Source organism: Lytechinus variegatus, chromosome 18, assembly GCF_018143015.1.
Source record: "Lytechinus variegatus isolate NC3 chromosome 18, Lvar_3.0, whole genome shotgun sequence".
NCBI lineage: Eukaryota > Metazoa > Echinodermata > Echinoidea > Temnopleuroida > Toxopneustidae > Lytechinus > Lytechinus variegatus.
In genome coordinates, this window is record NC_054757.1 from 17,556,574 (window position 1) to 17,700,752 (window position 144,179).

The 144,179-nt window shown below is 36.2% G+C and overlaps 8 protein-coding genes across 14 annotated transcripts in view; 4 read left to right on the forward strand and 4 right to left on the reverse strand.

Moving 5' to 3' along the window:
• Positions 1-6,259: 6,259 nt before the first annotated feature.
• LOC121431681 (TNFAIP3-interacting protein 1-like) lies at positions 6,260-38,322 on the forward strand. Of its 2 annotated transcripts, XM_041629332.1 has the most exons (16): positions 6,260-6,378; positions 10,199-10,305; positions 11,500-11,775; positions 12,506-12,765; positions 13,819-13,986; positions 14,565-14,647; positions 19,363-19,489; positions 20,871-20,993; positions 23,809-23,985; positions 24,818-24,946; positions 31,844-32,032; positions 32,542-32,667; positions 33,081-33,191; positions 33,829-33,909; positions 34,885-34,997; positions 37,475-38,322. In XM_041629332.1, exons 2-16 carry the CDS (start codon positions 10,257-10,259, stop codon positions 37,509-37,511), a joined length of 2,049 nt encoding a protein of 682 aa, XP_041485266.1. In that variant the 5' UTR covers positions 6,260-6,378; positions 10,199-10,256; the 3' UTR covers positions 37,512-38,322. The 2 variants fall into 2 exon arrangements, with proteins under 2 accessions (XP_041485266.1, XP_041485267.1); XM_041629333.1 differs by lacking the exon at positions 33,829-33,909.
• A 15,840-nt stretch (positions 38,323-54,162) lies between these two features.
• LOC121432077 (heterogeneous nuclear ribonucleoprotein D-like) lies at positions 54,163-75,526 on the forward strand. Of its 4 annotated transcripts, XM_041629922.1 has the most exons (10): positions 54,163-54,403; positions 61,221-61,261; positions 61,892-62,019; positions 65,226-65,387; positions 66,306-66,431; positions 67,073-67,169; positions 68,014-68,070; positions 70,030-70,302; positions 74,793-74,906; positions 75,482-75,526. In XM_041629922.1, the coding sequence occupies exons 1-9, from the start codon at positions 54,255-54,257 to the stop codon at positions 74,861-74,863; spliced, it is 1,104 nt and encodes a 367-aa protein (XP_041485856.1). In that variant the 5' UTR covers positions 54,163-54,254; the 3' UTR covers positions 74,864-74,906; positions 75,482-75,526. The 4 variants fall into 4 exon arrangements, with proteins under 4 accessions (XP_041485856.1, XP_041485858.1, XP_041485859.1 ...); XM_041629924.1 differs by lacking the exon at positions 74,793-74,906 and having other exon boundaries at positions 70,030-70,314; XM_041629925.1 differs by lacking the exon at positions 74,793-74,906.
• Positions 75,527-85,154: 9,628 nt separating this feature from the next.
• Positions 85,155-95,063, reverse strand: LOC121431941 (H/ACA ribonucleoprotein complex subunit 1-like). The gene is made up of 7 exons (XM_041629721.1): positions 94,887-95,063; positions 90,815-90,980; positions 89,845-89,993; positions 89,399-89,458; positions 88,348-88,486; positions 86,748-86,873; positions 85,155-85,729 (listed from the first exon to the last, which is right to left on the reverse strand). Exons 2-7 carry the CDS (start codon positions 90,978-90,980, stop codon positions 85,710-85,712), a joined length of 660 nt encoding a protein of 219 aa, XP_041485655.1. The 5' UTR covers positions 94,887-95,063; the 3' UTR covers positions 85,155-85,709.
• Positions 95,064-98,943: 3,880 nt separating this feature from the next.
• LOC121431858 lies at positions 98,944-112,351 on the reverse strand. Of its 2 annotated transcripts, none has more exons than XM_041629626.1 (13): positions 112,218-112,351; positions 110,467-110,694; positions 108,625-109,170; positions 107,551-108,184; positions 106,993-107,124; positions 105,600-105,750; positions 104,891-105,103; positions 103,985-104,333; positions 102,869-103,077; positions 102,007-102,138; positions 101,243-101,413; positions 99,896-100,021; positions 98,944-99,376 (listed from the first exon to the last, which is right to left on the reverse strand). In XM_041629626.1, the coding sequence occupies exons 2-13, from the start codon at positions 110,669-110,671 to the stop codon at positions 99,185-99,187; spliced, it is 3,060 nt and encodes a 1,019-aa protein (XP_041485560.1). In that variant the 5' UTR covers positions 110,672-110,694; positions 112,218-112,351; the 3' UTR covers positions 98,944-99,184. The 2 variants fall into 2 exon arrangements, with proteins under 2 accessions (XP_041485560.1, XP_041485561.1); XM_041629627.1 differs by having other exon boundaries at positions 105,600-105,747; positions 112,218-112,350.
• A 4,211-nt stretch (positions 112,352-116,562) lies between these two features.
• LOC121431839 (glutathione S-transferase 1-like) lies at positions 116,563-120,863 on the forward strand. Its single transcript, XM_041629598.1, has 5 exons — positions 116,563-116,901; positions 117,806-117,898; positions 118,237-118,352; positions 119,128-119,232; positions 119,938-120,863. The coding sequence occupies exons 1-5, from the start codon at positions 116,760-116,762 to the stop codon at positions 120,106-120,108; spliced, it is 627 nt and encodes a 208-aa protein (XP_041485532.1). The 5' UTR covers positions 116,563-116,759; the 3' UTR covers positions 120,109-120,863.
• A 4,015-nt stretch (positions 120,864-124,878) lies between these two features.
• LOC121432002 (S-crystallin SL11-like) lies at positions 124,879-130,673 on the reverse strand. Its single transcript, XM_041629813.1, has 5 exons — positions 130,324-130,673; positions 128,280-128,372; positions 126,465-126,580; positions 125,756-125,860; positions 124,879-125,281 (listed from the first exon to the last, which is right to left on the reverse strand). Exons 1-5 carry the CDS (start codon positions 130,472-130,474, stop codon positions 125,117-125,119), a joined length of 630 nt encoding a protein of 209 aa, XP_041485747.1. The 5' UTR covers positions 130,475-130,673; the 3' UTR covers positions 124,879-125,116.
• A 3,373-nt stretch (positions 130,674-134,046) lies between these two features.
• On the forward strand, positions 134,047-138,230 carry LOC121431892 (lengsin-like). Of its 2 annotated transcripts, none has more exons than XM_041629673.1 (2): positions 134,047-134,324; positions 136,287-138,230. In XM_041629673.1, exon 2 carries the CDS (start codon positions 136,314-136,316, stop codon positions 137,658-137,660), a length of 1,347 nt encoding a protein of 448 aa, XP_041485607.1. In that variant the 5' UTR covers positions 134,047-134,324; positions 136,287-136,313; the 3' UTR covers positions 137,661-138,230. The 2 variants fall into 2 exon arrangements, with proteins under 2 accessions (XP_041485607.1, XP_041485608.1); XM_041629674.1 differs by lacking the exon at positions 134,047-134,324 and adding an exon at positions 134,341-134,556.
• Positions 138,231-141,753: 3,523 nt separating this feature from the next.
• Positions 141,754-144,179, reverse strand: part of LOC121431932 (S-crystallin SL11-like) — a 4,394-nt gene continuing 1,968 nt past the window's right edge. The window contains exons 3-5 of the mRNA XM_041629709.1: positions 143,999-144,114; positions 142,963-143,067; positions 141,754-142,044 (exon numbers count right to left, since the gene is read on the reverse strand). Coding sequence (XP_041485643.1) covers positions 141,877-142,044; positions 142,963-143,067; positions 143,999-144,114 — 389 coding nt within the window. The 3' untranslated portion in view covers positions 141,754-141,876. The remainder of the gene's footprint in view (positions 142,045-142,962; positions 143,068-143,998; positions 144,115-144,179) is intronic.

Genomic DNA, 144,179 nt, shown 5'->3' on the forward strand with positions numbered 1-144,179 from the left:
GCACCTGATACTAAGAACAGAAGGAGGAAGAGAGAGAAAGACAGACAGACAGACGAGATATACACGAGAGAGGGACAAGTAGAACAGACATGACATAACATGAAGACAAAAACACAACAATGCAATTACATATGATCACATATAGGGCTAGTAAGATAACACAAGAAATAAGAGGTCAGCTTACAGATTATCTATTGACAGTAGCAACAGCATTTGAGATGACAGTGTTGTCATGTAAGCTTGCGCATTTGTGAGTAGTTTAATATCTTTGAAGTAAGAACTTTTTCAATTTACATTTAAATGAGAGAACACTAAGGGATTTTTTAATTTCGTTCGGTAGCGAGTTCCACAGTTTGGGTCCTGTATAAACAAATGTCTTTTGAGCAAAAAGAGTACGCTTTAATGGCAAGTGAATGCAGCTAGCCTGTCGGGTAGGATATGAATGGATCGAGTTATTCGAAACAAACATAGGATAAAATATGGACGGAAGGTTTTTTGTATGTAAATTATACATGAAGAGGCCTAGTTGTAACTGATATAACTCATATATCTTTAAGAGTTTGTTTCCTCGAAATAAGTCACTTGTATGAGATCGGGGTTCAGCATTAAATATTATTCTAAGTATCTTTTTTTGAAGTAAATATAATCTATTAAGTAACGAAGAGCAGGCATTGCCCCAAGCAAGTATCCCGTAGTTGATGTAAGGTGAAATTAGTGTGAAATAGAGCATTAGTAAATTGGTTTGTGGAAGGACATGTTTAAGTTTCATAATAACACCTATGTTACGGGCAGTTGTTTTACATACATTATCAATGTGTATATTCCAGGAAAGTTTGTTATCTATTGTGACTCCAAGAAATTTGGTCGATGTAACCTCTTCAATAACAATACCATCAAATATAACAGGTTTGGGAAAATTATTCAGGGTATTACTAAAGAGCATACTTTTTGTCTTTTGCAGATTTAAGGATAGCTTATTGGCTTTTATCCACTCTGAAACATGAGAAAGTTCTTCATTTACTTTGTTGATCAATTCAGTTGGATCAGGATGGGAATAAAAAATATTAGAGTCGTCGGCGAAGAGGATGAATTCCAAGAAATTAGAAGAGTTTCGAATGTCATTGATATATATGAGGAAAAGAAGTGGACCTAATAAGCTCCCTTGCGGAACACCACAAGATACAACTTTACTACAAGAAGATACACCATTGACAAAAACAAATTGTTGACGATTAGTTAAATAACTACTAAGCCACTCTAAAGGTCTTCCTCGAATTCCATAGTGTGACAATTTACGTAATAATATATTATGGTTTATAGTATCGAAGGCCTTGGACAGATCTAAAAAAATGCCTACAGTATGGTGAGAAGCGTCAATTGCCCTTGCAATTTTATCAGTAAATGCTAAGAGAGCATGAGATGTGCTATGTTTCTCACGGAACCCAAATTGTTCTTTATTCAGAATGTTATGTTTATTTAAAAAAGTAGTTATACGAGTATATACGATTTTTTCAAGGATCTTTGATAGTGAAGTTAATAATGAAATTGGCCTATAATTAGTTACTAAGTCATTGTCACCTTTTTTGAAGACTGGTATGACTTTAGCAACTTTCATGTCTTTGGGTACTTGACCATTAGAAAGGGACAAATTGAAAATATAAACTAAGGGGTCAACGATTTGGTGTATGACATTTTTCAAAAGGTAATTATTTATCCCATCACACCCGGGACTTTTATGGGAATTCAGTTTACTTACTATAGTGATAATTTCATGAGCACTAGTAGGCTTGAAAAAAAAGCAGTTGGGGTTAGGATTTGTTAGGAAATCATGAAACTGTTTAGATGAGTTAGGAATCGTTCGGGCAAGATTTTCACCAATACAAGAAAAATAAGAATTGAAAGATTCCGCCATAGCGTGGGGATCGTCAATAGTTTTACCATCAATATTTAATTGAGATATTTGAGTGGTCTTTTTAAATCTATTAAGTGCTTTATTTATTACTTTCCAGGTATTTTTCATATCGTTTTTATATAAAGCTAACTGATGTGCGTAGAACTGCTTCTTCGCCACACGTAATAAAGTTGTTAAAGTATTCTTATATTTGACATATTTCTGCTTTAGGTCAGGTTTAGAATCAGATTGATCGCATATATATCTGTAGTATAAATTATTTTTCCTGTTAATCGATCGCAATAAAGATTTATTAATCCACGGAGATATCGGAGTTTTTTTACGATTAAATTTCTTTGGTTTGACCCGAGGGATGGTATTATCGACACAGGAGGTAAAAGTGGTCATGAAAGAACCATAAGAGGCGTTCGTATCTTCACTAGAGTATATGGTGGACCAATCAGTATGAGTTAAATTATTTTGTAGGGTGATGATGTTTTCGTCGGTGAATTTATACTTGTTAGGTTGATTAGAGCATTTTTGAGAAATTGGTTCAAATGGTAAATTAACAAAGATTGGATAATGATCAGAAATATCAGTAACTATAAGTCCAGTTCGAAGCAAGGGATGGAAATTCATAAAAATATTGTCAATAAGGGTTGCAGAAGTATCCGCTATTCTAGTGGGTTTGGTTATAACAGGAAGAAGCGATGAAGACAAGAATACATCTAAGAAGTCTTGAGTTGCCCTTTCCTGGGTACATGTAAGAAGGTTAATATTAAAGTCTCCCATAATTAGACAATCTTTATTAGTTATAGAAGGTTTTGACAAAATATTTTGAATTTGTGAATTGAAATTATTACAATTGGATTGAGGGGGTCTATATATAACACCAACTATCATGTTCTTACGTCTGGGGATGTGAACTTCAACAAACAGAGTTTCGATTGTGTTATCGATATAAGATATGTCTTCTAAAATGGAGAAATGAAAGCAGTTTGGTATTAAAAGCGCAACACCGCCACCCCTTTTCAATAATCTATTTTTTGTGACAATATTATAATCGGGGAGTGAGTATAAGTAATTAGGTGTTTCACTAAACCAGGTTTCGCTCAAACCAATAATAGAGGTCTTAGGGAGATTTACGTTTTCAAGGAAGGAACGAAACTTGTCAAAATTGCTGTGGGCACTTCTAATATTTAAGTGGAGAAAAAACATGTCATTTTTCCTCTGTGAGTCTATGTAATTTTTGAAATGATTTTCTGTTAAATAAGAAGACGAAGGGATTTGGGTGGCAGAGTCATTAATATCATAGATGTGATTGACTTCTTGCACATAATTGCCAATTTCTCTAATGATATGGTCTTCAAAAAGAGCATTATTCCTATCAGAGGGGGGATGGGTACTTAGCAAGCTTTCTGAGAAACTGTCATCATCTACTGTCATGAAAGGGAAGCTATAAGAGTCGTTCATTTAAAGAAGGGGGGAAATACCGTCATAGTTATAGAGGAAAAAATGAAAAATACAAACGTTATTGCTGAGTGCTGACATCCCATAATTGCCTTGATGTAATAACAATTGCCCAGTAATGACACATAACATAACGACATACACGTAGGTAAGAAATGGAAGATAAAGATGTAAAAAAGACAACATGCAAAGATACAGAATACGCTTAGAACAGGTGCAAAAAATGAGTGTACTAAAAAAAAAAAAAAGTTGATCCATAGCGAACGTTAACAACATACGTTAATGCCAGAGCTTCAACTATGCGAGGGAAGAATGAATACCATCGACAACTGTTAGGGAGAAATGCGTGAAGGAAACGGTGACCGGGGAACCTATAGGAGCCTAAGGTAAAGTGGCATGCAATCAGGTGGGTGTTTGCGAGGGGTGAGGGAAAGGAGAGGATGGAGGGGAAGGAAGGAAGGGGGAAAGGGGGAAGGTGTAGAAAGGGTCAGCTTGAAAAAGACCTGAAAGGTTATAAGACAAGAAACCCTTTCAACAGCCATCCTATTTATATAAAAACATTAAATTAGAAGAACACGGAATGCATCGTACCCAATTTGCACGAATGCATTTCCCCATAATTATATATGAAGACATGCAATTTTAAGTCCTGTGCCAGCCCTAGTAACATGAGACAATAGATTCCCGTTTGGGCAAGTTTGCAAGGCATTAAAATAGTGTGAAAAGCAAAATAGAGAGTATCAACAGCTAGTGGTGACATTGTTATGTAAATAGTAGCCTACATGTATATTGGAATAGTAAATTAACATGAATAAGTTTAAGACTGCCACAGGTGAAGCATGATTATAAATTGTAGAGAACAAATACAATAGTATTATAAGACGCATTTGGTAAACAAGAATGTAGCGTTGTAGAGACGAAAAAAGGGGGTTATAGAATAGAATAATGCATGTACTCAAGTTCGTGAACCTTTGAAAGAAAAATGAAACCCTTGAAACAAGATACACTGTGCGAAAACAGAAATCTAAGAAAGAGATCACGAAAGCCTGAGAAAAAAACGAACAAACAATAAGAGAGCTACGAGCACCCGAAATCTAGATCACTACCGTAATGCAGATCCCCAAGTTGGCAATGCGACAAAAGTGCATGATGCCACATGCAAACAGCTTTCCCATTACTTTTCTACATGTTTCACTTAAAATAGCTCTTTCATCACATAAGATCATGAATTCCCTCCACAGGAGAGCATGTAACAAACATTTTTGAAGAATTTAGTATGGATAAAGAGTCTGTATCACCATAAGAAAGAGTGAAAAAGGCAATTGGGGGGTATTTTATACTCCATCACAGGGAAAGCCGCTCACATGCGACACCACACACCCGTGTCGCACCGCCAACCAGAGGACCACCATAGCATCAGTGACCGCAATATTCAAACGCTCACAACCCTCTCACTACACGTCCGATCCCCCAAACCTCCTCTGATCCTAATCATCCACCCCCCCCCCCCCACAAGCCCTCCCATTCCAAATATTAGACATGTTAGCGCGATCGAAGCTCCAGCTCAATGTTTAAGAGATATGTTATATATCTAGAATTGAATATAGGGTAAGTTTGTATTCAGGGGCGTCGATCCATTTTTCAGATTGGGGGCAAAATCATGAATCAATTTTCAAAGGCGCTCGATCACACAAAACAAACAAACTCACACACACACACATATGCCTATATATGTGTACATATATATATATATATATATATATATATATATATATATATATGACACACACACACACATATATAAATATATATATATATATCGCGCTGAAAATTTTGATATTAATTTCGATCTGAAAAAAAATTTGAGTTTAATGGACGTTTTTAATAAAGAACAAGATATATATATCCAACAAAAGATTATTGCAAATCGAAGTGGGAGTTCTTTTGAGGTTTAGCACTGAAAACGGGACCATATTTACCTAAGTATGTGTTTTTGTTACAGAAATTGTGCGAGCGCAAAGCTGAAATTTTTTGATATTCCAATCTGAAAAGTGGACATTTTGAGCACGATTTTAGACGAAGAACGAGTTGTGTAGTCAATCTCGCTTGCTGATTTCTGTGTAACATTACAATCTTACTTTATTTTTAGCACATGCGGAATTATTGGGGGGGGGGGGCAAAACGATATGTTTGCCCCCCAATATTTTCGTTAGTGGGGCGATCGCCCCCCTGCCCCCCCCCCACAATCGACGCCTCTCTTTGTATTGCGCACATTTCCACATTGTTAGGTGCTCAAGGCGCTCCTATATTACCCGGCTAAGCTATGTTCATAGCGCACACAGCTTCTTAAGGAATTACTTCCTACCGGTACCCATTTACCTCACCTGGGTTGAGTGCTGCACATTGTGGATCAGTTTCTTGCTGAACTTAGGAAATTACGCCATATGGCTGGGATTCGACTAACCCACGACCCTCTGTTTCAAAGTCCGGAGACTAATCCGCTCACGGGGGCCACAATGCTCCACAATTGAAGGTTGAGAGCAAATTCTGAGCAATTTTTGTAATCATGTACAAGATGAGACCCTAGAAAAAAATAACAATGCGAGAGTGCGAGCTTAATCTATTATCTGACCTGAAAAATAAGGCCCAGCTAGGGACCTGTTAACTAGGAATGTTTGCAGTGAACGAATAATAGCTATCTATTGGCTTTAAAGTGGGTACCCAGTTTATTGGTATGCTTTACCATGACAGATACTTAAATGATTTTTGGAATATGAATAGGCTATTAATTAACTTTATAGGGATTGGCGTATATACTTACCAGTACTCTGCCCAGGTAATCGGGTCTGTTTTCTGCAGACTATCATGGGTTAAAAATGGGGATTCCCCGATCGACTACGTCAACATCCGTCATTTTAACTGAACGAAAAGTACAGACACGAAAGACATAATATTACAAAAATATTTGAATTTATCGACTTGTCGGTTGGATGTGCTAAATTTCCAGTATGTCGAAGGTATGATATTTTTTTGGTGTCGTTTTCTTCTTAACAGTCAATTAGTTGCTATTTTTATTAGACTTTTGTGAGTGATATATTTTCAGTTTAGTTTATCCTGTGACTGAAAATGGCGTCTCCACGACAATGATCATGGTACGTTGGCAATAATTCGGATCGCGATGGCAATTACATGTCTCTGAATGCGACGTACGTGTTACTACTTGTTCATGAAAATTCTTCTCGTACTGACTAACTGCTTGACAGAGAGTCCAAAGTTCAATAGTTTTTTTGTGTTGTGCACGCATCCAAATCACACTTGCTGATCATGACTTTTTGTCTAATTTTGAGTGCACAAATCATGCAAATATTAAGAGCAGTGGAAGATTAACTTCAAGTTCAACTAAAAGTTGGTCCATTTTAATTTTTATTTATTTAGGTTGAGTCAACTTGAATGTAGACCCCTGCCTTCGTAAACTTTATAAATTGAATGTTTGATGTTCAGTAGTCATGGTAGTTAACATATTTTCCTTTAGTTACCCTAACTTTTTTAATAGTAATACCATTTCACTCTTTTATGAGGCCAAGCCAGAGCCTCAGACAGAGGGTTTAGAATAATTCACCACAACCCACGACCATGTCCCACTTTCACAAAAGATGACTAACTCAGGTGTTGGTAATTACTCAGCAATATTACACAACATGGAATGAGTAACCTATTACTCTTTGACCCTTTAATTTGCTGAGATACATGTAGATGTGCCATTGTCAATAATTTGGAAGGTATTTTTCCACTTTTTGTTCATTTTGATGCATAACATTTAGTAGAGTGGTATTGGTAAATTTAGATCAGTTAGTTAAAGTACAACTTTCTTTGGCCCTACCATACCAACAGTGGATTTTCAAACAACAGTTGAAAGTTAGGCAGAGCTACAAAAGTAAGTTCCTAATTATTGATACATATATTTAGGCCTCAGTCATTAGAGATGTCTGCATGTTTATTAATCTTGCTTCATGTAGGCCTAGAAAATTGGATAAACTTTTTTTTTTGGGGGGGGGGCTTCTATTAATATTATCCTCTAAAATATAAGTCATGTGAAACTTTTAGTGTAATCAAAGTTTGGATTATTTTTTTAATTTGGTGATTTTGTTTTTTGACTGGATTTTTGCTCTGACAGTCAATATAAAACCTTGGGCCCGTTGCATAAAACTTTTTACCTGAGAAAACTCGGGTTGTTTTTACCGGAGTGTTTTCCCTGTGTTAAAGTCAATGGCAGAAATCAGACTAACCTGAGTTTTCAATTTTTACCAGAGTTTTCTCAGGTAAAAAGTTTTATGCAACATGTCAAAGGTTTTAACTCACTGTGTGACATTAAAGTCAATAGTTCTTGTCTTATTTATATCCATATGTGTTACTTGAAAGTGGGTAAATCTTGTCTTGTATCATTTTGTTATTTGCCTAGCTTAAATCACAATGGTATGTTTTACATCAATTTTGAAGTGGAAAAGGAAGGAGTTGCTAAAACCAGGGTGCTACATAACTTTTTAGAAACACTTGCCCAGTTGGGCAAGTAAATTTTTAAATAGTTGGAATATACTTGCCCAATAATCTATTTCACTTGCCCCAAAAAATCCTTGAAAAAAAAGTTTTCATCTTCAAGAGAAAGTTTTGCGGTTTTATAAACCATTGACCTTTTTCTCTCTTTTGACATGAACCGATCTATCTTGTTATTGCATTTCTTTTTTCAAAGTGATTTTATCTTGCCTGCCATGACCAAAATTAGGGTCAGTATATCATATCGAACCTAATTTTGGTCATTCTACTGTGTGAATTTTGCTTGCCCAATTCAGGCAAGTAGTTTTGGACTTTACTTCAAAACACTTGCCCGACTCTAACTTTTCCTTGCCCCGGGCAATCAAGCAAGTGCTTATAAAAATGTAGCATCCTGCTAAAACCTATAAAAGATATTGTGAAAATTTGTAGTAAAAAGTATAAATGGGGGAAATGCTCAGCAGTCTCTTGTTGTCTAAGGCAATGTGATAATTGCCATTAAATGAAATCAAGGGCCTAGACCCAGTTTTATGAATGAATGTAAATTTTTAGTCATTATTCAGTAATAGAGCATTAAATACAACAGCAGAACAACAGGTACTTTCATGGACCATTTTGTCAGTACGCAGGTGTTGGCATATTGTAGGGCTTTTTAGCTCTTGACCCTGCCAAATTTCAACTACAAGATGTTTGTGAGACAGCGGTACTAACGTAAGAACATCAGAAGTAAAACAACGCAAGATTTTTTTTAGGCCGTGAGACAATTAGAAGCCTTAACTTTTCATGATGATCGTAAGAATGCCGTATGCTGTTCATAGAGGACTCTTACAACGTTTGTAAGAATGCCTTACAAATGGAAATTCGTAAGGCAGCTGTACGCATGACGCAAAACCATGGTTTCTGTCTGTCTCCATATCTCCATTTACAAATGTACATTTCTGTGTTTCCTCTTACTTTTCCTTCTTTACGTTTATTGTTGTTTCTTTAAATGTTATTCTTTCTTCTTTCCTTCTCGGCTCCTTTCTTTCTTCCCTACTTCCTTCAGCTACTATCTTTCTTTAATTCTTTATTGCATATGCAGCCTGATGATTAAATCAACTCTGCGGCCCACCAGCGCATGCAATCATTTTTATTCTCTTTAACAGTTTCCTTTTGGGGGGCCGATTTTCTTGGTTCAAAATTGAATACAAATTAACATTGAATTTCAAAATACAGTATGCTTTTTAAAACTTGATTATACATTAATTGAATTCCTAAACGCCTACTACAGTCAAAGCTGCTCTTACATAATATCACAGCTGTTGTTTATGACCTAACCCTCGGGCTTGCGCCTGTGGGCGATTCAGGGTTGATAGCGCTTGGGAATTAAATATCTTGGTTCCTCCAACAAGGATTTTGTTATCAGTGTATATGACAGCAGCAAAGCAATCAGCTGGTGCGGTTGCCTCCATCTGCAACGAGGGTTTGATGTAATACGAACATTGTAAGAACCACACAAGATATTGTAGGGTTGAGAGAGAATACTAGAAGCCTTGACTTTTTATGATGATGGTAAGAACACTTTAAACAGTTCATAGAGAGCTCTTATGATGTAAGGATGCCTTATGAATGTAAAATCGTACAGCACCCTTATGAACGGCTCTTGGCATTAATTTGTAAGGCGTTCTTAAAGGACTTGTAGTCTCCTCGGCACTTCTGCCATCTTGAAAGTGTCAAGATATCAATAGTTAAAAGGATTTTTTTATAGAACTTTTTACAACCCTACAAAATATATAAAAATTTGTAAAAATCATATTACGAATGATGATAGTGCCATGAATTACACGTAAAACCATCTTGCAACAACAGATGTTATAAGATGGCCGTAAGTCTGACGAAAGAATAACTCTAGGCATTCTTAACTTAAGAAAACAAGAACCCTAGGGCCCCTGTATACCAGAAAATCTTCTCAAGGTCTGAAGTTGTTCTTGTGAATTAAACAGCATTCATTATATAAATCTCTATGAACTCCAGAATTCGTACAAACGTCAGATTGGTATGAACGTATCGTTCATATGAACCTTTGTGACCATAGCTTTAAGTCTACCGACTTATTTGTCATAAATTTGGGATAAAAGAAATTCAGTACCAATTTGTTAAAACTCCAGGAAAATTTGATGTAATATTGCTGAGCAGAAGAAGTCATGCATACACTGTAACTTATGAACAGCTTCATGAAAGAGGCCCCTGGATCACAAACAAACACAAGAAAATTCAATCATTCGTCCATATTTCTTCTCATTTTAACAGTTGAGTAAAAAGTTGTAAGAGGATATAAAGAGATCTAACGAACAGGACTGTTTTGACAATGGCTACAACAACTAATACATCTGAGATGGAGACTGATGAAATAGAAGGTAAAGAAGTTGCTTTGATCATTTTTTTTTAGAAACTGATTATTACATAATTATCATCATAGATCTTTATCATTTTTATTAATCAGGCCTTAGATTTTGATTATGTTATGACTACTTTTCTGTAGGAACAGTATGGGCAAATTAAAAATGGCACAGAAGATAATCTCTGAGGCCTGAAGGCCAGTTAACAGAGCATCCACAGCAATGTCCCTGGATTACCTTGGGTTTAGTTTAAGCCCTTTGTTATTGTATTATCATCATCATCATCATCACTATCATCATCAGCAGCAGCAGCAGCATCATCAAAAGCATCATCATCATCATGTTGTCATATGATTATGATGATCAACATTATCACTGTTATGTTGTCATCATCACCATCATGAACTTCATCACTATTATCACTTATCATCATCATCATCAACATCCTCCCCTCCTCCTCATCATTATCACTTAACATTGTCATCATCAACAGTAACACCATCTTAAATATGGACTCTGTCATCATCACTCTCATCATCATCATCATCATCACCACCACCATCATCATCAATATCGTCATCATCATCATTATCATCATCTTTATCATTATCATCATAATTACCATCACCTTCATAATCACCATCATCGTCGTCATTTTTATAACAATCATCATCATCATCATTGTCATCATCTTTACCATCACCATTGCCATCAACACTGTAATCATCATCAATAAAGTTGGTTAATAATATAAAGACAGAAAAGGAAAAGAAATACATTTTTGAAAATCCGTTATTGAATAGCAGTGTGATGGATTACAGTTTTGATCTTGTGACATCACATGCAAGCAGCTACCTCATATGTCATGTGATACAAATTAAATAAGATTAAAAGATTGTTTTGCTCATTCTTTATATCATCAGATACGTCAATTCATATCTGGAACTATGAGAACAGTATCAAAATATCCCATGAAAAAGTGAAAAAAATTCCACTTTTCATATTACTTTGCCACATTATCCTGCAGCAAAATGAAGTGATGATTGGTACACAATTATACATTGAGCGTACACTTAATTACACCATAATGTGCGTTGCAATGATAGAACTGAAAATGGTAGTATAGGTAAAGCATTTCTACTTCATGTGCACTGCAGTAATATTTGCAGAATGGCTTATTTGACATGTTTTTTTTTTCTGTGTTAACTGCAGAAGAGAAAACCAACTCATCCCAGGCTTGTCTTATGCTCGAGATTGCCACCCTTCTCTCCACGGCGAGCATAGACCCCACCCAACTTGGCCATTTCGTCGGTTTGGCCGAGAGCAAGGTTGCTGAAATTGATGACCTCCTGGAAGACCCTAAAAGCAAAATCATCCATATCTTGGAGAGGTTCCGCGATTGTCATGGCGATGCTTGGGTAACAAATCTGAAGGAAATTGTCAAGGAAAAGTTTGAGCGTCCAAGCTTGACTGAAACACTAGAAAAAGGTTTGTAGAAGAAAAGTGTAACTCTTGGGGGGGGGGTTGGAAGAAGGGCATAACAGCCCCCTTGCTATTTTTCACAATAAATCTGTCAGTCACTTTGATGATTGAGCTGCATCATGTCATGACTACTGTATTTTCTTTCAACTCTTGTGCAACCGTTGAGAGTAAACTTGTAATGGCTGGGTACGTGGTTATGATATTTATTATGGAATAGTAAGTAATTGCATGTCAGTCACATAATTGCTTAAGAACCCGATTTCGTGTAAAAAAAGTCAATACAAAATGTGTTTTCAGCTAAGATTCATAAATGAGTGATTTTTTTTCTATATTGATTGGAGTCATTTAATTTAGTGCAATTTATGACTGATATACAATTTTTTATTGACAAATTTTATGAAAAGAACAAAAAATACTAAAAATTAGAAGGCAAAAAACCCCAAAGAAATATTTCAGAAATTTTTATAAATAAAGATAAAATGATTTGGTCCCAGAATTTTTTCAAGTAAAATTGTTTGGAATGCCATAAAGAATATTTGCATAAAAAATAGTATTCTAGGAGCTGTATTTAGTAAAATAGAGCAAAAAGGTTTCATGAATAAATTAGCATAATTCGTATGGAATAAAGTGCGTATAGATTTAGTGAAATTTCATTGTTTAGTTCTTGTAATTTACAGCAGCTCATAAACATTTAATCATAGACACAGCTCAATCATATACACCTCTTCTCCTGCAGTGACCAGCTCACATAGCATGAAAACCAGCGGATACCCTACTCTAAGTAAGGAGAGTCTTGCAGAAGAAAATTGTACCAAACTTGGATCGGACCATGGCCGCGAGGGCAGCAGTCGCAATAGCTCCGCCTCTGGATGGGACATGGGGTCTGGAAGTAGGCAGAGTCATGGTAACGGGGACACGTCGTCGGAAAGCTTCGAGCGATTGTCAGAAGAGAACGTGTTTCAGTCAAGAGAAGGCGACCACCCCGCTAGTGAGGAGGTAAGAAATAATTTTTTTGGTCCAATTCAAAGGCCTGTAATTGTCACAAGTAAACTGTCACCGTTTCGTCCTAGATCTAGGTCTGGTTCATTTGAATAAACCTAAAAAATCATGAAATCTGAGCTGAAAATTGTTTAATTGAAGATCACCAATGCAACTAAGTACATGTTGGACAGTGTATTTTTATTGTTTGGAGAAAGACTCCTGGCAAGAATGCCATGCTTATCTTAACCATTCCTCAGACAATTGAGCATTTTCTGTCAGAATTTTTTATATATATATATATGTATTCGTAAATACACACACTTTGGTGGTCATTTTATTGGATTTCTGGTTGAACTCATTCTTATATCATTACCACCACTGGGCCCCATAAGCGGAAGCAGGGGGGGGGTCCTGTACCCGCCCCCCCCTAAAAGTTTGGTTGATAACCTTTTCTTTTCTTTTTTTTTGCTTGTCCAATTTTTTTTAACTTTGTCCAACCCAAAATTTCAGATGGACCCCCTAAATTTTTTTGCTTCCGCAGCCAATTCTGGGCCCCATTTCATAAAAATTTGATTTGATGGCAAGTCTTGCTGGAATGACAACTACCATGACAACAGTAAAAATCCTGCTTTTTTATTGGCTCCTCTAATGATAGGTGCTTCTCCAGCTAGAGTTGCTATCATAGCAACTTTTCTGAAATTGGTGCCTGATGCTCTATCCGAACTTTTCGCATTTACAACAGAGACACTCTTAACATCGCACCTTTGAAAATGCAAGTCAAATGACAATAGAGAGCTGAGAGTCTCTTGTCTAAAGTTGGTTGACCGGGACAGCATCGGAATCTCTTGACTCTGGACAACAACATATTTGCAATTGTTTGTCCGGTGCAAATCTTTGAATGATCTGCTGTCCCAGTCTAACTTTTGACAAAAGCCTCTCGGCTCTCCATCGTGATTTTAATTACATTTTCAAAGGAATCGATGCATTGTGGAGAGTGTCTCCATAGTAAATGCGAAACACTCGAGTATTACTTTGTGAGTAACACTTCTGTTTTTAATTTCTTTATAGATTCCTCACCAATCGCTTGATCACCCGGAGATGTCTCTGCAAATTACCAAGGTTGGTGAAGCGCTTCAGGTTGTGTCCGAGCTCCTTGGAAATGTTGAAGGGATCAGTCAGCTGTCTCAGGTCATTCCGCAGATCCTTCGTCTTGTGCGACAGATGAAGTCACAAAAGGTCAGATCAGGTTCCACAATTTACTGCTTTGCAGAATTATCTTATCATTGATTGATTCATATATTGTTTGATTGATTGATTTATTGAATGATTTGTCCATTCATTCATTCATTGATCAATTCACCCATTATTCATCAACCATCCACTCATTCATTTATTCATATATTGATTGATTGATCCATTCATTCATTTATTTATTTATTGATTCATTCATTTATTCATATATTCATTCTTTAATTCATTCATATTCTGATCCATTCATGCATTGATCAATACACTTATCCATCCGTCCGTCCGTCCATTCATCCATCCATTGTTTTTAATTAATTAATTCATGCATAGAGGTGTCGTGGTGTAGCGGTTCTGACTCTGGCCTTTCATTCAGAGGGCCATGTGTTCGAATGTAACTCATATTACCCCTGTTAATCAACCCTTCAATTACTCGCCTTTATGGTAACTCATTACTTCTGACATTTCCATAGACTTGGTAGAGGAGCCATCGGGTCCCGATAGTAGGTGAATGTGATCATTTAATTCCTTGATATTCACCGATTGTATATTTTTTTCTTCCTTATTAGATGCTAAGACATGTTTTTGAAGAAGAGAATTCCAATCTGAAACAAGATTTGCAGGGAGCAAATGAAATCATCAGGGAACTCAGGTATGTGTGTTAAATCAGATAGATCACTCTGTGCCACATCTTCCAGCGGGAATCCATGTACAGTTGAGACCAAAAGCTTACATACACCCATGGAATTCAGTGAAGTTTGTTCGCTTGCCAAACATCGTAAAATTTACTGTAATCTTTAGAAATATGAATGCTACCATGACAAATTTGGTATCCAATGCAAGAGTGTATTTAGCTCTTTCACATGATTGCGATGCAGTTGGAATTTAAGTATATTTCAGGTGGAATTTTCTTGGAAAAAAGTATTATTCATGCCAAATGTATTCCGTTGTTATGATTTCAAACATCGTTTCATAAAAATGTCAAATCTATGATTTATATTACATTTTCTATCATGATATGTCATCACTTAACAAAAAAGTGTAATCTGAAATGTTTGTGTTGAGAAGTAACTATCACAAATATGAAATGTTTTTGTCAAGTTTTTATTTTTAATTTATCTAAAATATGAAGATTTTTTAAAATATATTTCTCAGCTCCTGATGACAAAGTAATGTGATGCAGGGGCATGACATACCCATTTGTTTGATATAAAATTCATCATGATAGCACAAATATTTTATAAGATACAGTAAATTTTATGATGTTTGGCAAACTTCTAGCCTCAACTGAATAAAAGTGCTGTGCATCTTTTCATTGCAGTATTTGCCATTGTTTTGTCTGCGGTGAAATATTTGAGGAGTGGTAATGAAGTTCAAGTTTGTCTTTATAATAATAATGGTCTTTATTGATACTCAAAAAACATTCATTGCAGCCAAAGGCTGAATTACAAATGCTAGTACAAGGTAAAAGATATAACATATAAATTGACAAAAACGCAAATATACAAACAAGTTATATATCATATATAGGTGAAAAGGTAAAAATAAATAAGTAAATAAATACATAAATAAAAACAGCCAGTCAATACAGAATGCATAGTGACCTCCATTCGACCTTGCAAAAGTAGCAGGAAACATAAATGAGTGGCGGTATGGAATTAAGTTGGTAAAAAAATCAATAAGTATTTAATACGTGTGAAACGGAAACGGTAAGAATAACAGGGAAAAGAAATGCGTAACAATTGGCAAAATCCTTGGATAGCATTGTGTGTTATTGGATTATAAAGAGAACGATAAATCGGTGTAATTGAACAAAAAGGCGTTTAACAAGGTCGAATGGAGCACTGAAACATATAACAGGTTGTTGGACATGCATCAAAGTTTTAACAAAAGAACAAGTCCGCCCCAGCAAAAAGTCGACCCGAACGAATAGATAACTGAGATATAATAGGCATAGTGCTCAGCATTTCACATTCTAGCCGATCCAGCTCTATTCATTCGAATCAACCTACAGTCGGGGCAGACTTGGCTTAAAAGAAAGGGATAGGGAGAATGGAGAAACAGAAAAAATGGAGTAAATAAGAAAAAGGATATTGGAGAGAGAAAGAGAAAGCAAAGATGCAATGCCAACAATATCAAATATTACATATTACAAGTACAACATGCTATCAAAAAAGAAAAACGTTAAAAATGTAAGAGACAAATTTAGAACTCTTCTATCGTGTCTATCCTGTTATACTTCACTGTAATTGCACTTCATGATTGCACTACAAAATTGCACTTAATACTGGATGTGTATGCATATAAATCATTCAAATATCAATTATACATGTACATGCAATACTCGACTTCATAATGAAATTACTCAAGTGATTTGTGTACTGCAAGGTAGAAAAGGAAGGAAAGAAGAAAAATGAATGAGAGAAAGGAAGAAAAGAAAAGAGATGGAGGAATATAGTATCAAGATAATGGAGGTGGACATGATAAGGGGATGACAGAGAGAAGATGAGGAAAATGAAGATGAGAGAAAGAGAGAGGGGAGAGAGTATAAGAGGAAAGATAGGGAAGGAGACATAGTAAGGAATGAAGGAGAGGAAGAGTAAAACTTACAGACACTATACATGTACATATCTCACACATTTCAATTAAGTAGCGACAGCTTCTCATAACAATAACATGGGAATCCCAGCAAAGAGGAAAAACTAGTGGAAGATAAAAAGAGAGAAGAAACAGGAAAGGAGAGGGGTGACAGAGGAAAATAGGATAGTAAGAGAGAAGAAAGACAGAGGAAAATAGGATAGTAAGAGGAGAGAAGAAAGAATATTTATTTGTTCATATTGGAAATTTATTTTGTTCACAACTTCAAGTCAATAGTCAATAAACATTAAAATACCATATTAAACATATAAAGCCATTATTACATTTGTAAGAATTATATACAGTGAAATGAATACCCAAAGGCTAAAAACAAATAATGTACATAAAGCCTCCATTCCCTCTGGCCTCTATTTGTAGTATTAATTCCAGACCATTACTGTATTGCCTCCAAAGAGATTTAAAATACATTTGTGTAATTAAATATTTCATTACAAACAATTGAATATTTCATTCCAATTATAAGTGCATGTAGTATTAATATATCAGATCAAGTAACTGTATAGAAATAATTAGTAATCAATATTTCGGTAAAAAAAGTCATTCCAGTGATAAGTGCATGAAGTATTAAAACATTAATTCCTAAAAGCTACTGTTTGCCTTCAAAAAGATTAAAATTAGATGTGTGTAATCAATATTTCATCACAAACAATTCAAAATTTCAATGAACTCTCTGCTTCTCAGTTTTAAGTAACTATTTAATTCTATTGGCTTCTCGTGCTGGGCCTCAGGGAGTTTCATAGACAAAAAATAATTATAAAATTGCTTTTACGGTTGATTAAAACGCACAAGGAGGAATCTGCCATTTTGAAAATTAATTTAGAGAGGAAAAAAAAGAAATATGAATATGGGCATTGCAAATTATGCTAGAGGGTGGTTCCTTACAAATTAAGGTCAATTTCAAAGTATAGTGTATCAAGTTAATTCAACACTAAGGTTTAATCATTTGCTTACTTATAAGTAAGTATAAATGCTTTATTGATGAGGAAAGTAGGAAACGTTGGCCTTTGTATTGCTCCTGTCCCAGGCCTCGTGAGACCAACATCAGTGTTTGATCACAGGGCTACTTTTGTGATTGATTTTCATTGATCATTAGTTGCAATCAATCATACAAATAAATGTTATGATCATTCTGTAGACCTTGTGCTACAAGCCCCGGTTGAAAATTAAAAAAATAAATAAGTTGACATAAATTGTACATAATTAGAGGTCTTACCAAGACTGGAATTGAGGATTGATGACAAATGACAACTCTTTCAATCTGTTGCATAAAAAAATTGCATGTCTGCATAATTGGGCTGAATCCAATAAAATGCAATTAAATCCTAAAAAGTGTATCAAAATGGACATCTGTTTCTCTAGAGATCCAGTTAACCACTATCCCCTTACCCTTGATAATTGTGTACTTGCTAGTGTGACCCAAGTGAAATTACTTGGCGTTACAATACAGAACGATTTAAAGTGGGAAGCACATATTTCTGACATTGAAAAGAGAGCAAATGCAAAACTATATATGCTCCGCACTTTAGCAAAATACGGTCTTTCTCACTAGGATTTAGTTGCAATTTTTCATTGGCTATATTCGACCAATACTGGAATATGCTGCTCCAGTTTGGAGCGGAGGTCTCACAATTGCCCAAAGACAACGCTTAGAAAGAATTCAAAACGCGCATTAAGAATTATTTTTAGAAATAATTATGATTGTTACACTACTGCTCTTACTCTGTCAAAATTACAATTATTAGAAAAGCGTCAAAATGATCTGAGTGTCGCCTTCTTCAAAAAGACTATTATTTACAGTTCAGTTTGAACAGTTCATTCCCCAACGATTTCAAACAAAAAATCTACGTAAAACAAGAAAGATATACGAACCCAGATGTAAAACTAAGCGTATGTGGAACAGCCCAATCCCTGATCTGATCCGTTTGTACAACAAAAACCCTTGAATGATTATGCTTTTGGTATTGTATATTACTGTTAGGATTATTTGTCATATTCATTGCCGTAACTTGCCCTTTCTTTATTATGTATTTGTTACGTGTTCTTGTCAGGGTCAATTTTACCCTCCCTGATGGTTTTTCTTCTTCTTTTCCTACCTTAATTCTCTAACCCTGTACTCTTTCCTTGCCTTCTTCTTTCCAGAAATCTTTCTTGATCCTGACAACACACAGTTATGCATGAATGTAATTTTAATAGTTTTAATTGTATCATAAGATCAATGGTATACAGTATACTGTATTTTATCTACTTACACACTTGAACATTGTATTGTAAAATGTATTCAACGAAATGTATACTTGTATTTTTAGCTTTGTAATTCACATGCAATTCAGTTTGTTAACTGCAATATGTGGAGAATTTTAATAAATACCATTTATCTATCTATCTACCTATCTATCTATCTATCAAAGGAACTCTAAAAACCCAAAGGAAAATATTTTTCACTCGATTAGAGCCTGCATTTGTGACTTGTGCCTGTTTAATGATAATGGTACCCAGTTCTTTATGTCCATATCCGTTTCTAAAGGACGTGGATATTACCCCGGTATTTGAAAGCAATCTTTCCGCAAAATGGGTCAGAGATCGGATACAATGTAGGTCATATGTAAATTGAAATTAATAAATTCAACTGATTTTTTTGCATACAAAGTTTGAATCAATAGACTGAGTGATGTATAAATGTTGAATGTTTTCTTTGTATTTTTATTTTAGGGAGATAATTGAGAAGCTTGAAATGGAAATACTGGATCTCAAGAAAGCCTCAGAAGATAAATCGCTCAAGGACTTTGACGTTGTTACAAGGAGAGAGGCGGCAGATATAAAAGAGGAAGAAAAAAAGGTAAGAGAAAATATTTTGTTGGGTTTCAGAGAGCATGCCCCCAAGTTGAACACTTATTTTGAATTCATGCCTTTGTGTGACTCCCAGACCTTTTTTTATTAAAAAAAGTTATCCCTTTATTTGTTCAAACCAAGAAGGAACAATGTGATACCTCCTTGTTCAGACAAAGTCTGATTTTTGATGACTTGTTTGGCATAATGCTGCTATTATTTTTAAGCACTAGGAGACTTCTATTAAGTGAAAAGCACTATGTACACTATATATACACTATATATCCACTATATATCAAGTAACACCGCATACATTCGTAATTCCGAAGCTTCGTTATTCCGAAGGTTCGGATATTCCGAAGGTTCGTTATTCCGAAGGTTCGGATATTCCGAAGGTTCGTAATTCCAAAGGTTCGTTAATCTGAAAAAGAAATGTGGTTCGTAATTCCAAAGGTTTGTTAGTCTGAAAACTAAATGATTAACTAACGTTATTTCATTTTCGAATTAACGAACCTTCTGAACAACTTTATTTCATTTTCGGATTAACAAACCTTCGGAACAATGATCCTTATTTCGTTTTTGGATTAACGAACCTTTGGAACATCGAACTTTATTTCGTTTTCGGATTATCAAAACTTCGGAATATCGAACCTTCGGAATAAAGAACCTTCGGAATTACGAAGTGTAACCAAGTAACACTACAGTTGGCCCAAAATGACATCAATCCATGAGATTTTGCCACTCTCTTAATACCTGTACCCTATTGCACACAATCAACATCAAGTTGCATTAGATGTTTATTAAACTATAATAGATACAATGCACAATAATTGAGCTCATGATATTCAATTCAAGAGATGTCCCTACTAGTTCAGGTACTCTGTGGCACACAAATAGGACTTAAAGTGTAAGTTGCAAGGGTAGTTGTCATTGGCATGTCAAATCTTCACAATCATTGACCATTTAATAAGTTATTAGCACTGGCAGTCTATATTACCTTACCTTACCATCACTAGTGGCATACATATGGAGAGGAGGGGGGGGGGGAGAGAATAGGAAAGAAAAGGAAAGAGAGGAGGGTGGAATATGGTATTATTTTCTGAATATCTTGTCAAAATCTATCACATAAATGGATCTTTGTAACAAAAATGTCTAATTTTTTGCTTGTTGCCTTAGGAATTGTGCTTTTCAGCTAGTCATTATCAAAGGAAAGCTCTCGGATCTAACAACTTGTAACATTAAACATTAAAATGTTTTCCTGGAGTGTGCTTCTCTACAAGGAAAGTTTTCAGATCTGACAATGTGTTAAATGACATTTGTTAATAAAATGCCTCTTAAAACTTTTCTATATTTTTTTTACCATTTGTATATATATATTTTTTTATTTACAGCATGAACAGAATACTACATCGGCTCAGACACCTTCCCCGGCACCATCAAGCGAGGGCGTATCTGTGGATGCATATGAAACTCTCCAGAAGAAGATAATAACACTCAAGCAGAAGTTGGCTCAGGTATGTATGATAATTGTCTTTAGCAGGATTTCAATTTTGGTGCTGATGTTGATAGCAAAATTTATTTTTCTTTCTTTTTCTTTCTTTCTCAGTTTAATTTTAGCCTACAAAAATGGTCTAAAACTCATTAGTGACAGCTCAATACCAAATGAGACTTATCCCATGACCAGTCTTTATTTTTCTTTTGGTGCTGTACAGATGTAAAATTTGTTCCAAAACCAAAACAAATGGACAACACCGAACATGAAATCAGCCACTCTCGTTGGTTCATGATATATAACAATGTGGCTCCTTTCCCAGTCATAGTTACTGTCGTCTCACAACTCTTGGCTGGTCTACTTAGGCTACTATGAGTCTTTTCTGATTCAGCCATTGCAATAAGCCTCAAGTTTTATGAAAAAAATTCCTTTGAAATCACTGTTAGTGGTAGGGGAATTAGGGGGCATCAAGGCAGTTGAGGTTGGCACCATAGGAAATCGCCTTCATTGCCTTGTGTTAAAGCTAGACATGGGTTGATTAATTTTGAATAGAATTTTAAAAGAATAAAATACTTGAATAAGTAATTATGTAGAGGTGTTACGGCTCAGTCTCCGGACTTTGAGACACAAGGTCTGGGGTTCAGGCGTTTAACTTCACTTGCCACTCTCCTCCCAGGGTCCTGTCTCATGAAGCTGTTTGTATAAAGTTAAGAGCGACTCTAAGAACGACTGGTGAAATTTTCTTATTCGCTAAATAATCACCAATGGGCATTTGATGGTGAATATCATTTACCATGAGAAAGGATCACCAGTCGTTCTTAAAGTCACTCTTAACTTTATGCGAACAGGTGGGTGTTTCATAAAGCTGTTCGTAAGTTAAGAGCGACTTTAAGAATGACTGGTGATCCTTTTTTATAGTAAATGGTATATTCAATGGCGATGGTTTGGCACGTAAGTAAGGATCACCAGTCGTTCTTAAAGTCGCTCTTAACTTACTAACAGCTTTATGAAATGGCCCCCTGGTGTAATAAATGGGTCCTTGGTAGAAACTCCTTGAATCTTGAGCATCAGGGGCCCGTTTCACAAAGAGTTACAACTGTTGTAACTTTGCCATTATGGCAACTACCATGGTAACAGGGCTCAGCAGCCAATCACAATCAAGGTTACCATGGTGGTTGCCATAATGGCAAAGTTATAACAGTTGTGAAACAGGCCCCTGATCAGAGTAATTTATTTATTTATTAAAACATCTTTCAACAGGATAAAACATTAATCAGCTCGCAGGCTGTTTCACATAATGGTCCTGCATAAAGAAAATATACACATATTAAAAGGAAAGATTACAAATAATTAGGAATACATGTAAATATATTATCAAAATTAAAAAACAAATAATGCTAAAATTGAAACATCAGAAAAAAAGAACTTAGCAAGATTTATCTCATAGTAAGATAAAGAAGTGAAGGAAAAGGAACGAGGTTTTATACATCGATATCAAGACAGGAATGGGTCTCAATTTAAAGAGTCTTAACAATATTAATACTCATAGGAAATCGAGACACATTGATGATTAGTAGATGTGTCTTACTTGGCAATCATGCTAATAGTATCAATACTACAGATATATATATGGATCAAAGTAGAACAGTAGAACAAATTTCTTGTAATGATGTTTGAAACTTTCAACAGAAATGGCATTCTGGATGTCTTCCGGGAGTTTGTTCCAAGTTACTGCTCCGGCATATCTAAAGGATTGTTTAAATAGGGATATATTAGGTTTGGGTAATACTACATTTAGTGAATTTGCATTCCCAGGGTTTAATGCCATGGCGATCGAAGTACATTTCAATTTTCATTTGTTAAGCGGGGAGGGGCAACGCCCCTTATACACTTGTACATGAGAATTGCCAGAAAATAATCTCGACGTTGGTCAATAGTTTGCCAGGAGAGTTGATTTATCAATGCATTCCCGCTCGCAATTTGATAGTCAGAAATTCCAGATACATATCTGGCAGCTCTTTTTTGCAATCTGTTTAGGGGCAATTTGTAGGCTGCTGGACAGTTGCCCCAAACAGAGATTGCATAGTCTATACAGGGCTGAATTATGCATTTATACAGGATATTTAGTACATGTGAACTCAGGAATTTACTCAATTTGCCTAAAGAGTAGATCTTATAGGCAATCGATTTACATAATTCTCTTAAATATACATTCCACTTCAGGTTTTCATCTATCACTATGCCTAAATACCTTATAGACTACCTGTTCAATCAGATCATTATTATTATTTGTTTGGCGTCACCTGTGCCTGGGAGGCGAAAAGCGAACTGAATCACTGTGACCCGCAGGTCTCTCCTCCTGATATAACTGATTGGGGGGAATGCAGGTGGACCACTACAATTAATGAATATATTCAATGTATTCAATGTATCAATGTATCAGATGATCTTAATTTAATTAGTATTGTTTTGGTTTTGCTTGTATTAATGCGTAATCGGTTTCGGTTGTACCAGTCATTTTAGGCGTCTACATCTTTCTGTAATTTCTTTGTTACATCTTCCAACTTACTGTCAGAGGCAAATATTACTACATCATCAGCAAATATGCTGCAAGTACCTTCAGTAATACATTCAGATATATCATTAATAAAAATTAAGAACAGGATGGGGGCCAGAACACTGCCCTGCGGTACTCCAATTTAAAGCTTTTTTTTTTAGTAATGCTGGGTTATAGTGCGCAATTCTTAGAAACGTATTGATATCTTGCAACATAAATTATATAAATGTTGCATATTATTAGTATTATTATTTTTCTTGTTTTTATATTTCGTCTGCAGGTTGTGAAACTGAACCACTCGTGGGATGAGCAGTATCATCGCATGGAGGCAGCTCTCAAGCAAGAACTGGAGAAGACCAAACTGATGATTCAAGAAATAAACCAAGATGCGGAGAGAAAAGAGAAAGAACGGGATGAGATTTTGGTCGTAGCTAAGCGTAGGATCGAAGAACTGGAGGTAGGTTCCTAAAGATAAGGCCATTGGTAAGATTGTATTTATGGGGTTGTCTGGGTAGTCTTGGTAATGATGTTTTCATGAAAGGATACTTCATGGAAGCACTTTTTACATTGTGATGATGCTGGTGACGATGATGATAGTCGTAATTATGATAATGATGATGATATTGAGGACACTAGTGATGGTGATTTTGGCTATGATTTTGATGGTGGCAATGATGATAGTGATGGTGATGATGGTGGTGGTGGTGGTGAAAGTGATGGTTATGGGGATGATGGTGATGATGGTGATCATGATGATGGTGATGATGGTGATGATAGTGATGATGGTGATGATGAGTATGATGGTGATGATGGTGATGATGAGTATGATGGTGATGTTGATGATGATGGTGATGTTGATGATGATGATGATGACGATATTGATGATGATGATGATGATGACGATGATTATGATTATGATGATGAGGAGGATGATGATGAGTATGCTGTTGATGGTGATGATGATGATGATGATGATGAAAGGTTTACAATTCAATTATGCATAACAGTATCATGATAATGCACAAAAATTGAGTACGTATTCTGCAATATTAGTGTCATGCAGCATTTTATCCATATTTCTCTCTCCAGAAAAGCTGCAAAATGAATATAAAAAATACTATAAATTCATTGTATGCTGTTCAAAAGCAACGTAGCTGTGAAATAACCCAACAGTAGTTTTTTTTCCAAGAGCCTGATGCATATGGAAGGGATATCAGACAACTGATAAAAAGAAGAAAAAAACTACTTTTGCTCAATTTATGAGTTCATTTTCATCCTATTCTTTGAAGGCTTCAAAAGCTGATCTTCAGAAGAATTACGACCAAACCAAACAACAGCTTGGGAAGGTAAACCGTTATGCCGTCTCCCTGCAGGGTCACAAACAGGAACTGGAAACAGAGGTCAAGAGATTGAATGAGGTAAAGTCAATCATTACTTTGTCTATGAAATGCCTGATAATCCCACCCACATGGTGTATTTCTATGCTTTACACAACCTGTTTGTCTAAAAACTATTTTTTCATATTGCCAGTTAGCCTACATTAACTAGTAGACATAAGTTAGTCAATGTTCTGTCGGTGGACAAGGGGCATCACTGACTAAATTTCATGGCCCTGAATTCATAGGCAGTACCCCCTGTTGGTCAGGTTGGTCTTCTAAAATGTAGAGATTCAACCCAAAGCTCCTTTATTTGAGAGCAAAAGCCTTTTTTGTCTCACCTGCATAGCAGAGTGAGACTATAGGTGTCCCTTTTCCGGCAGCGGCGGCATCATCAACATTATCTTAATCTTAAGCAAGGTTAAGTTTTTGAAATGTCATCAAAAGCTAGCTCATAAAACTTGGGCATAAGGCTATTAATAAGTATTACTGAATATCCTGCCTGAGTTTCAGGTCACATGACCAAGGTCAAATTTCATGTAGGGTCAATGAACTTAGACCATGTTAGGGGAATCACTTTCAAAATCTTATCCAAGGTTAAGTTTTTGAAATGTCGTCATAACTTAAAAAGTATATGGACCTTGTTCATGAAACTTAGACATAAGGTTAATAGTGTATTACTAAAAATCTTGATCAAGTTTCAGGTCACATGACGAAGGTCAAAGGCCATTTAGGGTCAATGAACTTTGGCTATGTTGGGGGTATTTGTGGAATCATCATCATAATTTTGAAATGTTATGGATTAAGTTCATGAAACTTGGACAGAAGAGCAATCAAGTATCCCTAAACATCCTGTGTGAGTTTTAGGTCACATGACCAATGTCAAAAGTCATTTAGGGTCAACAAACTTTGGTAATGGGGTATTTTTGGAATTGTCATCATAACTTAAAAAGTTTATTGATCTAGTTCATGAGACTTGGATATAGGAGCAACCATGTATCCCTGAATATCCTGTGTGCATTTTAGGACAAATCACTAAGATCAAAGGTCATTTAAGGTCAATAAACTTTTGCCATGTTGTGGGAATTTGTTGAATTAGCATCATAACTTAGAAAGTTTATGGATCTAGTTCATGAAGCATCTATAGACATAAGGGTAATCAATTATGAATGATTGTTTTTCACATGTCTGAGGTCACATGATAATGGTCAAAGGTCATGTTTGGTCAGTGGACATAGTATTTATTATCGTGTAAATCAGTGCTTCTCAACCTTTTTTTACTAGAGGTCCACTTTGACTCTCAGGATATGACTACTTGTCTTGACTCAAAGACTGTCTCGACAATTATAAAGAGCATATTAGTGCGTAACTTTATGATCTTGTGCTGCAGTAGCATAATGAGCCAAAAAATTGAGGTGGCTTTATATGGCATATTGCGTACAATTAATAAAATATTGTGGGCGAGCAAGCAAAAAATTGACATTTATATTACAAAAATCCAAGTTTGTGATAGATTTTGACATAATATTCCAAAAATAATATCACATTTCACCCTTATTCCTTTTTTTTCTTTTCTTTCCTTTTCTCTTTTTTTTCTTGCTCATGAAATATCTGGGGCCAAGAGCCCCCCCCCCCTCTGTATGCAAGTGTCCTACAGTGAATAAATCCTTTTTCCTCTCAAAACACTCTTGGCTTTCCTGCACTCTCTAGATGTTTTATCTCTGAAGCTCGGACGATTTAAGCACCTTATTTGACAATAACGTCAGCACATTCAACAAATATTGCTTTTGGTTTTGCACCACTGCGCAGTTATGATCAATCCAAATTTAATGTATTTAGGGTCATATTTTTTACAGTTACCTTCTGAGACTTTTCAACAGTAGATTTTATTCCTCCCTCACCCTTTCGCTTTAAACCACAGTCCATTTTGATGAAAGTACATGATAAAGCTCTTAAGCACATTCGAAGCAATCAGTTTGAGAAATAAATGCATTTGCAAAGGTCCGGTGTATGGGCGATAATCAACTCTACACAACATGCATGCACATGAGGCCTGAGGTTCACATCAAAGTTAGATCGAAACCATCATACAATGTGTATGTATATCACAACATGCTACCAATAGGCGTGCCCTTAGCTTTGTTTGACCCACGGAGACCAATCAAACATACCATTTTAGGACATTAAATAGAACATGTTAAATATACTATAATTTTTCCCCTATTTTTTTCTGCTTCTCTGGAGCTTCTCGCGGCCCACCTGAAAGAGCTTCACGGCCCACTGCTTTAGAAGCGCTGGTATGAATGTTTCTTTTGTGAATAATTATTTAATAGCTGTTTTCAAAGTCAGCACTGCTGTTATATCAAATCAAGTAATGCGGGCGAGACTGCCAGAGGCGCTCTACTTGTTTTAACAAGAAAATCATACATTTCTCTGGATTTTGAATAGGATTTTAAGCACACTTATAAAAACACAAGGAATAATATCAACTTAATTTTTTGTGGAATGAAGATAAAATCTTTAGGTGCACATACATGGCCCCCTTCTTATGATTGTTTATGTGTTTTGCTATAAATACAACAGAAAATTTGATATGTACTGATAAATCACTCTAAAAGCAAATTTTATATTTTAATTTGGGGGACTATGACTTTATTACTGCTTTATATACATTAAAGGATAGGATGTGCCTAAATACAAGTAATCTTTCAGGGTGATTTGATCACCCCTTTCACAAATTCTGGTATTCAATTGGGTTCTAATCTTCGTTTCGTCACCTTTGAACAATAAAGGGAGATTTGTGGCACCCTATTTAGTTTGTCCATTTGTGGTGTGATATAGAAAGGTACCCTATAACAGTGTGTCCTAGCCTTCTTAGAAGTGAGGAAGATTAACATTCTTCTTTTTGTAAGGTTGGTTAAGCACCATGAAGGGGTAACTCATTTCAAGGTTTATGCTATACATGCTGCTGCTAAAAAGCTGAAATGTCTGCATTTACAATGGTACATGTATGCATGTAGAAATAAAGAAAATTCACAATTCTTGTATCATAATTGTACGTTATTAAGATAAACTTGAGGCACATTTTAAATAAATAGATGAGTTAGAAATACATCAGTTTAAAGATGGGAAGTCTTCTATTTCAGAATTCAGTTCTTGTAATACCCCTTTCATAAACCCATCCTCCAATTATCCGCCTAAGAGTAATGCAGATAATTCAATAAAAATTGCATCTACAAACTCTGAAAATAATCTGCACTATTTTTTTTACGAGCGCCCGACCTGAAAAAGGCGGATAATTGTCATGGCAACTGCACACGCCCCCTCCAATGGGGTTGCGTTGGAAAAGGGTGACCTTGTGACCGCACCATGGCAATTATCCACATTACTTTGGAAATGCGTTCATTAAGTAAAAATCTGGTCCCGATGCTGCTATTATGTGGATAATTGCAGCATCAAAATAATGCGGATAACTCTGGTCCTGCTCCGATTTTATGGCCAAATTATGCGGATAATATCCGCATAATTTGGTTTATGAAAGGGGTATAAGTTTCCGGTGGTTTGAGGATACTTTTAAACATTTCATGATTATGCACTAAAAAGCCTTTATTATTCGATAGTTACCATTGGTCTGACATTTGTGCTCCTCAGCAAATTAAAACTTGTCCAATCTGAAAATTTTATTGTCAGACGATATAAATGGTGATGAAATTGGTCACTGTTCACACTTTGTGTACTTTCCCGTAAGATGCCAATTTCATCTTAAAGTGTTGGTGAACGAAGCAGCAAGCAAGAGGCCACCAGGCCTCATCTGGCACAGTTGAGAAAACCAATAGTTGATGCAATTTGATGTATGCATTTCTATACTTTTTTTGTTACTTAAGATTTATATTTATATTTTATTTCTGACAATTGTAAGCGCTATGATACTTTTTGTGTATAGCGCATATAAATAACCGTTATTATTATTATATAATACCTAGATGTACTTACTGTGCAATTGTTCCAACATTTACTATGTCTCATTTAGGAATTAGATATTGGAAAAATAGTATTGATTTATAAAGCAGCCCCAACCCCCCCCCCCCCCAAAAAAAAAAAAACAACACACAATACCATGAACACTTGTGCCTCTCAGTCAATTAAAATCAAGGAAATATATCAAAGGACCTGGCCACGGAGGATTATCTATTGTTACTGGGGTGCTGTGACAATGCTCAGCACCCCCAGTAACAATAGAATAATCCTCCATGGCCAGGTCTATGAATATATCACACACTTACTCTTTGTCAAATATTTATCTGATTACAGCAACTATTACAAGACCAAGTAGATATTACCCAAGTAATCAACAGTATTACGTACATGTACATTTAGTTTCTTGCTGCTCAAATCAAACAATATGATTCTATAATGTACATGAAAACATTCAAGTCCCAGTTGAAAACTTATTTAATCTCCCATTAACAGTTTAATATTGTGTGTATTCAGTAGAATTCATATTCTATTCTTGTTTGTTTTCTATTGCTGTTGTGTTTTGTGTTTATTTTCCTTGAAGCGCCATGAGCACCGAAGGGTGGACCTGTGCGCTATATAAGTAGCCACCATCATTATTATTATTTAAAACTGAATTTCTTTGTTTGTTATGCCTATGATATGTTTGCTTGTGAGTGGATTGAAATCCAAACCTAAACTGGTAATATAAAAGTTGCTTAAGTATATTCAAATATATGATCACAGTAATTTGATCTGATAATTCATGTCCCATAGCTGGTTAATAATTACCTTTAAGACCAGGAGTATGATTGAGATTTAATAAGCACATATGTCCTGATTGTTTCATTTTCATAAATCAGCCTTCACAGTACTTCCGGGTGATGCAAAACTAACCTTAAGTTCAGTCCTTATTCTTCTTTTTTAAATTCATGTCAATAATAGATATTCTGAGGGTAAGCTTGGCTGTGGTTATCTCTCTAAAATTCTCTCTCTCTTTGAGGTCTTGTCAAATGATCAAACTGGGCATGCCATTAACAGTGGTTTGTGTCCTTAAATACAATTAAAAAAAAAACTTAAAGATATTAATTTTCTGTCAGATAATTATTTTATTCAAATATTATGATCACTTTGAGAGTAGAGTTACTCTTTGTTATTTACATTTCGTAAATTACTTTGGACATTTTACTATGGAAATGTGCTACAGTATATAAGGGCCAAAATGTATTTAATGAATGAAATCATTTGACAGGCTGCAAAAAAGTTGCTAAAAGAAGCCGTTACGAAGACTAGCAACCTTTCTGTTCTGAAAACCCCCCTGTGCCTTTCCTGTAGCGTTTGATTTAAAACTGAAAATGATACCATAACGCAGGATATAGGAAGGAAGTGCAGGAAGTCAGACACACAGGGTTATTAATTCATATAACAACAGGCGCCCTGATACATTGCGAAAGAAAGATACATATATTTGGTTAGGCAATGCATATATTGATTGATTAGTACTAGTACTGGTAGCAGCAATGAGTAGTTTCATGAGAAAGTCTTTAAAATCAAGGTCAATTTTCAGAAAATCATTGCACATGTAGATCTAGATCTACTACGTTTATTAGTTCACAGGCCTAATTCATTCCCCAATAGACTCGTGTGTTAAAGTGGCACTTAAAAAGAATTCATAAAAAATAAGAAGGAAATTCGAGGGTTGAATGTTTACTACCAGTTGATAGGATAAATGTCTGTCATTCCATATCTGACCAGAAAAGGGTACCTCGACCGGCTCATTTTAAAAATAAATCAGCATTTACGAAGACTACACCTGACGGGACCAAATTCATCACTTGAGAGAGTAAAATGACCCTAATTCTTCCACCAGTAAAAATATAGTTCCGTAGTGGTGAAATATCTTTCCAATTGGATTGTCAGTCATATTCATACATTTTTGTCAATCAGCAATATCAAATTTAAAAATTCAGCAATGGGTTGGCTCGAATGAATATCTTTGGCCTGCCAGTTGTGATTAGGCCCATGCAGCCTGTAATAAATCATGAAATCTATGGTGAAAAGGAAGCATACTGAAGTTCACCAAAAATGTAAGCATGTATATTGATGTACGCTTCGATTCTTCCAGGAAGAAATATAAATTACGAAGAGAAGATAAATCTGTTCATTTGGAATTGCTGTTATTGAAACCGAGAACAGTTTCACGTCCGATCCGGGACGCTTCTTCAGCTCGTCCTGTATTGCTTTGGAAAAGAAATGTCACCCGGCAGAAATACTATGCTTATTTCCTTTTTTATCACCAATTACACATTCTCAGACTAATACATGTACAAATTCCAATATGGATTACGTTTTAACTCATTCAGTTTGTTCCTTACCACTACTGACAAACTGTCAGCCATAACTTAGGTCAGTGAAGTACACTTCAGTGCTTATCAAAATCCCCAAAGAATGAAAATTTATTACAAATAGTATACCGGTACTCACAACCACTTTTTTTTTGATACACCTGATTAAAAAAAAACTTGTACTAATCTGCTTCTCAGATTTGTTAACATTCTTCAAGATACTTTAATATAGTGGACAAGGGATTCCCTTTAAACAATAAACCTCCCAATTCATCATATGGTCTCGACTCAAACTTTTGACAGATGAGAACTCCTATGGTTTTATTCTACTGTATTGACTCAACCAACACTATGGAATATAATATGTTACACTGAAACATATATGTACGTGCACCATTGATCTCTTATTTGTTCATCAGAAACTTCACAGTTGCAAGAAGAAAAAACCTGTAGTTTTCTCTGAATTATACTATGAACAGTTTTTGCAATTGGTCTCCAAGGCTCTTGAGCAGAAATTTCAGGTTTCAGAGAAGAACTGAAGTTTTCTCTGAATTATGGCATGAAACACTTAAACCTAATTGATAAACCATTGGTCTTTTAGGCTCTTGAGCAGAAACTCCATGTTTCCGAGAAAGGGAAACCGGTTGCCGCAATTGCTTCTCCATCTCGTAACGACAAGAGCAAACCCAAGAAAGATGAGTGCGTCCTTCACAGCCACGAAGAGAGATCCATCCTTGCCAGCATGACACCAGATGAACTGATTGAAGAACTTGGTCTGCTCAAACAACAGGTAAAAATGGGCGTGTTTGTAACAGAATATCTTGAATTAGCCACCACGAGCATGAATTTTCTTTTTATTCCTCGTTACTTGTTTGAGAGTGATGTGTGGTGTGAAGAGGCAGATGTTGCGTTGGGAAGAGAAGGTGGATCAGAAGACAGATGCAAGTACATTGGTATGGGCATGTGTTGAGGAGAAATATTGATCATGTTATGAGGAGGGTGCTTGAGTTTTTATGGAAATAGTAGAAAGGGTACCGTTCGAGATATGGTTTGTTGCAAAACTTGTGCTTTAAGAAGTTGAGAATTTGAGCTCCCAGTCATGCCTGTGCAAGAATCTGTTGAGTAAATGCTTATCACGAAAAGTAATTTCCTATCAGTTGGTTTAATTTTGCATAATTTTTCATTTTGATTTGCTCAAACTACAATGTACGTGTTTTTAAACTGTGTTATTTCTATCAGGGATATTTCCGAAAGTTATGTGTTTTTTCATTCTCTTACTGGGATTATTCTTCAACTCAGGTTGACGTGTACAAAAGCGATTTCTACAAGGAGCAGCGTGACCGCCAGCGTGTCAACGGTGAAATGGAGGAGGTCAAGACGGAACTTCACAGGGCAAAGAAGAAGATGGAAAAACAGAAACATGAAGTAAATAAAAAAAATTAAAAAAAAACTTATTCAGGATATTTCTTTTTTAAAGCCTTTATTTGATCATATTTTTCATCAAAATGGCAAAAGTAGTGATTTTTTTTCATCAACACGTTCATTCGTTTTCAGATTATGTTCCAAATCTGATTGTTGACAATTTGTTTATCTCAACCTCTGCTTATGACCCATATTTCTATGATCATATTATTTTTGTGTAAATAAAGGGCAGTCATTTGCAAGATTTGTGTATATGACGATTTTGTGGAACTTATGGGCAATAATTCTAATTCAAATCAAGAATAACGATAATAAGATTCTGAAAGCAGTAAAAACTGCTATGTATATGTAGATCCTTACTTAGAGTTTTGCATTTTTGGGCAACCATTTTTCACTTATTATTTTTCACAAACAAGCTTCAGATATTGAAGGACCAGGCTTTGGCTTTCCAGTTCCATGCTGACGAGCGCAAGCAACGACCCGCTGCTCCTGCTGCAGCTCCTCGTCGAGAAAGGCCACGGTCGTCGGTAAGATATTTTCCCTCCTGAGCATGTTGACTAGTCGTCTGCTATGTAGCTGGTGAAGTTCACCCTGACAATAAGACGGTTTAAAAGAAAACACTTTAATTTAGGACATATTAAATAGCATGGGGCATGAGTAAAAACTGACAAATTAAAGAAGTATTACAGTGAACAATTTTCTAAAATACAACTACTATTTTAGCAAATCAGTTAAGTAGATGTCCAATGCAAATGATTTTTGTGCTCAGCCCTCTTAAACGAGATCACTGATTCATCATTTCTGTTGACTGTCAAAATAACTACACAATTATGCTCAATCTAAGCATAATGTTTTGTTCTCTTACCTCAAGTGTAATTTTTTTTTTTGCATAAAGAAACTTTTCATGATTGTTGTAATTATTCAAATAGTATATCAGTGAAAATTTGACAATATGATAATTTTTTTTTTTTTGGGGGGGGGTATGCATGTATTATTGATTTTTGTTATTTTGTTTGCCCTTACATAATTCTTTTTTGTCACAGGTTATTGTGTGCAAATTTACTTTTTTATATGAATTTTATTTGGTTTGCTTTAATGGTTTCAGTTATCATTTCTTTTGACATGAACTATGATTAACTTTTATTATTTTTTTTCTCCATGGAGCCCCAGGATAGAGTATTTGAACTCTTAGAGAATCCCCGATCCCCAACCTACCATCGACAGGCCTATCAGAGGAAAGGGAAAGTGAGGATGAAATATTTTATTATTCTTATCAAATGTGCTGGTCTTACAAATTATTCTACTTGAATTGCGCCTATATTCTCTGTTGAATGAGAGCGCTTTACAAACCCTCAACAGAGCTGCCAAGTAGTACTGATTTTCCGTATTTAGCACTGAAAATAGAGAAGAATACTGATGGTTTCATGCAAAATACTGATTTCTTAAGTTTCAGTTTAATGTGTTGTCCTATGGTATTCCTGTCAAAATACTTATTTCCTCACCAAAATACTGATTTTCAGCCTTGAAAATACTGAAATGTTCTTGTTCAGGTTGACAGCTCTGCCTTAAACCCAAACAACAACAAATATCTTTTAGAATAGTGACCAGTTAAAAAAAAATCCTTTTTTTTTAAATCAACTTGTTGTCTTGTGTCTTGCTGCCTGGGAATATTGGGCTAGTGTTCAATCTCAAATGCTGAAGATAGCATGAGTATCAATTTTTTTTCACTTAACACAATTTGAATGCTCAATTTTGAATCATACACATAAAACCGACCTGACCATTCAATTATTCCACAAATGATATTAGTATACCATTATTGCTTGTCTAATTGGCATTTGAACATTTTAATGTATTTTCTTAACTTGCCCCCCCCCCCTCTTCTTTCCTTAAAAAACTGCATATGGCCATGGACATAACAGATATATCTTGTATTTTCCACATAATAGGTTAATTTAACCAAATATATCATCAATTTTCTGCATGCATGTTGTCACATCCCTAAAGTCTTCTTATTTTGCTGCATGAACAATTTACTTTGTATATGTATTACAATTATTTTTTAAACACATGATGTGTATTTACTTGATCAAGGCATGCAGTTTGTGAATGAAATAATAATAATAGTCAGCAATTGATATAGCATCATCTTTTTGAGATACTGTTTCTCAAAATACACTAGTAATGTTTTTTCTATTCTTTATTTCTATTCTTTTAAAGGAGCTGGTCCCTCACGGTGTCAACTATGCTTTGAATGACGAGTATTGTGATGCTCAGGAAGAGTTCCAGATCTGCTATCCTCCAGAACTCTCTGACGATCATAGCTCTCATGGGTAGGTCCCATCCATATATCGCTAAATCTTCAACTTGGGCCCGTCTTACACAGAGTCACGATTGATCCAATCAATCTCAACTCTATGGAAATCCTTCCATACCATTATTTTCTCTACAGGAAAATTGCATAATCTCCTTAGTAAACAAAGAGAATCACACTGAATCTTCAAGAGAATGAAGAATGTACATCATCATATCAGAAAATATTGTGAACAAATTTGTAATTTAGATGTTAACATTGCTGGCCATCCATAGATGTCATTGATCAGGTCAATCGTATTCCTTTATAAGATGGGCCCCTGGTCTACGCCCAGTTAGTCTTCTCTGTTTGGTCTCATCCAGGGGAAAAAATGCATGGCAGCCTGGGTCAATTTTTTCCTCATCATGCTCAAAAGGAGCCCTTGGAAAATTCTCATTCACTGCTGTGTTAAAGCTTATCCAATGATGGAGATTCATGCAGCATGTTGTGAAAATAGTCCCTGAAAATGATATCAAAAGTTATTTTCTGCCTGGTCTCATCTCAGATGGTCTAATCCTTGTTCATCATGTAACCATTTGGACTAATTGATCCTTATCCCATTAACATTTGGTCTAATTTCCAGTTAGGCCACACGCATTTTGCATGATATAATAATAATAATATAGGGTATTTATATTGCGCACATATCCACCTTGTTAGGTGCTCAAGGCGCTCCTATATTACCCGGCTAAGCTAGACGTTCATAGCGCACACAGCTTTTTGAGGAATTACTTCCTACCGGTACCCATTTACCTCACCTGGGTTGAGTGCAGCACACTGTGGATCAGTTTCTTGCTGAAGGAAATTACGCCATGGCTGGGATTCGAACCCACGACCCTCTGTTTCAAAGTCCGAAGACTAATCCACTGGGCCACAACGCTCCACATATCCCCTTGTTATAATACCGTGTTAGTTTATATGTCTTGATGAACTGTTTATGAGCCAAATTTCTGTTTGAAAAAGTGCAAAAGGGCAAATTAGACGAACTGGGCATTAGACTAAATGTCATTTAGACTTACTGGCCCGTATTCTGATGTCAGGTTTAACTTAGACCATGGTCTAACTCTGTGCTAAAATTATGGGAAGCCAGAAGTGTCAAAATTTGTATTAAGTTGTATGTTTCTTATATTGGCTGTGCTCTTTTCTGATTCATCTATTTATACTTCCTAGACAATTATGAATGATTTGAGAGCCAAATGAGCTGAAATATGATAGCTCTACTGTTAGTGATTTATGTAACAATTGGCCAGCTATACTTAACCACAACTTTAAACCTGAGTTTAAGTTGAACCCTACTTCAGAATACGGGCCACTGGGTTTGAGAGCAAGTACATTTTAGACCAAATTGAAAGTAGACCATTTGTTCATAGACCAGTGCTTGCCACACAGAAACGTTGTTAGCCTAACAGAGTGCTTACAGCAAGCCCAGTCACATCTTTTGGAATTGTGAAGTAAAAACATTTATTTCCATGTTAAGAATGCATTGTTTTAATAAGGCATCGCTGCGGCATTAAGGCCACCGCACACCTTACGACAGCTTGCAATCCGATTTTGGAACAAATCGCATTTTGCTCATTTTCTGAAAATGTGAATGGAACATATCATTTTATTTGAGGTTAGAATTAATTGAAAGAATAGTGATATAACTATTTTGAAAGATTGCAAGCCCTTATTTTGGAGTAAAGGCCAAATTAGTTTCAAATCGTTGCCAATCAGATGACTGCTATGACGTCATTACGACTAAATATCAAATTTGCTTTTATTCTGAGAAGGATGATAGCATAGTCACAGATTCGAACATAGGTATTCGTACGATGATTTCGAACATTACACTAAGATATTTCCAAGTCTCAATATTAGCATCAAATTGTACAAATTCTAAGTTTTATTCCAAAATTGAGTCACAGACCAATTATAAGGTGTGCGGTTGCCTTTACCTGTTGTAACAAGGCCTCTATTTATAGCGCTAACTACGTTACTGTGCAGTCAGTACAGGTGAACATGAACTGTGTGTTTTACACTAGTGACCTTAGTTCAGGGCACAACATTAGCAGTGGCCTGGGGCAACCAAAAATGAGAGTCTGGCTATATTCTGCAAAAGCCCACACTTGGTGGTCCGGTCAGGCTTCCAAAGTTTTGATAAATTGTAATGTTTTCTATTGTTTTGGGAACACCAAATTTGCTTGGCAGGCCACCAAGGGTGTGAAATTAATGATTTTGGTGGACTGATTGGGCCACTAATAGTTGAGATCCTTTCACCCAGTAATGTATTGAGTTAATATACTTTACTCATAAAATTATCTGAATAGTTAATTGTGTACCCTCTCCAAAGAAAATTAGATTAAAGGTAATTTAAAAAGAAACTGTGTATGCCTATTTTAATTCTTTCTTATTGCTGTACATTTCTTCTATTTCATCTATTTCCCCTTGTCTTTTCAATTTTCTCAAATATTCCAGGAGTGACCACGACCCATTCTTCTTCACCCAGAAGTAGTCCTGAGAGCAACTCTGCCGAATCTGAAAATTGTTTGTAATTTTGTACATTGAAGTTGATGGAGTGCAGCAGCGTTGGAGAACAATCATTTTTAATCAATAGGTAATCCGTGGCAGAAAACTTTAAATTAATCGGCTTTCATCCTTGAATTTCACAATGAAAACACTCTATACTTCACTGACACATGGTGAAGAAATAAGAATTGATGTTTGAAAAAACATCCTATATGCATGTACATAGCAGTCCATTTTAAATCAATCAGCTTTTTCTCAGATAGCACTTTTTGCAAACAGTTTATGATAAAAGCTTTGCACTCAATCAACTTCATTGTATAAAGCTAATTTGAAAAAGTGAAGAAAAAAAAGAAAAAAAAATGTATTGAGATAATTTCATTTTATATAATAAAACGTTCTTGATAATGTAAATGAAAGATTAGATGAAAATAAGAATGAGAAATAGAGCAAAGTGATTTAAACATTAAGTAAAATACCTTAAATGAAGAAAGTCAATTTATGTGCACTTGTGCATTTGTAGTATTAGTATCAAACATATCAAGATGAAATATATAACACTGGCTTAAAATAAGCTGAACATGTACACTTATTTAGAAAAAGAATGAAATAATTGAAAAGCATTCAGATAAATTTTACTGTTGTTTGAATCAAGTATAGTAGCATTAGCATTAAAATGCTGTTCTGTTGTGTCAGCAGTATAAAAAAGGATTAAGTAATGCTTTTTGCATTGATACAACCAAACTTAAGTACCTGTTTTGAATCAGATAACCAGGAAAATTAATAGTGCTTTTACTTTTTCTTTTCGATTAACTCATATAGAAATGATCTTAGCAGCAATTTTACAATGGCTGTATTACGGCACTAATCAAATTTTAAAGAAAAAAAATAATCTGCAAATATGGATTATTACTCATATCAGACATCTGTGCTGGTAATTTACAAACCGATTTCATGAATATTGTGAAGGGATATGTATATTATTTGTATTTTACTCGGCCTCTACGTGCGTACTAACTTTGCATGAAGGGAGAAAATGCAAAATATACCTTTATATCTTCCCTGGGACCCGTTTCATAAAGAGTTACCATGGTAACCTTGATTTTTAATGACTGCTGAGCCCTGTTGCCATGGTAGTTACCATAATGACAAAGTTATAACAGTTGTAACTCTTTATGAAACGGGCCCCTGGTCTCGCATCGGAGTATCTGGGGATGCGTAGAAAGAGATAAGCATCATATTATTCCGTGCAGCGAAAATGCACGTCATAATGATAATCTAGATGAGACGGTTCTGGATACTGCGTCATCGGGCCTGGGACGCAACTTTTCAATTACATCGCAATGGTCAAATTGGTAAAGCCCAGAGGCCCTGGCTCAACATGACAACATACTAGTATCTAAATTTTCATATTTTTGCTCTTGATCACTCATTTGGATTATGGTAAAAATTTTAACTGAATCTTGTTTTGGGGAGCATCAAAGATATTTACCTTAGAAGAACGATATTAGGTGGTTTCAAACCGCCTCGATCACAAGAATCCCCGTTAAATTACGAGAACTTTTTTAGGCTGAAAAATACCCATTAATTATTCCTGCATTCACACCGCCCTGAAACATACCCCTTCGGGATAAGTTCCTGAAGTTACGAGCATGCGCAGTGTGGTCTGATAAGCAGGCAAGGCGCGAGATTCAAAATCACTAGCCCAGCAGCCACCCACGGCGCCGCACCCAACGACACGCTGGGCTAAAAGATCCCGTAATTTGCTTTCACATTGCCAAAATACCTGCGACCTTGGAAAAATCTCGTAAAGTTCTCGTAATTTCGCCAAGTACCTACTATAGCGGGTATTTTCTTTCGGGGATATTACACGTAGTTTGCTTTCACATTACCAAAATACCTGGTATTTTCTGATTGGGGTAAATTTCCCGATCAGAGAATACCTGGAACTGACGAACTTCGAGGCGGTCTGAAACCACCTATTGTCCCCGTATAAAGACTCTTGTTGGTATGATTCTGTTTCATCAATATATATATGATGTTCCCCTCAAGTCCAGTCAATATTATGCAATGATTTCATGCAACTATATCTTTGTAATGTATGTATTCACATATACTTTATTATATCATTTTGTTTTTATTATATTTGAGATTATTAACTCCCACTATGAATATTTAACAAGATATATATATTTTTATATTGCAGATAATGATTATCACCCTTTCGAAAATACGAATGGATTATTTAATTCTTTGGTGTATGTTAATAATATTAAGTAGCTCACTTTGAAACATATATATCATTTACGTCATTGTGGTCGGTTTAGCATGTGTGCACCTAACAGGCTGCGGATAATAATAATTGTGAAGTGCTTTGAACAGTTGTAGATTGATATCGGCTGTATAAAAGCCAATTATTATTATTTACTTCCATTTCATAAATGTAAAATAAAGGGGTTTTTTTGCTTTTAAATTTCTATGAAATTTTTGAGATCGTGAAAATTTCTAATTGAATTTGATGCTACCTGCTACGTTTGTAAACTTTGTGCCAGAAAATGCAGATTGGGAGATGTATAAGTTGTAGATTTATATAAAAAGCAATGATGGATTTGTTTAAATGTTGCCTGTGTATGGCTTATGCATATAAATACATGATTTTAGATAGAGTACTTGGTAAGGAATCGGGGTCGGCATGGGTATTTGTGCATATTCAAACATGAAGAAAGGGGAGTAAGAAATTCAAGAAAAATGTTTATTCTTCGTAGTTTTGCAAAGCAAACTGCTACTTACTGTACTCACCATCAAACAAACATTACATGTTGATATAGCATTAGCAAATGTATGATGCTACCCTTTGGTCATAACAAGCAGGTGACAAAAATCTGATTTCCTATCAACTAGAATAAAGAAAAGATTGATAATAGATCAGGTTTGTGTTTCATAAAGCTGTTTGTAAGTTAAGATTGACTTTAAGAAAGACTGGTGATCCTTTCTTGTGGTAAATGGTATATTGAATTCAGTAGCGGACCGTGACCCGGAGGAGACAAAGCATGGGGGGGCACTGCATTGTCTGTGAACAATGCTGTGCCCCCCATGCTTTGTCTCCTCCGGGTCACAGTCCGCCACTGATTGAATTGGCGATGGCTTAGCGAGTAAGAAGGGTTCGCCAGTTGTTCATAAACCCGCTCTTAACTTATGCACAGCTTTATGAAACAGCCCCCTGGCCTTGAAATGTATAATTCAACACCATTATGATTGAAAGGTCAAAAAAAATCCCAGGAAAACCCACGGTTGAGTCCATGGTTCATGCAGATTTCATGTATAAATTACGCTTAATTTAGCGCGTATCGGGCGCGTGTATAAAACATGTCCAATGCTGATGCACGCTTTTGTCACAGTGTGCCAAATTGACGCCTGTTACCATGGTTAGATACGCTATTTTATTCATGAGTCCACTGTTTGAAGAGTGGACTCATGAATAAAATAGCATGGATAACCATGCTAAGAGGCGTCAATTTGGCGCACTGTGACAAAAGCGCGCATCAGCATTAGACATGTTTTATACACGCGCCCGATACGCGCTAAATTAAGCATAATGTATACATGAAATCTGCATAACCCATGGACTCAACCGTGGGTTTTCAAAACCACCTTTGTGAATTCGGGCCAAAGAGTTTCTGTATGAAATTTGGCCTGCATTTGTTAACTGATGCCTGGACAGGATGCTCCCCAGGGAGTGGAAATGGTACTTCTGAATCTTGGAATACACTCACTGAATAGCATAAGCAATAATTATGCAAGCCAGAAGTTCAGAATTGACAGAGGCAGATTTGGATATTGGTCAGTATTGATTGGCAATCTATTTTGTTATTCATGAATGTCTATTACATCGGCAGTGGCTGTAAAGAAATGTTTGAATTGGAGTCTTTATGTTCACCTCGGAAGAATATTATACCTCATCCCCCACAGTGACATCTTTGATCTGCCCTGCATGGCAATAATTCACTGACCCTAAAGTTTGGAGTTGGGTAAAGAGATGCCAATATGCGGACCCATAATGCATCTCTTTTTTAATTCTCCATGTCAGGCCTTTTTAAGGTTAGAAGTTTTTTTTTTTCTTGACCAAAAACCCAAACCTATACAATATTATTAGTGTCATGGTCAAGGCGCTGATTTAACATACTTTAAAAAGTCAGAAAAAAACATTTAACTGTTCAACTAAAGCCAAGTACTAATGTTTTTAAGTTAAAAGAACAGAGCAGACAGTTTTAGTTTTATGATTTGTGTTCGTTTTTCCTAGTTATTGATATTGTGTCTTCCAGCCCCAAATTAATGGTTACCTTATTAAGAAGCAAATTTCTACATTATGCTGCCCAGACTGCTCATTGTCATCCCCCCTTGTCCTTCCCTTCACCCTTTCCACATCCATAGGCGGCGGAAGTGAGATTTGAGGAGGGGGGGACGGTCCCCCCCCCCTAAATTTGTTGTTGATGACCTTTTTTTTTTTTTTTTTTTTTTCTTAATTTATTTTCCTACGTCCCCCCTAAAATGTTTGGGTTGAGAGCCTTTTTTTTTTTTTTTTTTTTTTTTTTTTGCTCGTCAAAATCCCCCTTCCCCTCCCTATCCAGCCCTCTCCCATCCCCTTCCCAACATCCCTTCTCTTTATACTTCACCCTTTTCTTCTGCTGTCCCTAAGATGTCACCCCCTTTTTTCATTGGATGAACAGACTCAAAGACGAAAGAGACAAAAGCTGTGTCTGAAATTCGATTTGACTCGTGTGATTGAGAAAGTGGAGTTGGAACACTTGTGACACTCTTTTTTTTTTTCATGTAGATATGTGAAAACATCTCTGATATGACATGTACATGTATGTTCTATGATTGTAATTTTTTTACTTTTTGTCACTAAATTGTAGCACATGTACATATTTGCCTTAAAGGTCAAGTCCACCTCAGAAAAATGTTGATTTGAATCAATAGAGAAAAATCAGACGAGCACATTGCTGAAAATTTCATCAAAATCGGATCTAAAATAAGAAAGTTATGACATTTAAAAGTTTCGCTTATTTTCAACAAAAAGGTTATATGAACGAGCCAGTTGCATCCAAATGAGAGAGTCGATGATGTCACTCACTCACTATTTCTTTTGTTTTTATTGTTTGAATTATACAATATTTCAATTTTTACGAATTTGACGATTATGACCTCCTTGCCCGAAGCACAAAATGTTAAAATAATGGAATTCCATGTGTTCAGGGAGGAATGAAACTTCATTTCACATGACAATGACAAGAAAATAAAAATATTTCATATTTCATACAATGAAATACAAAAGAAATAGTGAGTGATGTCATCAATTCCTCATTTGCATACCGACCGAGATGTGCATATAACTGTTTTGTGAAATGAAGCGAAAGTTTAAAATGCCATAACTTTCTTATTTTACATCCGATTTTGATGAAATTTTCAGTGTTATTCTTGTTGAATTTTTCTCTTATTCAAATCAAGCTTTCGTTGGGGTGGACTTGTCCTTTAATTGGTGCACTTTGGGTAAACATTGCCATTTTGTTTCCTTTTTGTGACTAAAATACATTTATTTATTTATCAATTTAATTATTCCATAAATCAACCATTCAGAGCCTCAGTTGTGATCAAACAGCAATGTGTTGGCTCCAAAATGGCAATGATGATTTAAATATGAATTCTTGGAATCAATGAACTGTTATATGCATGTTGATATAAAGGTGCTTTCTTACAAGAATTCATATATTTCAAGCCCGCCAATTTACCTGTGCCTTATTTCTATAATATATATATATTTTGTGAAATGCAAGAGTAGATCAGAAATGGATACTGTGCAATATTATGATTAACATAAAGGTCTATTTAGATAGACCACAGGGCCGATAGATCACAGTGTCTCTATGACATGATACGCCAGTAAATCAGACGGATATATGCAAATTACGCTACTAATCAAGCTGCTCAATGATTCATTCATTGTGATCAAGTTTTCAATTTTAATTTCCCCCATTTTATTATAGATATGAATTCCTGAAAAGTTTTTACAAAGTTTCCCTTCATATTTCACTGGTTTAATTTGTATATCGCTTCACGTTCCAGTGAATGCGTGTCTGTGCAGAAACCGCTATCGTCTATCGGCCCTGTGGTCTATCGGGATTGACAAGACAGAAAGTATGAACTATCAACTCATGTTCTTTGTTTTGTAGTCAATTGAATGTATTACTAGTAATTGCTTTACTCATAAAAATAGCTGCATGTCAAAATCTACAAGGCCTGTACCTCATTCATTGTATTTTCCTTCACATGGAGATAAAAAACTTGTAAAAATCTACATAATTATAAAGTGTACACTAATTCATGTTTTTGTTGGTTACGTTGAGAATATATTTATGAATATCGATCTATGAATTCTTGTAAATTTCTCATGGATGGGTTTATATTTATTTCCAATTTTTTTAGAATTTATTTGTTTTGTCACAGTGTTCCAGCTCCAAACTTTCCGCACATGTTTTGTCGAAAATGACGATTTGAAATGAATTCATGAAAGCCTGATTACAGCCCTGCCGGTTTGTGTCACCATCATTATGATCACGAGTGCTTCATTTGTTTTGTATTTTTTTATGGCAAAATATGTTATGATGTCAATGCCAGCAGTATTCTTGTGTCACATTTGAACAATTGCTATGGGTGTCATACAATAATGTTATGTAATATTGTGATATATGCTGATGTATTATAAGATATTGGGTAGACTTGATAGTTTAATATCCTGCTTTTGATTACAGTGATATGTATATAGTTTGAGGTTTTGACCAATGTTAGGAAAGTACCGGTTTGTTTTCTTTTTGCTTGTGGACTGCATTGTAAATATGATATCATATTGTAATGTATATGATGGATTTTTTTGTTGAAAATGTTTGTAAGCCTACTTGTACTTGGATATTCATGTTCTTGAAGGGCACATAATTTGTAAAAAAGGTGATTACTGAAACAAATGATATATATCAAGAAATCATAAATGATAATATTCGATTCAAATTCAATCCAAACAAATTTGATTATACTCTACCTGTCATGTCATAGATGCATTACTTTCCAAAGTATGTTGAGTAAAAAATTCTAAACCTAAACGGAAAAGCCACAAGGGGCTTACTTCTTAATGACAAATTTCAGATTTGCCTTGTCTTGACAACTTCATTTCATCAAATTCAGTCTGTCAAGATTTTTATGGGAAGTATAAGAGATTTTAATTGAGTGATTCCCCGACTTGCTGAATTGAATCTGTGTTATGTAATTACATCTTTAGTCTTGTGCCATCACATCGAGTTATCGTGTCGGGTCAGGCAATCGCCTATACCCAACCAAACTAGCAAAATTCTCGAATTATCAGGTAAACTGGACCCGAATGGTCGGCACAAGCCCAATTTGGGGCTTTATAAAGCCTAACTTTAATTTTGGTAAATCTCCCCAGTAAGCTTTGATATCATATTGATTTCAACAAATTTTGTAAAATCAAGTAGGCATAAAAGTAAAGAAAAAGATAATTGATTATTTTGAAGAAAAAGATGAAATATATAATAGAAAGTTTTGAATATATTTGATGAAATGAGACACAATAATACTGTTTGCAAGTAATAATAACAATGCAAGTTACTCTGTAGATCAGGGGATGTGGGAAAGGGGGGGGGTAGGATGGGTTTCAGCCCCCTACTTTAAAAAAAAAATTGTGTACAATCGTAGAAATGGCCATCTGATTGTGATGTTTGGCAAGGTCAGCTGCCCCCCCCCCCCTTTTCCACATCCCCTGATCTACAGAATAACTTGCATTGTTATTATTACTTGCAAACAGTATTATTGTGTCTCATTTCATCAAATATATTCAAAACTTTCTATTATTTTTTTCATCTTTTTCTTCAAAATAATTATCTTTTTCTTTACTTTTATGCCTACTTGATTTTACAAAATTTGTTGAAATCAATATGATATCAAAGCTTACCTGGTCTTTTGGGAGATTTACCAAAAGTAAAATTAGGCTCTATAAATCCCCCAGTTGGGCTTGAGACATCACCTCAGGTTATCATGTTCTTGAAGGGCACAGATTCTATAAAAAAAAGGGTGATTGGTGGAACAAATAATATATCAACAAACCATAAATGATAAAAATTCGATTCAAATTCAATCCAAACAAAATTTGATTATACTTGAAAGATTTTTTTTTAGTTTAATGAAATTATTACACGATCACCCTCATGGGTTTGTCAACTTTACCTGTCATGTTATAGATGCATTAATTCCAAAGTATGTTGAGTATAAAATTGTAAACCTAAAAGGAAAAGCCACATGGGGCTTATTTCTTAATGACAAAATTTCAGATTTGCTTTCTCTTGACAACTTCATTTCATCAAATTCAGTCCCTCCCCACACATACACTTTTAAACCCGTTTTGCGGCCACTGTAGGTTATGGCAAAAAAAAGTAATTTAATTGAAGTTTCATTTTGTAAATCCAAATGTAATTTTCAATGAGTGGTATCACAGTTTTGAAGGCGGGGAAGGGGGGGGGCTGAGCCAAAAGTAGGGGAGCTGACCATGTTCAAAATAACAATCACATGGTAATTTCTATTTTTTTTAAATTTGTTCCTGTTATTGAAAAAAAGTACACCCCCCCCCCCGATTCCACAGCCCTTGTCATTTCTATACTGCCCATTCATAAAGAATATCTTGTGTACATTGAAATCTGGAAAATTTATATCATATATATTTTTTAAACAAAATTCCCCTTTTAAGTTTATTTAAAGTCAAGTCTACCCCAGAAAAATGTTGATTTGAATCAATAGAGAAAATCAAACAAGCACATCAATGAAAATTTCATCAAAATCGGATGTTAAATGTGTATGTTATCACAGTTTAAAGTTTCACTTATTTTTCACATAAGAGTTATATGCAGTAGTATGCAAATGAGAGAGTCGATCTTTTTAATGAAATCAACATTTTGAGGGGTAGATTTGTCCTTTAATGATATTTTTAATGATTTGCTTTCATTATTGGAATCAACATTGTGTAATGTGTCAATTGTACATAATTTCAGTCATTAATTTTGTGGATAATTTTGTAAGTAACTAAGTATTACTATTGCCTTTATCTGCTCTTACAGCATTTAGCATAAAAATGTATAAAGACATGAATGGGGAAATTGTGGTTCAAATAGTTTGCATATAATATGTGTATGACACAATGTATTTTATGTGATAAATGTCACTTCATTTGCTAACATTTCATATTACTCTTTATAGTTTTTATCTACTCAGATAATCTTGCATGTTTAGTAGTTGTTGTTTTGGTGGAAGGACGTGCATCTATTCCTGTGAATTGTACCAACTTTTGTCTGTTTTGTGCTTACACTGTAAAAAAAATACCGCCCTATTTACTTAATTCAATCATTATGTTAAGAAACTGCCTTACCGGTAATTTGTTCAAGTATTTATGAGTTTGGCAGTTTTAAATAAAATTTGCTTATTTTCTTTGCATCCATTTTACTCAAGAAAATTAAGTAACAATAACTTAATTAAGTAACACTAAAATTATTTGAAAAAAAAATCAAATGGGGGAGTGGACTTTCGGGATTCCGCTCCCCCATTGTCCAACTTTTGGTGACATCATTTTCATCTTAGACATGTTGTATCCAAATATTAGACTTCGTGCATTGTCACTTACCTGTACATGTATAAGTCCTGACATTGATATTTATATGTGATCGTTTATTCTTACAAATAAAACAGTGAGAATAATATAAGCATCGAAAACCTAAAAAGAAATCTTAAATTTTCTGCTAAATGACTTTTAATGTTGCTCTTTCTTTGATTCAACAAAAGAATAAAATAGTTAGCACACCCTTATCCAAAACAATTTCAAACACAAATAGATATGACAATTATTAACCAAAAAAAAACCAACAACATTTACTTGCTCTAATGAATATTCATGCATTATTTAAATATGGCGTTAATTGAAAAATATAAGTACATTCAATTTGATTTTATAAGTAATGCTCATCTTTGCCTAATTGAGTTAGATTTACTCAAAGCAAGCTATCAATACGTGAATTTTCTTAAATGTATAATGTACCAAATAAATCAAGTAAATTAAAAGACAAGTTAAAACTACTTAAAAAACGAAAATAAATACAAATTGTAAACTCTACTTGAATACATTAAGTGTTAATTACTGATTCAGATTTTTTTTACAGTGTAGCTTTTGCAGTTATTAATTAGTTAAAAATTCATTCTTTATCATCTTAAAATCCACAATGATGTGGTGGATTGTGCTAATGGTTCATCTAAAAGTCTATTTCAATTCATATACCAGGTGTTATTGCATTGCCGCTTTGGGGACTTAAAATGATTTAATTTGTCATAAAAACAGAGCCCTCTGTAAAAAGGAAAAGACTTGGGCGGGGTAGACTCAAACATTTGACTTTTTGTATTGTACGTTGATATGTATGAGATAATGTCATTGTATTTCAAGCAAGGGGGCGTGGCATAGTTGTGGTTTGGTCATAGTGGGCAGGCTTAAACGATACACCACTGCACTGAAGCTAATTGAAATGTATACTGGAATGTAAAATACCGACACGGTCGCCAGCAGAGCATGCATTATTTATGAATCAATCCAAGGATTTGTCTAGCCGGCCCACGATTAATTTTGGTGTCAGGCATTTGCTGCCAAGCAAGTTGTGTATTAAAAAAAAGTTATGTCAAAGTTATATGAAATATCTAATCAAAATAATTGTAATAAAATGTGTAGTTGTAGTTTTTACTTGATCGCTCATCCTTAGATTTTGAAAGAGAGGGGAAATTAATAAACTGGAAATCTTCGGAACATCCAGCTGCATCGTAAGTGATAGTTTACCCATCACCAACACCAACGGTGATTATTTGCCGGGATTATTTGCTTATATTTAATGTTTTAAGACGGTGTTAATGGTTCTTCGTTTTTGTGATTTATGTGTGTTGTAGACAATTAAACTATTTTCATTCTTGAAAAATAAAGATTTGTCTAGTTTCACGTATCTTGAGATTATTTGTCATATTTTATGAAAAGAGCGTACCGGGTCTGATTGTCTTTTTATCTGCATATCCTTCAGATAGATCACACACGTTCGATTCAGTATACACCTCTTGGTGTAGGGGTTTTTGTCATTTTACTCAATTTTTTATGGGGGTCGCCTTGCCCGTTAACGGTACTTTACTAATTATATATGTACAAATTTGGATCTGAATTTTCACCTTAAAGATTATCGCATTATTTAACCTCCATCATACCCAAATGCTGGATAAACGGAGGTTTATTGGAAGAGCAAAACAAGATTGAGTAAAGAGATAAGGCCTACTTTGTTATTTTTGATATTTTACAACCCACTTTCAGATCGAATTATAGTTTGGCCTACGCATTGCACTCCAGAATAGTTTTGTTATTTGGCTTTTATTTGGAAATCTATACAGCGATCGAGAAATGACGAGAATAAACGCTTGAAAATTCTATTTTCTGATGAATCAGTATCGAGCCGCTTTTGGACACACGTGTGGGATGCGGAAACGTAGATGCTTCATCTCTGGTACGTTTATCGTCTCATGATCTAAGAACTAATATGCGTGTGGGGAGGAAAGGGCACACAAACAAATTTGATTATTCTGGGCATTATACCACGCAACACGTGTCCGCCGGTGTGCTCAGAGGACATCAGATTATTTTCAAGACATTTTGAAAAATGCAATTAAGTCGAGTCAATAACACTGATATTGTTCAACCAATATACATTTCCTTTTTATAAAAAAATAAATCTAAACGTACAGACCCGTATGGTTTGAGTTGTGGTTTAATTATGGATAGCCAATGGGGGACAAATCTTTATGAGTACACATTCAATTTATAAATTAACTTGACACTCAAATAATTCATAACTGCTGGGAATAATAACTGAATTATATTTCTTCATCATTAAAGCAAATTGAAACAAAACGGTAAACAGCATTTTTTAGTTTTTGGCTCCCCATAATTTTAGCACAGAGTGGTCTAAGTTAAACCCGACTTCAGAATACGGGCCATAAAGTATACCTCCACCCCCCCCCCCCCCCGAAAAAACGGAAGCAAATATATTCTCAGAAATTCGTTAAACCGACCCCAAAGATATGCTTCATATATTAATTCCTACCAACTGTAATTAGTTAAAACAATCCCAATTAATGATGATAATAATAGTAATAACAACAGCAACAACAATAATAATGATAATAATGATAATTATGATGATGGTGATAAGAATGATGATGACGATGCTAAAAGTTATAATGACTTGGTTTAGGCTTGCTTGGTTTAGACTCTTTCTAGTGGCTAAACCAGACTTTGTTAAGATTTTTTTTTACAAGCAAAAAAAAAAAGGTGCACTTGCCATGCTTGTGTAAATGTCTTTCATACATGAAATACATTTTCCACTATTTTATTTTGGCTCTCAAGGCCAAGGAGGGCGAGCTAAAAAATGTGACCCAACGTGCATGATCCGCCAAATAAAAAATGATTAAAAACAGTTCATCTTATCATACCACACGAAATGGGTTAATCCTAACTGGAAATCAGACTTTTTTTTTCTTTCTCAAGTTTAAACGGTTTTTTTAACAAGTAGTTTTTTCTTTTGCATGTGACATTCAGTGGCGTACCGTGGGTCATGGCATTGGGGGGCACCAGCAAAAAAAATTAGTCACTTAGTGAGCGCGCGAAGCGCGCCCAGTTGCCAGGTTTACTGACCTAATAAAGACATTTTAAGGACAATTCCGTTAAATGGATATTATCTCATTGGTCAAATAATGCGAGCGCGAGCTTAAATTTTTTGATATTCAGACCTAAAAAGGAAAATTATAATCAATTTTTTGTAATCATGATACGTACCTGTCTCGCTAGATAATTCGAGCGCGAAGCGCGAGCTGAAAATTTTGTAAATATTGACCCCTAAACAGGAAGATTGTAAGGACTACAATTTAAGAATCCATTAAGAGTATACACATCTCACCTCATAGTCATCTATTGCGAGTGCCAATAAGCGCTTGCTGATTTTGTTAGAATTACATCTTAACATGCACATAAAGTACCTGTAATCATGATTAACATACCCATCTCACTAATCAAATTTTGCAAGAGCGAAGCGCAAGCTGAAAATTTAGGAAATTCAGACCTGAAGAGGGGCATTTTAAGGCTTGTTTGTAGGAAATCGCGAAGACCATACGAAGTTCACTAACCAAATGATGCGAGCGCGAAGTGCGAGCTGAAAATTTTTGATATTCAGATCAGAAAAAGGGACATTTTACGGACTGATTCTAGGAATTCATGGAGAGCAGACAATATTTCAACAATCCACTACTGGGAACGTATAAGCACGGACAGGAAATGTTTTATATTAAGACCTTTAAATGGGGCAATCACTTTAGTCGTGAAAAAGAAGCATACTATTATACAACAATAATAACTCAAAGTGCGAGGAAATTTGGCAGTTTGGTGTTGACTTGAAAACGGGAGGTTTTAGTATAAACAGGATTATATATCTCGGTAAACAGACAATGCGAGCACCAGGAACAATGAAGACATTGGCCCTGGGCAAATTATGTTTCATAAAGTTATGAAAAAAATGTTTCTTATGTAATATAACATAATATAATTATGATATAATATGCCATTATAATGAACAATAATGTCTTCTTTCCCACTAAGTTTCTCTTCCTTTCTGCCTCTTTTTCTCCTTTTCCCCGTTTTTTTTGTCAGCCAATGGGGGGGGGGGCACGTGCCCCCCATGCCCCCGTAGTTACGCCACTGGTGACATTTGAGCATGTTGCACCGTACACTGAAAGGTATGTTTTTGTAAAAGATCCTGATTGCCACTTCTTAAAGGGGTATAGGGTTAAAATAATTATGTATAAGCGAATAGAATAAAATACACCCAGTAAAATGTTGTAAATTATGTTGCCAAGTCTGAATCGATCGAGTAATTCTTTGTTAAAGGACAAGTACATCTCAACAAAAAAGTTCATTTGTATCGGAGAAAATTCCAACAAGCATAACAGTTAACACTGAAAATTTCATTAAAATTTGATGTAATAAGAAAGTTATGATATTTTGAAATTTCGCTTAGTTCCTCAAAATAGTTATATGCTCATCCTGGTCGGTATGCAAATGATGAGACTGGTGACGTCATCCACTCACTATTTCTTTTGATTTTATTATGTGAAATATAAAATCCTATAATTTTTCTTCTAAATATCGGAAACAGCGATTTATTCCTCCCTGAACACGTGGAATTAGTATGGTTCAGTCAAGTTGGCTCTTGTTAAAGAAATCTGTAAAAATGAAACAATATAGGCCATAATTCAAATAATTAAAAAAATAAACTTTTGATAATCCCCAGGCATTAGCTGGTGTTTTTTCCTCTTTTTTTATTTGAAATTGTGTATTGGTGATGATTTATTCAAATCAACAGTTTGGGGGTACACTTGACCTTGAACCATTCCAAAATGTATTTTTTTCCGAAAATTGCAGATCATTATAAAATATTAAAAAAATGTTTATCAACCAAAAAATTTGAGGGTGGATGCAGGAAACAAATTTGACAAGAAAAAAAGGTAATCAACAAAAAATTTAGGGGGGGTCGTCCCCACCTCAAATTTAGGGGGGTACGTCCCCCCACCCCCCCCCCCCCCTTTCCCCCGCTTCCGCCGCCTAATTAGTATACATCTCTATGATTTAAACCGAGTTCAGAACGTATAGACCTGAAACGAAGTATAACCAATTAACCATGCAGTTAACGCGTGCATCACATCTGGGGATTTCCCTATAAGCTCGCGGTACCCGACCTGCTTTTAAATCGGGTCACATTCGAAAAGTTCATTTGTCTGCGCGCAGTCGCAGTGAGATAGATAGACGCGCCGAATCAAGATCAGGGAATTTCCCTAAAGTTTGGCGCGTCCGCAAATTATGTAGGTCGGTTCACAGCGTGTCTAGTGCATGTTTTCGGTACGTACGTACTGCGGCGCGGTATGACGTTGTATGAAAGAGTCTACCGCGCCGCTGCTCGGCGCTAGCGCAGGCCTGCCTAGTCCATTGTTTCATTTTTTGCGTGGTTTGCGCACCGGTAGCTCCTTCAAACACCCGGATAAACGTGAACTACACCGTTAAATCTGACCCTTTTGATCCTGAGACGAGTGCAGTCCAGGAATTCTTCGACAGTCATGCTGCAAGACCAAAATGATCGGTAGGAAAATATCTTTTTTTTTTTTTTAGACTAAGATCAGAGTAGACTTTGGCCCGAATTAGGTTTAAACCAGGAGGGGGTTTAAACCACCAGGAGCTAGACTTTTCGTGAATTCGGGCCTTTAAGTTTTAATACGACTAACGTTAGACTAAAGTTCAAACCCAAAGTCCCAACAAAGTGATCTCCAGGCCTCCTCTACTCTCTAGCCTTGTCTGGATCTACAGGCTGACAGTCTAACTTAGTTTAATGTAAATATAGATCTAGTAGGCCCCTATTGCCCTAAAAAGAAAGGGAAAGAATCTAGATCTAGGCCCACTAGGCCGCCCCTACTTAGGATGGGGGTAGGATGTCCGGACACTTTATATTTTTGAAGCCTTATTAGTTATTTGTTGTCTTTGGATTGCACTAATTAATTCAATTGAAATAGGATCTAATCTTCTATTTTGTTTTCTATAATATTCCTAACATTTTGTACTGAAAATCGATGAAACTTCGCTTGTAAATTTTCCAAATGACTTTCTAGCAACTGGCTAGATTATAGATCTAGTATGTAGGCCCTAAGACTAACGAAAATTTAATTTTCACTCGAGATGGATATTGACAAAGAAGAAAGTAAAAGAAAAAAAATTAGATCTAGGGGCGTAGGCCTAAGATATTTCATTAATTTTCCCTTAGGCCTAATTTCTTTTCTTTCCTTTTCTACTAGGCCTAATTTGCCTTGCTTCAGTGTTGGTGAAACTTGATTTGGGAGTGGGGACGGGGGTCTACGACAAAGTTATTTTAGATCTAACTTCTAAGTTATATTATAAATAATCCAGATAACGTTAGAACTCTGACCTTAACCCCCCCCCCTAAATACAATAGAATAAAAAATAGATAAGGTACTAATAAAATATATCTAGACATGAACAATAAACGGGGAAACACAAGGAATTCAAGGCGAAAGCCAAAGTCAAAGAGGTTTCCATCTACCACCGCGGCACCGACATCAAAGACATTTTGCCGATGACCGTTCGGAAGTTTCATTCAATTAAAAATTTGTTCATCGAAAGGTTGCAGAACTTTCAAAAAAGGCTATGCAGCCTATATCGAAAATGAACAATTGCTTATGGTCTCTCTTCAAATTGGAACGCGAGATCCTCTGTAGATCAGCAACTGGGGAAAACCCGCAAACGAATTTCCGAATTCCTTTAAAAAAACATGAAAACATTCCGTTCATTGAAATCAGACACAAAAGATGACAAATCTAAAATGGCATCTACCGCCAATATGACGTCATGGCTGGAATCGAACCAATCAGTGAACGGCATACAGCAGCTGCTCTAATTAGTATGTCGAAAATGCAAATTTTGGTGTGGCATGTTCTCTCTTCCCCGTAACTCCTTGACGAACATCCCGGAGGAAGTCGCGCCGATAACATGGACTCATCTAACTATTCCACAAACGGTACAGATTATTCACATCATACAGAATCACAAGGACAATCTATGGATCAGTCAGAAGATTCTAGGGGAGGTAGGAAAGCAGGGGAAAGAATTTATGCATCAAAAGAGCAAGATGATGACAAGTAAGTTCGCCGATTCTCGTGCATGCCACGGGCTTAGCGTGGAGCATGCCCATCTTGTGTCACATGACGAAGCGAGCTCAGCGTGTTTTGTATGAAGCCTTCTGACAAAGGATCGCTTGTATAAAAATGGATGATATCCTCTTTGAAGTAGTATTTAACATGATGATGAATTAATGTGTGTTGTAGCTTAGCAATGATTGTTTGTCAAATTATCTTGAAACCGTAATGAAGAACCTTCTGATCATTTTGAACTATTTTGGTTCAAAGAATGCGTCCAAAATGTTGGGCTTGTAACCGTTGGCTTTCAACGGGTATGTACATGCCTGAATGGACCACGTGCAAGACAATGACACTGCATAACAGATGGACGGGCGAGTGAGCGCGTCATGTCTCGCAGTGATGACATAGTGTCACTATCATTTGGATCTTCACATGCACAAAGCCCCTGGGTTCAGCTCATGACATTGTCCATTCAACTGGATGCTACTTAATTTTGCTTTTTGTGATGTTCTGGTCAGTGAACTTTGACTTCGAGTTTGTTCACATTTCTCATAATTTAAATTTCATTTAAATTCAGATGTGGATAATCAACTTCTCAAGAAAAGTTACGAGTTAACGTTAGACTCAGAGTCTGATATTTTTACATTTGCATTTTTAACTTTTATTTGTTAACTTTTCAAACTTTTTGTTTTGGGACTGTAGACAGAGATTAAATGCCATGTACATGCTTACTTCGGTCAAAATACCTGTAAATAAATTTCCAATCTTCCACAATTTTTTGTAAAAGAAATTAGAGGGTCTATCAAGACAAGTTTGGTGTCTGTAAATGTAATCACTTTCAAACATATTCCAATGAAATTTGGCACACACATTGGTTTTGATGTACATAAGATGTGCAAGACATTTTTTTTGTGAATGTTAGAAATCATCTTGCCATGGCAATGACATATGGCAAAAATTGGGTAAAAAACTTGCAGTTTAAAATTACTTCATCAATTTTCAGCCTATTTTCATGAAATTTGGCTCACACATTAGTTACGATAAGCGAGACACATTTTGTGCTTCAATCGTGTTTCCATGGTAACAACATATACATGTGCCCTAAATTAGGTAAAGGCCATGCGTTTTGAATTGGGCCCATTTCCGTTGCAACTCAAATATTCCTCCCAAATCGTACCGTTTCATACAATTGCATTTTTTTTTTTTACATCCTATACCCATAAAAGTATATTCATTCTGAAAGGAAATTGTCTTAGGAATTCAAAAATGCAATCAGAAAAGGCATAGGGTAATGTCATGGAAGGTTAAAGGTCAAAATAAGTTATGACATCAGACAAAAAGTATGAATGTATCCTTATTGATCTGTATCATATGTTTTATTGGAAAGTATCAATAAAATACTATTGAAATTGAAAAAAAGGTTAAAATTTGTGGAAAACAGACAAAAAATATACTTTTCAATAAATCTTGGAATTGAAAATCTTTACATTCTACAGGAAAATAACATGCATATTTCAACTCTTTAGAGCGAGGCCTTTCCAATGATATATAACTTGTTAGGGATAACTTTACCAAATTAATTTTGTGTGATCACCTTTTAAGACAAAATTTCACGTCACAATTTTTGGGTAAATATGTTATAAAGCCTGATCTACCCCAAAATATGTAATCTTGCCTTTAGTTGCTTAACCATCAGTATATTATAATGTATTTACTGTGGTTATTATGAATAAAAAATGATTTCATTGGACTGAAATGTTATTAGTCATCTCTTGGCTCAAAGACCGGTGGACCAAAGGTTGACAAAAATGAGAGTTGGGTTTAACATATGGTACATGTATGTTGATATGCTAATACAAAACACATTGCCTCTGTTTAGTGTAATCTTTGTACATGTATCAGTGTCGTTCTCAAGTAGTTTTTTGATAATTGGGAAAAAAAATATATTCTAAAAACTTTTTGTGCCAGCCAAATAAGTTTCATCTACTGATTCATAGATGCAGTGTGATGAAACATTACAAAAAGAGTAAATAGCATCTGAAGAGGGCTTTATTGCTACAAACAAGTTTTCAGCAATCAAAATTGCATAAAAGGTGTACTGGCTATTTGTTATGTTACCAGAATAATCTGAAGATTCGGACACATCGTAGTCATCACTGTCAGTCTACACGTATGTACACTGTCAAAAAACCATGATGTCATAATGAACAATAGATTGATTTCTCTCTGAAGTCTTTAATTAGTTTGTGCTTTTCCTTGAAAAATTTTTGCAGCTTCTAAATTTTAGTGAAGGTATAACCAACAACTATATGTTATCTCTCATTTTCTTTACATCAGACAGCCACAGTTTCAATATTGTGTTAATTTTGTGCTTTACATCAATTATACTAATTAGCTTAAATAGTTATCTTTTAAACTTAAAAGTTGAAATTTGACCCACTTATGATTAAAGGGATGGTCCTGGCTGAAAATATTTATATCTAAATAAATAGAGTATAATTCACAGAGCAAAATACTGAAAATTTCATCAAAATCGGATAACAAATAATAAAGTTATTGAATTTGAAAGTTTATCAATATTTTGTGAAAACAGTAAATGCACATCGACATGAATATTCATTAGGTGGTCTGATGATGTTACATCCCCACTTTCCTTTTTCTTATGTTATGTGAAATCATAAATGCTTCATTTTTTCATACATGAGTAAATGATGTGTCTCCATTATGATGAAATAAGTTGCAGCGACAAATAATTATTGCACTTTATCAGTTGTCAATTCTATTGTTTTAGTTCTTAGTAGAACAAATTTTTGAATAAACCTAATTTCATATACCGTAATTAAATACAAAAGAAACAAGTGGAGATACATGTACATGTATGACATCATCAGCCTGCCTGAAGACATGCCTACATGTAGTTTCTAACTGTTTCATCGGAATAATGCTATTCTTTAAAATTCAATAACTTTGTTATTTGTGAACTAATCTTGATCAAATTTTCTGCATTTTGCTCTTTGAATTTTACTTTATTTATTGAGATAAAATCTGCCTGGACCATCCCTTTCATGAATAAGCCAGTGAGCCCCAAAACTATGATACATATTTAGGTACTGTGATGTAACATATTTAGTTTCTTAATGAAATAAAAATGTATGCTCCCCTTGCCATGCTCCCTGTTCATAACTTAAAAGTAACAAGAGCTAATAATTACAATTTTTTAGTATAAAGTCAGAGGAAATATAATTATTGTTTAGTGCTGAGTGATATTTTGTTGTTATTGAAATAATGCGATATTGAAAAAAAGTCATTAATGGTTTTATGATTATGTTGGTCTTGGTTACAAAGTACAATGTATGTCCAAAATGTCATTGATTTTGTAAAAAAAAATAGTATTTACCACTTTTATTTCCCCCATCCCTGCTCTCACAGAATTACAGCTCATAATGAATTTTCAGACTGATATTTTTTGCCAGCGATAATTGACTTTAGCTAAAATCAAATATTGACCAGCATTGTTATTTATGGATGAGACTTGTATAATAACGCTGGCATTACATGTATATTAAGAAAATCAGTAAAAACAACAATGGTTCTCAAAACACAAAAGTGACAAAACCCATTTGCACTGCTTGTTCATTGTTATTTTATTATTTGTAAAAGCGGACGTTCAAGAACATGTTTATTCTTGCCAGAAGGATCCTAGGGCGAAAGGATTATTAATGTTCAAGTTGATTTTTTTTTTTAGATTTATATTTGTGGCTCATGTACAGAGCTTGTTGGGGGAAAAATTGTGTTAGTGTCAGTCTACATGAAAATTGAAAGAAAATATAAAGGGGCAAGTTCATCCAAAGTAAAATGCAAGAATAAAAGTAAACAATCATGTTTTTTTTTATGCTTTCAAAACCAGATACTGTGAAATGGAGTGAGCTTTTTTTTTTTAACAATATATGGTAATCAATCATAAAACATTTGTTGATGTACATGCTGTGAAGAATGCTAATGAGGTAGCTGATGACTGTACACACTCTACAAAATTTCTATTCTTTATTGTACCACATGCCTTCAATATTTGGCAGAGACTCTTGTGGTCATTTGATGAAATTCTGTCCAAACTCTTTTTTGAAATCATTACCACAACTGGCATAAACTTAGACCAAGTACAATGTAGAGACCAAGTCCAGGCAAAATCCACCAAATATACTAAAACAGGGTGAATCAATTCAGTTTATTTCAGCAAAGTACTGTACGTGCAGCAAACCTGGAAAATGTCATAAGGGGCCTGTTGCATAAAACTTTTTACATGAGAAAACTCTGGTAAAAACTGAAAACTACATTGTAAGGTTAGTCTGATTTCTGCCATTGACTTTAACACAGCAAAACTCTGGTAAAAACAACCTAAGTTTTCTTTTAAAAAGTTTTATGCAACAGGCCCAAGGTGTATCATTTGTACTTACACGTTTGAATTGTACGTGTATTATAAAAGAGTGTTTTAGTAAGACAGAGTGAGCTGATGGCATCACAATGCTTTTTATTTTTTATGTGAATCTCAATGATTCGATTTTTTGATACTCATTTTGGTGGAGTAAGCAATGCAGGCCTTTAAAAGTTTTAAAGATGTATTATGAAAAATGCCTATATGTAAAAGTAAAATTGCATATAAGGGTCCTTTCCACTGCTACAGTATGATCTGAAACCCCCATCCGTCCTGATCAGTAGTAAGCCTGAGTCGAATCGATTTTAAAATCGGTGTTCGATCGATGTCATCGAACACCGGTGCAGATTTTGCAAAATCGGTGCATCGAAAAAAAAAAAAATACGTCGGCCGGCCGATTCGTTTCATCAAAATATCAGTAATGTCCAACTTTACTACTACTTACTTGATTTCTATTGCCCCCAAAATGAAACCGAATGAGTAATTATGATGCTATTCACCATTAATTTGAAGTTTATTTCGATCATAGTTCGAGTCTTACTCGTCTGCTCGTGCCGAGATAATTTATGCACGATGAATTCATGAATGGAAGTCATGGGCATGGCCATCGATTGTGCATGCGCAGTACTGTTCTTTAATCAAACCAGAAAATGGCCGGAAATTGACGCGATCAACGTAAAATAAATCTTGCTTTCATGAACAATATTAAAATCATGACCATAGAACATTATTTAATCGTAATATTTAACAATAATTTGCATATGATAATCATTAATATGAATTTAGAGCTTGATGTGAAACGTTTGTATTTCGTTTCAATTTTTAATGGCGGACATCTCATGACGATCGACTTCGAGCTAGTGCACTTGTCTAAAAAAAATAATCATCACGTCAGGATTGATTCTCGAACATTGTCTACATGCAAAAACTCTGTTCAAGTTCGTAATATCACCATATGATAACATTTTACATGACAAAACAGAGAAAATTGCGTTTGATATTTTTTCCCATCAATTTGAAGCTAGTTTGTGCCCAACTTTGGGCTCTGATTTCATGAATGGGAAAATATGTCATACGTCATCAAACACGCATGCGCATTGTGCTTATTTTCTCGGAGCTTGGAGGAGACGTCCAGAGATGGAACAATAGAAATAATCCCAGTATTATTTCTTCCATATGAACATAACATACTTTGCTGACATCGTCAATATTCTTAGTATGACCATAAAATCTTGTTAAATCGTAATAATTTAGATGAATTTAGGGCTCGATTCGAAACATTCGTATTTATTTTGATCGCATGCTCAATTGCGTCTAAAAAACTGGATTGTCATTATCAGGATTAATTCTCGAACATCGTCATAACTCATATTCCACAATCTTTCCTCACAATCGTTATATCAGCATTGAATAGCAATTCAAATTACCATCCAGAGAAAATTACGTATTTATTCCCATAAATTTATTTGGAGCTCATTTTGGATCCAACTACACAATCTCAGGCAAGTTACAGCGCTCTCCGTTGATTGCAATTGTTTGCTGGCGCTGACGTCAAGCACGCCTGTCGTTTCGGGAGAGTGAGTGTACGGAGCTGCGGACGGGGCTGGTGAATGGACTGCGAATGCTTGTCGACCGAAAATCATTCGGATCGACTCTGCGTGATTCATGTCTTTATTATTGTTTCATTTTAAACTTATATGTTGTCATCTGCAAATATCATTGTTGAAGATATTTTGGGAAGAATTCTGCTTTGGTCCCCGGCCTTTTTTGTGTGTTTTGTGATCATGGAAAATACAAACGAACTTTGCTCTGTCATCTGCTTGTGCAACGCTCACCCGGCCAACGCCAGCGCATACCGTCAGTGCGTAGTGCATATGCAAAGCGCATCGCATCGACGCAAAAACAAAAGATTAAATTTTTCCCGCCTTCAATATTCGATGCATCGATGTTCGATCGAATTAGAGCTGTCGAACACCGGTTTTCAAAATAATCGATATGACTCAGGCTTAATCAGTAGATTGGCAGATGGCAGGCTAGGTTCTGTTGAAATTGAAAGTAGCGATGTGAGAACGGGGTAACGGAACCCACATCCCTCACATTGCAATGGCGAGTCATAACCACTAGACCACAACGCCCCCAAGAATGGCCCCTTAACACACGTATAACATTGTATTTTAACAAACAGGAATTTTTGTATTGTACAGTACTTTGTTAAAATTCATTTCTGTACACGTATTAAAAAAAGTTTTATTTAAACCTCTGGTTCTACATGTATATGTACCATATAATGTCATTTTTTTCTACACCGTAGTTCATATTATATCATAAAGTTTGTAAACTTAGACTCTGAAACTTCTGTACTTTTTGTTATTTTTGAAATTTTAGAAAGCTGTTTGTTGGAGGCATTGCCTGGGAAACAACATCAGGTAAGTTTTAGATACATTTGCTATATTCATTGTGGTATTGGAATTGTAACATGAATAATGTATACTGAACTAGTGTGCCTACATTTGCATGAAGAATTAGCAATAAGATGCTGCCCTGTCCCACCTTTGAGGGGAAAAGCTTGACTCTTCTTTTCTGAAGTGATACTGCTCTTTGTGTAAATTAACTTTGTATTGAAAATTATTTTCTATAGACCTTTTTGGGGCTGTTTCAGGGACTTCAATTACAATCTGCCCCCACCTGCAAATGAATCTTTATTTTATGACAACACTTGAAAAGAAAAGAAAAGCTAAGTTTGAATTAAATATAAAATCATTTTGTCAACATGTCTTCTTTAGCATGTTAAAGGCATACATGTAAAGCACCTCATTTTGTGATTAACAAAAGTCAATTCTATATGATATCCGCCTTGAAATTGATTCTGCAATTCAGATGGCATGATCGCTGTATTTCTACATGCTGTGTGTCTTGGAGAGACTTCAAGCAGAAGGGGGGGGGGGGGTTGTAGTAGTTCTGTGCTAGGGGAAAAAAATGAATAATTTTGTTTTCAAATTTCTAGTTTCCTTATTTCTTCTTTTTTTACAAATGATTGTTTGGTTGTGATCTTTCAGATAAACTTCAAGCATATTTTTCAGCATTTGGAAAAGTAGTAGACTGTGATATCAAAAAAGACCAGGTCACAAAGAGACCCAGAGGCTTTGCCTTCGTTCTTTTTGAGAATGCATCATCAGTGGAAAAGGTAAGTTCAAGCTTGAACAGGGCCGTTCCTTACAAAGGAGTCTGATTGATCAAATCTTCCAATCAATTAAAACTATGGAAAGCCAGTAGTGATATCATTCTTTCTCTGATTTGAACTTCAGTGAAATGACAACAAATAGATTTATGTGGTCCCAAAAGATTCAACTTTCATGTTGGCAGAGTTTTTTGTCTCACCTGCGAAGCAAAGTGAGACTATAGGCGCCGCTTTTCCGACGGCGGCGGCGGCGTCAACATCAAATCTTAACCTGAGGTTAAGTTTTTGAAATGACATCATAACTTAGAAAGTATATGGACCTAGTTCATGAAACTTGGCCATAAGGTTAATCAAGTATTACTGAACATCCTATTAGAGTTTCATGTCACATGACCAAGGTCAAAGGTCATTTAGGGTCAATGAACTTAGACCATGTTGGAGGAATCAACATCGAAATCTTAACCTGTGGTTAAGTTTTTGAAATGTCATCATAACTTAGAAAATATATGGACCTAGTTCATGAAACTTGGACATAAGGTTAATCAAGTATCACTGAACATCCTGCATGAGTTTCACGTCACATGACCAAGGTCAAAGGTCATTTAGGGTCAATGAACTTTGGCCGAATTGGGGATATCTGTTGAATTCCCATCATAACTTTGAAAGTTTATGGATCTGATTCATGAAACTTGGACATAATAGTAATCAAGCATCACTGAAAATTTTGTGCAAGTTTCAGGTCTCATGATTAAGGTCAAAGGTCATTTAGGGTCAATGAACTTTGGCCGAATCGGGGGTATCTGTTGAATTACCATCATAACTTTGATAGTTTATTGGTCTAGTTCATTAAACTTGGACATTAGAGTAATCAAGTATCACTGAACATCCTGTGCACGTTTCAGGTCACATGACCAAGGTCAAAGGTCAATGAACTTTGGCCGAATTGGGTGTATCTGTTGAATTACCATCATAACTTTGAAAGTTTATGGATCTGATTCATGAAACTTGTACATAAGAGTAATCAAGTATCACTGAATATCCTGTTTGAGTTTCAGGTCACATGATCAAGGTCAAAGGTCATGTAAGGTCAATGAACTTTGGCCATGTTGGGTTTTTTTGGTGAATAACCATCATATCTCTGTAAGTTTATTGGTCTAGTTCATAAAAAGTGGACATAAGAGTAACCATGTATCACTGAACATCTTGTGCGAGTTAGAGTAGTATTCAAAGTCAGCACTGCTGCTATATTGAACCGCGTGATGCAGGTGAGACGGCCAGAGGCATTCCACTTGTTTAAATTTTCTACGTACATGTATTTTTGTGGTTTTCCCTTTGAGTTTATGATGTGCACACATGCAGGAATAGGATTTTTAAAGCAAAATAAGCAGGGTGTTAATAGTCTTTACCACTCAACACAGAGAAAATGAAATGAAAATGTTTACAGTGCAGATGAATAGGTTAAATTGAAATGGAAGAATTTACCTAGTAATTTGAGAATGAGAAACTTGTAAATTCTTGAATCTGCCTAACAGCAAAAAGATATCAATCAGAGAGTCTCAAAATCTGAATAAGGATTTTTTCCCAAAGGAAGTTTTTGTCTCACCTGCGAAGCAAAGTGAGACTATAGGCGCCGCTTTTCCGACGGCGGCGGCGGCGTCAACATCAAATCTTAACCTGAGGTTAAGTTTTTGAAATGACGTCATAACTTAGAAAGTATTTGGACCTAGTTAATAAAACTTGGCCATAAGGTTAATCAAGTATTACTGAACATCCTATTAGAGTTTCATGTCACATGACCAAGGTCAAAGGTCATTTAGGGTCAATGAACTTAGACCATGTTGGAGGATTCAACATCGAAATCTTAACCTGAGGTTAAGTTTTTGAAATGTCATCATAACTTAGAAATATATGGACCTAGTTCATGAAACTTGGACATAAGGTTAATCAAGTATCACTGAGCATCCTGCATGAGTTTCACGTCACATGACCAAGGTCAAAGGTCATTTAGGGTCAATGAACTTTGGCCGAATTGGGGATATCTGTTGAATTCCCATCCTAACTTTGAAAGTTTATGGATCTGATTCATGAAACTTGGACATAATAGTAATCAAGCATCACTGAAAATTTTGTGCAAGTTTCAGGTCACATGACCAAGGTCAAAGGTCAACGAACTTTGGCCGAATTGGTTGTATCTGTTGATTTACCATCATAACTTTGAAAGTTTATGGATCTGATTCATGAAACTTGTACATAAGAGTAATCAAGTATCACTGAACATCTTGTTCGAGTTTCAGGTCACATGATCAAGGTCAAAGGTCATGTAAGGTCAATGAACTTTGGCCATGTTGGGGTTTTTCGTTGAATAACCATCATATCTCTGTAAGTTTATTGGTCTAGTTCATAAAAAGTGGACATAAGAGTAACCATGTATCACTGAACATCTTGTGCGAGTTAGAGTAGTATTCAAAGTCAGCACTGCTGCTATATTGAACTGCGAGATGCAGGTGAGACGGCCAGAGGCATTCCACTTGTTTTTGAAATAATGTGTCATTAACTCCATAAAGTAAAGGCATGAATTTAGGTTTTAAACACATTTTATAGTATCTGCTTTGTTCCACTTTCCAAACTGAGTTGTCTTGAAATTGTGTGAACAAATAGAAAATTTCAACTCCCTAATGTTCAACTCCTCCAACACGTCTTGCTGGTTACATATCCCCACCAAACGAGGTTCGAAGGGATAATCTGTGTATGGGCAGGCGGTTGGTCGATCCGTCGCATATCTTACGCTTCGAACAACTTCCTCAATTTTTAGCCAATTTTCATGAAATTTGGAACACACATTGTTCAAGAGACGCAGTTTTACACTTGTTGGGAATCAAAATTGTGTTTCCATGGCAACAGTATATTATGACAGAAATAAAATAAAAATGTGCTATGTAAATCTACGTTATTTCTATGAACATTCATCTTTGGTAAGACATGCAGGATTCATTTTCCAAGTGTTTTGGAAACTGCGTTGCCATAGTAACAGCATAGTGCGGGGTATTAATCACCATCGGATATATTTCTAGTAAAATAGCAGTTCGAGATACATTTGTATTTTGGTTGGTCTTAGATATGTAGAATTAAAGTGCTCAGCAATGATTTTTCAGATTGTGCTACTAGGACTATATTCGCCAAATCGTCCTTGTCCTTGTTTGATTTATACACAGGTCCTGCAAACACAAGAACACAGACTAGACAACAAGAACATCGATCCCAAGCCTGCCAAAGCCATCAAGAAACCAGAGAAGAAGAAGAAGATCTTCGTTGGAGGAATCGGCACAGACTTAAAAGATGAACAACTCTTGGAATATTTCAGCAAATTTGGAAATGTGAATGAATTCTTCATTTTATAAATTATTTTAGAACTATGTGCGACTAAACCTGTAAAGGCCACCTAAGGGATACTGAAGAAGTGTCCATGGGAGAATGGAGACAGGTGGTCTTAACCCTAAATTTAGACTTGGCTATTTTGACGCCTTAGAATGACGGGGGGGGGGGGGGGGGGGGGCTGATTCCCCCTATGATCTCGGCCCAAGATCGCATGATCACAATGAAAATTGGCATGCGCATTGCCCATGGCATAATCTACAATTTAACTATAAGATGAAATTCTGCAAAAAAATCTCATTGCTAATTAATTTATGCATAATATCAAGTTTGCTCTAATTAATTAAGTGATTTTTTTATCACTTTTCAGAAATCTGAAAATTATCTGATCAAATGTTCAACATCACATTTATTTTCTTATGTATTTTGTTTTCTAAATTTCTTATGTATTTCTCTGTTTTTCGACTTTTTGTTTTTTATTGTTTTTTTCGATGGAAATTGTCGGGGGCTTTATTTTGACCATAAACAAGGTGAAGTTAATTGAGTATTATAATCAGTAAAAGGAAAAACAATGAAACATTTATTTTTGGCTTAACACTTTTTGCATTGGATTTGTACACAAATTCATGTTTTTGAGCAATTTTGGGTCTGCCTGTCTCCTGGTATTAACTATTTCTGTGCTCAAATAGGTGAATCAGTGTGAAATCTAGATTTTAATACAGGGAGTAATTTTGATTTGAATAGCATTTTTGGTCATTAAAAGCTCTCAACTAAGTTATGTACAGTCCTGTGTGAAAATATGCTATACAAAAGACTTTATGAATAGCACTCTTTAAAAAAATGTGGAGCAAATTGCCATGCGATACTAGGAAAATTATTCCCTGCAACATGTAATTGACTAATTTTCTTTCACCCAATAGGTGGTAGAATCAGAGTTCCCAGAAGACAAGTCAGGGAAGAGACTAGGCTTTGCATTTTTCACATATGAAACGTCAGACGAAGCACAAGATGCACAGAAGAGTAGGTTTCACACCATAGGAACTAAGGTGAGTCAACACGTGGAGCCTTTGTGTTAGGGACCATATTCTTGGCCCCGTCTCACAAAGAGTTGAAATTTTGTTAACTTTGTGTGCTGATCGCGTGAACGCCATGAAAATTGGCATGATAATAGTGTGGGATGCAATCCACAAGGCTGTATGGTTCATTTTCCGAAATCATTAGATTTTTTTTAAATATGAATTGATTATAAGAATTTATGCGTAAATCAAACTTTTTGCTCTTATTCATCATAAAAAGCTCATAGAGTGCTAATTTTTGCAAAAGTTCTATGGCATCAACCCTGAGAGCTGGGGGGGGGGGGATCAGCTAAGGCTTGTTCTGCCTGATGCACCATGGTTAGGACTGGTGTGTCAGGCTACGAGTTGAGATGCGTGGTCAAGGAGGACCAAAAATGGGAGCGTCAAAAAGACGAGCTGTCACTGTCCTGCCCCGCTGCGGCTTTTGCTTGTCCACACTGCTTCAAACTTTTTCGGGTGAAGATCGGTCCATTCAGGCATCTTCGAACCAATAATAATTTATGTAGTTGTGCTACTATTCACATAGCAAGCCAAGGACAAACATCAAGAGAGATACAGAAAGCAAGTATCATTTTTCACCCCTTGGATATTTTTTCTCTTACGTGTTTCAGAAAGTTGAAGTAAGCGAAGCAGTATCAAAGGAAGAGAGGCAACAAATGAAGATGAGAGCAAGCATGGGCATTCGACCAGGAAGAGGAAGAGGTGGAGGTGAGTATATCATCTTACGGGGCCATTTATCATAAAGGCCCTCTCTTTTCGTTCCGTGCAAGCCTTGTGGGCATGTTGGGGGGTGACTGCCCGCAACTCGCTGCAACAAAGTTTTGAGAGCATGCTGAGTGTTTGAAACTTTTCGGACTTGCACTTGCTCCTGCCTTTTTGTTCTCACAATTTTGGTCTCAAAAGTTGCACGAGACTTGAAAGTAAAGTCAGCGAGCGACGCGGTCAAAAAAATTCATGTGGCGGATTTATCGCGAAAAATGTTGAGGGGGGGCTGAATCAGCCCCCCCCCCCGTCTCTTTAGGGTTAAACTAGTTATAATAGCGAACTTGCACTTATAGATTCATGGAGATTACACGGTGAGCGCTTCTAATGCTTGAGTGAACCCCAAACTTCAAATGATGTTTTTTGCATATATTTTTTGAAGCTCTCGCAGAATTCCTTCTGCAGTCAATCAAGTACTTGTGAGGGTTGCAGGACTGTCGAGTAGTACTGGTTTACAGTAACTATTACTGATAAAATGAGAAAGAATACTGGTGGTTTTATGCAAATTACTGAATTCTAAAGTTTCAGTTTATGTGTGGTCCTATGGTATTTTTGTGAAAATACAGATTGTCTTACCAAAATACTGATTTTCAGCCTTTGAAATAATGAAATGTTCTTGATCAGGTTGGCATCTCTGGAGTTATTGTTCAATTTTAACAGGTGATATATCATTTTAAAGCTTAGGATATGTTACTTCAAGCTCAATGAAAACCTAAAAATTTATTTTCGGGGTGGCTGGTCACGTATTAACATTGATATTGGCTGAAATCTTTTTTTTTTTCCCCTGTAGGATTTGGTCCCGGGTTCAAGGGTGGATATGGAAGCTACGGAGGATATGACGAATCTGGTATGTCAATGATTTCCAGTTTTTGTACATATTAATGAAGCCTGAATCAAACCAGGCATTCCGCCGGTGCTTGCTTGAGGATGTCCAGACCGGTGGTTAAAATTAAGAAAAAGATAAGAAATTCAGTGTCACCAAAGACTATGAATATCAACAAACTTTTCAGGCCTTTCTTTATATCTACAGTTGGGGCCAGAAGTTTACATACACCAAGGAAATTAAAAAAAGTTGACACTTGCCAAACATCATAAAATTTACTGTATCTTATAAAATATTTGTGCTATCGTGACGAATTTGATATCAAACAAATAAGTATGTCATGCCCCTTCATCACATTGCTTCGTCATCAGGAGTTGAAAAACATTTAGGTGTCTTTTTTTTCCCATAAAAATCTTCATATTTTAGACAAATTAAAAATAAAAACTTGACAAAAACATTTCATATTTGTGCTAGTTCCTTCTTAACACATTTCAGATTACACTTTTTAGTTCAGTGGGGACTTATGATGAAAATATAAGATAAATTATAAATTAGACATATTTCTGTGAAACTGTGTTTGAAAATATAACAAACAATAGAATACATTTGACACGAATATTTTTTTTTCAAAGAAAATTCCACCTGAAATATACTTTAATGCCAACGTCATCTCTATCATGTAAAAGAGCATAATACGCTCTTTTATTTGATCCCAATTCCGTCCTTGTAGTATTCATATTTCTGAAGAAATAATAAATTTTACGATGTTTGGCAAGCCAACATATTTCACTTAATTTCATGGGTGTATGAAAACTTTTGGCCCTCGACTGTATATATTTGTTTGTTTGTGGTAACTCCCGTAGGAACTCGACAGGACAGCAATTTTGCTGGTAAACGCCGAGCTAGTATATAACCAATTACCTTGGAAACATTTTACGTCTAGGTTAATCAGTCATAGTGGCTGACGTAATAGACGACAGATATCACTCTTGGGCCTTTTTATCAAAGTGGAGACAATGGCAGAGTTTGGAATCGAACTCACAACCTTGTGATTATGAGTCCAATTCTCTAACCACTGGACCACAAGACCCGTTGATATTATATTTCTAAACAATAAATCAAGCAGGTAGAGCTATAAAAATAATAGAACTGGAGCAGGATTTCTCAATTTTCTTGCTTGAATTCAGCGGCCGAAATCTTTATAATCACAGTTGCATGGGCCCACCAATTTTTGTTTGCATTGTTTTTTTTAGTAACTCTGCAGAATTATCTCCATATCGGTCAATCGCAATTTCTAATTGATCGTGATCAATAGATGTCTTGAAACCCTTTTGCAACATGGAACAATGCGATTTGTAAAATGCCAAATTCACCCTTCAGTGAGCTCAAGGTCATATAGGCCTGAATTCACAAAGGTTGTTTTTAGAACCCATGGTTGAAACCATGGTTTATGCAGATTTCCTGTATAAATTACGCTTAATTTAGCAATTTTCAGGCCACATGGCGAAAGTCAAAGGTCATTTAAGGTTATTGAACTTTGGCCATTTTGGAGGTAATTATTAGTTTGCTGTCATAACTTTCAAATTTTATAGATAAAGTGTACAAAATGTGGATATAGGGGTAATCAAGTATCACTGACAAGTTTTAGGTCACATGATCAAGGTCAAATATCAATGAATGTAGTATTGTATCATTATTTGAAAGGTGTTTTTTTGTGAATAATTATTTTATAGTAGTTTTCAAAGTCAGCACTGCTGCTATATTGAATCGCGTGATGCAGGTGAGACCGCCAGAGGCATTCCACTTGTTCAGGAGAGGTGCGAGCTAGTGCCTCTCAACAGAGTTTTGTCCACAACCCTGCCATGCGGGCTGACTGCTGCGGCCAGCACAAATCTTGGAAGCGGAAAGCCTGCTATTCGATTCTTACGAACTTATGAATACCCGGAGATAATAAATGTAAAACCTCTCTGTTTTTCCTACTAGGTTACTATGGTAGCTTTGGTGGTGGTGGAGGCGGCGGTGGCTACGGCGGTGGTGGCTACGGCGGTGGCGGCTATGGTGGTGGCGGTCAAGGATACCAACCTGGCCCTGGGTTTTACCCTGACTATAACCAAGGAGGATACAACCAAGGAGGATACAACCAAGGAGGTGGCGGCGGTTACGGAGGATATGGCGACTACAGCAGCGGTGGTGGCGGATACGGAGGCAGCTACGGCGGTGGTGGCGGCGGCGGATATGGAGGCTACAGTGGATATGGTAAATGAAAAGGTTGTTGACAAGCCAATGTCCTCCGTCTTTCCACTCTGTTCTTTCTGTAAAAGTTCACAAAGTGCTTTAGAAAGAATCTCCTTCGCATTGAATACTACTCTGATATTTATAGGTATTTTGGCCTTGTTGGGACATTCAATTATCATTTGCAATAGATAGGTCTGGTGATAGGACCCTCATTAGATTTGTAATGTCATGGGAGGGGTGTGTCGCGAAAACAGTTGCCATCAAACACAACTTCATAAAAGTCAACTGCAAGTCCCTAATGCTTACATTTCATTGCTCAAAATTGAGTTGCAATTGATATTTTTTTAGATGCATTTGATTGCAGCTCCTTCAGCAACAGGGCCAATTAAACACTGACCACAAAAAGAAGCATTTCACTTTATGTTTAATCAGCTTTTTAACTCATCAGCCCCAAATCAGAAGAACTATGATCAGTTATACTAAGATTAATGTCAAGAAAGGGGGGGGGGGCTGGGCAAAACAGCACCCTCAACATTTTTCAAGATAAATCTTCAAGAAAACAATTTTTTGTCAAAAGGCATCTTAAAACAATTGCAACAAGCAGGATTTTGAAAAATTATGTGAACAGAAAGGTTCTTAAAAACAGAAAAGATTATCCCGACAATGAGTTAGATTTTAGTAAGATTACCAATATCTTTTTGTCTAATTTTTCTGCTTTTCTTAAAAGTAACTTTACATAAGAACAGCTTTTCTCATTTAAAGTTTTGTAAGTGGCAGTCTTTTTATTCCCATATCAGAGTAGTGTCATGTGAATTAAGATAATTTTACTTTATACTATATTTCATTTGATTGTTTTATGCATGCACCAAAATATGAGTGATGAATGTGTATCATGTAGATTGTCATTTTTCTTCTGATGGAATGCTAATATAACCCTTGAAACCATTGGGGCAATAGTTTATGCATTTTATGCAATCCATGCATGTGCCTTGAGTCGCCCCAAAAGTCTATATTGAGAAGTTGCTTTTCTCATCAAAATCTTCCAAACATTTTGAGACAAAGTTGCGAATATTTTGCTCTTTATTCAAGAAATTTTTCAGGTGATTTTGCAACTAGAAGCAAATACCTGAAGGTGATTCTAGCAGTAAAGTTTAGAAAAAAAACACCAATGGTTTCAGGGTAAAAGCAGGGGTTGTTTCTTGACAGTGTTTGTAAAATCAAGCACGACCTTACTAACATCTAGAATATGCGAACTGGCTGTGTGTCTCAGTTGCTACCTGAAATATCAAATATTTGCAGTGAATACACATTATTCATGACTAATATATTTGTCGTAAAGGAACATGAAATCGTTTGACGCAGTCAAACTTTGTAGATTTCTTGAAAGAGATTCAAATTTTCATTCTAGTAATTGATAAAGCCATGCATCACTTACAAACAGTTTCCTGAAACATTCCCCTGTTTGCATGATGTTGGATGTTGTGTGTAAAAAAATACAGTGCATGAGCATTTGACATTAAAAAGTAAAATATATTGGATCTAATATTTCATTGCATATTAATTTGCTAACTTTGCTTTGATCGATACTTCTTTGAGCAATGATTTTTCAATTGTGTGGTTATTCTGAGTGAAAATGGAAAAAAATCCCTGGAATTTACCAAAATGTCTTTCTAAATGAAAACTGATACTAGGATGGACCATCTTGAGATTGTGGACTTGACCCTATTAAGACGGGGGGTATTCAGCCCCCCTTAGCATTTTTCGGGATATATCCGCCGCACAAATTTGTTTTTATACTGTCGCTCGCTGTCTTTTTACTTTTATGTCATTGTCATTCAGTCATTTTAAAATTGCGACCCCCGGGTATGCGGATCCTTAATTACAAAAACATTTGTAAGTGCATGCAGACCCAAAATTGCTCAAAAATGTGAGTTTGTGTACCAATCCAATGCAAATAGTGTTTTTAGACACAATTCATAAATGTATCATTATTTTTCCTTTTACTGATTAAAATAAATTAATTTCATCTTGTTTATTGTCAGAATATTGACAATTTTCATTGAAAAAAACAATAAAAAAACAAGGATATACATAAGAAGTTTGGAAAACAATAAAATACATAAGAAAATAAATCTGATGTTGAAATTTTTAAAAACTTGTGCATTTGATTAAATTCCTGTTAAAAATAGTAGGTGAACCAACAGTAGCATTTTAGGAGCATTTAGTTGATTAGAGCAAACTTTGATTTTACGTATAAATTAGCATAGTAAAATAGCAATGAGATTTTTTCGCAGAATCTGATCTTACGGTTTTGTAGATTATGTCATGGGTAACAAGCGTGCCAATTATCGTCACGATCGACGGCCGAGTTCATAACGGGGGCTGAATCAGTCTTAGGCATTTAATAAGCCCAGTCTATTTAGCGTTAGAGATGAATTTTATTTACAATACGAAGACGTAATCTACACTGTATATATTATGACTTTTCTGATGTTGTTGGAAATAATTTTACCTGTGTAAAGACTAAATTTACTTTCTTACATAACCTACTTTCCATCAGATTCAAAGATTGAAATGTTCTAGCTAAACCATAAATAGACTGGGCTATTTTGACACCTAACAAGATGGGTAGGGGTTTAGTCAGCCTCCCCCCTTATGATCTTGGCTGCCGTTCACGTGAGCTTGATAAAAACTTGGCACGCACATTACCCATGACAATAATAATAATACATATGATTTGTATAGCGTCTTTTCCATTTTGATTAAATGCTCAAGGCGCTTTGAAGGGAGTAATAATAATAAGATCAAATTCTGTGAAAAATGTCATTGCTAATTATGCAAAGTTATGCATTAAACCTAAAGTTTGCTCGAGGTCACTAATAAATGCCCCTGAAGTGCTAATTATTGGTACCCAGATTCTTTATAGGGATCTAGTTAAGTGTACTTAAAAAAATTTAAACATTGCATTTATTTTCTTATGTATTTTATTGTTTTCTAAATTTCTTATGTATTTCTTTGTTTTTTTTACTTTTCATTTTTCAATGGAAATTGTCAGGGACTTAATTCTGATCATAAACAAGATGGAATTTATTTGTGAAAGGAAAAATAATGATACATTAATGAATTTTGACTAAAAACACTATTTACATTGGATTTGTACACGAATTAACATTTTTGAGCAATTTTGGGTCATCGTGCACTAACGAAATGTTGAATAATTTAGAAATCGTGTACCCGGGGGTCGCGATTTTGGTCTCAAAACTTGCGTGTGACTTGAAAGTAAAGTCAGCAATCGACGCGGTCAAACAGATTGGCGATGGGGGGAGGGGGCTGAATCCCCCCCCCAGTCTTAGGGTTAAAACTCAAAACAGAAATGATCTGATATTATTCACCCAATATTTTGAAATTTTTATTTATTTTGACAGACCTGGGATTATTTTTTGATAACAAATTTCATTTCCTAGCTAGAATCATCATTTTCATAAATTTAGGCACTGATCGCTACAGCTTACAATCTGTTTTGGTAAATGCGGTGCATAAATGTAGGTTATTATTAATGTGTCATTTGTACCATGTCTCAGATACAACTCTTTTTTTTTTTCATTCGTGATTTTGCTAGTATATTCTTTGTAGGCTGAAATTTGTATGCATGAAAACAAAAAGTAGTATTCCTTTGCCTGTCTGCTGTCACCCTTGCAAATCAATGCATCTTGCATGGCGGACACCACCCCCTTTTCCCCCTTTTCCCCTAAAATGATCCAAGCAATCATTTTCTGCAACTCCCCCTCTATCCTAAAATTCCTTTGAAATCAAAACAGGTTGCAGATTTCTCTTTTCTCTTCTGGTCCCTTCTTTCCGAGGTTTCCTTTCTCTCTCCTGCTTATCAGAAAGAAAAAAAATACTGAAAAAGTACCGAGGTGAAGGGGCTCCCTTGAAGTCTTCCGTCGACGTCGAACACTGAACATGTGAGGGCAAAATGGTAATCTTCTGTGTCTCTTCTTCAACGGAAGATTGTGTCAGAGACATAACTTGAGTATTGTTCAGAGTTTTTATCATTTTTTTTTTGCCTTCATAATTTGGGGGAAATTCCGGAAAGGGACACTTGCATTTTGGCCATGCAAGTTAAGTTGTTCTGTAGGTGGGGATACTCGATAGGTAAGGGGGGGGGGGGAGAATCCAGCTTTTGATAAGGTACCAAACAAACGTAATCTTTTTTCTGGGCTTCTGCAAGTGGCAGTTCATTGCTACTGTGGATTATTGACTTTTTACCCAATCCTCCGGCGTACGTTTCCACATGGGAACCTATTTCCCCTGATCTTTTCTGCTTGGTTTGAATGGTCGGTCACTCCCACCCCTCCCCCTGTACACCGCCCCGTACACCTCCAGAGACTAGCATAGATAGATAAGGCGTTAACTAAATATTCTTTCACGTCAGAGAGAGTGTTCAAATGTTAATTTGTCAAATAACTTTGTACTCAGAAGGGACGTTTGTAATTTTTCACTACTTACAGAACAATCAGGGCCCGGCAAAGCCCCAGTTGATCGACGTGGGGGCAGAGCCCAACACCCCTACTCTCGCTAAAGACGTGTTTTAAGGCCAAGAAGGGGGACCCATACATATACAGGTATTTAAATATAATCCTTTGAATTTCCATCTCTACAACAACAAAAAAAATAGGTGTTTTGTGTTCTTTTTCATAGTTCCTCCACTTCACACCTCACCTTTTATTTGTTCACTTAATAAAAATTGAATTTTCTTCAGTCTTACAGAGATAAAAATGGAATAGCACAATGATAGTACAGCCACACCCTTTTTGTCATATTTTTTTGGTGTAGTGTTCACATTTTTTGGCCATGGATCATTTGTTCACACATGAGCAGTGTTCACATTCTAATCTATCCCCTACCACCACCTTCTTTCATTGCATCAACCTATCACCATATGCTGCATCTCTTTTTTTTTCTTTGTTTATTTTCATCCATCTTTATGAGTTTGCAAGTTTATTGATGAACATAATATGCCTGTGTATATGTGCTGCCGCTTGAATGCTCAAAATATATGTTTGTAGATGTATGTGTCTAAATATAATTGCTGTGTTATATATCGTGTATTTTCTAGATGTTTTCTGCAGAATGCCAATCTTTCGATTTTGAAACATTCTCATTTACTCTTTGTTGGTTTTTTGTTTTTGGTCTACAGATTAACGATGGACACTCGTAAGGAGTCGATGCTTGCCCCTTTGCCCAAAAAAAATTGAAAAAAAATTTGTACAGAAAACAAAAATTAGGGGCAAGTGTTTGGAGAGGAGACTTGAACGAAGTGTATTGGCGAATGAAATTTGTGGAATTGCTGTACATGTTATCTTCCGTGAGGCGTGGCTCATCGATGGCGAAGGATCCGGAGTTTCACAAGGACAACTCTTAGCACCCATGTCTTTCTGAGAGGAGTGCAAAAGATTCTAGCTCTTGCAAAAAAAAAATTGATTCTTAACGTAATTGTCCCTGTGAAACTCTACAATATATGGACTCGGGGGAGGAATGAAGAGGATGAAATGTATAATTAGCTCATCTGTACCAAAGCGAATCAAAACAGTTTTTGAGAAAAAGAAAATGACAAAAAAAATTCTGCGACACAAAAATGTTTTCTGAATGTGCATACGAATCACGCAGTGGTATTCTGGATATCATTTTTTATTTGCAATTCTCTTCCATCCATGAAAAAGGAGAGAAGAGATTACGTGAGAGAGAAGAAAAAAAGGGATAGACAGATTAATCGGTTATCCTTTTTAATGACCAATTGTATTATAATTTAACCAAGATTTAAAACCCCTTTCTGTTCTGTTTTTGCCCCCGGTGTGTTTCTCATCAAATCAAATCATTGCCTTGTTAAAAATGTATGTCATATTTTTCTTGCAATTATAAGCTTTGTATTTGTGAAATTTTTCCTATCTAGTGGCTTGGCCTTTCTTATGTAACTTCCATTTATTTCATGTAGTAATTTTTTTGCCTTGAGTTCTAATTGGTTAAAATAAAATTCCATTCCTATTGGTATTTTAAAAACTCAAGTCCTGTAAAGGCTAGTGTTAAATTCTCCATCTCTTCCGTTTTGTGTTTTTTTAATGAATTTAAGATAAAACGTAATTTTAAGATTTTTTAACATAAAATTAAGATCGACATAAATCTAAGATCAAACATAATTTGATATTACTTGCAATTAAATACAAAATCTAAAATTGAATACCCATTTTAAATCCTAGGATTTAGTATGTCTCTTGCCCCCTTATAAATATAAAACCATAACACAGTTCACCATTTTAATATATTTTGTACATGACGTGTGGGAATTGGTCAGATGTCTTCTTCGAAAAAGGAGGCAAATCGCCACATTCCAGTATTTATGTGAAATGGGCCGTGCACTGTCGAGTGAATATGATGCAATTTGCCAAACGACACGACTGCCCAAAAGTTTTATGTTATTTTTTATTGACTGATTTTTTTTATCTTATCAATTTTTTTATACAAAAGTGGAAAAAACATGAAAAAAAAATGAAAATGTGAAAACTTGTGCACTGAAGACAGTCTGTTTTTTTTCAACGTTTGTTTTTGGAAGTTGCGTGTATGAAACTATGCCTGATTTTCTTTCATGAATCCACCACTATTCCTTCTGTTAAAAAGTTTTAGCCTCGACCCCTTTAGTGCCCATAGATTGTCTTCTTAATCAAATATCCCTATAAGAGATAACTGTCCATGTAGTTGCCTTAAAGTTTATTTATTTATTAGTTGGTAAAATACGCCCAACAACTCTCCTTAAATTAACTTCCATAAAGTACACCTGAAACAAGGGTTTTGTATGATGCTTATTTCAAATTTAACTCTAATCTAAAAAAAAAAATGGGGGCCATATTTATTTCTATAGTATGATTTTTTTAAGTAAGGGGCAATTACATCATTTGGGCGGATGGAAACTTTTATGTAGAGGTAGTTAAAAAACTTAAAATTAATCATAATCTCCCATATTTCACCATCCCTAACCATTAACAGATTTCTACACTCAAATGTACACATTTTATTTGCTTTATCTACATTCAAGTTCATTCAACCTTGCACAAGTTGGAAAAAAAAAGAAGGGAAAAAAATGCTTTCCAGGCAACCTCTGGATAAGTTAACATGTTATTATGCAATTCACATTGTACAAATTGAAATTCTTATTGGAGTAAACTAATCAAAATTTGCCAGTCAAAAGTATTCTATTTTATATATATTTCCAATCGAATTCTACTTTTGCAAGGTTGAACTCATTTAAGTCATACAACATGCTATGGAATGCAGTGAAACATTGTTGTTGCCCCCCCCCCAAAAAAAACCCCCAACAGTGGAAGCAAATTTTTAAGTCTGTGTTCTTAAAGAAAGACAAATAGAATGGAAAAAATGGTAAAAAAAGTCAATTTGGTATTGGCGATAAACTACCCAGCGTGAACTTAAAATAATCAGTTTTCACAGAAAATTCTGTAAGCAAATATTCAAAATTTGCATCAGATTTGAAGTTAATTTATATCCGTCTCAGTCGACCTTCCACAAGTCGAATAATCACGCAAGTCGAAACAATTTTTAGACCAGATTATCCAAAACCTGTTTAATACCTCTTTTAGGTCATATTTCTTCTGAATTTGAACACATCTATGTGGTCATGATAGATTTATGACGTTGAAGTCAATGTACACACCCTTTCGATACGTGCAAAACAATGTTTCACTTTATTCCTTGTAAATACATACACAGCAATCAATGGTAATTGTAATATGGAGATGTGTTTGAAGTCTGTGTGTGGTGAAATGAGATCTGTGGTTTGGATCCTGCAATGTTTCCTCCTGCACAATTGCTCACTAATAAAGAACCTCGGACCCAAGACCAATTTTTCTCTCAAGCCCTTGTCACAATCTTTGCCCAACTCTTTATTGTCAAAGGAATTATTTAAGGGAAATCTAACCAAAGTCAGTATCTTAGAAAAAAAGGATATGCAAAGGGCAGCAAGGTGAAAAATCAACAAAATGTTTGTCCAACTTGGTTCAAATTTTCAGCAGTCTGCTCAAATTATTTTCTTCCTCAGAACAATTTGCCATATACCAGTTTAATCTCTTAAAATGAGCAATTTAGCAAGAGCAAATGTTGGCGGCGCACATATGCTCACATGTATTAGTCTCTACGTTCTTCGTGGAAGAAACTAGAAAATACTTGTAAACATTGTCTGGACTCTTGCGCGTAGATGTTGATTGCAGGTCTACAGCGTGGTATAGTTGTGACAAGGTCAGATGTGGTTAGAAGAGGTGGCATTGAACAAAAAAAATGTGTGATAGAGAAGCGTAAGTGGGGGAGGGGGGGAGCACAGGTCTGAGTAAAAAGACCAATGGGGGCCACTTTTAATACATGCAAACTGGTCCTATTAATATTAAATACACTAAAATATCCATACTTTGGGGAAAATGCAATTGTCATTTTAACTTTTGTTTTCCTATATCTGAGAACAAACTTTCTGAAGAATTTAACCAGAAATCTGTTACTATTTCTGGAAATTTCTTGGTATTTTTTCCTTATTTCTTGGATGTTTGGGTTGGCAGGTATTATTGATGTTCTCTTTGCTCCGAATTTGGTTCATTGTCCTTTGAGGTATACAATTATGGCACTGGCGTACAGATGGGGGTCTTGGGGGCCCCCCCCCAAAAAAAAGTTTCAAGATCAGAAAAAAAGGGGAGAAAAGGAATGGAAAGGAAATACAGTGAAATATGCAATCCTTGTCAGATTGTGATGTCAATATCTATCATAAATCGGATTTTCTTTTTTAAAGTCAATAAATTTTCTCACTCGCCATGAACAAATAGTGCCCCGTATGGCGTATCTGACCCCTTTCAATTTGTTTGGCTCATTATGCCACTGAACCATGGATTGTTGGAGAAACACGAGTTGAAGTGCTTACAGCTAAACAATGACCTTCTTGAGGATCACTAGTTACGATTGATCCAATCAATCTTGACTCGATGGGAATCCATCCATGCCATATTTTCTACAACAAAGAAGTGTGATTGATCTGACCAGTCGCAACTATGGACAGGCAGCAACGTCAACATCCAAGATGCAAATTTGTTCAAAATATTATTTAAATAATATATATTCATACATTCATCATTCTCTTGAAGATTTAGTGTGATTCTTTTTGTTTACTAAGGAGATTTTTGCAAATTTCCTGTAGAAAAAATTATGGTAAGGATGGATTTCCATATAGTCGAGACTGATTGGAATCAATCATAACTTTTAAGATGGGACCCGGATTGACCTGTGGTTAAGGGGGTCAAATCTTGCCCATTTGTCTGTGCTTTAATGAATTATTGAAAATTGAATTATAGCCCAAACATTGTTCAGGAGGCATCACTAAATAATTTACAATGCTGGTAAAACCACCACTTGGACTCCTTGGGGTCTCCCCTCCCAATAAGTTTGACTTCATACATGTAAGCACAGACTGTCAAATTGATTGAATTTGCCACTTGTATCAAGTGGGAGATTGAGAAAGATATAAAATGAGAGGGCTGGCACTTGGGTCATACATGTGTTTTTTTTAATTTGAGGCATAAAAAGGCAACTCGTAGCAATGGGACTTCTTGGAGTAATGCAGGTAAGCCACCTTCCCTACTGTACATAATAACACGCAAACTTTTTTTTTCACCTTTCCAACAATTAAGGAGTTCAATAATCCTCCCCCCCCCCTATTTTCTTGAAGTTCCATGTTGCAGTGCGTATGCCTATGTACACATGTACAGTGAAATAAACTACATGTAGATAGCCCTTTTTAGAATACAAAGTCTGAAAATTGGTGATGAATTTTCTATACATGTACAGAGCAGGGTCTATGAGCTGATAGTATCAATATGTTGGGGAAAACCCATGATTTATATGCCCACAAACTTGCTCCAAAGTCCTTAAAGTTGGATCGGTAAGTACTTCCAAAACAGGAAATCCGTTACTAAGACGACATTTAAAGGGACATCCAACCTCCAAATGATATTTGTGAAAGGAGACGAGTATAAAGGAAAATATCGGCCATGACTGAATATCAAATTGGCCGGTTGGTGAGAAGATTAAATAGAGACCAGGGGCCTGCTTCACAAAACTTGTTATAAAAACAAAATTCGCAGTAACAGTTAAAAGCTACCGAAATCCTTTAATCTGATTGGTTGATGGTAAATTTGCTTTTGTGCATGGGTCATTATAACGAGTGTTTTTTAAATGGGGACCCAGGAGAGAACTCGCCCAATGTACCATATTATTAGGGGCGTATCCAGAATTGGCTTGTTTGTTTGCGGGGGGGGGGGGGGGGTCAGTGACAGTCTAAAATTTCTGCCCCAAAATGTCAGGAGGGCCTTGCAAGGCCCTGCCCCTTCCCCACCCCCCAAAAAAATTCCTATCTTGGTACTTGGTTATTACCAGGAATTTGTGGTAATTCCTCCTATAAGCAGCCTCTGGACGTCCAGTCAAATTGAGGATATTTACAACTTCAACAAAATACAGTTTGTATGATTCTTTTTTCTCCTAATTTTGCCAGAAAGGGTTATCACTTATTGTTGGCTTTCCTTTTAACCATAGATAAATCATCTTGTTTACTGCCACAATATGTGCCTCTCGACAGTAGAGGGCAGCATTTCTCTCAACCCGTCCAGTCTCATTCATTTCATCCACATCTATACTAACACTCGGCTATCTGTAACCCACTATCGCATCTATGCAATGTGAAGCAGAACCGTTTTATGATCCTCATCTTTCCCCATGTACGGTTCATAGGCGGCGGAGGTGGGGGGGGGGCTGTCCCTCCCCCCTAAATTTGAGGTGGGGAATGGTCCCTCCCCCTAAATTTTATGTTGACCTTTTTTTTTTCTTTTTTTTTTTTTTTTACCCGTGTCCATCCCAAAATTTTTCCTCCCCTAAATTTTTGGGCTTCCGCCGCCAATGATACGGTTAACAATTTTGCTCAGTTCTTGGCAGGCAAATATGAACAGAATCGTACATTAATATCTGATGAAAGTCATACGAAAGGGAAAGTTCACTCTGAAGAACAGTTTGTAAAAAAAAACAGAAAAAAATAAGGAAATATTGGTGAAGGTTTGAGGAAAATCCTTTAAAGATTAAGAAAGTTATAAGAATTTGAAGTTTTGGACTTGTGATGTCATAACGAACAGCAGCCCCATATGTTATGTATTACAGAATGCATAAATTTCATTGGTTTGTGATGTCTGATTTTTTTTTAAGAACAGGTGGGGAGACTTTTGTCTATTGAAATACAGTAAAAACCATTTTTAATTTTCATTAATTTTTTTACCATATGATATGTATGTGATCTGCTTGCATATGACATCACAAATCAAAGAGAACTCTAATACCTTTTTAATTTTTTTGATGGATTTTTCTCAAACTTTGGCAATATTTTTCTATTTTTACAATAAATTTCAGTGTGAAATTTTCTTTTAAATGTGTACTCAGGATGGAAATAATCATTTAGATAAATAGAGTTAAATTCAACAAGAAAAATACTGAAAATTTTCTCAAACTCTGATAAAAAAATCATTTGATTGATTCTTTAAGTTTGGCAATAGTTTGTAAAAACAATTCTGTGCATATGCCATCATAAATATGCAATAGGTAGGCTGACAATATCATGTTCCTACTTTACCTTTTCTAATGTTATTACAAGAAATCATTACATTTTTTCATACATCTGTGCATGACAGGGTCCCCTTATTAGTTTCAGAAAACAAATATCTATTGCATTAAATCAATTTTCAATCCATTCTTTTGAATTCCCAGAGGACATATAATAAAACAAGTGGAATGCCTCTGGCCGTCTCACCTGCATCACGCGGTTCAATATAGCAGCAGTGCTGACTTTGAATACTACTCGCACAAGATGTTCAGTGATACATGGTTACTCTTATGTCCACTTTTTATGAACTAGACCAATAAACTTACAGAGATATGGTTATTCAACAGATACACCCAATTCGGCCAAAGTTCATTGACCTTTGACCTTGGTCATGTGACCTGAAACACGCACAGGATGTTCAGTGATACTTGATTACTCTAATGTCCAAGTTTAACGAACTAGACAAATAAACTTTCAAAGTTATGATGGTAATTCAACAGATACCCCCGATTCGGCCAAAGTTCATTGACCCTAAATGACCTTTGACCTTGATCATGTGACCTGAAACTCGAACAGGATGTTCAGTGATACTTGATTACTCTTATGTACAAGTTTCATGAATCAGATCCATAAACTTTCAAAGTTATGATGGTAATTCAACAGATACACCCAATTCGGCCAAAGTTCATTGACCTTTGACCTTGGTCATGTGACCTGAAACGCACACAGGATGTTCAGTGATACTTGATTACTCTAATGTCCAAGTTTAACGAACTAGACCAATAAACTTTCAAAGTTATGATGGTAATTCAACAGATACCCCCGATTCGGCCAAAGTTCATTGACCCTAAATGACCTTTGACCTTAATCATGAGACCTGAAACTTGCACAAATTTTCAGTGATGCTTGATTACTATTATGTCTAAGTTTCATGAATCAGATCCATAAACTTTCAAAGTTATGATGGGAATTCAACAGATATCCCCAATTCGGCCAAAGTTCATTGACCCTAAATGACCTTTGACCTTGGTCATGTGACGTGAAACTCATGCAGGATGTTCAGTGATACTTGATTAACCTTATGTCCAAGTTTTATTAACTAGGTCCATATACTTTCTAAGTTATGACGTCATTTCAAAAACTTAACCTCAGGTTAAGATTTGATGTTGACGCCGCCGCCGCCGCCGTCGTCGCTGTCGGAAAAGCGGCGCCTATAGTCTCACTTTGCTTCGCAGGTGAGACAATAAAAAAGAACATGTGGGGATATGATATCATCAGATTGGTCATTGATGCTTGAATGTAATGTAAAAAAAATCAATTTTCATATATTTATAACTGCTTATAAATACCTTTGACACTTTTGCCAGATAATTCAGGAATATATTTAACCCACTCAAAAAAAAAAAAAAACATTCTCCTGTAAATATTTGACCCAAACTGATCTACATGTAATTATTATCAAGTGTGAAGTTCACAAGTTGGATGCAAAATGCTTTCAGTAGAAAGCATAAGCCATTAACTGTTTGTACTTAAAACAAAAAGAAACAGATTAATTTATTACTCGATATGAAGCAAACTTGATTCAAATGTTTTTATTAAAAACAATTTTAAAATTTTGTACATAATTCTAGAAGAGGTATGTGCCTTTATCTAAAAGCTATCTTGAGACAAGAAATACTTGATAAGAAATATCAATCAAATTGTACTACAAGGCCTACATTGAACATAATTAAATATGAATAAATAATAATGCATGTTGTCAAAACATGAACTTATAATTTACTTGTGATCATTATGACACAGAGACATTTTATCTTCATAAGTTATCTGACAACTTTCCTTGGTTTAGATTAGATGAAAAGCACACAAGTGTCTGACTGGTGCCATGGTTAATGTCAGATAACAACAATTTGTCGGTGCTAACAACATTCATGAAAGTAAGTCTCGATAAAACAGATCTTAAAAGTAAAATTGATGCTGAAGCCATAGCCTTGCATGCGTTGGTGATCTTTGCATGGCGGATCTCTGACAACTCCGTTTACGCATAATCCTGTATCCTCTGAGGGAGGGCGCTATGAGATTATGATGTCACATGCACAAGGTTTATCAAATAAAATAATGAAGTAACTATATCAATAAACTATATAGGTAAACGCCTGCAAACATCAATAAAAAAGTAATTCTTAATTACTTGCAGGGGATAAAAATAAATTACAAATGTAGCATTTGTACATGCATTTCAAAACATCACAACAGGGATCATTCATAACATTAAAGATGAATGATAGTAGTTGCAGTAACACTGATTTCATCGGAAAATCTGTAAAACAAAGTCACAAAACAGAGTTTGGATTGAATCCGAGTTCAGAATATGGGCCTATGACTTGGTGATCATCTATCTTGGCAGAAGCAAGATTATTCATTGTATTATTTTTCCCCCCTCAGAATAATGTACTGCTTTATACACATATTTACAATACAACCACTAATGGATAATTAACATCAAGGTTCAGATAATTATGGACCTTTCCATTTTTGAACATTCATCATATGAATAATTCACATCCATAATGGTAAAAAAGAAAACAAATGGTAAATCTTGTACAATCTGGTGGTAAGCTCTAATCAATTTCAAGAAAGAAACAATTGTTCTTCTTTCTTTCAATGGTTCACAGAAGCTTGAAATTGATTTTAGCCAAAATTAAATTCCCCCCTGCCCACTAATTACAGTGTAGTAAGGTCTTTCTAAGGCATTGCGCTTGTTTTCAGAACAAGCGAAAAATTAATATTTTTATTGTCATGGGCTCCTTTTCAAAACCTACTACCTAAATCTGCAAAACTGGATGAGCTTTAACATTGCAATGAATAGGGAATTTCAGGGACTCGTCTTACAAAGAGTTATGATTGATCCAATTAATCACAACTCTATGGACATTAATAAGTGTCATAATTTTTTCTTCATATTTGCAAAATGTTCTTTGTAAACAAAGGCGAACAAACAAAATTGTCAAGAATAACGATGATCTAATGTAATGTTCATCATATCTAGAAAATGTTTTGAACAAACATGCATTTTAGATGTGGCTGTTGCTGGCTTTCCATAGTTGAGATTGTTCAGATCAATCGTAACTGTTTGTAAGACGGGGCCCAGGAGTAAAATCAACCTGAGCCCCAAGTAATTCTTTCCGTGTGACATCACCCACTGACTTCCCATGGCAATACATATCGAGTGCAACCTGTAGTCAATGGGGCCACTGAACTCTGATCAGTTACAAAGGACATGGATGCTGTTCTCATACACACAGTCTAAACAAGAGTGTCGCTAAGGCAAGCACATGATGAGACTGTGACCTTGACCTTTTGACCTCAAAATCAATAGGCTTCCTGGGATCCATGCTAGTATCATACACACCCAATCATATGAGACTAGAATAAGTCAAACTGAAGTTATCACGTTTACAATGAAAAGTTCACGGACGGACAGACGGACACCGAGCGTGATACCGTAATACGTCCCAACTCCAACGGGCATATAAAAACTCCCTACTATGTCCGACAGGTATGTGTTGCACAGTACAGCAATAGTCTATTGTCCCTGATCATAAATTTTGCCTGGGACGGTGCAGGAAGCATTTTGATGAAGCATTGTCCTTGTCTCCTATGTGATGTAATGATGACAGTGGTGGTTGGTCTCGAAAAAATAAAAATTGTCCAGCTGGAAAAAAAACATGATCCTTGGTCATCACCTTCCACCACGGAATCCTGTAGAAATGACAAACCAAAAATACAAGAGATACATTGTTTCACTCCATGACATTTGCTCCAATGACAAGTGCTCTGCTATGAATTTCACACAATGATCAAGTTCAACCCTTGATACTCTACCGTAAATCTTAACCTAAAACAAAACCCTATTTGGCAATTCCATAAAATATGTACGTCCGACCCTCTATATGTGGGGCCTTCATGAAGTTATCTGTCTCTTGATTTCTGGTTCTTTTGACAGTCTGTAATGTTCTCAAATGATCATGACTTGGTCAGATTATGAAGTGAAGTAAGGCTTGAGAAAAATGGGGAGTCAGATGTACAAAAAGGTTGATCATTTTATGGAATTGGTCCTTCGGAGGGGACCTTAAGCCGTCGGTCCTCTGGTTGCTTGCCTACAAGCATACATGCTTTCTTAGCAATCAGGTAAAAAATCACCAATCAATTGCCTTATTATTGCAACCCTGACCCAAACCCAATATCTTAGACGAAATAAAGCCTTAATAAATTGTCGCAGGGACATCCTGTCACCAAAATATTGAACCACGGGGTAATGCTGTATACCATTACTTCTGACTCCAGGGGCCCATAACACAATGATCATAGAACACTTTTCAAGTGTACAATTTATAGCTAACCTTTGTGCTACAGGACCCAGGTCTTGAAGACAATGGTTCCCACTGATTTGACTTTGAAAGTATCAGCATAAGGTCCTATTTGGTACATGTGTCTGGGATATATGGTAAAAATAAAGCCTTAAAAAGTATGTAAATGGAAAAAGGCATTCACAATTGCCCCAAAATCATCTTGAGTGTGTTCTTTAGGAGAATCCAAACCAAACAAAAAATTAAATAAATGGGACTACATATATTCTTTTTTTTCAATTTGACAGCAAATAGTTTATTTTGTAAAATTGCCAGTTGGATAATCTGAAGAACATCAAGTTACATCAAAATAAAAGAAAGTGGACAAATATAAGACATTGTATAATTAATTCCCTTTAATATGCTCTTACCTCTGGAACCGCCACCTCCCCTACTAAAACCACCTCCTCGACCTCCTCCTCTGCTGAAGCCACCACCGCCTCGTCCTCCTCTAAATCCACCTCCTCCTCCCCGGCCAAATCCACCACCACGACCACCTGTCACCAAAAAAGAAAAGAATTAAGTGAGAAAGGAAATTATGGTTAGCAGGCGTACAAGACATGCATCACTTCTACAAGTTACATATTTATATCTAAATAAGTAGAGTAAAATTCCCTGAACAAAATGCTGAAATTTCATCATAATCGGATAACATATAACAAAGTTATTGACTTTCAAAATTTAGCAATAATTTTTTTGAATAGTTATATGCATGTCATCATGAATATTCATTAGGTGGGCTGATAATGTCACATCCCCACTTTCCTTTTTCTTATGTTATTAAATGAAATCATAACTATTTCATTTTTTCATACATGTATGAACAATGTGTCTCCTTTATAAGTTGCAGAAATGAATATCTAATGCATTAAATCAGTTGTCAATCCAATTTTTTCCAGTTCTTGGTAGAAAAAATTTGAATAAACCCAATTTCATATAGTGAAATACAAAATGACAAGTGGGGATATGACATCATCGATTTGTTCATTGAATATTCATGAAAACACGCCAAGAACTATTTCACCGGAATAATGCAAATATTTAAAATGCCATAAAATTGTTAGTCCTTGTCCGATTTTGATCAAATTTTTAGTGTTTTGTTTGTCTTGATTTTTATTTATCTGTTTATATCATATTACTTTCACCCTGAAGCATCCCTTTAATGTAACATGATAAAAAGAATGGTTTTGACATTTACAAAAAAAAATGGCTTGCACTTTTACAGGACTAGAAAATACAAAGATACATTGTAGTCCTGCCTCCACACTCTCAATATAGGCAAAGTTATGATTTTTTTACTGTTATGACAGTGTTACTTTGTATTCTTAATCAATATCAATCATTTTGAATCCCGGTATTGGTAAACAAAATGAAATTATCTCTATAAAACATATATTAAGTAGTATACAGACCAGGGGAAAAATAAATAGGGGCTCGGGGCGATTTTAATCACTGAAATGCTTAAAAGGGCCCGGGAAAACGGTCATTCACTCCAATGTTAATGGTTACGCTGCAGATTTAGGCAGAGGGTTGTAAAAAAGAGCCCCCCCCCAAAAAAAAAAAAAAATCTTGAAAAACCATAATGAATGTGTTGAGTGGTGACAGATCGGGAATGGCAATCAATCTTTACTTGCCATAAAGGAGCATTAATACCTCATTCACATTTCCCCTACGGCGGCCGTACAACGAGTTGAAAATAGCCGTTATATTCATTTCTACTCAACCACCTACATGTAGCTGGTACATAAAAGTGTTTAAACGGTTGTTTTCGACTCGCCGTACAGCCACCGTAGAGCAAATGTGACTGAGGTAAAACTCGCTATAAAGGAGCATTAAGCTACACTACCCATCATCACTGGTGATTGATAGTACTATCAACAGTGAATGGCTACAACAATAGCATATGAAGGGAAGTATATTTGCCACATTTAATAAACGACTGTAAACTGGACAAGTGAAGACTTTAAATACCTCTGAATCCACCACCACCTCTACCGCCGCCACGCCCTCCTCTTCCACCCCGTCCACCGCCCCTCTTCTGGACCTTGCCTCCAGCGGGCTGGGGAAGGAACCTCTGCAAGGGGAGCAGCTTCATCGGATCAATGAAGAACTGTAGAAAAGAGAGAAAGCAAAAAAATATAATCAATTAATAACATTTTATTTACCAAGGGTAGCCACTTCAGTTATAAGACTGCTCTACCTTCGGGCATTGCACAACGAAATTTATTACCATTCTGCAATGTAAATGCTGGGCACCTAGCAAGAAGGTAAGAGGTCCCATTTTTGTAAGTCTTGGGTATGACTCAGAGGGAATCAAACCCAGGAGCTCATGAGCCGGGCAGACTGCCACTGAGCCATTATGCCTGGTGTCTATTAACTATTGAGAATAATGAGGTTACAGAAAAAAATTTATCAATGGAATCGGGGCGGGGGGAGGGGGTTTGAATCTCAGAGCAATTCATTAAAGCATATGAAAAGTAAAATAAGATTCTCTATTATCATTGTCTGAATTGTATCCACATGGAAAATAAAGATACATATGCTTTTTTCCCCTCTTCACTTCGTTAAATGAGTACAAAACTTGCCTTATTGGCAAAAAAGAATAATAAAATGCAGTTACAAATGAACCTCACAAGAGTCACAGCTCCTTTTTGGTAATTATAAACATTTCAGGTTATAACACAAAAGGATCATACTCCAGAAAGATCACAGATTATCAGTGCTCGCTGTGGAAAATAACATCTGGGCCCTCGTAGCACAAAGGTTAGCAATTACTCACTTATTTGAAAGAACAATTCTGGCCAATTCCTTGTAAGTCTACTGGGCAAAATGCACATGCACCAATGAACTTGATAGGCTGTTTAATATAGTGATTAATCACTAACCTTAACTCGGGGCCCAGATCTATACAATTTTGCAATGATATTGAAAATTATAAATTACCAATTTTTCAGAAGGTACATTGGGAAGAGAAATGAATAATACCAAGGTACTGCATTAATTTTACAAACAAATGACTTACCTTTTGATCTTTACTAAATGATGATGCTGACATATTTTCTGATAATTTGATAGAGAAGAACTGTTGCAAAACAGCGATTAAGGAAATAAACAAAATAAAATAACAAGTTTCTTTATCTGATCTAAGAAATTTATGCTCTTGTTCTCAGTCCCACTGAAGTAAATTGGTCTTGGAATTATGATAAGCAGAAGATGCAGTTTAAAAGCTAAATAATCTGATGGTTATGACAATGTTACCATGGTTTTATGCAAACAATATGGTTGATTGTGGATATGACAATGTCTAATGAAAACAATATTTTTCATCAAATACCCCCCCCCCCCAAAAAAAAGAACATATTAAAATGTAATCTAGATATAGTGTATGAGCACTTCTGTAAAATTAGGCCGAATCAGAACATCACCATTTTACTACAACATGGATCAAAATTATTCTGGAAAGGATACATAGTCTGTAAGATGTCCAAAAATTTCATCTACTTTCCCGATCTGCTGCTTGTTTTCCAGAAAGATGGGTGCATTGAAGTATGGGATCTTTTCAATGCTGCCATGTACCACCAAATCATCCTGGCATGGATGCATGTAGGAGCCAACCTCTGAAAAAAAGTGGAGAAAAAAAAACACATTAAACCTAAGTTTACTTCTAAAAATTGCAAATGAAACTTCCTCAAAAGTGATTGGGAAATGATATCAAATTCTACCTTCCCATGTACTTTCTCAAAGTTTTTTGCATTAACAAGATAATTTGATGAAATTCTGCCAAAAGCAACAAGCACTGAACAACAAAATGAAATATATTGCCCAAAACATAAGTGGTCAGCTTCACAAGTTTAGCTTCTTTTTTTTACCATGAAGTAAATGCAAAGACAGTTGGAGAGCAACCTTTGTAGAAGACAATTTTAAAAGATAATCATCCTCAAGAACAGAATTTGAAATTGATCACTCTTTTTATAGTTTTTTTAAAGGACTGAAATTAATGAGATTATGTTTCTATACACACTCAGTTCTAAGCTTTTTCCCTGTAAGTGCAGATCGATAATACCCCCCCCCCCCTTCAATTCAAAATCTGTTTGAAAGTGATTTTTGAAATGACCAATCAAGTAAGTATAAAGTAGTTATGCAAATGATGATTCCATGACTGACTAATTAGAACCATTATTCAAATTTTGCAATTGATTGCATAACTTTTCTGCTTCAGTGCCCAGGCATATTAAATAAACGTTTCTTCAGAATTATGAAAAAAGAACAAAAAATATCCAAAGAATTTGAAATACTTTGTAATTTCAAATTAGTGACCAGAAAATCTGTGAAATCAAAATTCAAATGCATGATACCAACAAAGATAACTGGTTCCAATGATATTTTTGTTATCTTTTAAGTCAATAATTCAAATTTTCTGTAACATATGAATTCTTACCTGTGACATATTCAGGTGGACCCTGATAAAAGTTTCCACCTCCTCCTCCCCTGCCCCTTCCTCTGCCTCCCCGGAATCCTCCTCCTCCTCCACCACGACCACCACCACCTCGGAAACCTCCTCGTCCCCCTCCTCCTCCTCTTCCTCCACCTCCTCTCCAAGACATCTAGACGTAAAACGGAAAAAAAATAAAAATAAAGACTTTCGATGAATACCAAAGGCAAAGCTCATCAAAAGAGTAGTGTCTGATATCTATATATACAAGGTGTTAACCAAATAGACCAGATTTTTTTTGTAATGTGAAAATGTGAGATATGTAAATCTTTCTGAGCCCATCCATTTGAAAAATCTTGCGTCAGCAAATTTTTTCTGTCTGTACATGTACGTCAATATAAAGACTCCAACTTTACAGATCCAAATCATTGTTATAGTTTCTGTGCGGGCCTGCATACTTACTATAGGAGCGCATATTGTCCGTACAATGTCCGCTCAGCTGCGCGGTTGAATCTGATTGGATCGGATTGGATCACGCTAGGTTCGCGACCGTTCTATTTAGAGCAAGGGTGACACGGAGGTGGGCATGGTGGGAGGGACACGTGCGGCGATTTATTGAGACTGTTTATTTTCAGCAGGCATCGTTTCTTGTCATTTTCTTGTCAAGGAATGTGAGATGCAATTCATTAGCTGTCTCATCGCTCTCTGCCTACGTGATTATTTACTGAAGATTAGTACAAATGTCGCCTCTCTTCTTCATCTTTTTCTCATTCAATCTCATCGATACCCGGTGTCGGGTTTCTCTTCCCCTCCCTCGTGGAGAAATGAAATGCTCAAATGTAGCAAAGTTCCCCAAATCAGATGGAGGCTCCAATTTGTTTAATCTTTTGACAGGTTTTTTTTCATCCAATGAGAATCATTTATAGGCCTATATCAAAATGTTCAGAATGAACTGAATGACTTGAATCTTTTTCCGGTGGTAAAAAATATAGCCCACTCCCGGCAAGAAACCGCCAGATATAGCCGGAAGCGTGATCAGTCAAAAAGTTCATTACCACAGAAATTTTGACCAAATTGATGGAAAATAACCAAAAAATGACGGTGCGATGGCACAACAAAAAATCGTGATTTTTACATCACCATAAAGAAGAGTTAAATTTTCTAATGCTTTTTCCGGTGGTGAACTAGGCCAATCAGATGAAAAGATATGGTTGAAAAAATGGGGGAAATGGCACATTTTTGCGGCTTTTCACGGCGGCGCGCGGTGTGTTTGAAGAGGTTGACGCTTAAGTGTATGGGTAAAATCCATATGGGGGAGCACATCAGGCTCGTGCCCACCCCCTCGAAAGCCACTAACAGAGCATCCATTTTGTGTGATAATTTTTCTACATTTTTGTATTTCATTTGATCATTGTAATCCGTTTGGATTTGAAATCAATTAAATTAACTTAAAACTTCCCTCCCCCTTGAAAATTTGGAGCTGCCAGGCCTTCTTGGTGAGAGATTTTTAACTTTATTTATTTATTAATGAAAATCCTTCAGGTTTGGATTTTAAATCAATGAAAACATATCCTAGGGAAATTAAACGATTTTGACTTTGTATCGATACAAAACAAAATTGCAAATTTGTCTTGATTGAGGCTATCAAGACTTCCCTACCAGAATGCATTACGCGCAAAGTTCCGTCGTAACCTCGACGGTCAGTGGTCCAAACGGGTTGATGAGCCTCTATGGTTTCGTGAGATCTTTTTTCTTTTTCGGTTTGTCACTGTCGAACACCATAGACGTAATGGAGGCAGTAGGACAAGGTTCACGGAAGAGAAATCAGTGAGTTTTTATTCATTGTTTTATATTATACTGCTTATTTTGAAGGCCTCCCCGTCAAAATAACAATTTAAATGATACATACACTAAACTTTAAGTATGTATTGATTCGGGATGGTTTGGGCTAGGAATGTGGAAAAAATGGGCAATGTATAATTGCACAATAGCACTGTATGCTGCCGAGAACGAGGTTATATTATAACCTCGTTCGTAGGATGAGTGGATCACAGTATTCAACAAATCCAAAATGACAAATAGGTGAAAGTCGTCGACTGCCCAAAACGATGTCCAAAAAGTCCCCAAATCAGCGATAAAATCTCATTTCGATTCTAATAATGAGAAGGGTGAGGATGGATATTCATGTTATATTTATAAAAAATATAATAGACTAAAAATCTCTTCGATTAAAATCAATTTTAAGAAAAGTGGCAGACATTACTAATTTTGACCAGCACGAGCATTGCTACTCATTGGCAATTCCGTTCACATAGAAAATCAACAATAATTATTAAATATGCAACCACATTGCATTATTTTTTCTTTGTACCGGAATTGTCACTCTTTCATATACGCAAAGTGACAAGTCGACTATGCCTATGCCATGGGCCATGGCTATGCTACATGTATGGCTGGGGAAACAGAATTTACCTAGGGATACCTAGGGAAGTTTCTGAATGTAGGCATGTTATGCCTCTGTATTCAGTTCTAGGTTTTTCCTCCTCAAGATGGCTGGCTCACTTCCGGGAACAGGGCTTTCGTAGTCATATTTTATTGGCTCATTTTTCCAGCATCTATCCAGGGCAGCTTCAAAACTGTGCACACTTGGGGCAGTGACAACATCATTATTTAGGCTGTTCCATGTCTTACGTATTCTAACATAAAAAGAATTCCTATATTTTTGGGTCTTTGTCCTTGGTATGAACAATTTTTTACTGTGACCCCTGGTATGTTCACTATATTTTTCTTCTAGATTAAGTTTTGTACATTGATCATAACTATTAAAGTGTTTATATGTTTCAATCATATCACCCCTAACTCTTCGATACGCCAGAGTTGGGATTTTTAACCGTTTAAGTCGTTGTGGATAGGAAAGCTTCCTTAATTCAGGGACTAATTTTGTTGCCCTTCTTTGTACGTTCTCTAATGCATGTATGTTTCTTCAGTATAACTATAGGGTTCCACACAGCATGGGCATACTCAACTTGTGGTCGGACAAGCGACTTATATAACAGAGCAAAGTTATTTTTGTCAAGATAAGCAAAAGTTCATCTGATCAAGCCCATAAGCCTGTTGGCCTTGTTTATTTTTGATTGCATGTGTTCTTCAAAGCTGAGTTTATCATCAATTACAACACCCAAGTCCCTTTCGGAGGTGACATGTTCAAGCGCATCATTCATTAATGTGTATGGAAAAGCTTCCTGCTGGTCTTGCGTGTTACCAATAGAGAGTACACTACATTTCTTGGGGTTGAATTTCAGCAGCCATTTTTCTGACCAGCATTTCAGATGGTCAAGATCTCTCTGGAGTGAATTGCAATCATTCTGATCTCTTATAAACTTGAATAGCTTGGTATCATCAGCAAAAAGATAAACATTACTTTCAGTAACGTCTGGAAGATCATTGATGTATAACAAAAATAACACAGGGCCAAGGACACTCCCTTGCAGAATTCCGCTTTCTACATGACCCCAACTTGAGAACTCGCCATTCACACACACCCTCTGTCTCCTTCCAACAAGGAATGCCTCGATCCAACTAACCACATGTTCATTTATACCAAAACTACGGACCTTTTCAAGCAGTCGACGGTGAGGTACCTTGTCAACTCAAAGGCCTTCATAAAATCTAAATTGATTACATCAATTGTACCCCTTTCTTCAAGAGCTTTTTGTCATGTTTGTTTCCAGACATGCTGGAATGGAATTTAAGATTTTCTGAAAAGGAAAAGGCAATTTTTAGAAACGGAAAATCACTGTCCCTAATTTGGTGGAGAAATTAATTCTCTCACAGTCGGCAGGTGCGAAACTGCATTAGCACCGGACCCGCCGAAAGCGAACTCACCGCGGCGAGGAGCCTCCGAGTTTGGGAGGGGGAAGCTCCCCGCTCGGGCCGGTCCGAGCAGAATGCAATTACCGGCGTAGCCGCTGGCCGGAGCAATGCTCAAATGTTTTACCTTGAATGACAAATTTGGAAAGAATGTTAACAAAATGAATAGTAATTATAAATGGGGGTATTTATTTCGAACCATACTGACCTTAAGCACTTACGCCAATTTACTTTTAAAGGCAGAATTAGTAGGTTTTAGATACAAAACATCAATGATCCAACTTTTTAGCACGAGAACCCACGTGTCTCAGTTCCAAACAATTTGATACTTCGTCCTCAGACTTTAAGTCAATGCGACCACCTCTTTCCAAAACATCGACCCACAGTGTGAATTAGTCTACCATTGACACACACCAAACAATATGATAAGAGAGGCAGAGAGAGAATGAGAGAAGCATTTAAAAGGAACATAATTAGACTTTAGAGAAGAGATAATGAGATAAGATTAGAGAATATAGAAATAAATAAGAGGAGAAAAGAATATAAAAGAAGGCAGCCGGAATTTAGGACGGAAGCAATCAGCGGAGCGGGGAGCGAGACGGACTGATTAGGCCCTTTTTTATACTGATTTCTTGGCATGAATCAGAGAGGAAAAAAAATGAACTAAACTATCATATTGCTTGAAAAAAATGGACCATCCCCGATTAAACCTTTTGCACATTGTCAATGAATTGATTCCTATACAGTTCACCTAATCTAGACAAAAAAAGGAAGTGGGTAAAATGTGTGAGCCCACTGGCGGATCGTCCGGGGGGGGGGGATTAAACATCCGACCCCGCCCGCCCCCCCCCTGTGAGAGTCATAGTCAATATTTTTTTTATATAAATGTGCCGTTCTTACACAAGTGTGCCCCCCCCCCCTTTCGAAACTTACAGCAGATGTCGTTCACACAATGAGCGGACCGGACCTTTTTTTATTTTTTACTTTGTTTTGAGGATTAAAGGGATGGTCCGGGCTGAAAATATTTATATCCTAATACATAGAGTAGAATTTAATGAGCATAATCCGAAAAAATTCATTACTGAATCGGATAACAAATAATAAAGCTATTGAAGTTTAAAGTTAAGCAATATTTTGTGAAAACCGTGAATATTCATTAGGTGGGCTGATGATGTCACATCTCCACTTTCCGTTTTCTTATGTTATTACATAAAATAATATTTTTTTTTCATTATTTCATACTTGTTTGAAAAATATGTCTCCTCATAATGAAATAAGTTGCAGCAATAAATATCTAATGCACTAAATCAGTTCTCAATCCAATTTCTCTAGTCTTGGAGGAAAAAAATTTGAATAAACCTAATTTCGTATAATAAAATACAAAAGAACAAGTGGAGATGTGACATCATCAGCCCACCTGATGAATATTCATGATTGTTTTCACAAAATATTGCTAAACTTAAAAATTCAATAACTTTGTTATTTTTAATCTGATTTTGATGAAATTTTCGGCATTTTGCTCGGTGAATTCTATTCTATTTATTAAACAATACATACTTTCATTTCGGACCATCCTTTTAATTACGACTTAAAATCATGCTTAATTACCTATGCGCACATGAAATGTGCAATCTTATTGCTTTATACGCAGTAGCATGTGTCCCTTTTTGCATGATAATGCAGCGATGTCTTTGATACTGCAACTCACATAGTGTCACACTTAAATCTTTGTGAAACACCCTATAGACAAACTAGAATGATGTGGGATGAAAGTAGAAGACAAAATGTAACATTTGTAACACAGACCAAGAAACATTTACCAGTGCCGTGCAACACAGGGGCTTCTTGCCCCGAGAATGTACCGGTACCTTGAAAAAATTATTTCTTCAGAATTCAAAAATACATCATTATAATACACGTCAAAAGGATCTTATTCGTCAGCCATTTGCGAGAACAAATGTCACTCTGATCTCCTTTCATATATCATGTATTAAAGAGTGGAACAATTTACCTGTTGATATAAAAAAAATAGCAAAACTCTTTTCATGTTCAAAAGATTATCCAAAACTTACTTTCTTGACAGATTATGATTATTTTCCTTCAATATGTATTTTAAGTTGATGTATTTGCATTTAAGTTGATGACCTACTCAGAATCTATGTTTAGTATGTTTGGATGTTGTTGTGTGTTGTTCTGTGTGTATATGTGTGTTTGTAATAGTTTTTTTCATTCTATCTTTAGCATCTAATCCTTATTATACATTTTTCTCTCTCCTTTGTATCTTGTAGATTAGTATATCCTATGTTTTATGTTAATAATCATACGTATTCCAGGGCCCTACTCACAAGCTTTGCTTTTAAAGGGGTCCTAAAACCAATTCGTATATGCTATAGTCTAATTGATGTATGTTTATGTACTCATTTACGTTATCTATTTTGATTATGATGTGATGTTTTTGGTTTTGAATAAATAAACTTGAACTTGAATACAAAGGGTAATGATTAATCACTATTCGCTAACTTGAAAGAGCAATTCTGATTGCTTCCTATAGTCAGTCTACTGAACAAAATGCTCATACTAGGATGCGATTAATCAATAATCGTTTTGTGTTACAGGGCCCAGATCTATGGCCCATCAAACACAGAGATGGTCATAACAACAACATGAAAAATAAACGAGACACAAAGTTTTATTTTTAAAATATAATTTATTTAGAGATGATTAATTTTTAAAAAGCACATGTTATGATAAAAAAATATTTCAATAGTGAAAGGAGATGATCTGTATATAAAAATAACAATAAGCAATCATACTGCATATAATATAGTCTGATACAATTATCAATGTATGAGTTCAAACAAATATATAAATACTTCTATCTATTGCACTTCAGTACCAAGAAAAGCTGGGAAAGTAAAACAGTGGATTTCAAATGTAAAGTTTATTGCTGAAAACTTCACCAAACTATCTGTCAAATACCAAAGTTAGGACATTTACAATTCTCAATTATCTTCACAAAACAGTGATATGCATATGTCATGAGTGCAAATGAGAGAGCTAATGATGAAACACTGTCACCATATCTCTTGTATTTTGTTATTTGAATTACATAAAATTTCATTTTTTTCTCCAATAATATAACTTGGTTTGATTCCTGATGGAATACACACAATCTATTGTGATTTGGAGAAAAGCTTAACCATCATCTATAATAACATTAAAATTTGCAGAAATTAGTATTACAAAAGAAATTCAAGAGTGATGATTTTACACCAAAATTCTTTATTGTAAATAAGATATGAATATTGTTTTTTCCCATAATGTAAAGTTCAACGGCTTCAGCCTACCAGGTGTGGAATATAAAGCAATTGATCACCTCTTGGTTTCAGGTGAAGAGACAAACTATCAATTCCTTGGTGAGCTGGATGAACTCAACTAAGCTAATAATAATAATAATTAGACTTATATCGCGCCAAATCCACTCTGTAGAGTGCTCAAGGTGCTTTTTAGGAAATTATAAAAGAAATTAAGAATAATTGAACAGATATGTTTTAAGGTAATTTTTGAAAGTTCCTTGGTTAGCTGGATGTACTCAACTAAGCTACAGCAAGATCGCAAAGAAAATGATAGTTTGCCCATCATCATCACCAAATATTATTATTTGCTTCTAGAGGCAAGAAATGGAGGTTAAGTGTACTTCTTTCTGTATAAAGAATGCATATTGGGTGAGAGTAATTCTTAAGTTATAATAATAATAATAATAATTGGCATTTATATAGCGCTTTATCAATCTACGACTGTTCAAAGCGCTTCACAATTATTATTACCTGGTCACTGGATTCATAGCATCCCAAGCAGCCTGTTAGGCGCAAACTTGCTAAACCAACCACGATGCTATAGGGAACCGCTTCATAATTATTATTACCCGGTCACTGGATTCATATCATTTCAAGCAGCCTGTTCGGCGCACACTTGCTAAACCAACCACAATGACAATGTTTCCTACCGGTACTCAATTAGCACCTGGGTGAGAGTGGCAAAGTGTGGATTGACGCCTTGCCAAAGGACGCAAGGCCATGGTGGGATTCGAACACACGACCCACTGATTACAAGGCAAGAGGAAGAACATGGGTATGGTAGGATGCCAATGTGATGCATTTCGGAAAGACAATTACCAAGATTTGCCACTCTCTATCCAGGGAGGATGCCAATGTGGCAGTGAATAGATCAGCACGTATGGATACACTTGTCTTTTGGCAAGAAACCTATCCATATTTACCCCCAAGGGAGTGGAGAATGTACATAAATGTGTGGAATAGAAATTTAATCTAGTGAGTGGGCACTACGATTTGATTCCTTGCTCCTCAAGGGTTCTGCTGGTCTTCTTCAACTGTCCTCTCTGACCCTTGACATTCTGAAGTCCGTTGTGCCGGAGTGGCATTGTCCTTTGTGATGTCTCTGAAGCAGAGTTGTCCTGACTGAAATACTTGAAACAACCACTAAGATTCAATTCCTTGCTCCTTGCGAATTCCCTTCAGTAGTCCTCTTTGACCCTTGACCTTTGACATTCTGAAGTCCCTTGTGCAGGAGTGGCATTGTCCTGGTGATGTCTTTGAAGCACAGTTGACCCTGGTGAAGCAGTAAAGTGAGGCTCCTCCATACAGTCACTGCAGGTTTCTCATGCTGCCGCTCAAGGAGCTACAAAGTGAAGAAATATAAGTGAAAATTAATATCTCACTGAAAAAAAAAAGCTTGGATGAAAAAGAAACATGTTTTGACCAAATGCCAAACCATTTTTGCAACTGATCAAATAATATTATTACCAGCAGTATCATCATCCTCTTCATCAACACCCTCATCATCATCATTATCACCATCATCACTATCATCACCATCACCATCATTATCATCACCATCATCATCACCATCATCATCATCACCATCATCATCATCACCATCACCATCATCATCATCACCATCATCATCATCACCATCATCATCATCACCATCATCATCATCACCATCATCATCATCATCACCATCATCATCATCATCATCACCATCATCATCACCATCATCACCATCATCATCATCATCATCACCATCATCATCACCATCATCATCACCATCACCATCATCATCCTCACCCTCATTATCATCATCAGCATTCATTTGTTAATTTTGAAAGACCCGTTCCCGAGTCCTAGTTCTACTTACTTCTTCCATTCTGCATGCAATGAACATCAGTCTGCGGATGATGAGCTTCCAGGCTTTCTTCCCGGTCCTTTGTTTCCGTGGCAAGTGTCCTATCAAAGTGCTCATATACTCTAGGAGCAGATGTACCTGCAAGAGGTTATGGGAAATAAAATGATATTGTGAAGTTGATTCTAATCAAACATGCCCAACGTGTAATTTTACTTTATGATGGGTGATGTGCAGTCATCAGTCTGTTTATATTTTCTTAGACACACTTCTCATTATACTGTCTAAAATTGGTTTACTGGAAAATGGTTCAGGAAACCAGTTTAGAACATCGCTTTGCTAGCATTCCCATTTGATCAGCCGAAAGTGTTTTCAAAACCACTTCACGTTAAGTGGCCTTGTTGCTAAGGGAATGCGCTCGATCAGTGAGGGTGACATGTTTTGCTGAAATTTGAAACCGCAGCGTAGAGAGTCTACACACAGTGTGTGGAGTAGCGGGCTCAAAATGTGCAAAGATCGCTTCCTGAAGAACGGTTGTGTCCTCACTTACGCTAAAACTAGTTTAATGAGGCAAAGCGATCTTGAAAACTACATCGCGAGGTGGTTTTCCAAACAGGTTTGGAAGATCGCTTGCAAGACCGCTTTGACCATTCTCATTATGCATTAAACTAGTTTCCACTAAACTGGTTTTAGGACAGTAGTGAGAATGGTGTCTTGGTCTCTAAGCAGTTGTTCTACTTCTCAGATAGTCTAAAACCCCATGGGCTAAACTCATTTGATTTACTATAATTTCAGTCCAACTGCCATTTAGTTTATTCTACACCTGCATGGTTTAATAACTATTTAGTCAAATTTTAATTTATTTTTCTTCATCTTTCTTGTATTCACTGACTTTGTCAAATAAGAAATCCATCTAAGTACACAGCCTAATGGGGTACTGCGATCTCAAGTCAATTTCAGGTCCCAAAATGAATTGAAAGTCATGCATGTCATTGCAAATTGGCAATCGATTAATGATCTGCTTCTTGCATCAACAAGTATAATTCGATTTGTTTTAGTCAAAATTGATCTATCACTTGTAAATTTGCAATTGATTGTGAATAGTTTCTTGAAATACTCCCTTAGTGGTGTTATACCACATAGATATTAGACAAAATGGGTATGGCCTAACTGGAAATTAGATAAAATGGTAATTAAACAAAATGGTTAGTTTCAGATGAACTGGTCGAGGACAACTAGGTGTACATAGGCAAATAAATTATTTACCAACCACTCACGGTTACATATGATGGACATGATCAATTGATTATCATGATTATCTTCTTCTTTTTTTCAGTAAGTAAAGCGATAGGCATTCGTTACCTCTGCTGCAAAGGCGGCCATTTTGGTTGCCGTGGTGATCAATGAAATCAGCCGTGATTGGTCATCTTGGCTGGAGGAGTAGCTCCAAGGTACCAGATCTTGATCAGTCGGGACACCTTGTAGAAGTGGATAGTCACAGGTGAGGCGGGACATGGCTTCAGGGACAAAGAACTGGAAAAAAGAGTAAGTTGGATGGTGAAATTAAGGTAAAGTCCACCCAGAGAAATGTTGATTTGAATAAAAAGAGTAAAATAAAACAAGCATAACGCTGAAAATTTCATCAAAATCGGATGTAAATTAAGAAAGTTATGGCATTTTAAGTTTTGCTTATTTTTCACAAAACGGTGATATGTATAACTCAGTGACATGCAAATGAGTCAGTCGATGATGTCCATCACTCACTATTTCCTTTGTTTTTTATTGTTTGAATTATTTTTTACAGATTTGACAATAAGGACCAACTTGACTTAACCATATAGCATTAAACAATGCTAATTCCACATGTTCAGAGAGGAATTAATCACTGTTTCACTTGACAATGAGGAGAAAATTAAAATATTTCATATAATAAAATACAAAAGGAAAAGGGAGTGGATGACGTAATCAGTCTCCCCATTTGCAAACCCCCATCATCATCATCACCACCATCATCACCACCACCATCATCATCACCACCATCATCACCACCATCACCACCACCATCACCACCACCACCACCACCGTCACCAACATCATCATAATCAAAGCACTCTACGTAGCCTCACCATCCTCTTGGCTAGCCTCGAGGCCTGCTGGTGGTGCTTCATAACTGTCTGGCGACTCCTCATCTTATGATTCTCAACGGCAAGCTCCATGAAGAAGATGGAGTCATTTTTCTTTAACGACAGCAATACAGTCTAATAGGCAAAGTGGAAAAAAAAGAGAAATGTAATGAGAAAAATAACTATCATATTCAATTATTAAAGTTATAAATCCAAGATTTCTTGTAACTTATTTACGCAAAAATGTTAGCACCTTTCCCTTTTTCAAAAACACTAGGCCACCATGATAACTTTGTTATTCTTAGGTGGATTTTCGCCAAACCTTCACTATTAAGCTTCTCTTATTTTTTTTCTGCTTTTATTAAAAAACAAATTGACTTAAGATAAGAGTGGGGGTGGCATTCTTCTTTTTAAGAGTAAAAAGACTAGGGACTCTACAACAGGCGTGTATCCAACATCAGATCCTACAAAATACTTCATGGGACCAATTTTCTGGGGACAACAGTGACTCTATTATGCTTGTGCATGGACCCATACATTTCTTTGTCATAGTTGATGCTGGATACCGCAAGTACGTGGCAAGTGCAAAATAACCATGGACCACATCACAGTATTATGCTTGTGCATGGACCCATACATTTTTTTGTCCAATCTGAAAACGACTGATTTAGGTTTCTTTCAAAGAAAATCAAACATTTCTCTAAAAAATTTATGAGAATAATGGCGCACTTACTCATATAGGAATACAAGGAACTTTATCAACTGGAAATTTCTGTGGAATCTTTTTAATGGAACTTCAAAAGATATTCATATTTAATCTTTAGTTGAATTCTTAGGTGCGCAGACATGGGGCCTGAATGCATACCTCAAAGTTTTCTTTTCCCTGGGGGCACCGGAAATCCCAGGCATCCCAGTTGTGTTCATCCCACACTCCGAGACACTCCCAGCAGAAACTAGCACCACAGTTGCACATCATATGCATGCAGCCGCCGTTCTTCTGCATCGGGTTTCGACAAGACGGGCATCGCTTGACTTCAACAGACCTGATATGTTCCGATCTGGCGTGGTCAACACCTGTATAACATTGAATTAAATTAAAGAGGTTTTTAGTATATATACATGTATATACTACATGTGGCAACTAAATGGCAGAATTAAGTATGATTTACCAAGATAGCAATGAATATTACATACAGATATTGTTTAAAATGGTAAATTATAAGATTGAAAAAATATGAAGAAATAAAACAGAAAAATGTGGAAAAGGATTATCCAGAGATCGACCAAGTGCCCCAATTTAAACACAGATGGACATGATGATTGATTCCATTGACTACAACATACAATCAATCGTGAAAATCAAGTGTACGATCAATTGCTAGCCTTTGTAATGCTAGCCTTTGTAATGCAGAACCCAAATCTTGGTTCCTATCCCACAATGCAACATTCTGATCATGTGGTCTAGTAGCTTGAACTTACAACCAAACACTTCATGAATAGTCTCCGGATCGTTACCGGGAATGCAACACTTTAATCATAAACAATAACAAGTATTTTTTTAATGGTAAAGCTAGTGAGATAATAATGTAACTTTGATTAGCGCTTATATATTATTTTTTGAATGAGACCACTTTTAAAAAACAACAACAAATCATACTACTCAACAACATCATATCATTTCTCAATCCATATGTATTTTTTTATACATTAATTTAAAAGGAAATACAGGAATGGAAGAATGAATGCAAACTCGGCCAAATAAATGATAAAACATTCGACAAGTTACAAAAAAGTGACACTCAAAAGCAGCTCTGAAAATCATACGTAACTTCAATTTCAACTAATCAAAATCGTACATTTGGGACATGGGTTTGATTTATTTTCACTTGTGTTTCACACAACTCTTTCTGCAACAAGCAAGAGGTTTTACAAGAAATATTTATATATTTTTTTACATATTGTCTGTGACTGAATTATTTACCACTTTCTTTCATGTACTGATGATATTGTTCTGCTTGCTTGCAGGTAGCTGGCCAGTGGGCAACCTCTTTACACTCAGAGCACCATGACACCCCGCACTCGCAGGGTACAGGCAACCCCAGTACCCGCTCCGGCACCCTTGGTCCTCCCGACAGATCCCCACCCGGCTCAGTCCATGCTGCATCCCGGACCTGGGCAAGCCGGCCGCATTTGGGATTGGGACACCATTTCCACTCGGGGTGCTCATTGATGCGGTTATCGTGGAGATGAGAGAGATGGATGCAGACGAGGGAGTCGGGCAGGAGAGACAGGAGAGTGACCTTGTCCAGGACAGATTCACACTTGAAGGCCTGCAGATATGGGAAAATTGATCGAAATTAAGATGGTTGAAAGCTTGTCAAGTATGGGAGGGTTTACATTCTGTTTCAATGGGGTGAGATCTTCTTCCTCTGATTGAAATAAAGAACTGGGGCCCATTTCATAAAGAGTTACAACTGTGGTAACTTTGTCATTATGGCAACTACCATGGCAACATGGCTCAGCAGCATATCAAAATCAAGGTTACCATGGTAGTTGCCATAATAGCAAAGTTACAACAGTTGTAACTCTTTTTGAAACAGCCCCTGATTCCTTCTTTAAAATGATTTCAGAGTGACAAATTTCCTTTAAGACAAAAACAATGTTAAAATCACAAATTGTTTGATAACTTATAGATCAAAGCCAAACTTATCTGACTTGATTTTATGATTTCATGGAAACAAGTTCAATCAAGTGATGTTCCTAAACTTTCCCAACATCACATTTTTGTTCTTTTCGAAAGCTGTTGTCACACACCCAAACACACACACCTACACCTACACAAATCTTGCCATGGTTGGGAACTTGAGATACAGTCAGGACTACTTACCGGACAGCGAATGCTCGTCTCGCCCATCATCACCCTGTTGGTCACATGATGTACCCAGCATTCATTGCAGAATAAGTGGCCACACCCAAGCAGAGCAGTCCCCATCTCTTCGTCTTCACCACCAGAGGGAGCCAGAGTCTCAAAGCAGATGCCGCAGGAGTCCTCTCCATCGGGTATTGTGTTAGAGAATTCATCGGAAGTTGCACTTGAATCCTGAGGAAAATTGAGCGCAATAACACTTGGGTCATGTTTGATTTTTCACGTCCTATGATAATTTGGTTACTAGTTTCAGTAGCTTATCATTCTAAAGGTAATATGCAAAGCTGAAAATTAATCAAAGTTTGTCAATTCCAAGGATTGATAATCCAATAGTGACGTAAGGTTTGAATACTTCATACGTTATTGTCGTACTAACAAACCTTAGACATTATCAGCTATCCAAACTTTGAATACCGAATATTCAATTTGTGGAATTACAAACCTTATTTTGGTGTAAGTTTAATGAACCTTCAGAATAACAAAAAAAATTTACTATTGGATTAACTAATCTCTAAAATTAAGGGGGGAGGGGAGGGGGAAATGCCCTTGGTCCCCCCATCCAATTGTTGAACTTGTTTGAAATGCAAAACTTTCTCCAGCATGTCCAAGAATATTGTATTGATTAGAATTGTTACATCATTATACATGTACATTATTATAAAAGATTTACCTCTTGTGTTTCCTCCTCGTCTAATTGAGCTTTGACACGTTCAGCGGTGTCGTAGTTGAACGTCCATCCCATCATGCTTTGCACTGTATCTAGCGTGACTTCCGGTTTCTTTGGTTTACAGATCTTGGATCCTACTCCTTCTTGGGAACTGCTGAAGAAAAATGAGAATTCATTTCAATGTTTAAATGATCAAAAGCATAATTCTCTGAATCTGTAAGTCAAATTGACAAGGGTTGTATTTCAAAAAGCTGTTTGTATGCACGATTTTACACACAATATTACATACAGTTTTACACAAAATTTTTCATAGGTTTTCACACGTGATTTTATACATGATGATTTTACACACAGTGTTTCATAAAGCTGTTCAGAAGTACCACACAATTCTACTATGCATGACTACAACATGTTCTTCGGTGCTAAGACTGCTACAAAGGGATACATTTTATAGCAAAAGACCTGATCACCCATTGTCCGTAAAGTCATCCATGACACACGACATACAATCTTAAGTTATTCACGACTGGTAGATGACCCTACCTTGATCTTGGGTGTTGAATCTCAGATTTACAATTATTTTAATTGATTCGCATCAGCTGTGACTGAAATTCTATCTCATTTACGACCAGTTTCTTTACTAAAAATTTACTCTGATTTCCATTTAGCCAATATACTATTTCTAAATTTTGGAAGTAAGGCTATACCCATCTTGTCTAATATGGCGACTCAGTCTAACACCAATTAGTCTATAAAGATAGATGAACTGTTAATGAATAAATTTTCATTTGACCAAGAACCAAATTATTAGAAGACCAGGTGGAAATTAGACCATCTGGGATGAAAACTGAAGTAGGTATTAGTCCAAGTGCAGTCAAGACCAGACGGCAATTAGACTACACTGGCTGTAGACTGACAGGTAAATTGCCAATTCTTCTACTGCCAACTCGTCCACTCACCCCATGGTCTACTTTCATTTAGTCTAATGCCATTCTGTCCATCAACACTTCATCTAACAACCATTTGGGCCATTCACCATTTAGTCCAATCATCAATCACCACTTCGTCTATGACCATTTCGTCTTAAACCAGTTGGTCTAATATGCATTCCATTTTCATTCATTTTGCACAATTAAACACTTAGTCCAATTAGACCAAATGGTATATGGACTAAATGGCTATTGCACCAACTGGTTATTAGACGGAATGGCATTAGACTAAATGAAAGTAGACCATGTGGTGAGTGGACTAACTGGCATCAGACGAATTGGAAATAAACCAACCAAAATAGGTTTAGCCCTTGTGGTAGGCCCATTGAATAGAAGTAAACCGAGAGCTTGTAGACCAAGTAATAATATAGACCTCCAATATACCACCTAATCAAAACCACACTTACTCAGCGTAACATGAAAGGCTCTCTTTTAGTTGTTCCATGAGGGATGTTTTCACAAGAGGTGGAGTTACAATTTTTTCTCTGACAGCTTGATGAAGATCTTGCACTGGGAAATCTGCACTGCAACACCTTAGCCTGCAAAGTTGAGAAGCAATCAGACAAAAAATCAGAGTAAGATTTGTTTTCTTCTTCTTTAATTTATTTCTCTAATTTCTTTAAACTATGTTGTTATGGACAGAACATTAAATTCATCTTATAAACTATTGTGGAAGTAGAATAAAGGAGAGTGATTTGAGATGGATAGGTCAAGCATTGAGGAGGAAAGATGATGAACCTGTGAATTGGGCATGGCATCTGGAGGTAGATGGCATAAGAGGAGGAGAGGGAAGACTGAAGATTACATGGAAAATTATGGTGAAGAAGGAAAGCAGAAGCCCTTCATAAGAGGGACACTGCTGCCAAAATAAATGATGATCTTCATTCCAGATGAAAATCATTCATACACACAACCATTTTAAACTGAAATGGGAGGTTAAAACTTGATTAGTTTGCAAAACGAACCTCAAATTCACCATTCCAGGATCCTGCCTCACATCATCTGTGGCAAAGACAGCAGATGCACCAACAGGAACCCCACTGTCAGAGACTGCCTTCAGCTTAATTGAAAACCTCCTGGGTACAGAGCGTCCCTCGGAATAATCATGCCCAAAGTCCATACGGAGTCTCTCTGAAAGGACGCCCTCTTTGGCGACACTGCCCAGGTGGAGCCAGGAAACCTTGTGGTCAGTGTGGTCGGCGGAAGAGCCATCAGAATCAAAGCCACTGTCCAAGGTATCCAAGTCACTGAGGTCCGACTTGGACGACTCCTGTTCAGGTTCTAGCGTCGCAAGGTCAGGCCTGTAGATGGCACAGCCCTTACCATATCGCTTCCTGCGTGACGTCGAAGAACTGGAAGAATCCAACTTGGCCTCATCTCTTCCTGTCTTGTATGACTCTTGATGATTCCTTTTTGCAGATTCTGGTTGATAGGTCCTGATATAAGAACTAAGGTCAAATGCAGGAGTGTCTCCGTCATACCTATAGAGACACTCCTCCTGATCACCACTGTGGATGGGCCATTCTTCATCCTCATCTAAATCCAAATGGATTTCATCACAAAGATCAGAGTCCAGTTGAAGCTTGTCTTTCTTTTGACCTGAAGTTTTGGATGAGACAAAACATACACTCAAAGAAATAATCATAACGATCTGATAACTTACGGTGTAATTAAGAAATAGTAAAAATATTATCACACTCTGAACCATTGCATAAACATATTGTTATAATTGTAATCGAATAGTAATTACCAAGTTTACCAATTGATGGCAAAGATCTGTCAGTTACTTTCTCGCAGAGGGGTAGGCAAATGACTCCTGCCATCAGTGATTTTCTACTGTATGAACATAATTTGTTTATAATAGATGATCCTTATCTACAGATATAAAAAAAAAAAAAAATTCAATAACTATAGCTCTTTATTGGCCTCAATCAAGAATGTTGTTTAAATTAGTGCTTAGAATACATAACCTCATCGCCCTAAAACAATGCATGCACCTCCTCCACTCCCTGGGTACAACAATCAATAATAAAATTCACCTGTTAGCTTTCTCTTGCGTTCAGAGTAGTCCTCGTCATACAACGCTTTTTTACATATTGTATGTGTGATGCTTCGGTGAATGGGAATTGGACGAAGGACCTCGTATCGCAGCTCAGGCAGCCTTGGGACGTTCTCTGCCTGCGTCTGAGAGGGGATGTCGATCCTCCTTCCTGTCCGTGCCCTCTCCCTTCTCCGCTCTTTCTTTTCCTCTCTGCGGTTACGGATAGTCTTTGGGTTTCTCACAAGATCACCCTCATAGGAACAGTTCTTCTTGGCTCTCCTGCAGTTAGTCTCATCACCCTGGGACCGATGGACGGCTTTACAGGATGCTTTACCTGTCCTGAGAACCAGTTGATCCAGCAAGCGTGATGTCTCCCGATGTTCTTTGAAGCAAGGTATCTCCCGCTCTACCATGACGACGTTGTAATCGCTATCCTTGTGGAATTCCTCGTCGGCAATACCATCAGCGATCATATCTGGAAGAAGCCATCTCTTTTTCTTGTTTAAAGAGTATGTGACAGGAAGGTTCCACCACTCGTGATTACCTGACAAAAAAAACCCAAATAAGAAGGAAAAGAGACAATTTATATAGGTTATGTATTCAAAAGGAAAGAGTTACAGGCAGCAGTGCAGTGAACACATTATTTATGAAAGCTACTTTAATAATAAACTGATGTTCTTGCTTTTTAAAAACGTTTCTCAATGTTTTGATTACATTTATTTACAGATTTGAGATATTGTCCTTTGTTATTTCAGTTTCTACACACAATATTTAGAGAGAATACTCCCGAGGAAAAAATGAGCCAAGGTATCTCAAAGAAGAAAGGGAGGAAAGAAAGAATGAAATACAGAAATAGAGAAAGAAGAAATGAAAATAAAGCAAATAAACAAACAAAAAAAATAACAAGATTAAAACATCAGGAAAGGAAAAAAAAAATAAGAAAGCCCCCCCCCCAAAAAAAATAAACAATTAAAAAATAAAGAAAGAAGTAAAGCAGGTATAGTCAGTAAGTAGGTGGTCTCTTCATACATGTAAGTGGTTTTCCTATTTGTTTATGGTCTCAATGATGTACCGAAATTTGGAATGACCTAGAACTCACAATATCACAAAATATTACTAGGAATTCATTGCTAGGGTATAAAAGAGGGGGACAGAGTACCTCAAAATGTTTTTTTTTCTCTATACTAAATATAAAGCAAAATATAAGTGCAATTTAATACTTTTACACCCAACTCTCTTTTCAATTCAATTCAATTCAACTTTATTCAATTCCAATATTAAAAACATTTAACAACACATAATAAAAAATGCAATTCAAGATAAGATAAAGTAATTCAATGGTATGTACATACATATTGAATAGAAAAAAGTATTGAAATTAGATATAGCTGTAAAAGACCATAGAGGTCTTGTCAAGACTATTCCCTTAATAACATAAGATTAGATCAATTAATTTAAGTGGAGAACAAATTCAATGAATATTAAGTAAATAAAAATGAATTGCGTCTTGCACCAAGACAAACCCAGAACATACATGAAAAGGGGTTGAGAGTAAACAGAAGACAAAAAAAATCATTTAAAATTCAACGAGAGTCACGTTTGATCAAATATAGCTTTAGATTGTGCTTAAATCTGTTATAAAATGAAATTGAGGTTATACATGTAGGGACTAGGGAGTGAATTCCAGATTGTAGGAGCATTGTAGGAGCTTTTCAATATAATATCCCTCTTCTTCTTAAAATTCCTTTAGATGGAAGTGAGGTCTACTGCTTATCCTACATTCCTACCCCTGATAATTGGGAAGAGGGAAAGGTACTAAAACGTAAAACAAAAATCTTACCAGTTAATTCCAAGCCACCATCTTGAACAATCTTTTCAAAGTCCTTTGATTTGCTGGCATCCAATGTCCCTACTGATGATTTTAAGATGCCAAACTGCCCTGTAAAGGTAGTCATGTTGCCATGGGTGGCTTGTCCCTTGATGTATCGCATGGTCTTCCCACTGCGATGTTTGAACTTCTTTTGGTCGATCTCGTCAGCTGCCATCTTACTTGTTGATGCTTCTTGGCCTTGGGACAAAAAAAAATCAAAAAATTATTCACTAGAATAATTCAATATCATATGAACTGTAAGACAAATTTCGAGCAACTCATTCCACATACATTTATTGATAACAAAAACAAATTGAATGTATACCACTGGGCAATTCCATAAAATATGTACGTCCGACCCCCTATATATATGTGGGATCTTCATGAAATTTTCAGTCTCTGATTTCTTGTTCTTTTGACAGTCTGTAATGCTCTCAAAGGACCATGACTTGGTCAATTTATAGAGTGAAGTCCCAAAAGGGGGGGGGGGGGGGACACAGTATATAATGCATAGTGGGTATGTGCCTTGGAGGGCCCCCCATTTTTACACTCAAATTTCCGTTCCAAGGCATAGCATTTTTGTCTTACTCTTTAATATTCAGAAAAAGAACAAAGAAAGCCACTCCAAGGCATAGCATTTTCTTCTTATCGAGAAAAAAGAAGAAAGAACTCCGCTCCAAAGCTTCGCATATTTTTTGTTACGCCGTTCAGGTCACTTTGATCTGCTACAATGAGCTGCAATTTCGGTGAAAAGCGGCCGCAGAGCTCGCTGTCCGACCATCGCCTCTGCGCGAGCGCGCCCGGCGGAGGCCGCACTAGCTGCATCATTACGCACTCACACGCTGGCAATCCGTTCCAAGGACCCCCGTTTTCACAAACATTTGTAATTGATTACGTAATTATAAATGATTTGTAGTATTTAACAAATTACTTATAATTACGTAATAAATGAATATTTGTAAAATAATGATTTTTATCTATAAATGTTTTTTCAAAACGGCGTCGTTATCCGGAAGTACGTCATACATAAGCGGTTCAAGGGTCGACGCTATTGTATTTCCGTTGTTTACATGTGGATCGAGCGGTCTACGCGGCATTAGTTAGGTAAGAAATCTTCATTTTTTACATTTTTATTTAACATTTTTTAAAACCTTAATACGTTTATTTGATTAATTTCTACACCTTCCTAAGCCTAATAATGCATAGGAAGGTGTAGAAATTAATCAAATAAACGTATTTCGAGCGATATGTTATGAAAAGATGGATTTCCTAGGGAAATCCAGCTTTGTTATTGTCCTTCGCTTTAATAAGACACTATGGCTACAGTGTCAAGACGTCAATGATGAAGAAGTATAGGACAGTGCAGTATATAAAAAAAAATCATCATTGCGTGCTATCAAGACTTGAGAAAAATGGGGTCAGACGTACAAAACGGTTGATCATTATATGGAATTGCGCCAATATAAATCCAACGTGTACAAGACACCCCCTGGCCTTGGCCTAGCTGACTCGGTTCGATAGGGGAGCTCCGGCCGCTGTCGCTTTCCGTCGGCCATCGAACTTCGCCCGGCGGATATCCTTGGCCGTACGGTACCCACAGCAGCCTAGCCGCAGCCCGGGAGACGAGTCGCAGGCAGGACAGGGCACCAGGCTTGCATGGGCATGGCATGGCCGGAATTAAGATATATAAATAATCCCAAATCCAATAGCAATATACTTACAAGAAATATAAATGGCAGAACCTAGCTATGTAACTCCTTCAAAGTGTTGTCAAATGACTCTTCCAAATAAGCCAGTCCCTTATATACATCATTTGATTTACAGGTCTCTACTCCGTCGTCTGCTTTCACAAACATGTCGCAATACTGCAAAGTGCATTAATATAGTCAATGACGTAATTAGTAGTATGCGTAAAATCCTCTAAAATAAATTTTTAATATGAAAATTTCTTCATTTTTTATAAAATATCCAAAAAATACCAAAAGATTAGTGGCATTAAAACTGTAAAAGCTATTTGTGAACTTTTTAAAAACTAAAATTCCGAGAACAATTAATTATTAATTCACTCACCACGGGAATAACATACTTACATCTGAAAATAGACAAAGGAAAGGATTTTGTTGATACACTTATTTGAGGTTGATACACTTGTTGATACACTTCTGTCAAAACTCAATAACACCCCGCTCCCCGGCCCCCATACACACATTTGTTGTTTATATATTCATGGAGAGAAAACAAAAAACATATCGAAGTTTATGAGAGTGCAGGATGAGACCCCATCCCGGCACCCCCCCCCCCAAATAAAAAAGTAATATTTATGATTTGCGGGAAGGATGAAATATTGGCAATTTCGGTAACTGGCCGGTCTCTGCACTCTGATCTGTACTATATTTCCAAATATAGGCCTATTATTTGGAGTACCATACTGGGGCCGCGGAACGATTTGCAAATGGGGGGGGGGGGGGGGGGGGGGGGCTGACCATACATAAAATCACAATCAAATGGTCATTTTTACGATTTTGTACAAGGTTTTTGAAAAAAGTGGGCTGAAGCCCCCCCCCCCTGCTTCTGCGACCCCTGCTCTCCCTTTAATATTTGCGCCTATTTACCCCCCTTCTTCGACAGATGATGATATTGATTATAATTCATTCACACAACAAAAATAATGACAATGAATATAATAATAAAACTTTATGGACAGAGTGAAAATTTATTTACAGTCACTGATTCTATATTCCATTTCAATTTCCAGTATTGGTTACAGTTCCAATTCCAATCTTAATTTTAAAGCAAGTTTAATTACACACACGCAAATAAAAGTTGAATCTATATGCATCAGTGTTTGACTATCTTGAAATATAGTATGTTATGTTAGGTTATTGATGTTCAATAACATGTAAAAAAAATGCAAATTTCCACATATCTGTTTAATGAGAACGATAAATAATACCTTATGACCGTTATGATATATAGGCCTACTTCTCATATCATGTCACATGTTTTAATGATATACCATGCATATTCAAGATCAATACGGACTTATGGGCCGTTTCATATAAAGATATGTCCGTAGGTAAGAGTGACTTAGAAGAATGACTGGTGAACCTTTTTACGCGCTAAATAGTCACCAATGAACATTAAAAATATGGTGAATATCATTTATCACAAGATAGGATCACCAGCCATTCTTAACTTGCGAAGCGCCGCGCCCGTTAATGAAACGCTCCCGGTCCGTTTCCTGAATACTGACACGTACGTGCCTTGTTCTAGAATTTTCTGCCACGTAGTATAATTGCATTTTAACCCCCTTTTCCCTCCGAGCGATCATTCCAATAAAAAAACACATGTATCATATTGGAACTAAAATTTCTTTTCATCCACAAGTCCATTCGTTGAGTTCCTATTTCTTTTATGTGCTAAAAGTTGATTTAATAAGTAGGGGCGTCGATCCGAGAGGGGGAATTAAAAAAAATCAGGGGATGGTGGTGTCCAAAAAATACGTTGATATAATAAGTATATAAGGGGCAGCGATCCTGGAGGGGGATCGAATTTTTTTTTAGTCGAGGGATGGTGGTGTCCCCTCAAAAGTTGATCTAATAAGTAGGGGCGGCGATCCGGGAGAGAGAGAGAGATGGGGGGGGGGGGTGTCCAAAGAATGTTAAAGAATAGAAGTAGGCCTATATTAAATAGTTATTGTAAGTAGTATTGAAGTCATGAATCACATGTGATTTGAATCGAACTTTTTTTTACTCATTTGGTCGGTAAGGAGCAATGATGGAGCCTCTGATTAAGGCATAAATTTCATAATTATTCAAAGGATGAAATGACGCCTATAATCATGATAATATCTCGTTCGTAAGTCAATATTCAAAAATATATTTTTGCTTGAGCTTTCAGCATTTTGTTAAATAAGATATACATCCTTTACCGAGTCGGGGTTATCATAAAACCTTTTTTTTGTACAAAAAAATAAAACGTTTTTTATTGTTTAAAACTCTTCAAATCGTTTTAAAACGGGTTTTTCCCCCAACGAATGATGCAATTTTTCGTAAATCAATTATGCAAGCTCTTGATGTTTTAAATACATTTTCGGAGTAAGTAAGAGATGACTAAAATTTTTGTTACTGAATTTCAAAAAGAAAAGTTCATAAATGCATTTCCCCCCAAATTACTAGATCATGGCCATTGAATGCCTAAAAAAAGACATCTAAAGTAAGTTGACATTTTACAAGTTTATTCCTCATACATGTTCATATACATGTAGTCCCAGAGTATTTTGAGTCTAGTGAATCTAGGGTGTGTGTGTGTGGGGGGGGGGAACAATTTGCAAATGAATCAAGTGACATAATCTATAGGGTATCAATATGCTCTATTTCATTTGAATCAATTATGACAATTTAAGCTAAATCTTGAGCTGCTTATTTTTGCTAGTTTGAAAAAAAATCTCTATATTTTTTTTTCTATTTTTATCATTTCTAGTGTTCATTTTTTTGTTTTTTGTGTTTTTTTAATGGAAATTATTGTCAATAATTTTCCAATCATTAATAAAAAGTACAAATAATGATACAGATTTTGGCGAGAATTCACATTTGGCTTTATACATGAATCACGCTTTTGAGCAATTTTGACATGCACTTATATCATACCCATGCATGTATCCCAAAATAGTCTTGAACGATATGGTGTGGCCATATCGTGTTTATGGATTTATCATAGATTTTTTTTAATTTGAGGTGGTCATTAAGGTCCCCTGGGATTGTTAGGGTTAAGGTTTGCTGGCAGATTAAAGGACTTTTCTTCATCTTTACAAAGCGCAAAGTTTCACCTGCTTTCGTGTGTATACCTCAAGATTACGTTTTAAAAAATATTATATGCTTGTGCAACACGTCCATTTCATTCAAATACTATTATTGGGTATTGGGCTGCATGTACATGTATTTGAGCTTATTTTAAATAGCGTTTCTTTCCCTGGAAGAGTGAGCACAACACTCAGATATATTTGTTAAAATTAGAATATTCTTAATATGTATTAATATGTACAATTGAACAGGGAGGAAAAGAACATGACAAAGCAATGGAGAAAGGGAGGAAAAGGGGGGGGGGGGGGAGAGAAAAAGAGTGTTTTTTTTAGAAATAGTTTTGATTAGTTAGAAGAAAGAAATACATAACTAGAGAAATGAAAGTAAAAAAAACCATCTAAAATCACATACATGCAAATTTACAACCCACGCGCGAGCCTATGTGGTGTTTTAAACACGTTTTTTGTAAAAAAAAAAAATAAAGTAAAAAAAAACAACGGGTGCTTTAAAACGCATTTTATAACATGCTTTGAAATACACTGTTTAAAACGTGCCAACCCTGTTCCGGGCAGCAATAAATTTTCAGCTCGCGCTTCGCGCTCGCATTATTTTATTAGTGAAATAATCATCCTTTTATGACCTACAAGTATCTAGTCATTACATCAATAATTTAAACTCACATTTTATATTCTTATATATCATTCATGATTACAAAGAGTGCCACCATAAAATGTAAATATCCAGGTCCTCATGAAATACGAGTATCAACGATCGGGGATAATGTGGATTAAATTTTCCTGTCGTCCACACCCCACAAAGTTGAATGCTGGCTCCGCCCGCGTATGTAGTAGGCCTATATCTATGCCATCCGTGACATAACGGTATAGGGCAATTAGTCTAGACACAATAATCAATGAGCCTGTTTTGTTTATTTAGCTCGTGAGTTTTTTTTTTCTTCGTGAAATTTAATTGTATCGGTACACGACCCAGCATGGGATGCTTGCGCTCGTAACATGGTCACATATGTACCTCGTGTGACGATAATCTCTTTTTATTTTAGACCATATAAGAGAGGACCAATTTAGCTTGCTCATGAGATGCCCTAGATATGAAACATTTCTTCTAATTCATACATAACTCATTGATATTGCAGACTATCTGTATCATAAATGAGGGTTCATTTAAACATCATTACGTAATAACTTAGTTGAAACTTAACTTTATCGAAGCCTAGAATCTGAACTTTGAGACTTGATTCGAACTCGATATAACAAATTGAATGGTATAACTATATCATGACTATGTTTTCGAGATAAGGATTGTCCTCGATTCGAACACAAGGCATCTAGTAGCTATCCCGTAGACACACCCCTTTCAATTCCTATCACTCGACAGCAACTCTACCCACCACCACCATCATCATCATCATCGCACACGACTACCACCTGTCAATCGACCACGATGCCTCAATATAAGTTGATGTACTTTGATGCCAGAGGAAGGGCGGAGGTTATCCGCATGCTCTTTACTCTCAAGGGGGTGGAGTTTGAAGACTGCCGGATGAAACGGGAGGAATGGCCTGCCATGAAAGACAACAAAGAATGTAAGTATCGAACCTCTCTTTTAACATTTTGGCTCCATCCGGGGCTCCATCTTGTCAAATTTGAGATGTAATAATCCTAACAATATGCTGGAAAAATGTCATAAGTTTATACTACTACCACTTGGACAGGGGCGGCCACCCCACTACCTTTCTACAATTTTGATGAAAATGAAGAAAAAACAAATAAAATGCATAAGAAGAAATGGGAAGAAAAAAAGAAGAAGATTGAAAAAAAGTGTGATGGGTCATGAATTAAATATTTCTATTTATCTTTGAGATAATCAACATGGAGAAAAATTAAGACATGCATGATCAGGTGTATACTGGTGTCGTGGTCCCAGTTTATTATTCTGGGTCCCATAAAATAAAATTTGATGTTAGCGATCAATCGTACGCTTGATTTTTACGATTGATTGTACAATGTATTCAATACAATCAATCGTAAAAATATTGTTGGAGGATCGCTAAAAAAGAATAAAAAAGAAAGATAAAGATTTTTTAAGGGCCGATAGGTCTTTTATCGTCTTCAAGTTCAACAGTCATGTTCAAATGTAGTAATGATAACCGGGCATGGTGGCTCAGTGGTAGTGAGGCGTCCGCCTCATGAACGAGAGGTCGTGGGTTCGATCCCCGGCCGAGTCATACCAAAGACTTATAAAAATGGGACCTTCTGCCTTCTTGCTTGGCGCTCAGCATTTAGATTGGAGAAGGGTAATAATAACGTATTATGTTATAATGCAGGGCCCGCTGGAAGAGCAGTCTTATGATTGAAGTGGCTACCCAGGATAAATAAAACGTAAGTGAAAGCTAAAAACAACGATAAAAGAAATAAAGATGGCATTTGTTGAACCTGCAAAACTAAAATCGATATTTACTATGTTTTTTAATCTCTTTTTTTCATCAGTATTTCCCCTTGGCCAGGTACCAATCCTCGTCATCGACGGGAAAACAATGCCTCATGGGAAGGCTATTAACCGTTACCTTGCCAGAACCTTCGGTAAGTTTTCTCGAATAAAGGTAATTTCTATTTATGAAGAGGCATCATTTTGGGATATGAGGGAGTGAAAACTTTTTGAAATATTTATAGAGCCTACATGTATGTTATTTTTGTTACATTTTGATTGTAAATTGAAGTTTTACCCATAAATATATGGGATTTTAAAAGCTCATTATTTTCACACGTAACATGCACTCTTTTATTTTAATGTTTTTATCCGAAAATTAATACAGATTTCAACATAAGTAATCCTTTTATGGTTATCAAAAAAAAACGAAAGAAAAAAAGATGAAGGCTTTCAAATGATTTCGACCTGTCCCCGCCCCCCACCTGTCCAGGGTATTACGGAAAGACCGAAGAGCAGACTAACACTATCGAGCTGGTATCCGAGACAGTCGATGACATCATCCAAAAGATCTACCCAATCTTTTATGATAAAGATGAAGAAAAGAAGGTGAGACCACATACATCGGCGAAATCTATTCGAAACCGACCGATGATATGTCATTCGAAATAACGTGTGTGTATATGATGGGCGTGCCTTGCGTGGGAAGTGAGCACTCAGACTTTCTCCGTTTTTATATTATGATTTTAATTCAGTTTCATTAATGTTGAGCAAGGAACTTTCTGCATAACTATTGTATGATTTGTGAATTTATATTGGTTATAAATGGTTAATATTTACATTTTTGGTTACTGAATTTATCCACTGTATATGAATATGTTAATACTATGACATTTTGTACGATTATTTGTGTTATGGACAGTTATTATTTTGTCTTTTGTGAACAATGTTTTGTTAATGTTGATATTGTAATATTTTGCAACGTACCATCACTTTGATTTTTGAACTGAATGATTAATAAATATTATTACAAAACAAAAAAACCTTTGATCGATCCAATGTTCGTTTCGTTGTTGTGATTGAAGCAATCACAGTCACACATCGAAAACGGTTCCAAACCGACCTATTTTATGCTCTCCTAGCTCTCTCTAATTTCTATTTTAACTACCATCTTGAGCATTAGAATTACGATATTATCACCAAACGAATTATGTTTTGAAATGATTATGAATTACGAATAATTTCAGTAATATTGTGTTCTGTGACGGTATTTTCTATCTTATTTTTTAGCACAAATTTATATACCTTTTCTTTTATAAAATGTTTATAGGATATTTGAATCACGCGACATTCTTTTATTTTTTTGTATTGTCATTATGTTCAGGCAAAGAATATGCAAGAATTCAAGGAAACCGTTTCCGTGCCCCAGTTCAAATATCTTGTCAACTTATTCAAAGAGAAGGGAGGGCCTTACTTCTGCGGTGACGAGGTAATAAAATCATTAATTTGATAATTTATAGCGATACCATTCCACATTCAAATAGTTCCCCTTTTCACATGTAACATGCATTTAATACGTCTCTAAGAGCTTTTAGAGTTGTTATGCTTTAGTCACTCTGGCGAGACTACCGGGGATGGAGCGATCACCCTATGAAAATATGTGGGGCAAACATATCAATTTCCCCCAAATAATTTTGTCAACGTGAAAATTTCACAATATTCAATACAAATATGTTAAAAATCATTGAAAATCGCTATGAAATCATTGAACTTGGCTTTAGAATACCATCAAACTCAAAATATTTTAATTTTCTGAAGCGCTTCGCGCGCAATATTAAGTATCATAACTTGGCGCGTTGAGCGCGCCGAAATGTTCGACTTTCTTTTCACTTATGCCCCTTCCGAAACAAAGCATCGCCGCCCCTACCTCGCACTTGCCCTTTTTTCTGCTTGTGAAACAAGTTTAGATGGGGGAAATGCTCCCAGCGAGCGATGATTACGTGCTGGGAGTTGTTTTGCTTATCAAGTTATTTTGGAAAAAGTACCCTTGGTCTGCCCTGTATCAATAAAAAAAAATAGTACTTATCGCAATTATTCCTTTTATTTTTTCCCGATAACATTTGATGACCTGATTGCCCCTGCACCCATCAACCAAACAATAAACGCAATAATATTTTTTTCTATTTTTTGTCAGATAACATTGGGTGACCTGATCGCTTTTACCATCTTCGATGCTATCATCCTCACCATGAAAATTACCGACATCCTCGATCCTTATCCCGAGCTGGCTGACTTCTACAAGCGGTTCAACGAAGACTCACCTCTCAGCTCGTATATCAAGTCACGACCAGTCACATTCTTCTAAGTCCATATGTTTCGAGTCAAAATGACCCGTTTCCAAGTCGCTTTGACGTCGAGTGATTTTTTCGAGTCAGAGTGACTAATTTTCGAGTCATTTTGACTCTGAGAGATTTTCAGCTGATGCCACGTTCGCCATTCCGATTAGTATTGATTCGAAATCTGAGTCACTTTGAATGTCCAGAGGATTGACTCCCAGCTGGCGCCATTCCGAGCAAAAAATGACTCCAAATTATTGACTCCTCAGAAAATAGACTGATATCCTTCAGTTGAGATCATTTTGATACGTAAATGTACAGTTGATAGATTAATGATAGATATAGGCACTATCGGGTTGCAACTGATCGCAATTGATCATCCGATCGATCACAACTATGGAAAGCCAGCATCAATGACTTTACAATTTAGTGTGCTCCTCTTTGTTCCGTAAGTGACGCTGTGCAAAATTTGCTGTGTAGAAAATATGACATTGATGCATTTCCATAGATGAGGTTGATCGAATCAATCACAACTCTTTGTATAATAGGGGGCCATCACCTTCTTCAAGGTCTGTAACAAGGGGCGGAACCAGTACATTTAGTTAAGGGGGGGGGCAAGAGGACCCGCGTGTATGTTTTCCGTAATTGAACTACAGGGGTACAGTGTTACAGGACCTATTCCTTTCTCTTTTGTATGCAGTCTTTTCCTTTATTCAATGGGGAGTCACAGCCTGCTCCCTTCCCATCAATCACCGTGTCTCTCCATTTATTGGGGGGGGGGGGGTGGGGGGGGGGTCATTGATAACTGCAGGCAAATATTAGCCTTTCTATAGTAAACAGAAAACAAATGTCAATTCTTTCCCCAGAAAAGTCGAAAGGTAAAGAAGGTAAATTTATACCGATATGCAAGATGCAAATACATGTATTTGTAGATGGCACCCCTCCCCCATAATATTGAAGTTTCAGGGGAGAAACTATAACAATTTTGGACACGTTTTTGTCTTTTGTAGTATTATTTTCTTTCGTTTCCTGCACATGTCTCTCAGATGACTTGTTTCGCCCCATCCCGGTTTTTTTTGGCATAACAAGGGGGCTCAATAATGTTATAGTCCTGCATTAAAGAATTTGCTATCAGTAAGAAAGTTGACACTATTTTGACATAGATGAAACCTTTGTAAGAATGGAAGATTTTAAGTAATCATTCATGAAACAATTAAAAAGCTGATAATTATCTTGAAAATTCTAAACAAAGAGGTATAGCTTTGATATGTATTACAAAATATGTATAAATAAATCATGTTTGTCTTGTATAAAATAAATAAAATCGTTTAAAATGTGGAAGATATGACTACCCTCCGCTCAGTATTTTAATTGTATTCACTTGAGGAATGCCATCAATGATTCATTACTTCCTTTTGTTGAAACATTGTTATACTACTCAATCATCCTTAAACATGCTAAATGTGTTTGCTAGTCGAGGTACCCCCCCCCTCCCCCAATTTACGCTATTAATATCTTGTAACGCAGTAGCGATACACACTTAAAATGGTTGGCAACATCCACTGTGTTGGTAATATATGTTGGTAAATATATTTGTTATCCAATTGAGCAAATTCACTACCTAATTATTAGCTTTTATTACCCAATTTGGACATATTTTAACCAATAGCTGTGTGGAGAGTAATTGCCCAGTCATGCCAGTGAAGGTTTAAAAAAATGCTATTTTCGCCCAACCTATTTAAGAGTGTATGTGGAATTTTATTTGGTATATAAATCGACGTGAAATGGGATTATTATACAGTGCGTCTCAAAAAAAAAGTTTACACTTTGAAAAAGCCCTGGGAATTAAAAAAATATACAACATGTCGGTATTTTTTTCACATACAATCTTGGGTTTGGGTCTCATCTATCTCATGAAAGTAAAAGTTTTGACAGAATGTTACACTTAACATGCTTAAGTGAGCACTGTCCATTTTTTGTAAAGCTCGCAGAAATCTGTTTGCGCAGAAATGCTCGTTTTCACGCTGTGTAAAGGGGAAAGGGCGAAATCAAACTTACCCTGCGAAACATTTTTTCATATACATTTCCCTTGCACGTTTAGTCAATTGAAACAAAACGGATACATTCAGGCATTCTGTTACAGTTTTGCCACCAAAATCGAAATTTGAACACTTAGTAAGCACAACCTTTACCCGTTTTTGTACCAGCTGAATCTGAGCAAAAGTTTATATCAGAAATCTTAAGCATTTTCACTAAGTTTGTATCTTTTAAAGTAGGTTTACATATCATTTTTCATTTAATACTTGTTTCACCACACTTTTCCGAAGCTTGACAATGATTAACAAAATGAAAATCAAGCCTCAGCCAGTTCATGTAAATTACAGCTCAGTGTAAAGCAAATATCGTCACGATGGTCTCGGTGTGTGGGGGAGTTGGGTGGGGAGCAATGCACTCTTCGAAGTGTTTTGGGCAAGGAAACGAGTTTAAAAAAAGGGTTAAAGATATCTTCAAATCAATTTTACTGGCTAAATTCTCTCTCTCTCTCTCTATATATATATATATATATCTACACATATCCATCCAAACATTTCTAGATTTAGCAGGAATATGACAAGTGTGAAATAAACATGAAATTTTGAAATTGCATTCAGCGTTTTTAATCACTGTTACTGATAAAATACATTTCAAAATGCAATGCAGTACTATTCTCTCGTCTTACTGTCTGAATAATTTGTAAATAAACCCTATTCGGTTTCCACAATACAACTTTATTTTACCGTAATGAAATGAATAAATCATTAGGATAATTGCATACTCCGTCATAAGCTATTAACCTGACAGATTTCGATTCTTTTTTAATTTCTTAAACAGTCTAAGTACTGTCTTACGGGCATAGATATGACGATTGTGAAATAATGATATTGTGTAATTTAGACTTTTCTTTTATTTTCATATAATTTGCAATGTGTATCGCATAGCAATTATTTATTCCACCTTTTCTACAATATGCTGTCTCGCTTTATTATCACATCTGGTATTATATTCGCTTACTTTCAGCATATACTTTATCTTACAAATACTCATTTTGCATAATAACATTTTGCTCAATTAATTTTTTTTGCATATACCTGTCTTTATATAAATTTGGACATGATTTTGAAGGTTATTGCGTATTCGAAAGTTCTATAATTTCGCCAGTTTTTTTTATATTTTCCTATCATCAAATTTACTTAATGTTGTGTTGTAGGGAGCCTATATATCTACATGACTGCTATGTAAAATAACATGATAGCTGACTTTCAACATGAAAAACTCTGATAAATGACTCACAACAAAATTAAATTAAATTTTCTAAACAGCCCCTCCTTTCGTCAGACTTAGCAGCTTTAACATCCGTGTTTGACGAAATCAACACTAAATATCTTACACCATTTTGTCAAAATGCTAAAAACGTTTCATTCATGAAAATACTATTTTAAACACATTTTGGCACTCAAATCATCACAAACTCTAAATGACATTCCCATTAAAAAATGGGGGAAAGAGCCCCTAAGTTAACAAAAAAACTATGTACATTTAAAAAAAAAACTTGTTTTTCCATAATTCAGCCCAGACTTAGATCAAGTCTAGACTATTTGCTATTTCTAAGTCAAATCAGAGCCCCCCCCGGAGAGGGGGGGGGGGGCACTTCCATTGACGAATGGATACCATGCGCGACCATGGGGTCTCGAAAAGCACCCTAAACAAGTATTTTCCATATTCTGAAAATGCACCCCTTAAAGGGATGGTCCGGGCTGAAAGTATGTATAGCTTAATAAATAAATTATTCACTGAGCAAAATGCCGAAAATTTCATCAAAATCAAATAACAAAGTTATTCATCTTTAAATTGTAGCAATATTTTGTGAAAACAGTCGTCATGAATATTTATTAGATGGACTGATGATGTCACATCTCCACTTGTTCTTTTATATTTTATTAGGTTTATGAATGAACCTAATATGAAATTAGGTTTATTCAAATTATTTCCCTCAAGAACTAGAAAAATCGGATTGACAACTGATTTAGTGCATAAGATATATATGTTGCTGCAACTAATTTCATTATAAGGGAGACATATTATTCACACAAGTATGAAATAATAAAAAAATATGATTTTATGTAATAACATAAGAAAACGGAAAGTGGAGATATGACATCATCAGCCCACCTAATGAATATTCATGACGACTGTTTTCACAAAATATTGCTAAATTTTAAACTTCAATAACTTTATAATTTGTTGTCCGATTTCGATGAAACTTGTTGGCATTTTGCTCAGTGAATTTTACTCTATGTATTTAGATATAAATAATTTCATCCCGGACCATCCCTTTAACAAGTATTGGCATGTGAAACCCTACCCTTATAGCAAGAATTGGAAACAACGTAGTCTTGGAAAGTAATGTATTCCCTGTATTAAACCCCTGAACAAGTACAGCGATATCTTCAATTTACGATGGCCCCACCTCCCGCAAATCGTACTCTTGAACACGTAGTGTTGACTGTTGGAGCAAAAAGTACATCATTTATAAATCATTTTAGTCTTAATTTTTTTTATACCCTCGCAAATCTGACTCTAAACACGTAGTTTTCCTAGCGAAATAGATGCCCTTTTTCATTATTTTAGTGTTTTTTACACCCTTATTACGTTACGTATGTAACGTGCCCTATCTTGAAAAAGACAACCCTTTTACGTGTTTTTTAATACTTTTTTTTGGGGGGGTCACGGTCGCGCATGGTATCCACCTGTCAATGTACGCCCCCCCCCCCCCCGATCAGAGCTTAGAAATACAAGCTCTCTATGTATCCTATCATTAAACAATCTAAACAAAATACAGCCACGAACAACAAATAATCCTTTTCTTTTGCGAATAATTTGGATGATGCAATTCAATAAGTATGCCATGGGGGGATTACATGCCAATTACACCCTAGGGAGGGGCGAAAGTGGGTAAAAGCAAAAAGATGAGATAGGATTGACCCCATAGGATGGTTTCTACTTCGTCAGTGGAGGACGGTTTTTGATGTATTCACTAAGCCGGGAGTTCTGCGTAATACCATCGAAGAACTTCGCTAAGGCAGGGTACGTCTCTCGTGCGCTGTCCAGTATACCATAGATGAACTCCAGTAGACAATACGTGTTGATGTCAGCTATTGTTTCCTACAATATTAGAGAGAGAAGTGGAATCTTATATTTAAGGAGTTGAGAAATGCGAAATAAAATAGACCATACGCGTTGATATCAGTTTTTGTTTCAAACAAATATTGGAGAAAGGAATGAATCATTATTTTCAAACGAGTTGAGAATTACGAGATTCAAAAAATAAAACGGACTGGTCTTTTGTTTTTCTAAATTGAGAGTTGAGAAATATGATGAAATGCCTACCATTATATCCTACATTATGTTGAGATCAAATTGAATAAAACAGATAAAACTGAAGATGATGACGACGACGATGATGATAAATCCGAAGAAATGAGAGAAAAGAAGAAGGAGAAGAAGAAGACGAAGAAGAACAAGAAAATACAAACAAGAAAGAGAGAGAGAAATAGTTTCACTCGAATTTGTGAAATGTTGGAGGACATGGATTCTTGAGATTTTCTTTCTCGAAAATTGCATAAAATAAATACTTACCGAGTTACCAACAAAGAATCTCCCACCTGCTTTTTCGATGAGTTCGTTGAGATAAGGAAGATACGGCTTTGAAGAGTTGTCTTTGAAATCCTGTATTAATTTTATCTAAAAATTGGGAAAATAAGATTGATTAAGAAAATTATAAAAATCAAACGAAAGACATATATATAATATATTTTTATCAATTTCCTTAATTTTAAACACAATAGTAGTGAAGAAGCACCAGTCTTTCATCTCACTTCTCCCACCCCTCCCTTCCGTCTCGTTTGTCTGTTTGATATTTTAATCTCCATATTGAGCAAGATATGTAAATCACCTAATAGGCAATGCGAGCGCGAAGCGCGAGCGAAAATTTTATATAGTGACATGAAATATTCTTTTATTAGGGCTAAATTCAAAGTCCTCCCCTCATCTTATTTTATTCACTCATTTTCCTCCTCTTATGTTGTCCTTTCTTTTTGTTCGCCCCCTGGATCCGCCTGGAAAGCGGGTGCTATAGTGATGATTAATTTGGTAGCAAAAACTTTTCTTTTGCTAGTTAAACATTTTATGCAGTGTTAAAGCACGACATCAGATGTACAGAGTACATTAAAATTTCACACATCGCTGCATGCTATTACGAACCCTATAAAGTAGTTTTTAAAAGTGTTCAAAAGCATGGTTAATTCACTGATTATTAAAAAAAAGACTTAAGCTTTGAGGCTATCACCTTTTTCTCTTGATCCTGCTCGAAAGCGATAGGCATTATTTTGGAAACGATGTCGTTGATGGTCTCGCCGACGATATCGATCTGAGCTGCCTCGGCATTGTTAGCTCCGTAGAAACCTAGAAAGAACAATGTCGAGGTCAGGAAAGAAGGAAATATATTTTAAAGGCGGTGCACTGTAAAAACTGTGGTGTTAAAACTGACACCAGTTGCTGTTCATAGAAGACCACACCCTGAGGTGTTAAAATTACACACTAGAGATTGAACACAACCTCAAAGAGTGTAACTGTAACAACCAGACATTATAATAAAAACCCATAGGTGTTAAACTAACACTGTCAATTTAACACCGGTGTAAAATATCTGGTGTGGTCCTCTATTTACACCGGTTAACACCAAAGTATTTGCTGTACATGTGCGAACTTATCAACACTTTGTGTGGACGCTCATTGACAGTGTGTTATGAATAGCTCGTCTTATAGGACCTACCTTGTGAGATTCTTGTCAATAATACAGAGAATGAATTAGCTTATATCTAATTCAAAGTGAAAAACTTAAATCTTCTCCAGAGGAAAGTACTTTTTGCCTTTAAATTTGTGTGGTATGAGTGCATTGACTGGTCGTTTGAGGGCCTATATCGCAAGACTATACTGCTAAGAATGCTGAATTATCTTTTTAGAACCTGACCAGACTTGAGTAGTTGAAGACTTAAGGTGGCGCTAAATTAAGTCTGCAGCATGGTTCGTATCTGCTTTAAAACGCCATGACAGACGCGTTTGCACACTGTAAAAACTAATGTGTCAAAATGACATCAGATGTGTTGTGAGAAGCCTGTGGATCTACACCACACGGTGTTAAATTAGGTGTTAATCCGATGACACGTCATTTGCCCCGGTGGCAATTGCTCCGGGCTATATTCCGTTTAAATAGACGGGTTAGGGTTATAGGTGTCAATATATGGTTTTATGTTAATTTTCGTGTTAGGTGTAGGATTGGTATAGCGTTATATCCAGTGTTGACGTTCGTCATTCTAGAAGTTGGTAGAATCTACAGCGGAACAATTGTCGCTGGAGCAAAGATCATGGTACCTGTTAGCCTAAATGCTTAAATTGTGGTGGAAAGTGTAGAATACGGAGATATCGGCGATGCGTAAAGAGGTGCCGTGACCGAGTCAGAGCCGGGCTATATACATGGAAAGTCCGGGGTTCGATCCCCGGCTGCGGCTTCTATGCCCGTGAGCAAGGCATTTAATCTACAATGTTCTTTTATCCTGCTTACAAAATAATAAATGGAAATGCTATATGCATTATTGGTAAAAAAAAATGCCTGCAGATAGAAAAATGAAATAATACCCCCCGTCAAAAATAAACAAATTAATAAACTTACCAAGTCCCCCAAGAAAAACAACAACCCCAAAATAAAAAAAACAACCAAACAAAGTAATATATGGTTAATTGCAAATATATGTAATTTCATTATTGATTTATCCTTATCAGTATAATAGAAAACAAAATTATATTCATTTAAAAAATACAAAGGACAACCCACAAAAGATCTGGGCTCCGTCTTACAAAGAGTTACGATTGATTCGACCAATCTCTACTGGTAATCCATCAGTGTCATATGCGTTTTCCTAAAGAAAATTTGCCTAAATGTCCTTTGTAAACAGAAAAAAGCACAGTGAAATTTTCTAGAAAACAATGAATGCATGAATATATAACATATCTAGAAAATATTTTGAACAAATATGTATTTGTAGATGTTGGCGTTGCTGGCTTTCCATAGTTGTGGTTGATTGGATCAATTTACTCTACGTACCGAACTCTCTTCCAAGATGCCGCATGATGGCTTGACATTGCGGCATTGACTTTCCATCGATGAGCAGAACAGGAATCTGACCAAATGGGAATACTGTTCAGAATAAAAGAAATAGATGACCCCCTATGAGCGATTGATAGTATTAAATATGACAACGATAATACTCAATATGATATTCCGGGATATGATTTGAATACAATATCAAAATATGCAAACTATGGTTTTACATTTCTAGTACACCTGTATCTTTTCACCCAGGCCTGATCTCACCGGCTCTCTCTTCGCTTCCCGTCTATCCGAGTCTCTTCCTATCTCTTTTAATCCTCGGAAGGCCGGCCAGAGGGCCGGGATCGAGGGCGGGGGAGGGGGGGGGGCAAAGCCTGTTTACGGTTGTAAACTGCGCACGAGCAGAAAAAAAGGCAATTTGAGATAAACCATGGAGCTAATAGCTCTATGGATAAACCATGAAGGTGGCTTTCAAATTCACGGACATAGGCATTTGTGATTTGATGATTATTCATGTATTCCTTTCAAAATATTCATTTTATCACATCCAAGCTGAAGAGTGTTGAATAGAGCCTTCATAATCACTGGTATTTGAAAGTAGCCTAAACAATTGTCAAATGTGCTAAAGGCAGACAATAAAACAGATTTCCAAACTTTATCCCTGATGTACTATTCTAGTCATCTGGTCTATACAATGCCTTTTGTTCTTAAAATTTGAATACACTACCGGTAAACCTATACGCAACATCTACATTTGAAAATGATAGCGCTTATCCTAACGAAAAATCACCATGGTCATTGAGAAAACTTGATCATGAGCTAAAAGCCACCCAAAGATTTGTCTCGGGGGTGCTGAGCATATTATTTTTATGTTTATTATTAATACATATATATATATATTGCTTGTCATTTTTTTGTCAAAACCAGCACACCCTATTCAAAAATCGTTTCCATTGTCCGGGTAATACGAAACGAGTTACTAGCCACTTTGATTGTTTTCTCTATCCCACATCACATACTACAGTCAATTTGAAATTATTCTGATTTCCAATCGGAATACTATTTTCAAATATGATCTATGCCCCGCGGCGGAGAGTGCCACAAAGTCATCTTCTCTATACAGCGTTTGTGCGCCCCTTTCGTTTGCAAATATGACACTTCAGTTCGGTTGGGTTTGGTAGCTTTATAGGGACCGACCTTCCCTCCTCCTGCACGACAACAAAATCCGATAACCCCCACCCCGTTTCTAGCTTATTTCCATTCGAAATTGAATAATTGGATGCGATATAATTACATGATATACACAATACTCTCAATCCCCCCGGGGGGAGGGGCAGTCAAATATACATGTATTGCTGTACACACGCGTGACCCCCCCCCAAAAAAAAAAAAGAAACGCGCGTTTAAAGGGGTGCTTTTTCAGTTTTGGACGCGGGCCGCGCGTGAACTCGTTAAGGGGATCAAAAAACCTATTTTCAAAAATGGGGGTGGTTTTGAAAGACTGGTCAATGGCCAATCTCGGGGTCAAACGTATTTAGGGTATGTTTTTCCAAAGCTTTTTTTCTAAGACTAGCAAAACGTGTGAGGGTAATGTTTTTCCCCCAAGCTTTTTCCAAAGGGCTTTTTCCTCCTCATTTCTGAAAATTTTTCAGGATATTCCTGATTGTGGTATTTTAATCCTAACTGCACTGGGGGTTATGCAATACCCATGAATATAGTTTTGTCTATATTCAAAAGCAAGAAGACGAAACTTTTTTTAGGGGTCATATGGCGACAACTTGTTTAGGGCCAAAATGTGTTAATAATGAAGCTCGCGAAAAACTTGTTTAGGGGGTTATTTTGCACACGGAGAAAAACTCGTTAGGGGTGTTTGGAAATAATTTGGACACGCGTGTGTACAGTAATACATTCGACTGCCCCCCCCCCCCCCACCGGGCTCTCAATTTGTCAAGTGCGCATAGACATTCGCAGGCTATAGTGAATTAAGCATTAAGATAATATTAATCTGTTAATGAACCATAAAAAGATCGATACGAACGTGTCTTATCATTCTTGACTTGTTGCCACTCTCCTTCCTTGAACCTGTAATCCTCGAACTCGACTCCCTTGAGCGCGAATAGCATCCTGATGGATTCCGCCCGCCCCCTGGTGTTGGCGTACATCAGCTTATACTTCGGAGTGGTCGACATGGTGGTTGATCTCCTCGACGAGCTCGATATCCGACGTCGGTTAACCAGGATGGGGACTCCGTGTGAAGGTGTATATCAGGGAACGACAAACACGACCACTATATGATCCACGTGTAGTTATAACGTGACGTCGAGCGAGCGACTATAAATATACTCGTCGTCATACATGAACACACGTTTCACTACCTTGGTCATATCATGAACAAACAATAGCACGCAAGAAAAAATTGCATTTCCATATTTTCCCCATTCTTCTTTATTGATTCAGTCCAGGCCCTTGTTCTGTTCGTTTAACCAAGGAGGTGTACTGTGGATCGACTGTCTGGTTTGTAGTCTCTTGATTAAGACCTGAATGAAAATGCATCAGTGATGGCTGTTTTAAAACAATATTCACAATGAGTTTTTAAAACCTTATTTGTTTTAATTTCTGGTGTTTCTTCGTAATACCGGTAGTTTTTGTTTGATATTGTCTGGGAAAATGTTGAATTGCGTATATTTACTATGTCCATATCATTTGGTTTGGATGCCACAGACGTAATAGGAGTGCCCTCAATTGTATTATAAAACTAGGTTCCAAAAGAAACTGATCAAACTTTACAAGGGTACTGCACAAGCTCCACTCAGTCAAAAAGAACAATGTTTTTACACAGGCTAGCTTGAATAATCTTTACTAAGCATACGTCAATGATTAAAGGACAAGTTCACCCCAACAAAAATTTGATTTGAATAAAAAGAGAAAAATTCAACAAGCATAACACTGAAAATTTCATCAAAATCGAATGTAAAATAAGAAAGTAATGACATTTTAAACTTTCGCTTCATTTCACAAAACAGTGATATGCACATCTCGGTCGGTATGCAAATGAGGGAACTAATGACATCACTCACTCACTCACTCACTCACTATTTCTTTTGTATCTTATTATATGAAATATGAAATATTTTGATTTTCTCGTCATTGTCATGTGAAATGAAGTTTCATTCCTCCATGAACACGTGGAATTCCACTATTTTAACATTTTGCACTTCAGGCAAGGAGGTCCTAATCATCAAATTCGTAAAAATTGAAATATTGTATAATTCAAACAATAAAAAACAAAAGAAATAGTGAGTGAGTGACGTCATCAACTCTCTCATTTGGATGTAACAGGCTCGTTCATATAACCATTTTGTTAAAAATAAGCGAAACTTTGAAATGTCATAACTTTCTTATTTTACATCCGATTTTGATGAAATTTTCAGCATTGTGCTTGTCTGATTCTTCTCTATTGATTCAAATCAACATTTTTCTGAGGTGGACTTGACCTTTAAGAGATTGGTTCAATCGCAGAGAGGCTATAGCCCCTCAGGCATCAAATGGTTTAGAAATCCAAAGTCAGAAATGCCAGAAGAAAGATTTTTAGTTACAAAATATTTTTTGCAGCCACAGGCATACAGCTACTGTCTGCCAGCTCAAGTGTCGTTAATATTTTGTCAGCAATATCAAAAGTACTTGTAAAACATGTCTAAAAAATGAATTCCTGAAAATGTGCCTAGTGTTCAGTTTACTGCATTGAATGTTTCTAATTGCCCTTTTAAAATAATTAATTGGTTGCTTAGAAACTCTGATAAACTCTGATACGTTTAAAAAACATGTTATTTTGCATAGTAAATGAAAATCCATTTATAAACCCCTCAAAAAAAGTTTTGCAACTCAGTTTTGGGGATGATATCTTTTTGGTTAATGAAGTATAAAAGATGAAACTAGTATCATTAAAAAGCTGAATTATTCCTCTTTACAATGACATGCCATTTGGTGTGATTATGTAATCATGGAATATGCAGTCACCCTAAACATTGAGAAAAGTCAGAAGTGAAATGTTGCAAAATGCATTGATTTCTAAGAAGAGTCTCCATTTCTATAGAATTTCCACCATGCAAGTCATGCAGGTGACAGTGAATGCACTCAGTCCATCGTCGAAACAATTGGAAATTCGCTATTGGAAACGACGCATTTTGCAACATTTCATTTCTAACATTGCTGCGTATTATCACGTCTGTGTATTTCATGATAACACTAGCATAACAAATGACACATGATTGTAAAGAAGAATAATCATGCTTTCTAAAGATATCACTTTTACAAATGATGATGGCACATTAAGAAATTTATTAGCACTCAAACTTGCAGTTTTAGTTGCAGAACTCAAACATGACATGGCAACGAATTTTGCAACATTTCATTTTTTACATTGCTGCATATTTATCATGTCTGTGTATTTCATGATAACACTAGCATTACAAATGACACATGATCGTAAAGAAGAATAATCATACTTTCCAATGATACCACTTTTACATATGATGATGGCACACTAAGAAATTTATTAGCACTCAAACTTGAGTTGCAGAACTTTTTTTGAGGGGTTTATTTTGTTTATTAAAAAAAAGTGCATACATATTCACGAATAATGCGCCCAACTTTTAACTATCCCTGGGCAACAAACTGTCCATACAACTATTGGTTAAAATCTGCACAAATTCGCTAATAAAAACTAATAATTGGGTTATAAATTTGCTCATTTAGATAATAACTGCCCAGAATAGTATGTTTTACCAACATACGTTACCCAACGCAGTGGGCAGTATGTTGCCCAACATTTTAAGTGTGATAACCCTTCCATTTATTTGAATTTAGCATAAAAGAGCGCTGTCTATTAAATGCAATCAAGGGCATTTAGTGCCGGGATCGAACCCCGGACTTTCAAGTATCTAGCCATTTTTTACCCATCCCTGCCATTATTACATCTTGCAATTTTACCTCTGGTATTTTTACCGCTGGCATTTTTTCCTTGCATGCCATAATTTCCTCTGCCAGTTTTACCTTTTCCATTACTACCTCTACCATCTGTCACTTTTGCCTCTTCCAAGTTTACCCCTGCCACTTTTACCGGGTTTATGTTTATGGCTGTGAGAATCCACACAGCAAAAACTGTGGTGTTAACCGGGTGTACATAGAGGACCACACCAGATATTTTACTCCGGTGTTTAATTGACAGCGTTAGTTTAACACCTATAGGTGTCATTACAACACCTTTGGATATTACTTATACACTCTTTGGTGTTATGTTCAATCTCCAGGGTGTAATTTTAACACGGGTGTGGTCCTCTATTAATGGTGTCGGTTTTTAACACCACAGTTTTCAGAGTGCAGTATTCGCTTTCCCTTTATCAGAATCCATTTATCATGGATCCACTTCGTTCTAGAAGGATCCGTGGTTAAACTCAAATGTAACAAGGCGATAGGAGGGGGGGGGGGGCAAGCAAACAGACAGACAGAGAGAGAAAGGGGATGGGGCAGGATGCGTTCCCGCCAGTTCCTTTCATGCAGCTAAATCAAATATTGAAATCAGGATATTTCAACAGAGCGCACAATACACCTCTCATATTAATGTGAAAGAGAGAATTGCGCCATTCTTTAATCACATGGCCAAGCAAATAAAACAGGTTCAAAGTTCTACATGGTAGATCTTTGCAGGATCAGGGGCGGTACCAGGGTAGTTTTAGAAGGGGGCGACCTGATTGTGACTTTATTTCTCTCTCGATTGAATCACTAGACAGGTAATATGGCTCAATCAAGTACTCGCTCTTTGGTGCACTTCTTTCTCCTTTTTTCAAGTTGAAAAAAAGGGAAAATTCATCGAGGGGGTCACCCCTTCCCAACCTGTTTTACCGCCTCTTGTCTAGACCATTATGATTGCATTAGTAGTTGGTATACGGGCATTTTCGACTTCGCCAGAGTGCAATGTAGACTCGGTTCTCCATAAAGTCTTCGGTCCTTAAATCATTATAGGTCTTCATTTTCGTCTAGGTAAGTCTATAAAGATATTTTCCCTTTTCCCCGTTGATGTACCTAAATATCGAGATAAGGTTATTTGCGACTGATGCTCTTTGAACAGAATGTTGCGCTCTTAAGATATAAAACATGTGAACGGTCCGACTAGGCACATCTAGCAATGTCATACTCATGATTACTGGGCCAAAATTTTACGGGTGCAATTCAATTCTGGCCCTTTCTTGTCTTAAAAAGCTACGCCTAAAAGGTACTAAGAGGTGCAAAGTAACACCTTTAGAGGTGCCCAGTATACCATCAGGATTGCCAATTTCCTATATGGAAAATATACGAACAAGCGTTTGCTAATAAGAATAAATTTTGAATTTGAGTGTTTTCACGTTTAACTACCGCCAAAGCGAGAAAGTTAGCATTTGGCATACATTGGAAATAGATATTTTGTACTGCCTTAATCATTCCTTAATCATTGTGGAGCGTTGTGGCCCAGTGGATTAGTCTTCGGACTTTGAAACAGAGGGTAGTGGGTTCGAATTTCCTTCAACAAAAATTTGTCCACATTATGCTGCACTCGACCCAGGTGAGGTAAATGGGTACCTGGCAGGAATTTATTCCTTGAAATGCCACCGCGCTGTAAAAGGCTGCGGGGCTAAAGCCAGGGTAATTGGGACCTTTCGCAATCTTCACGGACGCTAGTATTAGGGTCCCCTAACACAAAAGTTAATGCTTAATCATACACTTGATTTTTAAGATTGATTGTGCATTACAGTCAATAGAATCAAACGTAGAAAACTGCTCTACGATCAATGCTAAGCTTTGTGTAACAGGGGGGTTACAGGCCCTACAAATCTGCTTTTCGTGTGCAAAATCCCTTTCCGCGACACCCGTACCATACGACTGATGGCTGGAGATATTCAAAATGCAGGACCTAAAATAGATTATGACATGGATAAGAAAGTGGTTTTTCAAACAAATCGAGGACATATTGAGTAAGGAAAAACTTACTGAATGAAGGCTTAAATATAGATCATTACAGTCCATCGAATCGATATTACATTTAATGTGGATTATTGGTGGATCACTGGCAATTGATTTCATGGATCAGATCAACCTCTCCAGCCGAACATTTCGCATGCGTTGATATGTACACATCATATGCGATACCTTTGAACTCGTTTCCTTTAGTTTCTTTGTTTCTTTTGTTTACTCCTTATACACAAACGATATGCCTCTCGCACACGATGTGAAGGGCATTATGTTTTACATTCCCCAGAAATGGGGATTAGATTCAAATTCCGGGGGGACCACTTCCATTGATGAGTGGATACCAGGCACGACCATGATGGGGTTTCGAAAAGTACCCTAAACATGATAACAAGGGAAGCAATTATTTTCCAGATTATGAAAATGCATCTCTGAACAAGTATTTGGCTTGTGAAACCCTAGAAGTATTGAATATATATCCCTTTTTCAGCATTTTAAACATCGTTTTGACACCCTTATAACGTTACATAATACGTAACGTACCTGCCCACTCTGTCCCCTTTTACGGGTGGTCGCTACTGGTATCCACTAATCAATGGAAGTGGGCCCCCCGGGCGGCCTCTCGAGCTCTAGGAGGAGTCAAATGTGGCTTTGGAAAGTCGTCCTCAATCGGAAAAATCGCTGTTACCATAGTAGCAACCAGAATTTTGCACACGAAACGCATATTGAATGTTTCCGTCGCAGATGCGAAACGAAAAAAAACCTCATGTCACACAATCTGCATTGCAGGACTGAGTTTTACGACCATGATGACGGGCCCAAAAAGTCCCTTCCAAAGTCAACTACCGTTGTAAATAAGCGTTCGCGTCCTCAAACGAAAGGTCGGGAATAATATCCAATGAAGCGCACAGGGACGCATTTGGAAGTGATATGCGCTATATAGGCATGTTGGTATTATTATTATTATTCCTAAACTCAAAATGTTTTTTTCTTCCACAGATTGATTAAGAGACTTCTGGAACAAGCATGGAAAAGATTTTGAAATCTTTGAAGGAGAATGGCATCAAGACTGTTCGATTTGAACAATCGAATATCTATGGAGTACCCCACTGTCGATCTATTCCGGTCAAACATTTCGAGAAAATGGCTACCAATGGGGTCAACATGTGCCTTGCCTTCTTAGCATTCGATCCTAGGGGTGTACCTATCAAGAACACCGGCTATGCTGAAGAGGTTCACTTTGCTGACTGCAAGGCGTTTCCCGACCTGGAGACCTTCCAGATTCTACCATGGTGTACCGACACGGCTCGAGTCTTGCTCGAGGGGGAATTCAACGGCCAGAAGGTGCCCGGATACCCAAGGGTTGTTGCCAAACGACAACTTGACCGTTTGAAAGAGCTGGACCTGTCTCTTTGGTCAGCCCATGAGTTTGAATTTTATCTCGTCAACAAAGAAACTATGAAGCCCATGGATTCGGACACATTCTGTTTATCAACAGTTTGTTTGTCGATGTACGATGCCTTTTTCCAGCAAGTTATTACAGATCTTCCAAAGGCTGGTGTTGATATTGAATGTTTTGGATGTGAAGCCGGGGAAGGACAGTTGGAGATAACCTTCCGTCCAGAGTTTGGGATTAAGGCTGCAGATACAGCTCACACATTCAAACTGGGAATCAAGGAAATCGCACTTCAGCACGGATACATCGCTTCGTTCATGTCTAAACCATGGCTAGATAAATTCGGTTCATCCGCGCACTACTGCCACTCGCTTTGGGATGCTGACGGTAAGATCCCGAAGCTTTACGACGCATCCAGTCCCACCAGTTTGTCCGACATTGGGCAGTACTGGGTTGCCGGTCTTGTTGCTCACGCCAGAGCCATCGCAATCTTCATGGCACCAACGCCAAACTGCCTCAAGAGGTTTCAAGTAAATTCTGCTGCCCCTTGGAACGCAACATGGGGACCTGACAACCGAACCTGTGCCATCCGAGTCAAAACCGATGGAGAGAGAAGTGCCTACATCGAGAATCGGATAGGTGCAAGTGCGTGCAATCCGTATATCAGCATGGCTGCAACCATTGCAGCTGGAATAGATGGTATCATCAAGAAACTTCCGCTTCCAGAAGGCATCGACGGTGAGGGCGATGCATACCAGGAAAAGTATGTCCCAGAAGGAACCAAGAGGCTACCTGCAACTATGGAAGAAGCAGTTGAAGCTTTGCTAGAAGACGAAGTCATCACTGAAGCCCTTGGTCCTGAGTTCATAAAATGCTTTGTGGCAGCAAAGAGACATGATATTCAATTGGAAAAGGACGCGATAGCCAAAGGGAAATGTGAGGAATGGGAGAAGAAATATCTCTTCTCCTCGATGTGAACAGTTTATTCGTTTCTTTTCTAGGTTCACAGCGATATAGCTTTCATTTTGAACGTCGTTTTGTTCAAATTTGATAAATTTGTTACCAAAATTACAACTTACTACTCGTATTGGTTGATATAAAAAACAACAACCAAGAACCAACTGATAATCCAGATGATAATGATGATGATGATAATGATAATAAAAATAATACGCGTGCTTTATAGGAATTGTTTCACTCAAATTTTTAGTTACTATAGCGCCCCTATTTTATTTCATTACTTTCATTTCAGTGAATTTGATAAGTGTAGTGTAGTTTATATCAATATTTTGTTGTGATAACTGTAACATTTTATACACTGTCATGTAAGCACTAACGTAAAAAATATTTGTCATTTGTGTTATTAAGCACTGCCTAGATAATGATTCATAATTTGATTTTACTTTCATGTATGATATTGATATTATTTGTTGTAATCGTAATTCTGTTTTCATCAGGCCATTGATGAAATAATCCTTTCGCTGATCTTTTGTACCTGAATAAATATACCTTATTATGATAAATAAATAATTAAATAAATTAATAAGTAAATACAAAAAATAAATATATAAATGATGATGATAATAACAATGATAATAGTAATAGTAACAATAATGATAATAATACACTCTTAAAATGTTGGGCAACATGCTGTCCACACAACAATTGTAAAAAAATATATCCAACCCCGCGTATAGATTTCAACCAATACTGTGTAGTTTTCACCCAATTCACACATTATTGTTTAAAACTACCCAGAATTGGACAACGTTTTAACCAATTGTTGTCATTGGACAATATGTTGTCCAGCATTTCTAAGAGTGTAATGATAATAATAATACTCGATCCTACTACTACTACTACTACTGTACTACTACTATTACTACTACTACTAGTACTGCTACTATTACTACTACTACTACTACTACTACTACTACTACTACTACTACTACTACTACTACTACTATATTACTATTACTACTACTACTACCACTACTACTACCACTACTACTACTACTACTACCACTACCACTGTTGCTGCTACTACTACTGCTACTACTAATAATAATGATAATAATAATATAGGGTATTTTTATTGCGCACATATCCACCTTGTTAGGTGCTCAAGGCGCTATGGTAATGATAATAATACAAATAAAAATAATAATACATGATCGTTGTGTAATGGATGTCAGATTATGAATCAACGTCTACGAATCAAAGTTTACACTTAGAAAAAATCCCGTAAAATTATACATTTGTAATTTCCTGAAGATTTTTCCACATTTTAACATTGGTACAGATCCATTTAAGCAAATGACGATATAACTGTCGAAAAATATTTCCGCTTAAGTGAGCACCACTTACTTTTGAAAAGTTAGTGAAATATGATTTGCGCAGAACTTTGAAATAAATATGCGAATAAAAGTAGACCTTAATCATAAGGAACACGTGGAATTTAGCTATTAAATTGATTTGAAGATATCTTTTACCTTTTAAAAACTTGTTTCCTTGCCAAAAACACTTCGAAGAGTGCATTGCACCCCCATCCCACTCCCCCACACACACACGATATTTGCTTTACACTGAGCTGTGATTTACATGAAATGGCTTAGGCTTCATTTTCATTTTGTTAATCATTGCCAAGCTTGGGAAAAGTGTGGAGAAACAGGTATTTAATAAAAAATAAAATGTAAACCCACTTTAAATGATAAAAACTTAGTGAAAAAATGCTGGAGATGTCTGATATAAACTTTTGTTCAGATTCAATTATGTCCTGAGATCCAGCTGGCACAAAAAAATAAAGGTTGTGCTTACTAAGTGTTGAAATTTCAATTTGGATGGCAAAATTCTTACAAAATGCTTGAATGTATCCGTTTTATTTCAATTGACTAAAAGTGCAAGGGAAATGTATGAGAAATGTTTTGCAGTGTGTTTTTACAGCGTGAATACTAGCATTTCTGCGCAAACAGATTTCTGCGAGCTTTACAAAAATGGACAGTGCTCACTCAAGCATGTCAAGTGTAATATTCTGTCAAAACTTTTACTTTCATTGGATAGATGAGACCCAAACCCAAGATTTTATGTGAAAAATTACCCACATGTATATTTTTTAATTTCCAGGTTTTTTTTGATACGCACTTTATAATATATGCACTTCTAACACGTCTAAAGTCTACATTTCCCCGTCTTCAGCCTATCTTGGCCTTCGGTTTATAGAGGACAAGAATTAAAGGAATTAATTCCCGCCAAGTACCAATTTGACCCAGTTGCATTGGATACATGATTATTTACAAATTAATGAATAAAATGATGAAATGAATGCATGAATAATGTAAAGTATTATATAAATACTATTATTATTAAAAAAATCAAATAAATAAAATAAAATAGAATCAAATACTAGTAGCACATCAAATTTACTTGAGACTTACCAAGAGTTGCCATTAATGTGTAATGCTTTTTGGTTAATCATGATTGATGACTTCTTGAAGAGCTGGCTTATGAATAAATAATATTATTCCCTTTATTGCTACACTACGATCCCTATTATCGACACTTAAGAATAAGTATGATTTAAAAAATAATGGGTCAACACAAAACAAACCATGCTATCGTAACTTTCATTTATTATCAACTATAATCATTTATAATTCTATATAGTTTTACACAGATCACGTTTTAATCATGATATACTCGAGCGGCATCTGTTAAGTTATGTTCATACTCACATGCTATATTTTTTTTTATAGAAAACATAATTACTATTGAATGAATGGGATTTTTTTTAAATTTCACTAGTCACCAATCACGAGAAGATAGTTCTTGTAAAACGAGGAATGAGTGATTGAAGGTAGGGAAAGAGAAAGAATGTGGTAAGGAGTTCAGGCACAGATCAAGGAATTATCTAAAAGTGGTGTCCTTTGCCGCAAAAAAATTAACTAGCCAAAAAAAAGGAGGGGGGGGGGGCTGTCATCACTCCCGGTGACAAGACATTTGCTCCCGTCTTAAGAGAAAGGGTTAGGATTGGGATCATAATAGACCAGTTCGTAGTTACTTCATGGACAATTTTGGTCAAATGACCTTTCATTTATTTCATTATGATAGACAGATTTCAAAGCAAGATATTATAAGCTTGCCTTACATAGCAGGATAAAGAAATTGAATAAACCAGGTGACTAGAATAGCACACCAATGAACACTTTATGAAGGTATTTGTTGCATTCCTACTCTGAATGCATATCATAGCATTTTGCACAATGTACTTGGCAAACTGTGAAATACCAGTCGTTCGTACGCATTGTTGTTTTTGTGGATGTAAATGAAAACCACAATTCAAAAGAATATATGAATAATCAAGATATCAGAGTTGGTGCTTATCTCATTAGATTTTAAACCACCATGTCACTTTAGTACAAATGACCTTCCTTGCGTAGAATCTTTTGATCATGCGCAGAAAGGAACTACGAACTGGCTTATAGAGTTTTAGGTTCAGAACAATATATATGAGTAGGGTTGAATGAGTGAATATAAATGAGTAGGATTTATTTACTGTTGCACGTGAGCTTATGTTTGACTGAATGATAAGATTTTCCATCGGAGCAATTGTCGCCGGAGCAAATGTCATGGAACCTTTATTATCATAAAGGTGGTTTTCACAGCATGCCCTCGTAAATCGTAAAACCCATGCATGTTCTCCAATTCGGCACATTAAAAGTCGTGAAAAATGTTATTTGTTTTGATGCCAAATCGTCTACTACCATTTGGTGTATCATCAGTTCGTCCAATATCCACAAGTCATGGTCTATCTTCAATTTCGTCCAATCGCCATATTTTTTCTAACAGCCAATTGGTCCAATAGCCATTTAGTCAATTTGTAACATTTGGTCTAATTGGACTAAGTGTTTAATTGGGAAAAACAAAAATAAAATGGGTATTAGACCGACTGATTAAGAGACGAAATTAATGGTCATAGACGAACTTAGTGGTGATTGGACGAAGTGGTGATTGGACGAATTGATGATTGGACCAAATGGTTGTTAGACGAAATGTTCATGGACGGAATGGCATTAAACTAGATGGAGGTAGACCATGTGGTGAGTGGACGAGTTGGCAGTAGACGAATTGGCAATTTCTCCTCCGTGCTACTAACGTTCCCAGAGATACCGTCGTAAATCGTATATCCCGTGTTGTCTACATTCCGGGCACGGGAGGACGGTTTTTGATGTATTCGCTTAGCCGGGAGTTCTCCGTAATACCGTCGTGGAACTTCGCCAAGGCAGGGTACGTCTCTCGTGCGTTGTCCAGTATAGAGAATATGAAGTCCAGTAGACAATAGACGGTGACGTCAGCTACTGATTCCTGTATCAATGATGCAATAATGATAATAATAATGAGGAAGATGATGATGATGATGAAAATGAAATAATAATAATGGTAATAATGATGATGATGATGATGAAAATAATGGTAATAATTATAATAATAATGATAATGATAATAATAATCATAAGGGTAGCCCCTTCAGCTCTTATAAACATTCTGAACTGTTTTCCCAGCGCACCCTGCATAACATAGGCCTAATATCATAAAGTGAAGAATTTTGAACAACCTTAGAAAAAAAGTTGAAAAAAGAAGACATACAGTTATTTACAAGCGAAATGTTTGTTTTTAATACATTTTTTCGTATTCGACATGATTGAAAGAGAGAAAAAAAAATGAACGGAAGGGGGGGGGGTTGGATATACACCAGTCCTATTTGGGGATTGTGTTCTTGGTGTTGAGCTATACACCAAACTTGTAATTACTAATTACATTTAAAACCTGTCTGAAACTTAATATTGGTATAAAGGATCAGTAATTATTACTTACAATGGTAATCCGTCCTCCGCTGGTGATTTTATGTTTAATGATGTGAGTATCCTGATTGTCAAATCTTCTTTGTTATATTTGTGTTACCATAATTGTAAATTATACTGAAGTACCATCTTAGTAAAAATTTGAATATCATTGTTAAATGATTTTGGCGCCCTCTCTCTAGTCTCTCTCAGAGAGATGAAATCATTTGAAGATTATACTCTGAAATTATATTATGAATTCAAACATGTCAAACTATGCAAATAAATCATTTTCGAACATACCGAAACTTAATACAGGCGTTGACATGGACGAAAAATTGTTACTCGATAGTTACAATGCGTTATAATAGAGTGGATTTTCTGGACCCCCCCCAAAAAAAAAACCAAAAAAAACTGACTATTGTTTTTAAACGTAACTTACCGTGTTTCCAACGAAAAACCTCCCACCTGCTCTTTCTATCATATCATTGAGGTAAGGAAGAAACGGCTTAGAAGTGTTGTCCCTGAAATCCTCAATCATTGTCTTCTAAAATTTGGGAAAAAATCAAATGGGTTGGAGAAACATTTTTTAAAAATATCTTTTAAAAAATAATATTAAAAAAATTCAATTTGAATCACAACAGTTTTTAAGTATTAATTTTTGCACATCCAAAGAGAAGTCCTTTCATGTTTCGCCTCACTGAATAATATCAAGAATGAATATAATGATTTTGTTTATTTCATATAATGAATTATGGCATATATCGTTTATCTCCCTCTCTCTCTCCATGGACCTGGGTAACGGGTGTGCTTTTTCTGAACAAAATGCCCTTTCATTTTGGAGTGGTTGTCATTTTTAAAGAAATCAAAGTCAACCCGGGGGGGGGGGGTGCTTGTTAACAAACCAGCACCCCTCTTTAAAAGTCGTCCCCAAACACCTGTCACCCCCTCTCTCTCACCTTCTCTTTTTTGTTCTTTCTCCCCCTCTGTCAATAGAGTAACCAAGCGATAACGTCAGTTGCCATGATGTCATGGCGGCCTGGTTCTAAACAAATGAACCCGCCGAATGAAAGCGTGTGTTTCTCATTTATTTGTTTCTCAATATTAACCCACCATGCCATATTTTAAGTTAAACTACGAACTGGTCTAAAATTTAAGTACCCGTCAGCCCCTTTGGTTATTACAATGAAATTGTGCCCTCTTTAATATTACAATTGGACTAAAAATTCATGTATTCTATTCATTGCAATCTAATGTCTTGATCCCCTCTCCTATAATATGTTTAGGATTGAACATGAAAAATCAAAATTTGAGTTGTACGACTGCCCCCTCGAATTTTGGATTCGAACAAAAACCTACGGACAGTGTCGCATTTTCTCTCTCCCCCCCCCCCTTCGGGCCTGTCCCCTAGAAAAAAATCTAATGAAATCGCCGCAAAGTTAAGAACGGAGCCACGGCTGATGATCTTCTCTTACTACCTTTTTCTCTGCATCCTTCTCAAAGGCAGCTGGCAAGCCTTTAGCGACGATGTCATCCACTGTTTCGCCAACGATGTCGATTTCTGCAGCCTCGGCATTGTTTGCACCGTAAAAACCTAACATCGTAAAATTGGAGACAAGTTACATGTGTTTGTTTTTTCGGGGGGGGGAGACGTGTAGA

What these genes read in the sequence shown, in the direction of transcription:
- LOC121432077 (XM_041629922.1), top strand. Translation starts at nt 54,255, where the DNA reads ATGGACTCATCTAACTATTCCACAAACGGTACAGATTATTCACATCAT. An exon ending in AAAGAGCAAGATGATGACAA is followed by an intron (nt 54,404 to 61,220) that starts GTAAGTTCGCCG and finishes TTGAAATTTTAG; the next exon opens with AAAGCTGTTTGTTGGAGGCA. An exon ending in TTCACACCATAGGAACTAAG is followed by an intron (nt 66,432 to 67,072) that starts GTGAGTCAACAC and finishes TACGTGTTTCAG; the next exon opens with AAAGTTGAAGTAAGCGAAGC.
- LOC121431681 (XM_041629332.1), top strand. Translation starts at nt 10,257, where the DNA reads ATGGCTACAACAACTAATACATCTGAGATGGAGACTGATGAAATAGAA. An exon ending in GACAGATGAAGTCACAAAAG is followed by an intron (nt 13,987 to 14,564) that starts GTCAGATCAGGT and finishes CTTCCTTATTAG; the next exon opens with ATGCTAAGACATGTTTTTGA. An exon ending in GAAATCATCAGGGAACTCAG is followed by an intron (nt 14,648 to 19,362) that starts GTATGTGTGTTA and finishes TTTTTATTTTAG; the next exon opens with GGAGATAATTGAGAAGCTTG.
- LOC121431892 (XM_041629673.1), top strand. Translation starts at nt 136,314, where the DNA reads ATGGAAAAGATTTTGAAATCTTTGAAGGAGAATGGCATCAAGACTGTT.
- LOC121432002 (XM_041629813.1), bottom strand. Translation starts at nt 130,474, where the DNA reads ATGTCGACCACTCCGAAGTATAAGCTGATGTACGCCAACACCAGGGGG. An exon ending in GCATCTTGGAAGAGAGTTCG is followed by an intron (nt 126,581 to 128,279) that starts GTACGTAGAGTA and finishes TGTTCTTTCTAG; the next exon opens with GTTTCTACGGAGCTAACAAT. An exon ending in AGCAGGATCAAGAGAAAAAG is followed by an intron (nt 125,861 to 126,464) that starts GTGATAGCCTCA and finishes CCCAATTTTTAG; the next exon opens with ATAAAATTAATACAGGATTT.
- LOC121431941 (XM_041629721.1), bottom strand. Translation starts at nt 90,980, where the DNA reads ATGTCTTGGAGAGGAGGTGGAGGAAGAGGAGGAGGAGGGGGACGAGGA. An exon ending in AGGTGGTGGTGGATTCAGAG is followed by an intron (nt 86,874 to 88,347) that starts GTATTTAAAGTC and finishes TTTTGGTGACAG; the next exon opens with GTGGTCGTGGTGGTGGATTT. An exon ending in GGGAGGTGGCGGTTCCAGAG is followed by an intron (nt 85,730 to 86,747) that starts GTAAGAGCATAT and finishes TCATTTCTACAG; the next exon opens with GATTCCGTGGTGGAAGGTGA.
- LOC121431858 (XM_041629626.1), bottom strand. Translation starts at nt 110,671, where the DNA reads ATGGCAGCTGACGAGATCGACCAAAAGAAGTTCAAACATCGCAGTGGG. An exon ending in AGACGAGCATTCGCTGTCCG is followed by an intron (nt 104,334 to 104,890) that starts GTAAGTAGTCCT and finishes CCATATCTGCAG; the next exon opens with GCCTTCAAGTGTGAATCTGT. An exon ending in TGGCCGCCTTTGCAGCAGAG is followed by an intron (nt 100,022 to 101,242) that starts GTAACGAATGCC and finishes AACCTCTTGCAG; the next exon opens with GTACATCTGCTCCTAGAGTA.
- LOC121431839 (XM_041629598.1), top strand. Translation starts at nt 116,760, where the DNA reads ATGCCTCAATATAAGTTGATGTACTTTGATGCCAGAGGAAGGGCGGAG. An exon ending in CATGAAAGACAACAAAGAAT is followed by an intron (nt 116,902 to 117,805) that starts GTAAGTATCGAA and finishes TTTTTTCATCAG; the next exon opens with TATTTCCCCTTGGCCAGGTA. An exon ending in TTACCTTGCCAGAACCTTCG is followed by an intron (nt 117,899 to 118,236) that starts GTAAGTTTTCTC and finishes CCACCTGTCCAG; the next exon opens with GGTATTACGGAAAGACCGAA.